Source organism: Cheilinus undulatus, linkage group 15, assembly GCF_018320785.1.
Source record: "Cheilinus undulatus linkage group 15, ASM1832078v1, whole genome shotgun sequence".
In the NCBI taxonomy this organism is placed as follows: Eukaryota; Metazoa; Chordata; class Actinopteri; order Labriformes; family Labridae; genus Cheilinus; species Cheilinus undulatus.
Window position 1 is genome coordinate 47,121,671 of NC_054879.1, and position 121,896 is coordinate 47,243,566.

The window sequence follows — 121,896 nt, forward strand, 5'->3', positions numbered from 1 at the left end:
GAGACAAAACAAAAGTGGGTCAAATACTTTTGATCACTGCATGAACATGAATGATGATTGTTTTGTGTTTCCATCAGAGACATCTGGACTCAAAATGAAGCCGAAGTGTGTCATCTCCGTTCTGCACTGAGCCTCGCTCCAGCTGCCTCATGCTAAAATATTTCTGTCTAGACGCAGGTGCAAATTTGGTGATAACCAAAAATCAGGTCACAACCTGCTCCTCTAGTCGAGCCAGTCTTGTTGTCATAGTAGCAGAGCTCGTCTCCTCTTCCCTCTCGAGTCGCTCGTTTATGTTGGTGACCCTTGGAGACAAAAAACAACAATATAAAGATGTCTGCTACTCACAGGATTTGAATATTAATCCTGCATTGTTTGACATCATGTTTTCTACCATGATTAAAAGCTGGATTATACATAGTTTACCAGAAGTTAGAGACATCTTGTTTGGAGCTACATAAATAAAGTCACCCAGGGAATTTCTATTTGTCCATTAGAGGCACAAAGATTGAAAACAAACCGACCATATCCAAAGTTAACAAAAGCCTGGTTCAGCTGTTTCCTGGCTTTAGTTTCATATTCTACAGACAGACATTAAAGTGGTGTAAATCTTCTCATCTAGTCCAGCTAAGGTTAGCAAACCAAAACACTGAGCTAAATGCTAATGTTTATGTAGATTCTTCCAGTTTTAGAGTTAATTTTAACTAAGTCTAAAGATGTTTCTTGGGGGGGGGGGGGCTTTTTGCTTTAACACTATAAGAAAACTGAAGAGAGACAGGAAATATAATGGTGGAAGACATGCACCAAGCATGAGCATGAGATCAAGAATTAATCCTATGTGGAGGATTGGAGCCCAGCATATAGGCGCCTGTTCTACCAACTGAGCTAAACTGGTGCTCTAATGTTGCTCCTTAAAAGGAACACTGCATGTCAGGATATGTTGACTTAAATTAAGATTCATGCCTCCTCTAAGAGTGTTGTATAATGTGTTTTTAATTGGTGTTTGCTCTACAATGGTAGGAGGTTATGGAAAGGTTGTCAGATGAAAAAAAGACAAACATTGTGAGGCATAGAAGTGTGTAGAGCTTCATGATGTAGCACAACAGAAAAGAGTCTGGGTGAAACCACAAGGGACCTTTTGGTGAACTTTTAGCTACTGTAACTATGGTGACCTTTCAATCTGTCTTTCCTCAGCAACTTCTACAGCTGCATCGTTGAGAGCATCTTGACCAGCTGCATCACCGTGTGGTACAGCAGTACTTCTGCTCTGGACCCCAAACACCTGCAGAGAGTGGTAAAGAATGCAGAGAAGCTCACCAGGACTCCACTGCCCTCTCTGCAGACCATCTACCACAGGAGAGCTGCCTCTATCCTCAGGGACCCCACCCACCCACAGCACAGACTGTTCACACTTCTGCCCTAAGGCTGAAGGTACAGAAGTGTGAAATGCAGGACCAGCAGACTCAGAAACTCTTTCTTTCCCACTGCCATCAGACTCCTAAACAAGTAAATAGGAGTCTCAAAACTGTTGTAAATACAAACCTTTCAGTAAAAACTCCGTTTGCACAACATTGCACCTTGCTGAGACAACGCACATACAGCCTTGCACTACATCACTTTCAACTTGACATGCTGCCTAATGGCCTATTCTATTTCACCGCCCTTTTGAACATTCAGATGTATATTTATATTATATATATTTGTTTTTTATTGTGTGTATTTTTGTGTCTTGTATTTTTCCCTTGTATTTATATATCTTATATATCTTATATTTTACTGTGTGGCATTCATTGTGGACGGCAAAGAAAGAATTTCATTGTTCAGGGGAACGTGCTACCTAACTGTGCACATGACACTAAATGCTCTGAATCGAATCTTGTCCATTAAATTCTTGATTCTAGGAGTGCTCTTACCAGTGAACAAACCAGTTAAAGATTATAGCTACTCTTCAGACTTCAGACAAGACTCCAGACAATTAAATTTCCCTGCGGGGAAAATGAAGTTATTGTATTGCATTGTATTGTATTGTAAGTATGAAAGTCTATGTGATCCTGACTGTAATTTTGTTCACTGAAGGCAGCGTCAGCTCATCAGAATACACAGATTCTACAGTACGAGGTGAAGTAGAAAATTGACCCAAGAGCTATCTTTTGTGGTTTCAACTCAGGAGGGTTTTTTATCACGTTTTGTATCTTTTACTTTTTTATTTTTTTTACTTTTATGTATTTTTGTTACCTTTATACTCAACATGTTGCTTTTAAATGGATTTTTACATCCTTTTTCATCCATGTAATCATTTAAATTTTTTGCATATAATCCATTTTTGCTGTTAATCTATGTACTGTTAAATGAAATCTGCTGAGTCTAATCCACTCAGTTTTATTTGGGCTTTCTTGAGAATTTTTATACTTTTTTTGGCTGAGCTTAAAATAAAATAAAAGGGTTTTTTAAAACCATATCTTAGCCTCTGGTTGGATTATTGTGGACACAGTTTCATCTCAGGAGGGGTTTTTCCTGTGACCACACGAGGCCACCACAGGTGAGTCTCAAGAATCAACATGGCTTGACTTCTCTCTCTTCTTTTATAAATACAGCAGGCCCATTTAACTCACATACAAAGGAGAAGCATAGAGATAGAGAGTTATATTGAAGCTCTGAGTTCTCGCAGCTGGTGAGTGGCAGGAAACCACAAACCCAAACACTACAGCATGTATGAGTGAGTGAGGAGCTGCAGATTGAAGTCACACAGGATTAAAACAGTCCTTATGACTGTTCGATGCTCAGTATTTTGTCCTGGAGCTGGTAACACTTTATTTGGTTAGACAGCAACAAAGACAGAAAATGAGAGAGAGCGGGGCATGCATCACATCAACAGGTCAGGATTTTAACCTGAGACTTGTATCATGTAAGCATAACCACTGCCCTTATTTAAAAGTTTTTAAATATTTTCATTTATCCTTTTTTTTGTTGGAACAAACTGAGAAGTTGTAGACATCTGGGAATCTAAAAGTTTAAATATAAAAATTACCAGGAGGCTGAATGACCCTTTGATTAACCTAATCCTGACTAAACATATTCAAAGTTTTTCAAGGGTATCAGAGAGACAGCAGCATTCTGGAGCATCTTTGCTACCTCAGCTATATTTATCTACATTCCTTCATGACTTTACTTTTGGGCCGTGTCCAGGATGCGTCGCTCCATACTCTGGCTCTGATCCTGCTGTGTGGAGAGAAGATATCTGTCCTTCATCAACACCTCCCAGGACAACAGCTCCTCCTCCTCTACCTGAGGAAGCTCATTCTCTGAAAAACAGTGACAGATAGTGATCCTTTCCCTTCATTAGCAGCAAAGATGTGCATCAGAATCCTGTCCATGGTCATGAACCTTCATGCTTATAAAAGGGACATATTTATGAAAGTGTGGACAAAATGATGTCTCAACAGGAGGTCAGAAAGATGGAGTTTCCAAGTCATCACAAGATGGGTTAGAAGATACACAAGCAACAAAAATCATCCATGTGGTTGGAGATCGGTGTAGTTGATGGAATAGAAACTAAAGGTGCTTTCACATTAGGCCCAGTTTTTCCGAACCGCACCACAGAACGATTCCTCCCCCTTCCCCCCGCTGGCTTGCTTTCACACTAGCAACATCTGTCTGTGCCCAGGCTCACTTGCGTCTGTTCTCAGTCTTAAATAGCAGGTGGTGGTATGCATGTAGCTGGTTTACAACCCCACCAAGGAGGAGAAAGAGGAAGAAGCTACCATGGCAACCACTCCGGTCATAATGCGGTTTTTGAGGTGACAGGAGAATTTTCTTGCCTTTACACCTCCTTTCACTGACTCCAACTTGTGCTCATCTGTAAGGTGAGTCTCAACTAGGGCTGAACAATTTGCAGAAATAATCTAATTGCATTTTTTTTTTCCAAATATTGCAATTGCAATTTTATATGCGATAATTCTTGGGTTAATCTGATGCATTTTTTGACAAATTCAAACAATAAATAATTCCATAAATAAGACCATGTGTATTGAAAACAATGGAATTATTCAGAAGCAATTAATCCAGTGTAGCATGAATCTGAATACGGGGGATCAACAAGCTTTAAGCTATAAAGGAGGCGGCTGGGGTGGAGGAGGTGAAGCTGGCTACCAGCTGGGGTATGACTTTCGTGAAGTAAAGCTAGGCTTCATCAGTTTTATTTAGAATGGGCTAACTATTTAAATGTGATGTCATTTGCTTTATTTAAGGTCATTATCAATTTTATGCTACTCATTTGGATCAAGAAAAACAAACATAAAACACAAAAGGGAGGATTTTTGAAAAACATTATAAAAATTTGAATGTTTGCATAATGTGCATAAAATCAAAAAGTTGATTTATTAAACTGGTATTTTGACACATTTCAAGTTAAAGAAATATTGCAACTTCTGCAATTTGAAAATTGCAGCAGGCCATATTGCAATTTAATCTAATTTGCAATTAATTGCCCAGCCCTAGTCACAACAGACCATTTATTGACTGGATCCTGATGATTTCCACCTTTTATGGAAGAAAAGTGTGAACAAACTGCTGCGCGGTGGAAAGAAGTTTAGTTTTTCCGATGACGTCATAAAGCTGATACGGCGCTCTGTCCTGTATCTGGCCACGGTTGCATTCGCACCTCATCTGAACTGTGCCAGAGTCCACTTGAATCACGCCCCAGACCACCATCCCAAGTGGGGCCAGGCCTGATGCCCAGGCGTGGTGCGTCTGCATTCACACTGACCAAACTGAACTGGACTTCAGGCTCAAGTGTACTCGGATCCAGGAGTGGGCCCCCAGTGTGAAAGCCACCTTAGTTGACTACAAAAGAGAGAAGTCTTGCTCATAAAAGCATCATTTCTTTTTCTTATTACACTACTGAAGGTCAAGTTTGAGATGCATACATCTGAATGAAATTTATCTCATACAGTAGGCAGAAATCAGTAATTCAACACTTACTGAACTCTTTGCATACAACAGGTGGCCGACGCAACAACAAGAGCCTGATGAAGAGGTAGAGATGGCTGAAGATGATGAAAGGAGGCGGGGCTGCAGGTCTGCTGTGGTATTCCTTTATCAGCTCGTATCTTTGAAACTTCCAGATTGTATCCGTGTTGTCCTGAACTTCCTGGAAAGTAAAGCTGTGATGATAAAAAAACCAGTTCAGACAGAATGATATGAACACTTATTAGAAAGTAGGGATAAATAATCATATGAGCTAGTTTTTGCTTCCTCAAAGTTAAGACTATTCAAACTGAAAACTCACTTGAAGATTGCAATTAGTAGGTTGAGCAGCAGTATGTTAGCAAAGAGCAGGTAAACACAAAGCATGATGATGGTGAGCCACTCAGGAAAAGCTGGCATTTGGTCTTCATTCAGGACGGGACACTTTGGCTTCATAGGATCTGAGCCGTTCATGGTGCAAGCGTCTATATCAAACGCAGCATCTGCACAAGGAAAACAGATTATGGTAATATACTTACAGTCATGTGTTAACTTCATAATAATACAGTTTCAACAACAAAGATGGGAATACTGTCATTCAGTCTCCACTCACTATCGATATTTGTTGGAAAATCTCCAAATATGATGAGGTATGGCTCATAAACTGCTCCACGGACAATCCAGTCCAGCCGACTGTCGTTGTCAATGAGGATGCCTTGTTTGGCCACACCATACGCCACCACCCAGATACTCAGCAGGAACATGAAGAAGAACATATCCATCATCTGGGGGGAATTAACATCAGAAACAACCCAAATACACAGGAAAGTTAGCATATGTGAAAACTGAATGGACTCTCAGAAGGTAATTTGTAAAAACTACTAAGGCACAACATTTTAAAACCTTAAAAAGCCTGAGAATGGAACATTTTAGTTCACAAACGCTTCACAGATATGAAAGATCACACATTTTCTAATGTATTTCTCAGGTATTTAAGCAGCAGAATAATGGGCTCTTTAGTAGATAATGTATGGTACAGCAGACAATAGTGGAAATAACATCCTCTCTGACTGAGATCCAGTTTGGTAACAAACAGATCTGCTGCAGCACTTTGTTCAAAAACACATTTTGTTTATCTCATCTCATCTGCAGACACCAGATGGAGGCCCAGTGAAGCAGAAGCTCCTTTTCTGTACCAGATAAAAGGTGTTTTGGAGCATGTCAGTTATTTTGTGCTCTGCTGTTGCTCTCACATTGCATCAGGTCATCTGTCATTTTTTTTAATTATATGTAACCCTCTCACCATCCTCTTGACAATGATGATTTTTGGTCCCAGGGTTTTGCTGATAGTGAAGATGGCCATGAGACGGAGACAGAACACCACAAAGTCGATGCAGAGGACGATTTTACCCGCATAGAAGAGTGGAGATGTCAGCCTGAGAAAGATCACATGGTGAGTTATGTGCAACCCCTCAGGATGAAGAACACTCCAAGTATTAAACAGATCATCTGGGACTGAAGAAACGTACCTAAAAGCGAGTCCAATGATAAAGAGGATGATAGACAGAACATCTAAGATATTCCAGACGTCATTTATGTACATCCTGGCTTTTTTACGAAACCCAAAACCATCAGGATCATGAAACAGCTGAGATGGAAAAAGAGCCATTAGAAATCTGCAGGACTAGGAGATATAAAGACTGATTTAATTTCTTAAAGAGCCTGTAAAGTGAAATCCAAAATGCGTGTCTTAACACTCTAGAAATGTTGGAATCTGGTTGTTGTAAACATGTGAAAACTCTGAGATCTACATGTGTCTGAATTCTGGATTTAGACCGTTAGAAAGTTTTTCACTTATTTGCTGGCTTGGTTTCATGTGGGCGGGGCAAATATGAGGACTGGTGATGTCACTGACTCACAGTAGGGAATGACCCCGCCCCTCTAACACTCCAATCTAAAATCACAGAGCAGTTCATCTCAGTCCAGTCTGTTGTTAGCTGATGTCTCTGCCTTTTTTGAAAGTTAACAGTCAGTTAAATGCTGTTTTTTCTTCATTGTGGGGTGAATTGACCAAATCTATCAGCCAGAGTGGCTCTTCTGTGATGATTTGTAGCTCTTTTATGTGTTAATTTGAAATAGTATTCCTTTTTAGACAACCTGTTTGCTAGTTTTGACCAATTATGTAATAATTCTTTCCTAAACAGATCTGACTTTTTTAGTTACTTTCAGCTGTGGGATTTTGTCAGAACTCATTCTCCTCAGTTTCCCCAAATCCCCCCGCTTAGTGGCGTTGACCTGCTGCTGAAGGCGGGTGCCTCGTCTAAGGGTCATGTTTCCCACCTTTATACTCTCTTGTTGGCAAGGGATGAATCTGCTCTTGACAGAATCAGGAACGAGTGGCAGGAAGAACTGCAGACAGTTTTCTTTGATGATTTCTGGAACAAGGCTTTGAAAGGGGTCAACTCATCCTCTAGCTGTGCTAGACTCAACCTCATACATGTTCTATTTTTCTCTGATTGTATTTTTGTAAAGCACCTCTCTTTCTTTCTGGAAATAAAAAGTTGAAACTTGAAATATTATTCCCCAGAAGACCTAAAAAGGGGAAACTATGACCTCAGACATGATCCACTGCAAGTCACAATCAGTTTGTTTCCCACACTTATACAGTAGCTTTCAATCAATCAATCAATCAATCAAACTTTATTTATAAAGCGCTTTTCATACATAACATGTAACTCAAAGTGCTTTATATAGACAAATAAAAACATTCCCTCAGACCCACCCACCCACCCCCACCTTTTGCTTAACATAGACAATTAAAGTCATTCCCTCAAACCCACACACCCGCAACCACCCTATCCCACTATCAACCACCCCACTGACAACAGTTAAATGTACACCCACTCACACACATGCACTGTTTCACAAACATGCGCACACACACACACGCACACACACACACCTACACACACACACTAAAATAGTGGACATTAGGCTGAGTACAAGAGGCTGAGTACAGATGAACCAGTTGAGAAAGCGCCATCAGAGGAGCCGTCTGCACCAGGAGCAGAGAGTCATCCACAGCTACAGGACACTGGCGCAGGACCCAGAGGAGAGTTGAGGCAGAGACACCAAACCTCCACCAGGAACCCACGAGACAGACCCCTGCAGCCACAGCTGACCACTGCTCCTGGTGCAGAGGGCTCCCCCAGAGGAAACACTGGAGATCTTAAAATGATAAAAGGATAAAAATAAGTGAAAACTAAAATATGAAGAAAAGCTAAGAACTAAAATATAAAATAGTATAACTAAAAAATTAAGGTAGGCAAAGAATAAAATTCATAAGTAAATACAAATTGAAGGCCTAAAATAAATAAATATCATCAATATAAATAAAATAAATAAATATTAATCAAAAGCTAAACTAAAAAGGTGTGTCTTGAGCCTGCTCTTAAAAACATGAACGTTCTCTGCAGACCTGAGGTCCTCTGGCAGGTTGTTCCAGAGACGAGGGCCGTAGTACTGGACTGTCAACTGTCAAACTTATTTGTCAACCTTTACTACTGTCTTTATATTTCCTTTGCCCTTATTTGTAATTTTTTTGCCCTTTTTTCTTTTTGCCACTTCTAATCCATTTTTACCGCTTTAGCCGATTTATGCCACTTCTTTCTTTGCTTATTTTTACCCCTGCCAAGGAGGTTATGTGATCAGCAGGGTTTGTTAGTTAGTTAGTTTGTTTGTTAGCAACATAACTGTGTGGACGGATTTTGATGAAATTTTTAGGAAATGACGGGAATGGCATGAGGAAGAACTGATTCAATTTTGGGAGTGATCCGGATCACCGTGTGGATCCAGGAATTTTTTAAAGGATTCTTTACTATTGGGAGATAGGGCTAATGGTGGAGGTCTGGGCTCTCTGAGTGCTTTTCTAGTTGACACTTTTATCCCATTTTTGCCACTTTTTGTATTTTTCCCCATTTTTGCCACTTTTTGCTGCTTTTTGCCCATTTTAGCCACTTTTCACTCATTTTTAGCCATGTTTTTTCTACCTTTTGACCATTTTTGCTATCTGTAACTATTTTTTCAGTCCCTTCCTAACCATTATGCCACTTTTCACCCAATTTTGTCCATTTTACACCTACTCTGCCCATTTTCATTTATTTTTGCCACTTCTTGACCATTTTTGCCACTTTAAAATTATTTTTATTGCTACCTAAACCCATTTTTTGCCACTTTCACCACTTAGATTGTGACTCCTACAAAGATATTTTTCAACAATTTGGCTCTTTGGTTGAGTAACACTGGTTTAAAGCATCAGAACAAGATTTGAGACAGAAAATAGACTTTGTCTCTTCTCTGGCACAGTCAGGCAGCTGTGCTTTGATCATGAGGTCAACATAAGGTCAAGGGGCGGGGCTAATAGCATGAGAGCTTTCCTCCAATCAGATTGTAGAATTTTTTTTAAATCTGAGAGGATCCTATTTCTCCTGAGTGGGCGTGGCTTCAGCTCATTCAACAGACACACCCACACCATCCTGGAGCAGATTTTACTGCCTCATTTTTCATGATTTTGAGGCTTAATTTTATAAACTTTGAGATTTTTTATTTGACTGAAATTTGACCTGGAGGTTCATAAAACAGTGAGCTGTCATACAACAAACTTAAAATACAGATTTATTTTCACTCTACAGGATCTTTAAAGAGCCTCCGTAATGTCCTAAACAGCTGAACACTGTGTAAGCACATTCCTTTTGTAGTTTATCAGCAAAAATAATTCAGAATGGATTTTATGATGAGTACGTCTGCGACTACTTTAAGTTGAGGATTCATCTTTCTAGAATGCTTAAGTAAGGACTTACTGCATCAGGAAATATATGTGGTTGTGAACTAAGTATGCATCAGGAAGTCAAACATTTCAACAAATCGTTGGACTTCCTAATGAAGACTTGATGCTGAGACTAAACTATACAAGACAAAAAAAAACTTTACCCATTTACTAATGTGTAGAAAGATATAATACAGCTAAACCACAAACTGATGATAAAACATAAAGCAGCTGTAGATTCAGTCTATGTGTATTCTTCCTTTCATATGTGTAAGTGCAGCTGCACCGACTCACCTGCCTGACCTCCTCACACACCAGAGACAGCAGCCAGATGTAAAGCAGCAGCTCTGCAGGAGACGGCGTCACCTGGAAGTCGATCATCAGCACCACAGCAAACAGGAAGAGGAAGGCAAAATAAGACACGATGTTCCAGTAAAACTTGACCTGTGGAGCGCTGTACAGGCAGAAGAGTTTGGACCAGCTGCCCAGGATCTTCTGACGCTGTAGTCTATCACTGCAGACAAAAAAAAATGTCACTCGGGTCATCTTTGGCTGTTCAGTTTATCTCAGATAACATTCAGGACTCTTAATGTTGCTCACACATAAATGACAAGAGAGGATGGCAAAAAGAGTTTGAGATAGACTTGTGTAAAGCCATTCAGAGTTAGGAAGAGGATATGGAGTCAGAATGAAATTGGGCTCTACTTACAGACGACGAGTATTTACTCGAAGCACACTTCCTGTCACGTTCTCCACTGTTTTGATCTCCTCATTCTTCTGGTGTTCTCTCTGAATAACTTCATCACGTCTGAGAAGAATCACAGATCATTGAGAGAACGTCATACAGAGCATAAACAGAGTGGCAAAAGTTGTAGCACAGCGTTACTCAACCCTGCTCAACCAAAGAGCCAAATTGTTAAAAAAAAAAAAATGCCTTTGCAAAAGCCACAATCTAAGTGGTGGCAAAAACGGTTTGAAGTAGCCAAAAAAAAAAGGCAAAAATGGTCAAAAAGCTGTAAAAATGGGTGAAAAGCATGAAAATGAGGATAAAAAGTAGAAAAAGAGTCAGACAGAAGCAAAAACAGGTGAGAAGTTACAAAAAAATGAGTTACAGTTGGCAAAAAATGGCCCAAAGTGGTAAAAACATGGGAGTGAAAGGTGAATAAAATGTGCAAAAGGCAGTCAAGAATGGCAAAAATGGGCAAAAAATAGGATAAAAGTGGCTAAAAGACATTTCAGAAATTTGCAAAAAATGGAAAAAGGGTATTTAATATATTTAATAGCAATAGGTAGCTTTAATGGGCAAAAAGTGGCAAAAAATGGTGAAAAGGGGCAAAACAAGTTGTACCTAATGCCAAAAGGTAGCATAAATGGGCAAAAAATGGCAAAAAAAAATTATTGAAAAAGGGTAAAAATTGGAAAAAAGTGGCAAAAAATAGGCAAAAAGTAGAAAAAAAGTTATATTTAATGACAAAAGGTAGCTTTAAGGGGTGAAAAGTGGCAAAAAGCTTCCCTTTTAAGGTTTTCTGGGGGAATAATATTTAAAATTAAGACATAAAAGAGCCACAAATCATCACAAAAGAGCTACATGTCGCTCCAGAGCCACACGTTGAGTATCACTGATGTTGCCTCTGAGAAAAGGAAAGGCTGACAGGAACTGCATTCCCTTTGTAGCTTTAAAACTCACCTGAAAACCAGGAATTTGGTGTAAATCAGAGGGAAGAAGACCATGCAGATGAGCACTCTCCACACAGGGTTGTCCACTGAAAGTTCACCACACCAGATCTGAGTCAGAAGAGTCTAAAGATGGACATGTTTGAAGTCAGACAAAACTATTTAGAAAATGTTTCAGTCATTTTCATGAAATATCCTCCTTTTAGAGTCTTTAGATTTCTGAACAAACTGTTGAAACTGTTTGAATACCCAACAGGTAACGCTGCAGTTTACCTGAACACCTGACTGAGCCACAAAGCTTTTATCATCGGCCTCCAGTGCCAACCTCAGGCACGTCGTCCTTCCCCAGTAAGGTGAAGAACGAACCAACAACTTCTGAGCCCGCTCTTCATCATTGTTGTTGCACTCAATGAATACACCTGGACACACAAACACAACCCATGTACATGATTACAAACCTTCTAAAATCCCTTCATTTTGCATTAGAAACAGCTCCTCATACATCATGCTGTATTTTACCTATGGCTTGTTTCTCATAGTGATTAGCAAGCTCTCTCATGGCCTCTGCCTCATCTGCATCACTGCCCTCCTCTGCCATTTTCTTCAGGATCTTAGTAGCGGCCAGAGCTGCAGACATGCAGTCTCTACACTGCACACAAACACAAAGATGCAACAATGTCCACACACAACACAGCAGGTAGAATCTCTCAAGAGTCTGTCTGTATGAGGTTAAGATCACCTGCTCCCAGGCTATTTCAGCCAGCTCCTTGTTGTTCTGAACAACAGCCCAGAGGAAAAGATCTCTGCCAAAGTCCCTCTGAGGTTCATCATGTGGAGACTCTGACTCAGCCTGAGATTTAGACAGCTGGAGAAAATTGAAGAAATGTTTCTTTAAATGGGAAGGTTATGACTCAAGCAGGAACCTTAAAAATACTTGAAAGCATATAACGTAAAACACAGACTCACTGATGCAGATGTATCCTCCATGATCATATTAAAGTGGCACGTCCTGGAGGATGGAGGGTAAATGGGCTGAGTGAAGCTGCCCAGCAGGTGGCGCACCTCCTCAGACACATGAGTCATAGAGATGGTCTCTCCCTGCCCTTGGAGAGCCCTGACCCTTCTGTCCAGCGCTCTCCTCTTACTGCGGCGAGCTTTGTCGACCCGTTTGGCCAGTTTGCGGAGAAAGAAGCAGGCAGGCATCTGTTTGTAGAGCTCGCTGAGGGTTTCCTCGTTCTGCAGGAAATCTCTAAGACTCACACCGTTCTCCAGCAGCAGACTCACAAACTGAGGCTTGTTGCCAACCAGGGCTGAGAACATGGCCCAGTGGAGGTCGCTGGACTGCAGGGAAACAGGCCAGAGCAACGGAAATCAGTGAGCATCCCAGCAAAAACCTTTAGATTTTCAAAATGAAACACTTCGCTAGATCAGCAGCACAGAATTTAATAAAAATAGATATTACCCCTCCTTCATCAAATTTCTGTTTTAAACATTTATATTGTTATATCATAGTTTTATATCGGTGGTGGCTGAATGTTCAATAAAAAAACTCAGACCTTTCTTTTTCTTTGTCTATAAACAAAGCTTAAAGCTTACGTAACTCTGTCATATAATATTGCATGCGAACAGGCTACTCATATAAAACTACAGCTGTATAATATGTACTTCGTACGTATTATTCATTAATGTGCATGGTCCCTTTTAAATAAACAAATACATAAATAAATATGAACTCTGCTTACAGTCCACGTTTTAAACTACATATGAATGCAGACTGTGTAAAATGGTCCCTAATGATCACTAAACTTTATTCAAAAATGAAATAGGGACACACAACTACATCATTTTTTTCATAGTAAATGCAGAGAGATAGATTCTTAAAATATTTGAGAGAAGACCTCCAGACCCTCCCTTACCTGGTGGTGCAACCAAGGTTTTCATAGTTCACTAAAACTAACTAAATAACTAAAACTTGAATCTAAAAATCATTTTAGTAAACTGAAACTTAAAACAAACTGAGCTTTCAAAAAATCTGAAAACTAACTAAAACTAAATTATGTGCTTAGAAAACTCACTAAAACAAAATTAAATGAAATTAAAGAGACAATTTCCTTATTTTTAGTCTTTGACACAGCATAGTGACTGACATGTATGCCCAAGCCTGGAGAAATTAAAATCCCCTGATTTGATTTCATACAATGGTAATTTTAGGTCTTGAGTTGTACACAAACATCAAAACTGAATAAATGAAATGTAAAGTGATGAGCCCATTAGGGTTCGACCCCTGACAGGTATCCAATACTGCTAAAAAGACTAAAACTAACAAAAGCCAAACTGAAATGAACAAACCATTTTTGCAAAATAAAAACTAAACTGACCTAGCAGCCCAGCAGGAAAAATGAATTTAACCTAAACTGAAATGTAAAACACAAGGTAATAAATAAAAAATAATTAAAAAACTATAAAAATATAAAATATTCAAATATTTCATGAACTGCCGAACAGGTTGCTGCTGCAAAATGTAAAACTAAAAGAGTCAACTTTAAACTCAGTATTCTTGAATTTTAATTTCAGAAATTGATAACTGTGGTGCATACATGATCACTCCCTATCTGTTAACTGCTTGTTGTGGCTTTTTATTTATTCATGTATTTTTTTGTTTTGTTTTTTGGCTGGTTAGCAAATGCCTTTATGTTAAGTTTATTTCTTCTGTTAAGGCTTAATAAATAACTCTGAGACTTGTGGCAGACATGTATGCTGGATATACAAGGGAATGAGACTCAGTTTGTCATGTTTTGCCAACTCTCAATAAAAAGATAGTTACAAAAAAACCTCAGTATTCTTGCATTAAATTATATATATGTGTGTGTATATATATATATCTATATATATATTTATATATATATAGATATATATATATATATCTATATATATATAGCCTTTAAAAGTCAGAGTAAAAAAGGTGATAAGCCATAGAATTATTATTGGTTTTCTCCATATTGCCCTCCCCCAGAGTGACGCCACCTTCCACTGGCTCTCCTCAGTGAAGATCTCCGTCTCAGCGATGTCCACTCGGTTCCAGGCTATAGCCAGCTCCAGCTGCCTCTTCCAGCTCTCGATTCCCAGAGACTCACTGATCCTCGAAGCTGAGAGGAGAATTTATGTTACTAACTAAATCTACCAACTAAATCTCTTTGGTCAACAAAATGACTGACTGCTGGGGAACAAAGCCTTTCTGATACAAGACTCTCCTCTGTTAAGTTTTGTCTTAGAATACAGCCACATCACAAAGATCATATTTCATATAAGATCCACAGATAAATGTGGCATACAAGATCTAATTAAATTAAACAGATTTTTTAAACATAAAATAGTCCAAACCAGCAAACCTCCACATGAAGAGATGGAACTAGAAATTTTGTTGTATTTGCTTTATTTACTCATTATTGGCTCTATTTAGTTAGACCATTGCTGGGGTAAGATGATATGATTTCATTGAGCAAAATGTTGTATTTATTTATTTTTTTTATGTTCGAGATAAATAGAAATCAAATCAGTCCAGTGGATAGAGTAGGATACCTGGAGAAGGAAATGGACAACGCCATGTTGGAGAGGGAATTATTGTTGGAGTTGAACCTGCCAGCCAGGAATGCTGCGACAGGAATGTGTTTTGTGCTTTCTTGCTCTTTTCTTTCTCATTTTGCATTTTTCTTATTAAGATGAATCAATCATAAATCATCTGTTGATTTTTTTTCTCCCTTAAGATAAAAAGATAAATGTCTTTATTGTTTCAGAACTCTGACGCAACTTTGTCTCCTTGCATGCAACACTCAAAAACACATAAAACGAATGAATTTGTGTTCAAGGTTGAACAAAGACAGTGGATGTCTTTACTGAATACACAGCAATACTGCCTGGAAATGCACTTTAATTACTGCGGCATTAATGGATCTCTGAGATGGAAAGTACAGCTGAAGCAGTTTTGCAAGAATGATGAATCATCGTGGTAAAACATTACAGGATTGTCCAGCGTGATGGATCTGCCTTTCATTTAGAGCACTTTGGCTCCACTTACTTTTATAACACTCCACACTAAATGGGTTTCATCTGTCTTTATCCAGTTAAGTATGGGGAAGAAGAGGTTTGTAGGAGGCATTAAAAATATCAAGTGTGTCTATTGATGTCTCTGCGCAGACAAAAAAGCATTAAAGGGAAAATATCTGCAAGAATATTTTTGCTGCATTTTTATCCTAACATATGTGACAACACAAAAAAACAGCTGTAGATTTTATACTTGCAGGAAGTGGTTCTGTCTTTCAAAATAATACTATTTAGTACTTATTCAGTCAGTCCAGTCAGGTTTGGAGCGTCTTTACCTTTGAGTAGTGCCTGAAGAATAGCCACATCCACATCGCCGTGATTGTCCTCGCTTATTCTGAAGACTGTCAGCAGGTGAGGAATCCTGATGATGTCCTGAATCTGGATATTACAGCAGACAAAATCAAAAAGACTTAAAATTTCATGTGGAAAACTTTTTACATGAGTAACAATGTGTCATGAAGCAAAATTAAAGCAAAATATATTTTTGAATGTAAAAGAGCAAGGGTGTGGCTTACAGGCTTTAGCAGCAAATGTTTTCTCAAATCTTTAAAGTTGGTAAAAAGTTTGTTGCTGTTGAGTGCAATGATCAATAAATGCAAAAAGAAATCAGTTATAATACAAAAATAATTATAGCAGCCAAACTGAAAATGAATCAGACTTTATTTTAACACACTGCATTCTAAAAATACACATTACACTGAAAACTTAAAATTTCTGCATTTTCATTAAAAATACACCTTGAACTCCACATTTTGATTTTAATGTACTTGTTAGAATAAATAGTGTGACTTGTCTACTCTTTCCACATAATCTTATTCAACTTTAAAAACTGAACATTCTAACCTTTTCAGGGCATGAAAGAGAAAATTACTGACATTTCTCAATGGTTTTAGAATGATAAGAACACTTTAGAACAATAATGTTTTTTTAAAATGATGTTAGCTGTAAAGGATGGTTTTATTAACGATGGAACTACGTCATTTGTGCCCAAATAAAGCATTGATTTTATAGCCTATTTACTATAAATGTGTATTAAATATTGCAAGAAAAAAGGTGTTGTAGCTGTCTTTTAAGCAAAACATTTCTGTGGACGCATGCCTCTCAGACATTTGTGTTAAACCCCGGATGTTTCACACTTCTGGTTCAGCGTCTGTTCCTAAACTAGCTAAAACAAAATAAAATTAGACACAAAATATCTTAAATTGAAGTCGTTGACATCAGTATACTGACTGGAATGTACACCCAAGCCTTGAGGAGGGTAAAATAATCAGATCTGATTAAAAAGACTTCACACAACTGTAATTTTATGTCTTTAGTTGTATTCAAATGTCAGCTTTGAGTAAATACAATGAACTCCTTGTAGCCTGATAACTTAAATAATAGCCAGAAAATTATCATTTTTTAGACTTGAAATTTTTATTCAACTTTCTATTGAAACCCTAAAAAACAAAAATTGCCATAAAATTTCACACATATACTTTTTTGTGTCACATTTGGTACATTAGGCGTTTTTGGCAACTGATAATCCACTGGAGGGCAATTTTATCGCGTATTAAATATAATGCAGTAGGCCTAGAGGGGTTAAAAGTGAAGAGTAGCCTGTTTTAATGTCTTTAAAAAAGTCTGATCTTTACTTTTCAGGCCGTTTTTTGGGTCTTACCCCTAACAAGAATCTGAAAAAGCTAAAACTAACACTAAAAGTAAATTAAACTAACAAACCAGCAGTAAAAATGAAGTCTAATCTTGAATGCAATTAGGAATTCAGCAACTCACTGCATTTTAATCATTAACTGTAAACTCAGTAAAATCATTAAATTTCATCCTCATTAAATGATTTTTCCCAGTATTCTTAGACTTGCTAGTTAGTGCCGTGTTAGGCCAGAGGTACACTTGCTGTTCCACCTGGTATTTGCTCATGTGACCAGCTGCATCATGAGCGTTCCAGTAAATAAACAGTATTTGCTTATACACAGTGTGTTACTGGAGGATACCTCAAGAAGGCACACCAGAGAGCTCATGCCATACTCAACTACCTGATGTCTGGGAGGTCAAATACAAACGCACAGACATCATGGAAATTATAATGTTAATGCTGAGATCAGATCTCACATTACAGTGACATCAGTGATCAATAGTCACATCAGTGATCAATAGTCACATCAGTGATCAATAGTCACATCAGACTAACGACCACAGGGATCAGAACACAATCTGCACGTAACCTTGTACCTCCATTTTTCCTAATATTAGTTTTATTTTCAAAAATCTGTGCTATTGTTCACCTTTTACATTTGTCTTTACAAACTCAAGGCCCAGGGGCCAAACCCGGCCCGTGGAACTGTTAAATCCAAGATGATCTCATATTTCTGTTCTCACTGGCCCATCAGTGTGAGGTCTGCAGATTTCCTCAAGTATAAAAATGTGAACTTATCCTGATGATTTAAGATTTCCTTGTTAAGTCACAAAATCTGAAAAAATAAGGAGTAAAAACATTTAGATAAGAAGACAGGAATGTGGGAAAAGAAATTAATTTGTGTTTTAATTTCACATTTTCAATTTAGCATCTCACAATTAGGACTCAAACTTAGGATTCTGACTTTTAATTTCATACTTTGAGCATTTCAACTCATGATTTTAACTTCTCATATAAAATTTTGAGCTTTAAGATTCATTATTCTAATTTTTAAGTGATATTTTGACCTTTTTAACCAATTATTTTGTATTTTATCTCATATTTTCAACTCCTTATTTTGACTTCATAATCCCATAGTTTGATCTTTTAGAGTCACAATTTAAAATTTTGAATCATATTTTGACTTTTAATTTCATGATGACAAATTTTATTTCATATTTTGACCTTTTAAACTCATGATTTTGACTTTCTTTCTAATATATTTGCCTTTAAAAACATAATTTGTCTATTTCAATTTCATGTTTTGACCTTTTTGAACTAATAAATTTCCTTTTCTCAGATTGTGAGCCTTTAAACTTATCGTTTTAACTTTTTAAATGTCAAAAACATTTATCATCACAACTATTTTTTTTTTTATATTTTATTACAAGGTTGACAGTTTCTGGTTAAAAAGGTGACCCTGTTAGGCCCTCAGGTTAGTCATGAATACAGAATCTGGCCCCTGCTCTGATTGAGTTTGTCACCCCTGATCTAAACCAATAAAAAGTGTCAAAAAGATGCTGACTACCACCTTTCAGTGGTCATTTTGGAGATAGGAGATTCAGGCCAAGCGGCAGTGATGTCTATGATGAAAAACTAATGCAAACAGCCACAACTGACTGTATCAGGTAAGCGGCCCATGGAAGCTGAAAGACACCACTTTGCACGGCCACTTTTTGAACTGTAACACCAAACTTATTGTTAATATTTTTACAGGTTTAAACTTTGACTCATACAGCAGGATTCATCTCTCACCAGTTTATCTGACAGACATGTCTGTCTCTATGCAGTGGCAATGATGCATTGTTTACATGTGGAGAATTTTGGAGTTAATTCATAAGCTTGTCTCTAAAACTTTCACCCACTGTTGTCTCTGCCGTGTTGTAACATCGTCTATATCAGTGGTTTTCAAACTTTTCTGGCCCAAGTCACACCAGAAATCAAGCCGTAGTTTTAAGTAGCACTAGGCACCTAATCGAAAAATAATCAAAACCCACATGTAGAGCCTCTAACCCACATAAAGCTGCCATGTCAGTTATTTCATTCTTTTCCTTATAGCTCTCTCTACTAATGCACCACCCCCTTAAAACAAACCACTGGCTGTGTAGTCATGTGACAGGCAGCCAGGTTTCCCAAGGCATGTAGCCTGCTGGAAACCCAAAAGACAAAGAAGAAGTCACATGACACTGTCCCATCCAGTCTGCTAAAACTCAAACATGGAGCACAGTTATTTTCTACTTTTTCATCATTCTGGGTACAGAGCCTGTGAGTGATGGAGTGCTCTACAGCTCAGTGGTACATGGCGTTTCCCCGTCACGCTATTCTTATTTTCCTCTCTGTCCCTCATCTTGAGCTGGATAACTAACAAGGGAAGAGGTAGCACAGAGGATGACAAGGCACCAGGAGTGTCCCACCAGGAGATATTCTTACTTTTTTTTCCAGTTTTCTCACCCACCAAACTTGTTAGCTTGTTTTACAAAGTGGAGAGTGTGATGCATAAATATTATTAAGATCCATTTATGAAATTTTATGGTCTGACTTGTGCTGACATGGAGACAAAACTATGTGGCTCACAGCCGTTGGAGTCTTATCAATACAAGACACCACATCTACAATTCTCCACTTTCTTAGTAAAATCATGAGATGTCATATTTTACATGTAGAAAAACAGTCACAGGGCAGAGACTTTCATATTTAACAGATAACAGGTGAACACAGATGATGCAGTGCTGCATGATGCAGGGCACTGTCTGATGCTAGCATGCAGTTAGGACACGGGTTACAGAATCTTTGGTTGCTACACAGTTGTAGTAATAATTTCTAGTTATACAAATTCTCAAGGCACCATTGAGAACCACTCGATATTGCCTGTTCCAGCCGTGTAGACCAGAGGTTCTCAACCTTGGGGTTGGGACCCACTTAGGGTCGATTACAAGACATGAGACCATCATCTTTATGCAAAAATAAGTGATAATACACACAAAAAATGTATATTTTTTGTCACTATAGAGACAACTTTTTTATCGATTGGTACATTTAATTTTTTGTGAAAATACGTGACATTTTATATCCGTTTTCATTGGAATTCTACCATTAATTTCGATCCTCTGCCGTTATCAAGGAAATTTACCAGCCATTGCAGCTAAATGTTTTAATTGTGAGACGGTGATGACGTCATTGCCCGCGGCTGGAGTAGTGTCCGAAATCATTTTTGTGTTTTGTTGTTGAGTTAATTATATAATCCACTATATGCTGCTCACTATATAGTGGATAGGAAGTAGGGAATGAGTGTGTGGTTTCGGACACAGCCTAAGAATATTTTTTAAATTACACTGATGCCAGTTTACACCAATTTTAACAAACATCAACCCTTTACCATCACTTTTTAACACCAATTTCCCCATTTTAGAACATTTTTGCCACTTAAAACCCATTTTTGCCCATTTTAAACCCTTTCTATCACTTTTTTCTGCCTGTTTTTGCCAGTTCTAAACTGATTCTTGCCACTTTCTGCCGATTGTTGTCTCTGTTGACCCATTATTGCCTCTATCAATTACTTTTTACAACCCTTTTTTGCCCGTTTTAACCAGTTAACCCCTTTTTGACAGTTTATATCAAATTTCCACCAATTTTTTGCACATAAAAGCCATTTCAGCTACTTTTTAATTCCCTGTTACCACTTTCTGTGCCCGTTTTTGCCCCTTTACCCAAATATATTCTTTAGAAATCTAGTTTCACCACCTTTTCCACAATTAGTAACAAATTTTAGCAATTTTAACCTATTTTGATTATGTTTTTAACTTAAGTTATTTTCATTTTAAGAAGGTTATTTACTACACAAATGAATAAGTACAGATATTTGTTTTTTTAATAAAAGTGGTTATTATTCAGGTCAAATATAAAATATTGTTTTCACAGCTTTACTTCACAATAGACCATGGTTTTGCTAACCTCCATAGGCCCCCAGTTTGGCTGGGTCCCAGAGATCTCCACCTTTATCCCCCCTTATGGGCAGCCTTGTCTGCACTATTCTTGAATGTGCATGGCTGTGTTCAACCACCTTCAGGTATAGCGGGGGTCCCTGGTCTCAGGGACCTTTATTTTTGGGGTTGCAGGCTGAAAAGGTTGAGAACCACTGCTCTATATTGCCAGTTCCATTCCTGTAGACAGCATGTCTGAATCATGTAAAATTATGAGAACATGCACAGAAACAGAATATCTCTGACCTTAGTTAATGTTAGCATGCCTGCTGGCAAAATGACAAATAGCGTGCATACTTTTAAAACATCACCCTAATCTTTCCGATCAAGGCTGAGCATGCTGATTGAAGCCCTTGATTCAAACATATTATTTTGTTTTTATGGGAGAAAACATGAGCGAGTAAATTGAATTGGGTTCCAGCTTGTTTACAAACCTTTTTAGTCCACTCTATTATCTTGAGGTCGGGGAATTTTTCATACTCTTGTCCAAAAAACCTCTTCATTAACTGATGGATGTGAGCGATAGTCACCCGGCTCAGCGGCAGCCCAGCTGCCTGGGCGATCACATCTGCTATCCTCCCAGAGCCCTCCAAGATCACACAGGGCGTACCACACAGCATGGCATTATAGATGGTCTAAGAGGGAAAACACATAACTGTCAAACAGGACAGAATAACAGAGATAGAGGAGGGACATTAAACAGATGGCTCACATTCAGAGTGCCCGGCCCTCCATCCAAAACCACACACACTACAGGGATGGTGACTCCACTCTCTGAAGGTTAGACGATAAAAAATCAATATTGAAAGCAGGAAAGATAACGAGGATCAGATTCAAGACATCATCTGAGATGGCTGGCTGCTTCAGATATTTTTAACCTTTGTTTCCAAGGCGCTTTCTTGAAATGCATTTCTCCAGACGACTTCGCAGCTCAATCTCCACGCCGTATCGTCCCTGGGTTCCATCGTCCACCAGTAGGAAATGGGTGTGGTTGTTATCCAGGCAGGACAGTCGGCCCTGGCCCTTGATGTCCATCGGGTAATGCGCTGGAAAACAACCCTGCAGAAAAGGATGAGTAAGATTCATCCAGGAAGAACAACACTTACCAAGTAAGTGAATGTATTTAAAATACCTCTGGATGCACCAGAGTGTCCTTGTTGTGAATGATTCCCCAGGTTGCGACTCCAATAGCCACGATCTGGCTGTGAATGGAGCCACTCAGGGCGTAGTCCCTCACAGCCTGGCCTACGTGCTTCATCACACCTGTGTGTGTTCCACCTGTGATGATCCATGCACCTGTAAACAAAACAGCAGATGTTTAAAAGGTACACATGAACATCCACACAGACACTGCCCATAGAAACTATTCACACCACTGGATGTTTCACGCTTTACTGCCTAAATCACAGATGTCAACTCAAGGCCTGGGTGCCAAATCTGACCCGTAGTACAGTTATACCCAGCCCACAGGATCAGATCATATTTTTATCATAACTGGCCCATTATAAAAATGTAAATTTAACCTCAATGATTCAAAACTTCCTTGTTAAGTCATAAAAAAAAGAAAAACTAAAGAGTAGAAATTTATCGGATAAAAAGTCAGGAAGGTGGGGAAAAATTCATTTGTGTTTTCATTTCATACTTTCAATACTGCATCTCAGAATCATGACTTAAACCTATGATTTTGACTTTTTAATTTTATACCTTAACCTTTTCAATTCATAAATTTAAGTTTCATCACACATTTTGACCTTTTGGATTCACAATTTTAAATTTTAAGTCATGTTTTGACCTTTTTAACCTAATATTTTTAATTTCATCACATGTTTTGACCTTCCAATTTCTAACTTTCACTTTTAATCTCATATTTTTACCTGTTAGACTCAAAATCTATGATGTGAATTAATTTGATTTGAATAATGTGTTTTTACCCTTTGAACTCATTCATTCATTTTTTTAATCTCAGAGTTTGAGCTCTTAGACTCATCATTAATTTTTTTAAATTTCAAAAGTGTTTTTGGCCCATAATTTGTCACTGGTGAAAATGAGTTGACAGTTTATGGTTAAATCTTGACCCTGTTAGGCCCTCAGGTTAGACCTGAATTCAGAATCCAGCCCCTGCTGTGATTGAGTTTGACACCCCTGGCCTAGATCAGTCATGGTCAATAGAATTAGGCTTTTTTGACAGTAAAAATACAAAATAAACCCTTTAATATCAAAGTGAAAACAGATTTCTGCACATTATTGTCAATAAAACAAAAAATGGATTGCAAAATAAGTGACTGCATAAATATTCACCCCCTTTAAATGGAATGACCTAATTCAACAGAGGTCCACACAGTTGGTGCCAGTCCAGTCACTGATTTATCAGTATTCATGGCTACCATTGCACCATGAAGACAAAAGAACTCTCCAAACAACTCAGAGAAAAGGTTATTGGCAAAATGAAAATAACATTTTCAGAACATCTAGTCTTTTGTAATCTGCTAATCTCAATGCGACAAGGAGAGAATTTAAGTTCTACACATAATTCTGAAAAAGTCAAACAGACTTCTTACGCATCAAGTATTGCACCATTTACAGAAATATGTTACTTGCTGCAGAGAGGTGAACTTGTTAAAGGTCATATATTATGCCAAATACACCTTTTCAGGCTTTGCTAACAAAAATATGTACCGCTGGCCTGTCTATAATCCCCCCTTTCTCCACCTTTCAGAAAATGTGTGCTGAAACAAGCTGTTCTCAGATTTTCCCCTCATGATGTCATGTGGGGATTTAGCCCCGCCCCCATGTTGGGTTTGCCCCTCCTTGATCAGAAGAAAGTTCCACCCTCCTCCTCTGATCCTCCTCTCAGCTGCCAGCTGAGAGGAAGGTCAGGATTGCCCCATCTATGATGCCACATCCATTTCCTAAGGGGGTGGAGTCTGGGGCGGAGTCAGACAGCTCATTAACATTCAAAGCTACAGACACATGAATAGCTCGTTCTGAGCAGGGCTGAAACAGAGGGGTTTTTTGGAGGCATGTGACCTTTACAGTCAGTCTTAATGATATTGACTAACTGGCTGCTAGCTGCAGCCTATCATTTCAAACAAACAGAGCTTGGTATCACTTTGCCCCCTGAAACATTAAGTAGAAAGCAAATACTTACCAAGTATTGACTGATTCTCTAGTATGAATGGGATATTGGACAGCAAGCAGTTTGATATGGCTAAAAGTAGATTTGAGGGTGATATGAGAAGGTAAAATAAGGTCCTTCTGCTTAGCATTAGGATCCTGCATCACCCAGTCTGGGTTCATTTCCTCGATAATGATCCAGTCACTGCACACAATCCCACTTCTCTACTATTCTGGGAGCTGACTGTTGAAACTGATCTTGAATACTGTATCCAAGAACACATCAGGATATTTGCAATATAAAGTGAGGCACAGTCATTATTTTCAGAGAGTAGTAAATAGTTGAACAATATTATTATGTGGCATAACAATGGGAAGAATAAAGAGTGTACACATTTGGCTTTGGATTAGAACAAATGTCACTAAACCTTTGACAGCATTAAGTTGAGGGGAGCAGCAGAAAACAAAGATAAAACACTTCACTTACACTTCATGTTTAGCCTCTTACACTCCCACCACACACCTAGCATCCTCACCTGTTGTCTGAGCAACTTTAATGAGACCTCTGTGGAACATGTTCTTTATCCGAGCCTTCAGATAAAAGTTTTTGGCTCCGCCTGTCACTGAGATCAGCAGGTTTGGAGGGGAGAGCTTCCACTGTTCTGTCAGTAGCTGGTACAGGATTTCAGGGCTGGTGTCTGTGGACACTCGAGCGTACTGAGAAAAGACACGCATACAAAGACACAGAGTTAGGTTTAAGTCATACAGGCACATAACATAAAAAGCATTCAGCTCCTGGGATGTTTCACCCTGTTATTGATTTATAAATCAATCATGGTCAATAAAATTAAACTTTTTTGACAAAAATAAAAAAATGTAAAAAAACATCTTTAATGTCAAAGTGAAAACAGATTTCTGCAACGTAATTTTAATTCAATAAAGACGTATAAGGTAAAATAAGCGATTGCATAAATATTCACCCCATTTAAAGTGACTGACTTTACTAAACAGAGGTCCAGCCAGCTGGTGTTGGTAGTCTCACTAGTGAAGTGAATGTGTCTCAGTGATTGTAGTATAAGGACAACTGCATCTGAAAGGTCTAGTCACTGGTTAATCAGTATCCATGGCTACCATTACACAATGAAGACAAAAGAACACTCCAAGCAACTCAGAGGAAATGTTATTAAAAAGAGAAGGAGACTAGTGAGAGAGGACACCAAGACACCTGTGACTACTCTGAAGGAATTCCAAGCCTCAGCAGCTGAGATGGAGAGACTCTGCAGACAACAACTGTTGGCCGGGTTCTTCACCGGTCAGAGCTTTATGGGAGAGTGGCAAAGAGAAAGACACTGTTGAAGAAAACTCAGATGAAATCTGGACTAGAGTTCACCAGAAGGACTGTGGGAGACTCCATGGTCAAGAGGAAGAAAGTTCTTTGGTCAGATGAGACCAGAATGGAGCTTTTTGACCATCAGACAAGACACCAAACACTGACATCACCACAAACAAACACACCATTCCCACTGTGGAGCATGATGGTGGCAGCATCATGCTGTGGGGATGCTTCTCAGCAGTGTTATGCTGTGGGGATGCTTCTCAGCAGCATCATGCTGTGGGGATGCTTCTCAGCAGCATCATGCTGTGGGGATGCTTCTCAGCAGCATCATGCTGTGGGGATGCTTCTCAGCAGCTGGCCCTGGAAGGCTTGTAAAGGTAGAGTATAAAATGAATAAAGCAACGTATAGAAAATCTTATTCAGTGTGCAAGAGATTTATGGCTTACGAGAAGATTTGTTTTTCCAGTTAGACAATGAGCCAAAGCATCCAGAGAAAGCTACACAGAAATGGTTTAAACACAACAAGGTGAATGTTCTGGAGAGGCCGAGTCAAAGTTCAGACCTCAATCCAAGAGAGAATTTGTGTCTGGACATGAAAAGGGCTGTTCACCCCTGATCCCTGTGCAACCTGACAGAGCTTGAGCAGTTTATCAAAGAAGAATGGAGTAAAATTCCAGAGTCCAGATGTCTGAGCCTGACTGAGACCCATCCACACAGACTCACAGCGGTGACTGCAGCCACAGGTGACTCTACTAAACACTGACTAGAAGGAGGTGAATATTTATGCAGTCACTTATTTTACTTTACATATTTTAGTTTAATTGGCATTACTTTGTAGATATCTGTTATCACTTATCAAAGGGTTTTTTGGTGAAAAAAGCTAAATTATACGGACCACGATTGATTTATAAAATCAATAAAAGAGTAAAATATCCAAGGGGTGAATATTCTTTAACAGACACTGTATTAAGAAGCATTTCTTATTGTATTATAGAGAAAAAGAGATTCACCTTGCCCGTCTTCTGTCCCAAACCACCAAAGCTGATGTCTCCAAAAGCATCAGTGGGCACTTCTTGGATATGTCTGTGTCTGTCCCACGATTCACCTGAGAAGTCGTCTGGCTTGATGGCTTCAGCCACATGTTCGTTCTTTGAGTATCCACACTTACAGACATCCTCTCTGGTGGAGAAACAGAAGCTAATGAAAGCTGAAATGTAATATTAAATCAAAAACTCATCTTCCAAATCACATAAGGCTAGGCACACATTCTCATGAGACAGACTGAAGGTGGGGCAAAATAACTCAATTGCCCTCACGGCAACGTTGGCGATGCCTAATTTCACATAAACAACAGCGGGGGGATGCTATAGTCTCCCTGTGGTGTATTGACATGGCAATTTTAGACACTCTAATCAGCAAAATAACAGCTCACAGGAGCTCATCCTACCTGAAACCTTTCTCAAACAAGCAGCATTCCCTCTTGTTGACAGTCTCCCTGATCCAGGAGGTGAAAGCACAGCGCTGGAAAGAAGCAGAGTGAGATAAGTGCTCGGCAGGTCTAGCTGCGCTCAGTGCCAGGTTTTGAACCAGCTGTGGTTCCGACTCTGTCTCCGTTTCCCCCATCCTGGAGACAACGAGGGGGAAAGAGTGCGCGTATGTGGCTCAGGCCTAGAGCTGACTGTATGACAGCAGAGAGGAGTCTCTGCAGTGGGTGCTGCCTGACTGCATCAGTGATGTCAGAGCTGAGCTGAGGCTGAGCGGACCGCTGAAACCCGATTAACCTTCCTTTAGCAGGACAGAGAGGAGTCTGAGCACAGTCCTGGATCAATAGTGAAATACTGAGAGTGAAGTCGTTAATGTTATAGTATATCTCTCAAGTCACTGAATTTAAAAGGATATGTTAGACTTCTTCCTCTGCTATATGTATTTTCCTGCTTATTTCCAGATTAAAAGCCTATATATAAACATTTATTTATCTTCACGGTGTTTAATAAAGCAGCAATATATCAAAAGGTAAATAATACATTAAATTAACACCAACATGACCAACCATAACGTAGTAATTTGATAGTCAGTTAATTGATGCTTAATGCAGGACTTCTTCTATCTAAAGCACAATGTCTGAACATTTCTTCACAAAAACAGGAAGTTGTCATGCTGTTGCATACAATTTCACTGCTAAATTAAAACACACATCATATCCTTCTTATAAACTGATTTTATGACATTTTACAGCATTCGGAACACAGATTTAATACCCTCTAATGGCACTAAACAAACACCTTCATGCATGATTTATAAGGTCTTTTTTTCATGTTGCATTCATAACGAAGAAAAAACATCAATCTCATGTAATCTACGTAGAGTAAAAGCACATTTAAAGTCAGCTCCTCTCATTTGTTTAATATAAACACTGACAGATGACTAAAAAGAGAAGACACTCACCCTTTTAAAACGAGACACCACTTGATTTAGCTGGAGTCGGTCCCGCTGCATCTTTTCAATGAGTTCCTGTGGCTGAACCTTATTATCAAATGTAGGCAGCATTCCTGAGAGGAAAAACAAGCCATAAATCTTCCTCTCGTTAGCAGAAGTACCCTTTGCTTCTCATAATAGAGGTCTGGAAACACAAGAGTCAAACTGTGCTTCTTGTCGATCTGTAAAACCTGCAGAGCCTTACACTTTAGTATCTTGGCACACGCTCTTATCTTTGCAGCATGTGACCTGTTGTCCATTATTTCTACTTCCTACTCTGAGGCTCTTGGAAAAAAAGCACTTACCTTGATGAGTTTAAAATACATTTTTTTCACACTTACTTGCAAATTCAGACATGGTTACCATGTGTAAAATACACAAAAAGGCTTCCCTCTGCAGCAAAGTTGAATGGCCACACCCTCTCTAAACAATAATTACCTCCTTCACTTAATAACAAAAATCTCGTGCTTCAGCCATAAAAGATAATGTTATAAACTAAGGCCTCAGTACCACCGACCCTTTAGAAAGGAGTCAAAGACCCCCAAAGGAAAGGAAGGGAACCAAATAAATATATCAAAGAAAAAAACAGCAATACTTAAGTCGGGAGTTTTCATATTACCTGTGCTTTCAGATATGCCTTTCTCTGAGATTAAATTCAGCAACATTAAGCCTTTTCTTGCATCTTGCTAGAAATGTACACTCTCGTAGGTGTTTGGAAAGGCGTTGTTTCCTGTCTTTCTCCAGGTGTTATAGCACTTGTTGCTAAGGGACACCTTCAGTGTGTTAAACCAGGGATCCTGTTACTGAATAGAGCTCTGGTTTGCCCTGAACGACTGATATGAGATATGCCAGAGGTTGTAGTTGTCAATAATTAAAAAGTATTTTAGTTTGTGAGGCTGTGGCGTAAGCAGTTACTTATCTGGTACACTGAAAGGTTTATTCACTAAAGTTTCAGGCTTTTGGGGTTTCATGCACTCAAATACAGGGAAGGATTGTGTTCCCCTTTCTACTCTGAATTTAGAGACTACAAGGTGTGTAAACCTGGTTTTTACTGCCCCTTAACACCTTTGAGACATTTCAAAATAAAATCCTAAAAATGAAAGCTTCGAGTTCATTTTTTAGAAGATTATTTTTAGGGAAAGTATTGTGGGTCATTACATTTTAAAACCCATTAAGTACTGCGTTAAAAAATAAGCACTAAAAGCAAAAATGAGCAGGTACTAGCTTTCTGGCAATAAGAAGAAAAAAGGCCAGTAGTTTGACTTTCTCAATACCTGTCAGTCAGCAGCACACAGCGAGAGAATGATCCCACTTTTAATCCCAAAACAGCTGTTGCATTTCTGTTCAGGTTAAATCTTCGGTGGCCCTGAAGGCCAACAGGATTAATATTTTGAAAGTGCACAATAAATTTCACAAAACACAAATACATTACACAAAACACAAAAATATTTCACAAAACACAGAATATTGTGTGTATATGAATATATATATATATATATATATATATATATACATATATATCTATATGCATGTGTATGTATTTCTGTTTTGTGTAATGTATTTGAGTTTTGGTAAATTTATTTTGCACTCTTGAAATATTGATCCTGTTGCTTTGAGGGACACCGTATAAATCACACTTTATAACTAGAACAGCACTCAGTGAGTGCAGACCTCCACCATTAGCCCTATCTCCCAATAGTACAGAATCCTTTAAAAAAAATTCCTGGATCCAGACGGTGATCCGGATCAGTCCCAAAATCTAATCAGTTCTTCCTTATGCCATTTCTGACATTTCCTGAAAATTTCATCAAAACCCGTCCACGACTTTTTGAGTTACGTTGCTAACAAACTAACAAACAAACCCACCCTATCACATAACCTCCTTGGCGGAGGTTATAAACAACCTAGTTGTAGATCTAGATTCTGTTGTAGCTACTGCACGTTAAACATGCAGTGTGTAGAAAATGGGGATATTAGTGACATCTAACTGACAGGTTCTAGATTTTGATGCTCACTTGTAGTGGTATATTTGGCAACCAGTGGAATTTGAAAAGAAACAAAGGGATTTTAGTCCCTTCTGTGAGTCTGTAGAAGCATGCAAGATGCAAAAATCCAAGATTAAGATAGGCCCATTGATATGTATTACAGTTAATTTCTATCAAGTTTGTTCTGGTTAAATCAAAGACTAAATATTACACTCTGCAACTTTAAGGAAAGATAGGCAGTGGTTTCCATTCCCATCTGTTTTTCCATTACCCCCCGTCCCCCCCCCCATATATATATATATATATATATATATATATATATATATATATATATATATATATATATACAAGAAGAGCTGTGGCCACTTAGGACCCACACAAAAAAGTGACTTAAAAATCAACGTCTATTTGAACTGTTTTCGTTGTTAAAGCCAAACAGAACTGCCCAAACCACAGGTGTTATTACCAGAATACCTTTGTATGAACCATTTATATGGGTTTTTCATAATTCTACATTGTCTGAGTAAACCTTATTTTTAACAACCTAATAATAGAGAAGCCCTCTACCCCCCCCCCCCCCCCAAAAAAAAGGGGATCCCTGACCCCAGGTTGGGAACCAAGGCTCTAGGACAGGATGTAAGGTAGATCCATCGATCATAGATCAACTGATACGTAGTTGAAAGGAAGCAGTGAACTGGTGGATTATTGTGTGGTGAAATGGAACGCAATAGACTACATATAAATGTCTGTATAGTGTTAGAAGAAAGGATAAGTCACTGATAACAAACATATAAATATTTGTATTCATCGCTGACGTTGGGCTAAAACCTTGTGTCTCCATCTTTTTTAATTTTTTTTTTTTTCATAAATCAGTGCTAGCAGTCACCCTTTACATCACTCAGTGGGGTTTAACCAATTTTAAAGCAATATAAAGTGTAAAAAGAGCCATTTTTTCATTCCCTGATAGGAGGTGACTGTGGAGATGCGAGGTTTTGGCCTAACCCCAGCTTTGTGTAAGTTTCACCCCTCCTAAAGACTGAATGTGCAGAGTTGATGAATCGGGGTCGGCGTCTTATGTCTCATTTACTGTAGTTCTATGGTTTTATTAACTTAAATTATAGGGTATCACAAATATCTACTCAATACTCGGTACTTGAGGAAACTAACTTTAACTTTCATTTGAGTAGATTTATACAGCTCTACTTTTACTTCTACTTAAATTTTACCTAAAGTAACTGTACTTTTACTTGAGTACAGTAGTCTGGTACTTTTCCTTCTCCAGCCTTAACAATGGAATAGTTTAAGTCTCCAGAAACTGGACTAATACATGACTGAAGTGTCAGCTAACGAGATTAGCATTAGATTAGCAGTTAGCTTACCTGAGGCACTGGTTAAATTGGGAGGAGCTAGCTTAAAGTTAGCTTAGAACTTAGCTTAAACTAAGTTGATAAGGGACTGGATTTTTCGTCTATAACGATATTTACAGTTAAACTTTGATCATACAATGCCAGATCTCACCCAGAATGATTATTTACAATACTCTATTATTTCCAACACAGTATTACCTTAGCTAACCCTGTTTAAGGTCATCGACGACGGTACAGCAGCCGCTAACGGTTTTAATGAACGCTGCCTAACTGATACTAGTGACTCAGCCTGACAGAGAACGCCACCGTGTGGCGCCATAAGGAATAGCAGCAACACTACATTCACTGAGCAGACGTCTCATAGAAAAGCGTCTATGCAGTATCAACTGTGAACATCGACAGAAAAGAGGAAAAATCAATACAGACATTCACCGTTTAGCTGAAGACGGCTGCAGATAGCTTCAGCCGCAGATGAAGTGATTTACATTTTTAATAGCTTTAAGTTTTCAGCCCAAATGAAACATTCCTGAGTTCCTGCTTAAATTCCTTCACAAATACACTAAATGGACAAAAGTATTTGGCCTGCTGATTATTGAACTCAGGTGCTCCAATCAGACCTGATGCATCAGGTGTAGCCATGCAGTCTCCATTCACAAACATTTGATCCTAAACGGGTCGTTCTGAAGAGCTCAGTGACTTCTAGTGTGGTACTGTGATGGATGCCATCTTTGATGGTTCATGAAATGTCGTTCCAACTTTATTCCACCGTCTGTGAGTGATATTACTAGAAAGTAGAAGAGTTTAGGAACAACAGCCACAAAGCAGAGGGCCATGTGAAACCACAGAGCTTGGTTGATGACTGCCAAGGATGCATGGTACATAAAAATAGCCAAAGCTCTGCTGATTCCATAGTGGAGGAGTTCTGCATTTCCACTGGTATTAATGTGACCACAAAGACTGGACTTCATGGAATGGGTGTCCATGTAAGCCTCACATCACCAAATCCAGTACCCAGTGCTGGATGGAGTGGTTGAAAGGACACCAACACTGGACTGTGGAGTGAAACATCATGTTTCCCTCCTTGGCAGTTGGATGGGCGAGTCTCAAATTACCATGAAACTCTCCAAACTCTTGTGGAAAGCCTTCAGAGAAGAGTGGAGGCTGTTAGAGCTGCAGAAGGAGGGAACTTCACATTAAAGTACATGGATTTCTTTTTTTTTTTTTTTTTTGAACTTTTTACCACATTTAACCCATTTTTGCTACCTTTTCTGGAACTTTTTTTTTTTTTTTTTTACCACATTTAACCCATTTTTGCTACCTTTTTTGGAACTTTTTACCACATTTAACCCATTTTTGCTATCTTTTTGCACAATTTTGCTATTGTCTGGCCATTTTTGCCAATTCTTCTCATCACTTTTAACCCCTTTTTACCACCTTGTAGTAACTTTAACCCTTTTCTGCCACTGTTGCCTTTGACCACTTTATTCCCCACTTTTGCCTTTTTCTTATCACTTTTATCTCCTTTTTACCACCTTCTTCCACAGTTGATTCTTTTAGGCCAATTATAGCCCATTTTTGCCACTATTTTCACACTTTCAACAAGTTTTGGCCAATTTCAACCCATTGGTTGGCCACTTTTTACCAATTTTCGCCCATTTCTGACTTTGTTTAGCCACTTTTTGCCCAATTTTGCCACGTTTTTTCATCACCTTTAACCCATTTTTTGCCACCTTTTGCCCACTTTTGCCATCTCCATGATCCCCCAGTTGTCGGGGCCCCAGAAAGTGCTCCCCTTTCTCTCCTTATAGGCCACCTTGACTGTAACATTAATGAAAAAGTCTATTTTGTATCGATTTAAATATGGTGTGCCTTGAGATTTTGGCTTAACCTTAGGTGTGCCTTGGGTGGAGAAAGCTTGAAAACCACTGGCCTAGTGGTTTGGGGGGGCCTTGTGTACGTGGTTTGGGGGGCCCTTTATACATGTCTTTCCTCCGCCCTCGTCCCTGTTTCCAACTCTATCCACTGTCCTCCTCTATCAAAATGAAAGCACAAAATGCCCAAAATAAATCTTAAAAAAATAAATAAATAAAAAGTGGAGGGATAAATGAGATAGAAGTCACTTGATTTCATGCTGTTTTCAGGGTCAGATTATTTTCCTGAATGTTGGATGTTATTCTGAATAGACACCACTAGAGGGCAGTACATCACCTTAAACCAGGGGTGTCAAACTCAACCACAGCAGGGGCCAAAATCTGAATTTAGGTCTAACCTGAGAGCCTAACAGGGCTCAGGTTTCAATAAATCTGTACAATAATTTATTGTCAAATTGATAGTAAGTCTCTCCTGATTGGGCTTTGGCCCAGGAGAACCTAAACAAGGTCCATATTTGATCGGCCCACAGAAAATTCTGTACATTTAATGAAATGTGGTTTAGTTTGTGAACATGATTGGCATATTGGTAGCCAATTTAAAAATATCTTTATTTATAATGCCCTGAAGCATTTTAGCAGCAAATAGCAGTAGCAAAGATGGAGCAGGGCCTCCTGAAATCTGATTAGTCACACCAAAATCCTTAAAATGATTGGCTGTTTGCCTTGTCAGCCATTAAAGCCTACCCAGTCCCTGAGCATTAGTGACTGATAGACTTTGGGATTAGTTTTAAGGTGAGGTATGGGAAAGTGGCTCAACCATCCTTCTATATTTCTGTGCGGTCCTCAGTGAAAAAAGTCTGGACGCCCTTGCCTGTGGTGGTGATGATGAGGACAATGATGTTAAAGGGGACGTTTTTTAACCTCTTAAGTCCTAGCGGGACCAAATCTGGTCCTGCTTGCCTTGATCTGAACAAATTCGCTCTGTGCGCTCTAGTTTTGCACAAAAATAGTCATGTTACACATTAAATTAAACAGAAGAAGCTCAGCTACAAGCCCAAATAAAGCATTTTTACCTACATGAAATCCAGCTCTAAAAGGACTCAAATCAATGACTACATATCAAAGTGGCCGTGGTGCTACGTAGCCAGACACTTCCGCCCCCTGTGGGATGGTTCCTGGTACTACAGACACAAACATGGTCTCATTTGAGAGCCCAGCCTCTGCTGAAAATTCTAGTCATGTTTGTGCAGTTTCCATGTGTTTCAACAGTTTCTTTCAGTTTTCTGCACTTTATTTTGTGTAGTTTTTTGTGCCATTGAAAATAAATCTGTTCCTCTTGATGCCAAACTTTAGTTCCTTTGTAAGACTTTCTCTGAAAGGGAACTATATGGAGGTCTGGGGGATTTGAGGAGGAAAAAACGAATTCCATGATGCAGTGACCACCTATAATGGCATATGAGTAAAAAAAAAATTGATACCTGAGATTTTTCAAATGGCAGAGATTGTGCCAAATTGGGCCAAATTGTGCCCAAATGGCACAAAAGGAGATTTCACCTGGATATTTTTACTAAAATCTCTCATTTTGTCCTGATAACTCTCTAGTGGCATGAAAGTTGAAAGAGGTAATGTCAAAATGTGGTGCTTTGGCCTACTGGAGATTTTTGGACTTCAACTGCATTATTTCTGAGATATACAGTGCTTAACAAATGTATTAGACCACCACCCAAATTACAGTTTATGCCACAGCTGCCCTAAATTAACAGCATTGGTAATTACCAAAATCATTTTTGATGTTTCTGCAATGGTTAATACACCAATATGTAGAAGCTCTTTAACCCAAATGATATTTTTAATGCTAAAATAGAATTATTATTGTTATCCATGAATTTTCAAATGTACTGATTTACAAAAAACGGAAAAAATAGTAAAACACATAATTATTTCTTGATTAATATGTCAAATTATAGTTATTTACTGTCATTCCTGAAGAGAAAAATGAGTTTTAGTGGTTGAATGTTATGCTTGATTCATTTCTGACTTCTCAGAGAAGCCCAGTGAGCCGGCTCAAATTTGGGTGAATTCAGTTTGAAATTCCTCATTCCTGTTCAAAATGGTAAAACATGGAGAGCTGACTGAAAATGAAAGAGTCCGCATTAAAGCACTTCATGATATGACAGGTGGTCTAATACATTTGTTAAGCTCTGTATATGCTAAAATTGCAAAAAAAAAAAAAAAAAAAAAAAAAAAAATTAGGCGAAAAAAAAAATCATTTGTCAACTTGATTCTCTCTGATCCAGTTACATTTATACATATATTTACCTTTCTGAATAAACTTCACACGTGCCCTCTTCATTATTGTACCTTGACCATTCAAACAGACCTTGTAGTTACAGAGTTATACCCATTTAAAGATGGGCTGGAAATTTCGAGCAGTAGCCAAATAAAAGAGGCTCGGGCTTAACAGGTTAACCCCTCTAAGACAAGTTTATATCAGTCTCCAAAACATGCCTGTGAAGTTTGTTTCTGTAAAAACACTCCAGTTTTTGTTTCCTGCATGTCTAAAAACCCCTCTGTTTAAGCTCTGCTCAGAACGAGCTGTTTCTGTGTCTTAAATGTCAATAAGCTGTCTGACTCCGCCCCTCTCAGGAAATGGATGTGAAGGAGGGCGGAACTTTCTTCCAAGCAGTGAGGGCCAACCAAACCTGGGGGTGGGGCTAACTCCCCACATGACATCATGAGGAGTAAATCTGAGAACGGCTTGTTTTAAGCACACATTTTCTGAAAGGTGGAGAAAGAGAGGAGGGGGAAAGGATTTTTCTGATTCTTTTGGAACATATTTGTGTTAGAAAAGCCTGGAAAAGTGATTTTTGCATAATATGTGACCTTTAAACTTGCACACATAAAACAGAAGACACGATTTGTTTACAGCACAATATTTATTCAACAATATACAGATTAATTTCTCTCTACATCTCAGACAGTTTCATATATTTATCCTGCTTTCACCTTTGTACATGGTCTATTTACAGATTTAAAATAAGTCTCTCTCTCCATTTATACAACATCAATAGTACAGTGTTATCATCACATTGTCCAGCAGCTTCCTTCGAAGCGTTTAGATTTGACTCACGGTTGATAATCTGTTTTCAGAGACTGGCTGACGTCTTTGAGCCACCGAGCAGCAAACTGACAGAAGGGCTCAACATGCACCAAAGGTCCGGGGTGTGGCTTTCTCTCTGCGAGGGCAGGCGGATGACGTATGGATGGTCCTCTTTAGAGTTCTCCTACATGAGAGAGGTTCTGTAGCACCACGAGGGTGTGAGAACAGAAGCGCTAAATGGGAACATCTTAAAAATCAGCTTGAATGCATTCGCCCCATGCCACCCGACAAGAACCAATGAAAGCCAGAACGCCGAAAACTAAAGTGGGAAAAAATGTTGCATAGAATCAATTCTGACTTCAAGAACTGAAAATTTGGTGCTGCTGCTAAAAAATTAAAACATGTGGCTTTTTGATAAACTCCTGAGACCCTTCTAGACTGAATAACTTTATTTGGTTTTTAAAAGAAAAAATAAATAGCTGTACCCTTAGACTTAACAAAAATAGCATTGTGTTGGATGTGACATCACATAATAGACTTTAAAGAGACTAAAACCCTGCATTGAGTGTATACATATCTGCACATCTATATATTTAATTTCTATAAGTATCTTGAGGAGAGAGGTGGATGGATTAAAGTGCTTTACTGTAAGAAAACAAAGCCTACAGTTCTCACATGCAGGGCTGGAAATGAACATCCACCACCAGCATCAGTGGCTGAAGTTAACCACTGTCTATGAATGGAAGTGGACCTTTAAATGTGGCTCATTATTCAGACCAAAAGTGTTACCAACACTCTCTGGCCGGCGTTCATTTCCTGCCCTGATCACATGCAAACAACACCAGACACTGAGGGATATCCGGACCGTACCAGCGTGGCTGCTGGGAACCTTAAGGGCGCTTGTTTTAATGACATGGACACGCCACCGGATCTAAAAACAGCAAAAGGTGCCACTCAGCTCACAGCAAAAATACAGCAAATGGGAACAAGGCTCGTCGAGAGCCACACAGCACGGGGATGACAGCAGACAGTCCGAAGGGTGTGAGCGGTGCCAGTGGGAACTGTAGCTGCACTCTTCTTCTTCCTCCTTGAGGAGGAGGAGGATAAGAGGCCAAAGAGTCAACTATGGAGCCTCTTTGGCCTGAAACGTTTAAGGCTATAGCGCACTGACTCGAGACCAGGAGCAGCAGCTGTGAGGGTTTTCAGGGGAAGCGTGAGTGTGCGGGGATTTCACTGCAGACTGAACTGATCCTTATATACATTAGTCATTCATCCTCATTTTAAACAAGCACGTGAGCAAGACATGGAAGATGCAACACGACATCCACAGTACACAGACACAGAATATCCTGCTTTTACATGTGAACAGCTAAGTCATGATTGTGAAAATTCACCGTAACGAGCAAAAACAGAAGTCGTGAAAAAAAAAGGTGAAGCTGCATCTAAGGGCACGTCAAGCCGTATGTCCAAACATCCTTTTTTTTTGAGTCCCTTTCCTTTTAAATAAGACCCATAAACAGAAAAAAAGGCAGTTTAACTTAAGACATCCAAGCAAAATAAAGTTCCTTAAGGAGAGGATGTGTTTTGGCACATCTGGTAAAGACAAGGATGGGACTTGGGATTTGGCTTGCTGGCTGTTTCGCACACATGAAACAGCTTTGCAGGGCAGAAACATGCGAAAAAAGCACACCATGTTCAAAATCACTCAGCCTGGCACTCAGCAGCGTGCACAGACGCAGGCATTTAACAGCAGAGAAGATCCAACTCCATGCACGAGGGTTAAAAAAATTGCACTTTAGAAATCATGTGATAAAAAGGAGGACATTTCAGGAGGAATTTCAATAATCAGGTTAATCTCAGTGTTTGATATTTGACAGAAAAACCTGAATTATATTTAAAATTTTCAGCTTTTTAGTGCAAGACGTGCTCAAATTGGATTGAAGTGTCAGCCATAACTCCTCACATAAAAACAACAACCCTCTCTTGGTTTAAAGCAGGAATGGTAAACTCAAGGCCCGGGGGCCAAATCTGGCCTGTAGTACAGTTATTCCCGGCCTGCAGGATCAGATCATATTTTTTATTATGACTGGCCCACTATAAAAATATATATTTAACCTCAATGATTCAAAATTTCCTTGTTAAGTCATAAAAAATGGAAAAACTAAAGAGTAAAAATTTATCGGATAAAAAGTCAGGAATGTGGGGAAAAAGTTTTCATTTCATACTTTCAATACTGCATCTCAGAATCACGACTTAAACTTATGTTTTCGACTTTTTATTTCAAATCTTAACCTTTTCAATTCATATTTTTAACTTTTATTACACATTTTGACCTTTTGGATCCACAATTTTAAATTCTAAGTCATATTTTGACCTTTTTAACTTAATATTTCAAATTGCATCACATTTTGACCTTCCAATTCCTAGCTTTCATTTTTAATCTCATATTTATACCTGTTAGACTCAAAAGCTATGATTTGAACTCATATTTTGATTTTTAAAGCTCACTATTTTGACTTTCTATCTCATATATTTACTTATAAAAACATTATTTTGACTTTTACTAATATGTTTTTACCTTTTGAACTCATTCATTTAATTGTTTTATCTCAGAGTTTGAGCTCTTAAACTTATAATTTTGACATTTTTAAATTTCAAAAGTGTTTTTTGCCCATAATTTATCATTGGTGAAAATAAGTTGAGAGTTTATGGTTAAATTTTGACCCTGTTAGGCCCTCAGGTTAGACCTGAATTTAGAATCCCAAAATTGGGAAATTAATTCATAATTTCTTTTTAACTTTGATTAGAATTTTTTGGGGGTAATTTGCTTCGAATTTATTCAGTATTATGCTTGAAATTTGGGAATTTCAATCTGATATTTTGGGGGGGATATCACAAGATATTTGAGTAGGGATCCTTTGAAATTTTTGACATTTTTTATTGAAACTTGGAAATTTGTTTTTAAATTTTCAGGAAGCAGGGTGTCATTTGAAATTTTTAAGAATTTTCATAGAAATTACTGGTAATTTGTTTGGATGTTAAAGGAAATTTCCAAGATTAGGGAATTTTATTAGTATAATGAGAAATTTTGTAGGGGATCTGCTTGAAAATTCCAGAAATTTGGATGCTATTTTGGGGGGAAATTTTAATTGGAATGTTAAGGCTTTATGAAAAATTTTCACTGAAACTTTAAGAAATATTGTTAAAAATTTTCACAGAAATTTTAGGCAATGTCTATGGAATTTTTGGGGATTTTAGAATGGAAAATGCCCAAGACATCCAGAGCTTTAAGTGGAATTTAGTTTATGCTCATGCTTAACTCATCCTTGTGGTCCATCTGTGGACATTATTGCTGGTTAAAACAAATCCCTGTTCACAGACAAGCTTGAGCTTTTAAACTCATCAGGTCTTACTGATACTGAATAAAAAAAGATAAACTATTTTTACCTGTTAGACTCAAAATCTATGACTTGAACTCATATTTTGACCTTTTAAACTCATTATTTCGACTTTCCATCTCATATGTTTACTTTAAAAACATTATTTTGACTTTTAATAATGTGTTTTTACCTTTTGAACTGATCCATTTAATATTTTAATCTCAAACTTTAAGAGATTTATTTAAAGTCTCAAACTTATCATTTTGTTTTTTTTAATTTCAAAAGTTTTTTTGTCACATAATTTGTTACTGGTGAAAATGAGTTACAGTTTATGGTTGAATGTTGACCCTGTTAGGTCCTCAGTTTAGTCCTGAATCCAGAATCCGGCCCCTACTGTGACTGAGTTTCACACCCCTGGTTTAAACCTTACGGGCTCTTTGAATCCTGCGTCTGATTGGGAGGCTGGCGTCTGAGTGTCAGCCGAACACACAATGAGGTAGAACATAATGTTTCATGAGCGTCCAATCAGAGCACGAACACGAGACCAGCATCACGGTGACTGCTGATGCGCAGTGACAAGTACAAGCCTCCAGGGGGCAGTAAGCCACCGGCTCAGGACATCAAATCAACAGCATCAAAACACACGAACAAGTGCTTAGAGATGGAGGGACCCATTGAACCACAATAACAATCCAATAGAAAATACAGTCATTGCCTTTAGACACCAACCTGCACTGTCCACATGGTTAAATCCAGTTCTCCCACATTGTTCTGCTTTAGATTCATTCCTCTTGTAGCTGCACAGTTGTCACTTCTTTAGATTTGAATTCAAACCTCTCACACATTCCAGTTTGGTTTAAAACAATCTCAGATCAAATGTGCATGATAAAATAATGGGCATGGATTCAAATCTTCACAGGAGCTTCAGTAATTCTTGCCGAGTCATTTGAAAAAAAAAAAAACTTCTTTGGATTGTGATTTAAATAAAAAATTAAGGAAATTGTGTTTTTTGTTTTTTGCCTGATTTGAAAACAGCAAATAACAAGGAAGATAATCAGCAAGAACGATTGCACGTGAGCCCAGGAATGACGGGGGAAGGAACGAAGAGAGAACGAGAATTCGACTCGTTTTTCTCCTCATGAGCGACAGTGGGTGTTATTGCTGATTCATTTTTGACTGATTCAGTCAAAAAGAGAAAAAAAATAAAATGTCATGGTTTCCTCTTTGTGAGGAGAGTTTCTGTGGAATCAGGAGGACGCAGAGACACGCTGGACTCCTTCACTACAGCAGATCTTTATCTTAATCCTGTTGCTTTTTCAGTCATGCTAAACCCACCAGCAACGACTGCAGGTCATGGTTGTATATGGATGTTAAAAGGGTGGAGACTCAACTTTGGAGATCTTAAGGTGTGTTCAAACACACGCACACACATAAACACACACTACAACACAGAGTAGACGGAGGTGGTCCTAGAGGGGGAGGAAAGAAAAACTGCATTAGCATGTCTGTGTGTGTATGTGTGTCCATCTCTGCATTAGACCTGCGATATGATCTGCATGTTGAAGCTGGGGGAGCGGGACTGCTTAGTGAGAGGAGCTCCAGGAGAGAGGAGGTCCTGGGCCTCCTCCGGCCTGATGAGATGCTCCTCCTTCAGGCTGATGGTGGAGTGGCGGTGGGAGCCTACAGTCGGGAGCCCCCCCTCCTTGTCTGATCCCCCCGCCGCCTCCTCTCGCTCTTCGTTGCCTCCGTTCAGGTTGAAATTCATGCAGTCAAAAGACTTGCTGGAGGAGGTGCTGCCAGTCCGGACCAGCGTGGGCCCCGCGGGAAAGCTCAGGTGCTTCTTGATGGGGCTCAGCTGGATGGCGTCGAGCTTGATGCTGGCCGGAGGCGACTGCTGCCTCTGGTGGTGCCTCGCGGACGAATCGGCCTGCCTCTCTGCCTCCCTCTCTCTCTCCTGCTCCTTCTGCCGCTCTCGTTCTTTGTCCCGGGACAGCCGGGCGGTGATGGCTTTCTTGATGCTGCTGCTGCTGCTGTTCAGGCTGCTGCCCCGCAGCCCCGTGCTGCTGCCTGGTTTGTTTCCGCTGGGCTGGCTGCTGTTCGACGCCCCTGAGGAAAAACCTTCGTCCGGGTCGTTTATGTTGAAGGAATCTTCCCCGCCGCTCATACCGTCTGCATCTGATCATCAGCCACACACAAACACACAAGCATGATGGAGAAGTCAGTGAGAAAGTTAGGAAACCACGGAGGGTGTTCAGTTGATCTATTTTAGCCTGATTTTACATTTTATAACCCAATACTAGATTTATTTTAGAGCAGTTCATCAGCTGTCAAAACTGCCTAAGAATGTAAATACTGCTCATGATAAAGCATTACAATTTAAAATCTAGAAAAACATCTATTTTAACCTCCTAAGACTCTGCATGGACACACAAGGACATTACATACATTACATCCTAATAATTTTTGCTACAAGAATTTTTTAGGGAATTATCCAGGAAGTCTGAAATTAAAGTAATTTGCTATACAATTTTTAAGAATTTTCAGGGAAATTTTGGGATATGTTTATGTATTTCACAGCTTCAAAGGAAGTTTTGGTGTTAATTTTTTTTATTTTTGTTTCCATTTTCAGGGGGCTTTTGGAATTTACTTGGATGTTTGTTGGAATTTATTTGAAGTTTGCGGCACTTGCAGGTAACTTTAGGACATGTATGATAGTATATTTTGGGAAATTTGGTTTAAATATTGGGCAAATTAACTTTGAAAATTTTAGGTAATTCATGTAACTTTGTACATTTTGGGGATTTTGGGTAGGGGGTCCTTCAAAAAATTTGGAGAACTTTCACTAAAGTTTTGTAAATTCATTTGTAAATTTGGAGGTAATTTGACAGGAAGCGTGAAAGGAGTTTTGGGAAATTTATTAAAAGGGGATGATTTTTAGAGAAATATGTTTTCATTTTTTGTTTCAACATGGAAATATGGGAACTATTTGACACTTTGTGTGTGTGTGTGAGTGTGTGTGTGTTAGTGTGTGTGTGTGTGGGGGGGTCATTTGAAATTTGTAAAAATTTTCACTGAAATTTGGGAAATTAATTTATAATTTATTTGGAATTTCATTTGAATTTTGATGTTAATTTGCTTCTAAATTATTTCATCTCAGTAGGAAATTTGTGAACTTCATTTGAATTTTGGAGGTTAATTTGCCTCTAAATTATTTTATATTAGTAGGAAATTTGTGAATTTCATTTGTAATTTTTAGGGAATTTGACAGAAAGCGTGAAAGGAGTTTCTTTAAAAACCTTTGAGAATTTTTGAGGAAATTTTGGAATTTGGGAAATTTATTTGGTAAGTTTTTGGAAATTGATTAAAAGGGGATGTTTTTTAGAGAAATATGTTTTCATTTTTTGTTTCATCATGGAAATATTGGAACTATTTGACATTTTTGTGTGTGTGTGTGTGTGTGTGTGTGAGGATTGTTATTGAAACATGGAAAATTTGTTTGGAAAGTTTTGGGAAGCGGGGTGTCATTTGAAATTTTTAAGAATTTTCATTGAAATTCCTGGTTATTTGTTTGGATGTTAGGGGAAATTTCCAAGATTAAGGAATTTTGGTAGTATAATGAGAAATTTTGTAGGGGATCTGCTTGAAAATTCCAGGAATTTGGATGCTATTTTGGGGGGAAATTTTTATTGGAATGGTCAGGCTTTATGAAAAAGTTTCACTGACACTTTTTGGGAATAATTAATCAGTTGTGGTACTTTATATAAGAAATATTGTCAAGAATTTTCACAAAAATTTTAGGCAATGTCTATGGAATTTTTGGGGATTTTAGAATGGAAGATGTCCCAGAAATCCAGAGCTTTAAGTGGAGTTTTGTTTATGCTCATGCCTAACATATCCTTGTGGTCCATCTGTGGACATTATTGTTGGTTAAAACGACTCCCTGTTCACAGACAAGCTTTTAAACTCATCAGGTCTTACTGATCCTGAGTAAAGAAGAGAAACTAAAAATGCAGTCAGAACAAAAGCTCAGGTCTCAGGAGGTTAAGAAAGGCTCTTAGCTGATGATTCTTGAGAATATGGCTGCAAAAACTCAATTTCAATTTTCAGGATATTTAATCACAATAGTGGGGAAAAAATGCAAATAGATTATATTCCACCCTAATTCTGATACAGGGTTATACCTTAAAAATGTCAGTTAACACTTTCAAAAACTATATCACTTGCACTTGCTAGAAATACAGTACCAGCTCTTCCTAGATCTATGTAAACAACTTTGCAAAAGAAATTTAAAAAACAAAACATTTAATAATCCACACGCGTGTGACAGCTGAAAGGGAAACACATACTTGGAGTTAGAAAAGAGCATTTTATCAACATACAGTATTGTGGGTAAGCCTGTTAAAAGAGGAGAGAGTGCGGATCAGCTGTCTCTCTCCGTCATGCATCGTTAGGACAGGCAGTTTGGTCGACAGGGAACCGCAGGCAGCACCAGAAAAGAAACAGAGAAACCCAAGAAGAAAAAAAGGGTCTGGACTGTCATGCACATAACATGAGGAGAAGACGCATGCTCTCCTGCCTCATCCCTCCTCTCTTCTCCTGCAGCGCTGACCCAGCGGTCAGATGGTTGGCCCCACCTGGGATGAGCCTGACCAATCTGTGGAGAGCGCTGAGGCGAGTCCGCACACCTTATCGGATCAATGGAGCTCCAGTCAGAGCTGACAGCTCACAGGGCTAAATGGGCCAGTGTGCAAGACGTTCCCAAATGAAGAGCTGGAAAATCTCCAACGCTTAACAAACTTGGAGGCAATTAAAGGAGGGTACCAGTGGTCTCTACACTTTTGACCTTTTGACTCCAATTTCGCTCCAAGACAAGGTGTGCTTGACACAGATTGCCCACTGCGGTAAGATTTCTTTGCCTTCATTAAAAAGCTCTACGTCTGGTAATCTCCACTATACCTGCAGAGAAAAAGGAGGCATAATAAAGCTCCTGAGTTTTAGTTATGATATCAACAGAATTAGCACTGTTGCCTCTATACCAGTGGTTTTCAAATTGTGAGGCGGGCCTCCCCTGGGGGGCGCCACAGAGCTTCAGGGGAGGCGTGGAACCATAAACCAGAAAAAAGGGGATTTGCTTTGCTAACCTCTGCTGTGCATCGAGCAAAATGGATAAACTTATACTTACTATAAGGACTATGCTATAGAGCAGTGTTCTCAACCAAAGAGCAAAATTGTTGAAAATACCTTTGCAAGAGCCACAATCTAAGTGGTGAAAACAGCTTGAAGTAAAATAGGTTAAAGGTGGCAAAAATGGTCAAAAAGCAGCAAAAAATGGGTGAAAATGGGGAGAAAAAGTGAAAAAAAATGGTCAGAAAGTAGCAAAAATTGGTGAGAAGTGACAAAAAAATGAGTGGAAAGTGACTTCAATGGGAAAAAAGCAGTCAAGAGTGGAAAAATGGGCAAAAAAAAAAAAAATAGAAAACAAATGGTATTTAATGGCAAAGGGTAGTTTAAATGGACAAAAATGGGATAAAAGTGGCAAAACTTGGGGAAAAAGTAGCAAAAAGACATCGCAAAAAAATTTGGAAAAGAAGGGATATTTAATAATGAAAGGTAGCTTAAATGGGCAAAAAGGTGAAAGAGGGCAAAAATGGGATAAAAGTGGAAAAAATGGGGAAAAAGAGACAAAAAGAAGTAGCAAAATGGCCCAAAAAATATGAAAAAGGGTATTTAATGGCATTATAACTGAATAAGAGGGAAAGGCAGATGTTTAAGGACATTTGCAAACCAAAATATCCAAAATGTATTAATGTTAAAAATGTTTAAAGATTAGACATAAATGTTTGAAATGTTGTTGTTTATTTATTTTTTTTAAATCTGGATCCTTTTTGTGTGTGGGGGGGTGGGGGTGGGGGCATCGAAGGGATCAGTTCTTCTTAGGGGAGGCTCACTCTCACACACTTTGAAAACCACTGCTCTATATGAACAACTAGAGCCCTTAAGATTTATCTCCATACTAGTGCTAACTTTGCAAAGCCAATGGATTGGCCAACCCATGCCTGTCTTCAGGTATATCCATCTTATAAAGCTCCAACTACCTGACTACTGGGTGTTGTTGCAGGAAAATTAAGCTGTAGCTACTGGTGAGATTAATTTATACCGTATGCCGGTAAAGGTGACCAACGATCAGCTCAGATGTAGCTATAGAGGCAGTTTTTTGACCAAACTGGACCACATTTCTTTGTTCAAACAAGAGCAAAGAACCAAAATGAAAACTGTCTTTGGTGGACAGATGTTTTTGCTCTTCTCCTGACCTGACTGGCCCTGGCATGGGTTTGCGGTAGCCACGGCTGGTAAACATGGCGGCCAGTGGACAAACAAGAAATCTGCTTGTTTTCCGTTTCTTCCATTTTCTGACAAAAATGATTAAAAAAAGAGAAAACAGCTGAGTCTGGTTTCAACCAGGAAATGAATCTGCCAGAAAAATCCACTGACCAATAAATTAAGCGTTTTTTAAAAGTTGATCCACAATTTTCTATTTTCAGAGTTCCCACTACATCATGTGGTTAGAGGCCCTGATTGGCTCGTATCGTACGTGACCAATGGAGCATTTGTCCAATCACCTTCTGGAAACGTTTTCAAAGCTCCTGCCCTTCTGAAACGCAAGCTGTTTTTACACGGAGATTCCGCAATAACGGCGAAAAGGACTGCCCGTCTCTGTTCCGCAACTAGCAATTCACACAAAGGTGTAAGAGAGCCGCGCACGCCTGAGCTCACACACACTTAGACGCGCACTTAGCCTGAGCTTACACTCGATTACATCCAATTGACCTTTTTCCTCCATGTTTCTGAGTTGGAGGTCTGCACGTGTTTACGTCAGAGGTCGGAAACTTCAGTGTACCGAGCTCACTTGAACACATCACAGAACTTTTCAGACGCTGCTGTTAGCAGAGATGTGTCTGCTCTCTCCTCTCCTGTACAGAGTGTGATCAGCTCTCTAACCTTGCAGTCTCTCCAGTTAATCCACATTATTCTTTGTTTTATCCCACCGTTGTTTTCTCCCATGAAATGCCGCCTGATTAAACCGTGCCGGTTTTTAAATCTCCTGTTTATGGAGACAGCAGCGCACACTCGCGGTTGCAGAATGCCGTGACGTCCTTTCACACTTGTTGCGGAAAAGTCTGTTACGGTGCCGATATTACCTCTCGATCCGGATCCGAGGTGGGGTGAGATCGACCCCCCAGAGAGGCAGTGTCAAAGTAGCTGCAGGCAATTGCCCAGATGGATGTGAAATAAATCCCATGTAGTGAATGTGAAACAGTCAGTTTGGCGTGTCGCTGCAGAGTAACTGGAGTGTTTAACAGTACGCTGCCATGCAGCCTGGTCTGTATTTGCTACAGCAAAGATTCTTGAAGAAGTGTCTGGTCAAAGAAGCAGGATGGGATTTTTTTTTGTCATTATTAAAAACACTACTTTGTCCACAGGGGGGCACCAAAATCAACCCCAACTAAAAGTCCCTCACAGGCTGCAAAAACATGTCCATTAAGTTCCCATACAAACTGTTGATGAGCCGTATAAACTTCACTGTTCTACCTTTATTCTGAGGTTTTTTTCCTCCTTATTGAACAACCTTTTGCTAATTCTGCACTGTTTATTAAAACAGTTGTGAAGAAGACGGGATGGCATTAAGACAGACACTGACCATCAACCCAGGGAATGAGCTGATCTTCAGTCAAACACACTGAACTAATTCACATGGAAGTAGACACACACAGACAAGACAAAATGGGCCATATTGTAGGCCTAGCCTGTACTGCTGGGAGTTTTTGTTGGTCTCCTCTGACTTGTCCTTGGAAATGTTAGTGTTCTGGGGTTTCATGTTGTAGCAGAAAACTTTCCAAAGCTTGCCGTAGCGTGCGCATGCATGATGTCAGGCTCGTTCCCACTCACTGAGCTGAGGAAAACGTGATGGTACAAATATTAGCATCCACTGACTAACTGAGAGACAAAAAGGAAGGACTCTTCCTGCAGAGCGTCAGCAGCAGATGGGTGCTGCTGACCTGAGCAACCCTTAACTTGTTGTGCTGGCAGTACAAAAACAAGATGTCCGTACTCGGCGCCAGTTATGCACAGATGATGAATTTTCTGCAATTAAAAAAATCTAGCAGACCAATTCTGGAGAGTTCAGAAAGCTCAAGCTGCAAGCAGGGAACAATGCATGCTCAGTGAGTGACAAGGGCGGCAGTCTAGCGTACTTTAGAGGCACGATGAGGAGAAAAGAGAGGATATGACATGATGATATGGCCCATGCAAAATGGCCACTAGCCACACTTCCTTCAAACCCAGAATAGGCGACTCTTCCGCTCTTGGACGAGCTGAAAAAATTGTCTGGTAGTGTAGGGGTTGTTGGCTGAGGGTCTTAGAGACTGGATGAGTTAGTTTACTCTGGGGAAGTGAAGAGGCAGCCAAAATGGGATCGGCAGAGTTAACCCTCTCAAGCTGAGGAGGGGTAGGAGGAGGAAGAGGAGGAGGAGGAGGAGGAGGAGGAGGTGGGTGGGGATGATGCAGATCGAAAGGGCACCTCCTCCTGAGACCCTCTCTGCTCTGAGTGTCCGCCCCTGTCCCCTACCCTCGAATGTGATGGGGGGAATGATGCTGCTGCTGCTGCTGCTGTGGTGGCTTGGAGGCTGCCCTCCTCGCTCCTCATTGGCTGCGGGCTCCCAGGGAGTGTGGTGGTTGCTGTTGTGGAGGTGCTGGGCGAGGCTAGGAGGATTGACGAGGAGGCTCAACTCTGCATCGGTTGAGTAGTCAAAACAATCTGGGAGTCAACAACACAGACGGGGAGACGGGTTTCTTTAGTGGCGGCGAGCCTCACATGACCGGGGCCTCATTGTGGGCACAGCAGGTCAGAGAGCTGTCTGAAAATTCATTTATAGAGTTTAAAACACAGACAAAGAGGAACGCAGTGCCCCACATCTCGCCTATCTGCTGGGTAAAAATGGAGGCAGTAGAATCTACAGGCACCATTTTGTCATGAGTTTCTCTTACACCACAAACTTTTCATTTAACTGGTGATACGAAGCACAGCACACACTGAACAGACAAGACAAGCAAAATAAGAGCAGTGAGTGGCACAAGCACTGGAACACAGAGACTGTATGACCAGATTAACATACAATATCTGACATGAAACACCATTTGGTTGATGCTTATGGTGGTTCTGGTTAACACTGAAACATAGAACCCGTTTACACCTGGTATTAAAATGTGTCCTGAGAGCCCCGATCACAAGTGGATAGATGTAAGGATAAAACCACTTCCTCTACTCAAGATACAAATAAAAACAAACGTCATTGAGTTATGAGAGAAAGAGAGAGGAAGCGGACTCATGTAGTCCAGGGGTTCTCAACCTCTTCAACCCGTGACCCCCAAAATAAAGGAGCCAGAGACCAGGGACCCCGACTGTACCTGAAAGTGGTTGAACACAGCCATGCACATTCAAGAATAGTCATGTGCAGAGAAGGCTGTCCATAAAGGGGGAAAAATGGGGGAGTTTTCTGGTGCCCAGCCAAACTGGGGGCCCATGGAGGTCAGCAAAACCATGGTCCATTATAAAGTTAAGCTGTGATATCTATATTTCATATCTAACCATAAAAAAATAACCACTCATATCAAAGAAACAAATATCTTGTTAAATCATTTGTGTAAATAGCCCTCTTAAAAATGTAAATCCTCGTCGTTAAAAAAAAAATTTAAAATAGTTGAAAAAAAATGCTACAATGGATTAATAGTGGCAAAAAAATGGGGAAAAGGTGGTGAAATTGGACTTTAAAAGTAGCAGAAATGGGTTAGAAGTGGCAAAAATTTGATAAAAATGGGAAAAAAGGGCAAAAATGGGTTAAAGTGGGAAAAATGGGCATAAAGAGTGGTAAAAGGGAGGTAAAAAGTGGCTTGAATGGCTTTGAATCGGCAAAAATTTGTGGAAATTTGGTGAATTGGGATGAAAAACTGTTATAATATTTCTCAGTGATGATTTTGATCCTTGTGGTGCTGCAGAGATTTCAGTGCTTTTAACCTGTCTGGTAATTAGGGCCCGAGCACTGACCGAGGGTCGGTGAGGACCCTAATGGATTTTGTTTGTCCAAAGAACTCAGGCAATTTGAGGCCTGTTTTCAGGGCCTCAATTTATGTAAAAAGTCCAGTTTTTTTCTCAAAAATTGTCCCCCACGGGAAATAACCATCTGGTGGTGGAACGGTGTTATGCAGTTTTTCTAAGAGGGCGCCAAAAGTGAGATGGAGCCTTGGGTAATACCTACATGTACGAAAATCGGTACACATATGTATCAGGATGAGACGAACAAAAAAATCACATTATGACCATCTTCTAAAATGTACAGGAACCGAACTACAGATGCCGAAGGGTCAAAATTTGGCATTTTTTGGCCCTTTCACTGACAGACACTTTGCGCATTTGAACAAAATCATCCGAGGGCTTTCATCTGATTGACTCCAGAATTTTTTTACTCAAACTAGACAACCTTGAGACCCAAAGTTGTGCTCTTGGTGAGGTTTCACCATAGGGCGGCGACATTATCGGAGCACAAACTTAAACTTCGTTTTTGTCAGTTTTCAACTGTGAAATTACACCAGTATTGTCTCATAACTTTTTTGTGTTTATTTCAATCATCACCAGACTTCACAGTGATAATCGCATATTAGTCCTGAATATGTTCATGTATCAATACCAGTATTTTGCCACAGTGTTTTTCATGTGTTGCCACAAAAAAAAAAAAAAAAAATCAGCTCTGGCAGACCCTTCAACCCAAGCTGATTAATTTCGGTGTGGATATAGGGCATCATGCAACCAACAAAAAGTTCTTTCATAAAAGTTCTTTTCCAATATTTGTTCCCAACACTGACATGTCATGTATTTAATTATTTATTCCTTTATGTATTTAATTATTCATTCTCTTTTTTATTCACAAAATAATGTCTTTTCCTCCTCAGCAAAATGAATATGGCGTATTTGAGAAGGCTTTTATTTTGAAAGTCCACGTCAGATTGCCTTGTTACTGCACCAGATATATTGTGGAGTCTCCAACTATTACTCTAAGATGGAATGAGCCTGTGGTAACAGGGGGTTTCTTAATTATTTCAGTTGAAAGTTAGGCAGTTTCACGATGGCATATTTGACAAGGGTTTTATTTTTAAAGTCCACATTAGATTGCCTTGTTACTGGGCCATATATACTGTCAAGTTTTCAACTATCACTCTAAGGTGGCATAAGTCTGAGGTAACAGGGGGTTTCTTAATTGTTTCAATTGAAATTTGGGCAATAACTCACTGCACAAGTTTGCTTACACCTCACTATAACAACACAGGGGCCGATGGACTTCATTTCTTAAGTATTTTTTGTCCATTATTTGGTATCCTGATGTAATGGGTCATTGACAAACTAAAAGGGGCTTATTTCACTTACAGGAGCAGAGTCTGACATACGTCTGTCAATTAACTGACTCTCCCGTAGTGGTAATATACCAGGACAAGGACATAGTTCAGACAAACAGCCTAACAAAGCTATAGCTGTGCTCCCCTTAACTGTTCCTGTGAACGTTTGTAGCCCAGGACAGATTTTATCAAACACAGTGGGGAGAATGTGATCAGTTGTGTAACGGCTCAGCTGCCGCATAAGTCGTGTAATCTCAATACATCCTCAGTGCATCTTGTGCATGTGTAAGTGCAGTTTAAACATGGACTTAAATCTGCCCACTTGTGACGGGACCACCTAGCACAGATGTTAATACCAGGTGTAAACAGGGCCAGATTCTCCTCTCACTGCTGAGGACAAACACCAGAGAAGTTATTCTCTCACCTAAGAGTCCCTTCTTGTGGATTTTCACTGATTGAAAAAAAGGAACAGCTTGTAAGATCAGAGTTTAAATCATCACTGAACACTGGTCCTTTTTCGTACAAATCTTTATTTTCCCTAAGGTGCAATGAAGATTATAAAAAGGTGGGGTCTCTCTACTGAGATCTGTCCCTTGCTGGGGCCTGGTTCACTCTGCTGTGTGCTGAAGCCACGAGGACGGCTCTGTCTGTTTGCTCGGCTGCTTCAGTCTTACCCTCTCTCTTCCAGCGGTGGCGTCGTATGGAGGCCGTGGTGATGGCTGAGATGGAGATGCGGTTGATGGTGGGTGTCACCTCCACCTGGAGCACCCTACGCCCCCTTGGTTCATCTGGTGCAGTTTCTGGCAGCGAGTTCTTCATGGCGTTTCCCAGCTGGCATTCACAAACACAAAGATTCATGTTAAGCTAAAGGGTAAGTAAGGTGTTTTTATTTGACCTAGTCTCCACAGATAGGTTCACACACTGTTGTTTTTGGTCTTACCAGCAGAGGCTGGGAGTAAAGCTCCAGCTGGGCTCTGTACAAAATGTCCTCCAAAGCTTCCCGTCCCATCTCCCACTCTCCATTGTATCTGCATAAACAAAACAAAGCAACAAATGCAAACACACCGGCTTTGGACGACGTCATGCAGTGAGCTTGTTTGAGTAAACAGGAGTGCCTCGATGGCTGAGTCACATCTTCCTGAACTATTATTAGTTATTCAGTCAGGCCTGCAGCCATAGAGAGGGAGGGAAGGAGAAGTTAGGGACTTATCCTGTCACACTGATTATAACTCTCTGTCACACTACTTTCTCTGTTGCCACAGCTGTACTTCTTTCGTTCATTTAAAGCTACAGATCAGGCATCACCTATCAACTTACTACACTGACCATCAACTGGAGGCCAGGGGCCACATCAGACCCTCCCAGAGCTTCCCATCCGGCCCCCAGAAGTTTGATTTCATTTAGAAAAAGTGCTGAGGGAAAAAAAATGCTGTATTTAGGGCAGTGTTACTCAACCCTGCTCCACCAAAGAGCCAAATTGTTGAAAAATGCCTTTGCAAGAGCCACAATCTAAGAGGTGAAAAGTGGCAAAAACTGATTAAAGTGGCTATAAAAATAAGTACAAGGTGGCAAATATGGCCAAACAGTGGCAAAAAAGTGGCAACAAGGGGCGAAAAGGGGCAAAGTAGGCATAAAATGGAAAAATGTGGGTGAAAATTGGAAAAAAGGGAGAAAAAGTGGCAGAATAGGGCAGAAAGTAGCAAAAATGGGTTACAAGGTACCAAAAAATGAGTTACAGGTGGCAAAAAAAAATGCCAAAAAACAGCAAAAACATGGCAAAATGAGAGTGAAAGTGACTAAAATGGGCAAAAATGTGGGAACAATGACCAAAAAGCAGCAAAAACATGGCAAAAAAATGAATGTAAAGTGACTAAAATGGGCAAAAATGTAGGAAAATGGTCAAAAAGCAGCAAAGAGTGGCAAGAATGCTGAAAACATTGGCATTAAATGGCAAAACGCGGCTTAAATGGGCAAAAAGTGGCAAAAAATGGCAAAAAATGGAAAAAAAAAGAAAAAATAGCAAAAAGCAGGATAAAAGAGGCAAAAAACTGGTGGCAAAAATGGGATTGGTGAAGTAAAAATGGGCAATGAGAGATGGCAAAAGTGGGCTTAAGGCAGTAAAAATTGATTCAAAGTGGGAAAAAATGTGAAAAAAAAAATGAATGTAAAGTGACTTAAATGGGCAAAAATGTAGGAAAATGGTCAAAAAGCAGCAAAGAGTGGCAAGTATGCTGAAAACATTGGCATAAATTGGCAAAACGCAGCTTAAATGGGCAAAAAGTGGCAAAAAATGGCAAAAAATGGCAAAAAATAGCAAAAGGCAGGATAAAAGAGGCAAATACCTGGTGGCAAAAATGGGATTGATGAAGCAAAAATGGGCAATGAGAGATGGCAAAAGTGGGCTTAAGGCAGTAAAAATTGATTCAAAGTGGCAAAAAATTTGAAAAAAGGCAAAAAAATTGCAGATAAGGGCAATGGAAACTTACAGAAAAAAAGGTTGAAAATTAAAGTTAACTGTATAAATGTGGGGATTCACACTGATTGTGGCTTACAATGGATGATTTCTGATGTCAAAGTTTCCCTTTATTAAGGTTTTCTGGGAATATTATTTTAAATTAAGACATAAAAGAGCTACAAATCCTCACAAAAGAGCCACGCGTTTAGCATCACTGATTTAGAGTATCTTTTCCTTCTTTCCTTTTTTAATCCCTACAGATATTTAAGCAACTCCCAAAAATAAGTGAGATTGAAACTTTTTTTTTAAAGCTTTGCTTAATGTTTAAATCAAAAATCCAACTATTATTAATGATTATTAGCAAATAAGATCCAATGGCAACCTTACTTGGCAGCAGATTTCTGCATAAATTAAACAGTTCGTGGGGGTTGAAAGCTTATTCTTCACTATTTGAGAATTGATACAAAATACCTTTTTCCTTCATGTGTTTTTCACCGATGAGGATGCAGCATATTTACATCAAACTACATGGATGCCCCAGAAATATGTGTCTCAAATATCGATTGAGATATATATATCTATTGAAGTACAGCGATTTAACTGTGTGAATAGGGACTTCACTGCTAAAGGCTAAAATAAGGTACATTAAAAAAAAACAAAACAATTATTTAGACAAAAATGTTCATTTATATAGTTTATTTAGTGCGGCGGCCCTCACAGTGTTTACACAGACCTAAGCTGGCCCTTGTGCAAATGTAGTTGATGACCCCTGACCTGCGACCATGGATGCTTTGAGGAACAATGACCAACTTCCCAGTTAATTCGGTTGCAACCATGGAACCAGGGTACGAATTGCCAAGGGTGGGCGTGGGGGGTTCACTTACTGATTGATCATTGAAAGCACCGATCTCCAAAAATAGATATATCTAGGGTTAATTCACTAATATTTACATGGGTTACATTACATGGGTTATTTAAACCAGGGGGGGTTCCCAAAATTTCAGTCCACAACCCCCAAAATAATGATCATAGAGACCAGGAGCCCCCACTGTCCCCAAAGGGTGGTTGCAGTATAGTTTAACCCAGCTGTGAACATACAAGAATAGTATGACTTACATTTTAAACATTAAAGGTCACATGTTTTAGCTCTTTAAGACAAGTTTTTATCGGTCTCAGAGGTCACCAAAACATGCCTGTAAAGTTTGTTGCTGTAAAAACACTCCAGTATTGATTTTTGCATGTCTAAAACCCCCTCTGTTTCAGCCCTGCTCAGAACGAGCACCATATTTTTATTTTAAACTGATACAAAACTTAAAATAAACAGAAAATATTCTCTGTTCTTTGTAAGGCATCTCATGACCCCCCTGGAGCCCGACCCCCACTTTGGGAACCACTGATTTAAACAACGATAAATTCAAGCACTTTAAAATTTCTCAGGAATTGAGGTGATAATTTAAGCTGGTTTTGAATAGTTAGATTTGGTTTATAGCTTCTTCCTTAAGCTTTGAACGAGGTTGTTCAAAGACAACATGGGATTAAAGGAAACCCCAGGATGAATAAAAACATCACATACTGAAAAAGGAAGAGGAAGGCACAGCTGAACTGTCTTTGATGTCGTCCTCAGCGAGGGGTTAAATGCGTGGGTCTCCCTTTAGACTCCAGATAAAAGGGATGGAGTGAATGGGCGGGAAAAAACAGCCTCTCTGATGTGATGATGGCTAAAATATTCAGAAACATTTAAAAAAAAATTAAGGATGCCTATTTGTTCTGATATCCCTGCATGTCTCTTTCTCTTCATGTGCAGCCTTTTAGCATTAGCGGACATATTAACCTAAATCCCACAGAGCCCTCGACAACTGCCAAGGTCCCTCTGCATGTGTGGATTTATGTTTATCTGCAGCTCGCGTGCGTCCGGTCGGGCCAAGGGTGAAATGTGAGAGCTCAGGGTGCCACCGAGGTGACCTATGGTGGGGATTACTAAAAAGGCTGTTATTCTTACACACATACACACTCCCACACAGTCTGGGGTTTCACTCCGACTTCTCCAATCTCCTGATTTGCTGCTGTGCTTCCTCATGAGGGCCATGAGGATGAATGCCTGCTCATTCTCTCCACCTCTGCTTGCTGCACCCTCTTTAACAGCGGTGACTCCAGCCATGAGCGTATCAGGGGATCCATCTCTGAGAATGAGCTGTCATGGCGGAGACATGCCACATGCTCTTCCAGCCGAATCAGTCCGTACTGTGGGAAACGTGTCTCCTTTGGAGTTCTAGCCAGGGGTTTTCAAACTTTTCAGTCCGAGACCCTCAAAGTAAAGGGACCCTCACTGTACCTGAAGGTGGCTGAACACAGCCATGAACATTCAAGAACAGTCATGTACAGACAAGGCAGCACATAAGAGGGGAAAGATGGGAGAGCTTTCTGGGGCCCAGCCAAACTGGGGGCCAGCAAAATCATGGTCCACTGTAAAGTTCAACTGTGGTACTTTATATATGACCTGAATAATAACCACTCTTATCAAAGAAGCAAATTTTTTATTAATTTGTGTAGTAAGTAGCCCTCTTAAAAATGTAAATCCTTTTGTTAAAAACAGAATTAAATTATATTAAGAATTGCTGAAATGGGTTAATAATGGCAAAAATGGTGGGAAAGGTGGTAAAATTAGATTTTAAAAGTAGCAGAAATGAGTTAGAAATACCAAAAATTAAATAAAAGTGGCGAAAAAATAACCAAAAAAAAAAAGGCAAAAATGGGTTATAGTAGCAAAAATTGTCATTAAGTGATAAAAGGGGATTCAAAAGTGGCTGTTATGATGTTAAAGTGGCAAATATAGGTGGCAAAAATTGGGGAAATGGGATGAAAAATGATACAAACTGGCAAAAAAGGGTTAGCTGAGGCAGAAATAGTCAGAAATGGGCAAAAATGGGCATATCAAGTTGTGAAATGTGGCTTAAAAAGTGGTAAAAGATGTTAATAGTGGCAATAATATGTCAGCAGAGCCAAAAATAGGCAGAGAGTTACAAGATTTGGTTTAAATGTGGCAAAAACAGGCAGAAAAAAGAGGTGGAAAGGGTTAAAAATTGAGAAAAATGAGTTTTAAGTTGCAAAAATGTGTTAAAATTTGGCAAAATTGGTGTGAAGTGGCAACAGTTTAATTTTAAAAAATGTTCTTAGTTTTTTTAAGGCATTTGGAGACCCCTTCTCAGTATGTCGCAACCCCCGATGGGGTTTCGACTCCAGGTTGCGACCCCCTGATTTAGACAAATAATCGTGTGTGACGAGGCTCCACACACAAAGCTTGCCTCAAATCGGGCTTTAAATCCTGTAGTGTGTGGCCGGCCTTAGTATGTAGAGCTTTTTTGGGTGCCGTCTTGTCAGCTGTACTTTTGCAGAGTCCTCTAAGTGTAAACTAATTTGATGTTTTAAGTACCTACTTAATGACCAAGGATGAATTTGATCTATCGTGCCAATACAAGCTTATTTACACAGATGCATAGTTCTTATATGTGATTAATGTACACTGTCTTTGTTCAATAAATTCAATAAAAATGTGTGTGGCTCTTGCAATGTGCTTATAGTGATTTCATATCATGATGGCAATGAAAGTAAAATTAAAGTTCAGTTTTCTTATCTTGGGGAGGAAACCCAAACAGCTGACTGACAGTTAGCCTGTGAGCATTTCAACGGCTACAGAGTCAGATCTTCCTCCAGATAAAATAGAGCTAACAGAGAGTAAATATTGGACACAAATATGTGCAAACCATTACGTAGCTCTGTCACTAGTAGATATGTAAATCAGCAACCGTTAGCCACCTGATTGCTTACACCAAAAAAGCCAGTGAAGCTTTAGAGATACATACATGGCGTGATAAACTGCAGCCAACATCTGCACCATAAACTCAGGGTCCAGCAGCACCCGGTTGCACGGTTCCCTCCAAAGCTTCTGCTGCTGCCTGGGGAATCCACACACACACAACCTGAGGAGGGAAACACACACTCAGTCAAATAAGTAAGGCTAGTAAAATAAAAGAGCACTGTGCAACACAAAGCACATACTGACTGTGTAAACCACAATTTTTCTGCAAGAAGTTTCTACAAGATGTGCCTGGAGCCTGGAGAAGGACAGGTAAACAACAGCTGCCTTCCTCAATAAAATACACTAAAGAGGAGAAAGCAAAAACACAGCCAAGAGGGAGCAAGCTTTTAACCGCTCTATCCTCCCGGAGGCTGGGCTAGGTTAAGATGACAGAAATATTCCAGGTCCAAACTCAAAGATTAACGTGCTCTAAACCTTCATAGCTGCAGTTTGCCATCTGTCTAGACGTGAGCCTGCTTCAGGCCCCGTCTGTCTGCTCGCTCACAGCAGGGAAAGTCTTCATATCCTGACTCGTCTCCGAGCTGTGGTGGAACAATCACGGGCTGTCGGCTCTGCTACAGAGCCTCCTATTGTAAATTCCACATCGATCCTTTTCTCCTCACTCCGGGGCGCCTCAGTGTTTTTAAGACAGACGGGCTCAGACAGGTATCCAGCAGCATGATGCCTTCACTGGGCTGTCCACACACATAATGAAATCATACATATCAAATCCTCCTGCAGCAGGGGCATGTCAGTATGGAGGTCAGTGAATGGCTACAGGGCAGAGACGGTGATTTAACAACAGAGAGGAGGTAATGGAGAGAGAAAAGAAGAAGGTGATTATAAACAAACAGACAAATCAAGGCATGCTTTACAGGTTTTCTTACCTTGAGCTCATTCTGCAGACTGACTGGTATGAGGATAGGGGCATGTAGACCACAGCGGAGTTGTAGCAGAGCATAAGGAAACACAGAACCTCAAACCTGCAGACAGAAACAGTCCTGATCTTTATCTCAAGCTCAACTTTAACATGGCATAAAACTCTAAAAACCTGAAAACTAACCACATCTTTATCTGCTGTGAAGAGAACCCTAGTTGCCATGCTTTAACTTTCTGTTCACCAAGTTTTGTGGTAAACTTAAAGTGTCGACAATTAAGTCGAGTTTGTCAAGCGATTTATTAACTCTGAAGAGTAAAACTGTCGTCAGAGCAAACTGCTGTCCTCAGCAGCTTTCTCATTGTGACCTGTGCTGTATGCAGAGCCTAATATGCTGCAGTAATCACCCTTCAGCTCTTAAACACACACATCATTAGAGATGACGACTCAGGACAAATGCAGAATGTGAGGCCATGATTTAAATCAGGGGTGTCAAACTCAAGGCCCGAGGGCCAAATCAGCCCGTGGTGCAGTTATACCTGGCCCACCATATCATATGATATTTTTATTAGAACTGGCCCACCAGTATGAGGTCTGCAGATTTCCTCCAGTATAAAAATGTAAACTTAACCATGATGATTTAAAACTTGTTAAGTCATAAAACTGAGAATACGTAAAAAGTTCAAACAATTAAGATAAAAAGTCAGAAATATGGTAAAATACATTTCTGTTTTCATTTCATATTCTTGATTTAGCATCTCACAGTTATGACGCAAAGTTACGGTTTTGACTTTTTATTTCATATTTTGACCATTTCGATTCCCAGTTTTGACTTTTTATTTTATTTTTTGACTTTTTAGATTCTCATTTTTACATTTTTAAGTAATATATTGATCTTTTAACCTCATGATTTTAAATTCTTTCTCATATTTTTACCTTTTCAGCCTTCTTTGAATTTTATCTCATAATTTGACCTTTTGTATCCTCAATTTTATTTTTTTTTTCCAATATATTTTCTTAGAAGTTTCTTAATTCTTTACATCATGAATAGCATTTTGTATGAACAAACAGTTAAAGTACAACACAGAACAAAACACCGCACATCCCCCGTCTCTTGTAACCCTCCACCTCCAACTCTCTTATCTCATATAGTAGTAAATAAATAAAAACAAATAATAATAAATAAAAAATAAATTTTAATATCAATAAAAACTAATAAACAAAAAAAACAATTGAAATATATATATACATATAAAAAATATATTTATATTTGAAAATAACATATTTAATTATTTAATAAATAAAAGGAACTCAATTTTAAATTTAAACAGATTTTTTGACCTTTAAAACTCAAAATGTTAAAATTTTTCAAATACTTTGATGTTTAAGCCGATGATTTTGAAATACATCTCATATTTTGACCTCTAATAATCATGATTCCAACTTTCTATCTCATATATTTGTATTTTAAAAACTTTATTTTTAACTTTTGAGCTAATTTTTTGCTGTTTTAAAAAAACTTTCTATGTGTGTTTTTATCTTTTCTGGATTTTATACATATAAAGTTCTGACAAATGGCACTAGGGATGTGTCTATCTTGTGTGGGTCTTATTTGCTGTTTTTAATCACCTTTTACATGCATTGTTTAAAATGTTTTCATTGTGTTTCTTTTTCCCTTTGTCAATGTATTTTAATGACCTGTGTGAAGCACTTTGAATTGCCTTGTTGCTGAAATATGCTATACAAATATACTTACCTTGCCTAATATGTTTGAATTTTTATCTCATATTTTGAGTCTTTAAACTTATTATTTTCACTTTTTTCAATCTCAAAATCATTTATCAGCAGTGCTAAGGTTTTTTTGCCCCATAATTCATTGCTGGTGAGAGGTTTACAGTTAATAGTTAAATGTTGACCCTGTTTGGCCCTCAGGTTGGACCCAAATTCAGAATTCGGCACCTGCTGTGACTAAGTTTGATATCCCTGATCTAGAGAAAACACAGAGAAGATGCATATGACCAGGATATTAAGAAATATCTTCATGGAACCATTAGTCCCTGAAGCCATCCACTTCATAAAGAAATGAAAAAAAATATTGAATAAAAACCACTAAAAGTCAGAGGAGAACACGAGGCTTTCACAAATCTTCCTGCTGAAGAATCTGAGAGCAAAGTCTAATTTTTTTTTTTTTTTTTGGTTTAGTTTATTTCGGTCAATTAAACATGTAAATAAATATCACATTTGATTTAAAGGCTTAGTATGCATCTTTTTGACAGACTGAAAGATGGTTTTTAACATCAATTAGCATCTAAACTGAGTAATCTGGATCTTCCATTCATGCAAAGCATTACAGGCAGGTGTTTCATAATACTTGGTACTGGATTGTTCAACTCATACCTACTCAAATTAATCCATTTGCTAGAATGAACAGAGGAAATCCCAGTGCTCCAACCTGTTTGGTTCATGGACGACCAGGGGGAGGACCTGAAGTGTAAAAGGGCCATAAATGACTCTTGTGTGCAAAGGGAGGTAGATGTACTAGTTGTATATCAACAGTTGGAGCTGGAGCTTTCTTCTCATAAACACTAACTCAGGCTGAGCCACACAAATGGATTTCCAGATAAGCTATGAAGCCGAGCCCTGCTCAGATCCATCAGGTTTATTTATGATGCATCATAGCCGCGTTAGAGAGCCACACAGGACGACCAGCCCCATTGTTGCTGCCCTTACATGATCAGATGTGATGGGTGTCTGTCACTGCAGACAAAACACATGTTCAAAGTCCAACTCTGCTCATTTCTGAGCAGCAGGAGGCATTTTTTTCCTGGCAGGATTTCAGCATGCTTCATTATTATGCTAAGATAATCATTCAAACAGAGCTGCAGAGAAAATGTGAGAGCCAAAAAAGCTTTCAGGCCTGCCGAGTGTGGCCAGGAGAGGCGCGGGTTATGCTCTGATCATCTTAAGAGGTCTTTTTTATCTTACGGGGAAGGATGAGAGGTGAAAGAAGCCATTTAGATGTTAGAAATAGATAATAAGAGAATGAAACTAACTCAGAGAGATGGTGACGTCTGGTCTGGTGACGCCAGTGCCAACAAAGGTTTCTCACGAACACCGCCACAGTTTAATCTCTGTTGTGGTGTTTGTACTACGTGTCGATCTCTATTAGCAGCTGGTGGATTCAGAGTGTTACCTGTTCTGAGCTGTGAAGGTCTCCCTCTGAGGGTGGAGGCCGCTGTACACCACTCTGATCAGGTCGTGTTGACATAGCGCTCCTTCTGTCAATGCCATGGATCCCAGACTCGAAGGCTACACACACAAAAGACAAACACACTTATTTAAACACTTACTCATCCTGTTGGCTTTCACAGCATGCCAGTAAATAAGAAGCAGGGGAATCCAGAATCGGGGCCCTTCAAGGAGACATGTTGGGGCCTTTGCTGAGAAGAAAATCTCCTGTTTTACTTTAAACATAAGAAACTTAACTCCTGGAATTTCATAAAATGTCTTTTGAACGTCATAGAAAGGGCTGGGAGAGAGGGCGGATAAGACACACCTAATCAGCCACAACATCACTCAGTTTGCTGCTTTCAGATTTAATTATTGAACGTAATGTTATAACCATTCGAGGTACAGTGCTGTGAAGAAGTATTTCCCCCTTTCTGATTCCTGAGTTTTGAGCATATTTGTTCCGGATCATCAAACAAATTTTAATATCTCACGAACGCAGCCCAAGTACATACAGAATGCAGTTTCTAAATGATGATTTTATTTATTAAGGGGGAAAAATCCAAACCTATCTGGCCCTGTGTGAAAAGGTAATCGCCCCCTAAACCTATTAACTGGTTGTTGCACCCTTGGCAGCAATAACTGAAATCAAGCGTTTGATAACTGGTGATGAGTCTTTCTCATCGCTGTGGAGGAATGTTGTCCCATTCTTCTTCACAGAATTGTTTTAACTCAGCCATATTTAGGGTTTTCCAGCAGGAACTGCCCGTTTAAGGTCACACCACAGCATCTCAATTGGATTTAATGCCCCGTTTACATGAACACGTTTTCCAGTGAAAACACAAAAGTCTTGTAGCGTTTTGGCTGTCCATTTACACGGCAACAGCGTTTTGGTGCCTGAAAACGGGACTTTTCGGAAGCGGGCTCCAGAGTGGAAGTTTTTCAAAACGCCCCTGTCTCAGTCTCTGTGTAAACAGGGAAACCAGCACTTTCTGAAAACAGACATGCGCACTGCGGCAGCAGTAAATATCTATGCGCGAGTAGGCTTATAACGCATGCGTGGATTGGAAGCCAAGAACAAAACAAAGATAGCCGACACCAGTGTACTGTTTGTGCTCCTCACTCTTTTGAATTTAACTGTACCTCTCCAACAAAGTGTTGATTTACTTCACCATCACTTGGATCAGCAGACACTATTTCGTGCCTGCACCAGGTTCTGACTGGACCTATATGCCGTCGAAGGGCGTATGGCTTGAGTCAGAATCTGGTGCAGGCACGAAAATCACACCGCCATCTACTGGCCTGGCATGTGTACTACATCATTTTTGGTGTTTCCCGCAGTCTCGTGTGAACAGAGATTGCTTTGAAAACGTTGCCGTCTGAATGTGGAACTTTTTGGAAACGAAAACAGAAAACAAAACATAACGTTGTCGTGTAACAGAGGCATAATTCCAGACCCTGACTGGGCCACTCCTAAACCTTAATTTTGTTGGTTTTTTTTGAGCCATTCAGAGGTGGACTTACTGGTATGTTTCAGGTTGTTGCCCTGCTGCATAACCCAAGAGCGCTTGAGCTTGAGGTCGTGAACTGATGGCCGGACGCTGGCCTTCAGGATTTTCTGGTAGACAGCAGAATCCATTGTTCCATCAGCCTTAGAAATGTCTTTGTAACTGTTTCCAGACTGATAGATTTCAATCACTTTGTTTCTCATGTGTTCTTGAATTTCTTTGGATGGTGGCATGATGCGTTTCTTTCTGAGATCTTGTAGCCTACTTCACTTTGTCTGACAGCTGCTATATAAAGGATTTCTTCATTCAACAAGTCTGGCGGTAATCAGGCCTGGGTGTGGCCAGTGAAACTGAACTCAGCTTTCTGAGAACTGTGGTTAATCACAGTAAACTCATGATTTAACAAGGGGGGGGGGGCAATTATTGGTCCGAGTGTTTATTTACTAGCAGAGCAGCAGGTGATGAGAGTCTGTTTTGTCCTCTGTGTGTCTTCAGTTTTTAGATGTAACCTTTTCATTAGTCTGTAGCTTCCATCAGCACATTTATGAAGCCTTATCATTGTGAATAATAAAACTGCATCATGAGAAATGTGTGACTGTAAAATAAGGGGAGGAGGGACTGATCCAGAAACTGTGAGTATGCTAATGCTGCAGGCCTGAGGACACGGCCACGTGATGCTCCGAGCCGTACTACAGCCTCGGAAGCTTGTTCTCTCACACACACACACACCCTTCACCCCCCACCCCGCCTCCACACATTTTTCATTCTCTCAGCACGGAGGGAAGAGCCTCTCAAGCTTGTAATTACTGAGATAAATCGCCCTCAGCACACGCCACAAACTGTAGTCTCATCAACGCTCAGAAGCACTCTCACTGGAGCGCCTCCTGAGGAGCCGCCATACTGTATGAAAATTTACTGTTGGCATGGAGTTGGGGGGGAAGGAAACAATAGCTGGACAGTTAGAAACACTGCCTTCAGAGAACAGTCCTAGGTCAGTATCTTCCTAATGAATTCCAACATAGCAGTCAATAGTGTGTCCGGTTTTAGCAGCCAGGTCTGACATTGTGTGTGTGGCACAAATCTAGCATGATGGAGTGAGTAAAATCAAATTAGATGGAGTAAAACTACAATTATGAGGAACCTCATTGTGAAGCTGAAAGGTACAGAAGCTGAGAAACAATTCATGTTTGTACTTTAATGACCATAACTATAGTGGCTTAAGGCTGCATGGGTTGTGCAGCAGCGTTGTACTGATCTCATCCCTTATGCCGTCTTTATGCAGTTCTTTTGCCATGTGTATTCTGTTTATTGTTTTGGTATTTACTGATATGTATATTTCGACTTAAATATCGGTTAATAAATCATTTCATACTGTGTCATATCGCTGATAAAACTTTGATGATTTTATGCTTTCATTGATTCTGTCCTGTCTTTTTCCCTTGTTTCATGGTTTGGTAACTTGCCCTTTAAAATCAAAAATGCTCTTCACCAAAAACTCAACTTATCAGACCTCTACTCCTCACAGCTGCAGGGTAAAGCCAGCTCTGTCCCCAATGACTGTTCTCATCCTTTAAATTCAGAGTTTCAACGTCTTTGCTCTGGTCGTCGCTCTGTTACTTTTGAATGGATAACTACACACTACAGGAACACTTTTGTAGCTGCAGCTTTTGCACTTCTAAATAAAACTAAACCAAGATGATGCACTTCAATACACCGCTTTCCAAATTATTATGCAAATTGGATTGTAGTGTCATTAACATTCAATTTTTAGTTTTTCAAAGAAACTCATGGAAGGTATTGTTGACGTCAGCAAAGAGGGGGTGGAGTCATGTTTTGCGCCGGATTCATGGGGAGAGAGCTGGTAGGCCCCTTTAGGGTCCCTGAAGGTGTGAAAATGACCTTGGCAAAGTGTATAGAGTTTCTGACTGACCACTTCCTTCCATGGTACAAAAAGAAGAACCATGCCATCCATAGCACAATGATCTTCATGCATGACAATGCACCATCTCATGCTGCAAAGAATCCCTCTGTGTCATTGGCTGCTATGGGCATAAAAGGAGAAAAACTCATGGTGTGGCCCCCATCCTCCCCTGACCTTTAACCCTGTTGAGAACCTTTGGAGCATCCTCAAGCTAAAGATCTATGAAGGTGGGAGGCAGTTCACATCAAAACAGCAGCTCTGGGAGGATATTCTGACATCCTGCAAAGAAATTCAAGCAGAAACTCTCCAAAAACTCACAAGTTCAACAGATGCAAGAATAGTGAAGGTGATATCAGAGAAGGGCTCCTATGTTAACATGGAACTTGGCCTGTTAAGATGTTTTAGATTAAAATAGCTTTGATTTCAGTAAATATGACCTCCTAATGCTGTAAATTCAACAAATGACCATTTTCAGTTCTTTACAACCTATAAAATGTTCTGAATCTCTGTTGTGCATAATAGTGTGGAGCAGTGCATTTTGAGTTTTTTATTTTGGAAAAAAAATAAAGTTATTATAGGAGGCTTGTTCAATCAGATCTGAATTATGCTCTAACAGTTGTTGACTTGAAAAATATACTGGCTGTCATTTGCATCAACTATTTAGGAAAATCAGAGAAAAATATAATAATTTGGAACGCGGTGTAGAATGTGTGTTATTTTAGGGAGCCTTCAGAGGCCCTTTAACACTTTTAGAGTGTTATTTAAGAATGGATGTCGTCCAGAGCTATCATTCTCAGCTGGTGGGTTAGGACCCAAAGTGGGTTGTTAAGCCCTTCACAGTGGGCCGCGGATGTTTGCCTGTCTACGAGATTCTATAAAAATACCTATTTTTGTACTGTCTTAGGCCCAAGCTCTATTATTTTTTATTAAATACATATGACTGACCAAAAAATCTCCCAAAAAAATTTCGCAATTCTCCTTGAGAAGTTGATGGTGGGTCCCATGACCCAACCAGTTGAGAACCACTGGTCTAGAGCACTTTATCATGACTTGGTTTTAATCAGCTATGTTTGTTTTAACATTTTAATGTCAGTTTTTAATGTATTTTTGTGGATTGTGTCTTGAATTGTGAATTACTGTTATTGTTTTTGTCTCTGGGATGCAGAACTCCTGTCTTCACAACAAATTTACCCTTTTGGGTACTAATCAGGAATCTCGAGCCTCCTGTTATTTTGTACAGATATTGCTGAGATGCTTACATGTTTTTGTTTTGCAAAAGTCAGTACGCCTTTGCACTGAGTGGCATGTGAACACACAGTGGAAGCAGTGCTACTCCACCTCGCCAGCACATTCCCCCAATTTAGCCTCCTTCACTACTTCCAAAGAAGAAATGGCTTCACCTCGCCATAATGTGTATGTTTTCCATAGTGCATGTAAGATGCAACAGGTACACAAGTATTCTGTCTTCAGTTAGCAGCATGTAAGCACCAGTTCTGTTTGTCATGCACTGGTTCTTAATCTGTACCCATTCTTTTTTGCTGCTCTACAACAGTGACAGCCATGATTTATTTCTGGTTTTGTGCAATGCCTTTGATAAAGGTAAAACAGGCAGAGCTATTTTTGCAACAGGTCAGTGTACTAACTGGTATGTTAGAATCTTAAAGAGGCATTTCCATCACTCGTAACAGCATTCGTTTAACAAATATGAAAAACAAAATGAGAAATGTGGTTCTACACAATGTGTTTTTATGTGTTTGTATTCTAAACAAAGTTACAACATCCCAAAAATTAGGGAAAGTCACTGAGCATCATCAGGACAGAGGAGTTGGGACAAACTTTGCTCTGAGACATTCATAAGAAAGCTTCAATGTGACCACATGATAAGTGACAGTGACGTGGAGGGATGAGCCCTGAAGATGAGGTTAATTGAAATGGACACCTTGGAGGTGGCGTCTTCCAATTAGTCACTTAGACTGGTCTCTAGTGCTCTAATGAAGATGACAAAGTAAGAAGAAAGAGGAAGAGGTTAAAAAAGGGGAGACTGAGGAAAGAAGAAGCCCCACCTCATGGTATATCGATGGTTTAGACAGAGATGGGATTGTGAAGGAGAGGAGCTTGCTGTTGCCGTCTTTATCCACGATCTCCTGCAGGGACAAAAACAGGGAGGGAGGGACAGAAAAAAGCTGCGTCACTGAAACGTTTGGTGCTTTATTCTCATTTTCACTGAGAGGCTCATTTAATTCCAAACCTCCATAATCAACCCGGTGTGGCCTCCCTGTGGACCGGGAAGGGCATCTCACAGCATACAATCCCTGTCCCTCACATAGATATGTTAGAGTAAAACTAATCTGCTGGTACACATTATTGACGCTGACAGATTAAATGTCACTGACTGCACCCTTGCCACTCAATTCCAATTTCACAGAGCGATACATTACACAAAGAGGAGAAGTGCTGTAAACACACTGCCTCATTATCTCCACCAGTCACGGCCATAGTTAAAATAATAACAAAGCTCATTCACAGAGATGTAAAGAGGAACATTTTTCAAGCACTTGTTATTCTGACTTTGTTCTATAAACCAATTACATTCTGCTTAAGGGGATTCATGAGGTGCAAGAGTTATCAAAGAGGCTGTTGTAACCTTGTGCAGGCGTGCCTGCACATTTTGCTGATAAACCCAGAAACTGGGCCCTGATAAATCCAGAGAATGGACCCTGATAAACCCAGAAACTGGGCCCTAATAAACCCAGAGAATGGTCCCTGATAAACCCAGAGAATGGACCCTGATAAACCCAGAAACTGGGCCCTAATAAACCCAGAAATTGGGCCCTAATAAACCCAGAGAATAGGCCCTGATAAACCCAGAGAATGGACCCTGATAAACCCTGAGAACAGGCCCTGATAAACCCAGAGAATGGCCCCTGATAAACCCAGAGAATGGACCCTGATAAACCAGAGAATGGACCCTGATAAACCCAGAGAATGGCCCCTGATAAACCCAGAGAATGGCCCCTGATAAACCAAGAGAATGGACCCTGATAATCCCAAAGAATGGACCCTAATAAACCCAGAGAATAGGCCCTGATAAACCCAGAGAATGGACCCTGATAAACCCAGAAATTAGGCAATGATAAACCCAGAGAATGGACCCTGATAAACCCAGAGAATGGCCCCTGATAAACCCAGAGAATGGCCCCTGATAAACCAAGAGAATGGACCCTGATAAAGTCAGTGAATGGCCCCTGATAAACCCAGTGTTGGAGCAGTAGCATTGGTGCTAGCATCCTGGCTAACAGTTTGTCAAACTAGTACTTGGTTCTGATGTTCTAATCATTTATTCATGCCACTTTTTAACCCTTTTTCATCACTGTTTGTGCCTATTTCGCCACATTTGTTCGCCACAACGAACCCATTTTGCTACTTTTAGCCATTTCCACTATTTCAACTACCCATTTTGTCACATTTCAACTGCTTTTCACCATCCTCAATGTCCATTTTTTCAAATTTCAGCCAATGTTGTGCCTCTTTAAACCTTTTTTTGCAACTTTTTAACCGCTTTTTACAATTTTTACCACCTATTTATGATTTTTTTTTTAAATTTCTTAACCCATTTTTGCCTTTCTTAACCTTTTTTGCCTCTTACATCTCATTTTGTTTTTCTACAGCTTTTCACCATTTAAACTACCCATTTTTGACATCTTTTTTCCTTACTTAACCCATTTTTGCCTCTTTTAAACTATTTTTGGCACTTTTATATCATTTTTGCTACTTTTTAACTGCTTTTCACCATTTTAACCAGCCATTTTTGCCACTTTAAGCCAATTTCTACCACTTTTAACCCATTTCAGCCACACTTTCACCACTCTTCACCAATTATTTTAGACAATTTGCTATTTTTAACCCATTTTTGCCTTTATTTTGCAATTGTTTTATTTTTCCCTTGGAGTTATTTCAGTTCCTTCTACTTTATGGCTTAGCTATGAAGTCTGGCATTACTTTCAAAAAGTTTGGTCACTGTGCCCAACCACATAGGTAACATTAAAAAGTAATTCTGTTTTAAGAAAAGGGTTGACATTCTGAAAAAGCTTTATTGTACTACAGCATGAATAAATAAAAATCTTTTTTGTTGCTGTGATAGGAGTGGTTATAATTCAGGTTAAATATAAGATACGCTTATCAAAGAATAACTTCACAGTAGGTCTTCCTGACCTCCATGATCCCCCCATTTGGCGGGGCACTAGAAAGATCTCCCCTTTATGGGCGGCCTTGCCTTGTGTGAGAACAGCAGGCGGTGTTGAAGAGGGAGCGACAGACAGAAATAATCAGGCATTCTTTAAATGTATTAAGTTTATTTGTATAATTTATGCCAGATAAACATGGTAGGTTCTCTTTAACCACATCATTGAATATTAAAAGATTTGCTGCAGCGTGTAGTTTTAATTTCTGTGTGTGGCGCTGCTTGTAAAATGAAAAGGCAAAGAAAACAACAGACACTGCTTTATCCACCCATTGGTTTGTCCAAGCAGCCATAATCTAGGTTTTGGAGAGTGGTACCAAAAAGGCTTTATCCCTCTGATCTCCATTCCCCGTGAGCGTACTCATGGTCCAGGCCTTGTCCTGCCCTTCACTGTCTGACAGTAGATCTCTGAATATCTGACGGGCCGCTGAAGGCAAAGCAGTTTATCAGAGCTTATCTGTCGCTGACCATAGGCAAGCGTGTAGTATGTGTGTCTAAGTGTGTGTTAGTGGTATAGACATTAGGTCATAAATTATGCATGGTTGTACCTTGAGCAGTGCTGGCTGACATGGAGCTCTTTCTATTGATATCCCCAGCTCTTAGCCCATTTCCCTGAGGTGTTTCCTGGTGATGCAATCTATCCTGGGTCTATCCATTAACCGGGCTTCTCCCTGTAGATTGTCTTTAATGTTCTTCTGAATTAGTTCTAAAGCCTGATCAAAGATTTGCAGACAAGTTGTTTGGTCTTTTTAGCTTGAAACAGAGGCAAAAACTCACTCGTAGCCATGTTCATGGTTACACAAAAACAACATTATAAGTACAGTTATCTGACTACAAATATCCCAGCTGATTATTACTAATGTACGGTCCTCAAGTCTAATACTGAGGAATAATGTATGAATAATGTAAAGCATGTATTCCATGGAGGGTTGGGAACAAAACAGGGCCAGGTTTGTAAACTGAAAGAGCTGTTGCAAATTTACAGTTACACCCTCCTGATGAATGCTAAGGCAGTGATCTAGTTTTGTTTTTGGTTTATTTCACCTGCCGAATGTGTAAACACAGTCCACTTATACTGACACAGTTTCACATGTGCACTTGTCTAATCTCTGGCCAAATATATCACATGACATTAATTATAAGCCACCACAGAAGTCCACATCAACATTTCATTCTAAGATATTACAAGGTAAAAACGAGGCCTGCATTGCCTGTGCTGAGTAAAATAGTGAAAGCTTAGCAAACAATATGAACTTGATGTTTCTGACATGTATTTCATGTTTTGTTGTATAATTATTAGTCATGTCTCGGTTCATGTAGTAGAAAAAAAAGCCTTTTAATAAGATCTGTGATAAATACAGGATTTAAACATGACCAAAAGCCCCCATGTGCATGTTAGAGACAATAAAGCTAAACAAAAAAAATCTGATATATGAAGTTATTAATATTCTGTAACAGGGAATGGGCCTGAAATTACCTCAGTTAAGGCATAAAATCTGAAGCTTTAAATTTAATGTTCCCACAAATGCGATAGCATGATCTGCTAATAACTATTGTATTTACAAGGATTTATTATGTTTGTCAGAAGGCAGAAATCACTGTTTCTCAAAAATATGACTGCACACAATATAATGCAAACATCAAAATCAAAGGTGTGTTCATTGTTCATTGTAGCCTTTTTACAACTGCAAATGGGTTCAAATATGTTTAATTTCAAGTTACATAAAAACCCCAGTAAAGTTTTTTTTTTTTTTTTTCCTAACACCACAAAACAGGAAGTTTTGTTTCAAATAGGGATGGGTACCTTTCACTTCACGTCAAAATATGATATAAAAGGTAAAAACTAAAACTTTAAGTCATAACTGTGAGATGCAAATTAGAAAATATGAAATGAAAACACAAACTTCTTTTCCCACATTCCTGACTTTTTATCAGATTATTTTAACTCTTTCTTATTCTTATGACTTAACCTTGATGGTTGAAAATATCTTTTTTTAAGTTTGCATTGTTATACTGGAGGAAATTGGCAGGCCTCACATTGGTGGGCCAGTTAGAATAAAAATATGATCTGGTGGGCCGGGTATAACTGTGCCACGGGCCGGATTTGGTCCCCGGGCCTTGAGTTTGACACCCCCTGGGCTACAGCATTTACACTGTGGGAAATTATTAAAATATGTAAAAGCCAGAGATTTTTACCTTCTCAAAAACTTCATAAATGCCTACAAATGTCATAGTTAATGCATTTGTGAGAAATTCTGTTATGAAGTTTGAAGTAGGCAACTGCTCTAACATTTGCAGGAAATTTCCTACGTTTGTGAGATTACTACGGTAAAAAACTGCAGATTTGTAAAATCAGTTATTACATCTGCAGGTGCAACAGGGCACACACAATTGTGCAATTTTACTTTTTCTGTATCGTTTATGACATTGGTATGTAGAACTTAAGGATGCAAAATAGCTCATAGAAATTAGTCTTAAACTAGCTTCTTTCTACTGATTGGCATGTTTGCATTTTTTGCATAAGATTTAATTTATCCTCTCTGACTGGCATTATACAGGCATGTGACTTTATTTACTAGAGTGAGTGACTGAAGTACTGGTGTTGATGTTAGGTCACAACACATTTCAGCTGCTAATTATGTTTTCTTGTATATTTTGGAACCACAAAAATAACAGGAAGTAACAACAGAATTAGCGTTCTTCACACAAATGTCTGTGTCAAATGAGGTGTCATCTCGAGGGTTCTCACGAACAGATAAACTTGTGAAGACTAAAAGAGACTTTTCTCTCTGCACAGAAAATCATCTTTAAGCAAACAAAAGCCTTGGTTCTAACATTTCTGTCTGTGCTAATGCCTCTTTGTTAAGTGTTTCCTTAAAATGTCAAAATATGCTCATCAGACTTCACAAAGAGGGATTTGTGAGTACTCTGTTTTCAATATCTCGTTTGCTTATAAGTCACCAGGAAACAGGGTCACATTTTAAACTATAACACCGGTGGTATGCTTGCATTAGCGCTGGCAAACTCAGTGCTACTGTTACAAGGAGATTTTGCTATAAAAAATGCTGTTTTATGATTGCAGGCATCTAAATCTGGCATTTCAAGCTTCCTGCTCTACAAACATAACCTGTGTGTGATGGTATGTGCAAAAGGCTGACACCTACCAGGTTATAGATGCCCAGCAGGAGTGCCTCAATGCACCCATTACTCTGGCGATCCCTGCTGGCCGTGACCCGCAGATATACCCACACCAGCTCCGGCAGGAACTGCAGGGTGAAGCGGCGCAGGCGGTCTTCTGAGCTCCTGTACAGCTCAAACAGCTGGTGGCACACGGGCTCCAGCAGCTGGATTGGAGAGGAGGACACAAGTTAATGCAAACAGGTGAGGGTGACAAAAAAACAAAACAGTAACGCTGATGGGTTGCAGAAGTTGGTTGTGATGAAAACGGGATGTGCATCTGTGCAAATACTGGACTGACAATGTTGAGCATGTCTGATAGTCTTGCTTTTATTTGAGAAAACCTCTTAAGCCCTAGCAGGACCAAATCTGGTCCTGCTTGCCTTGATCTGAACAAACTTGCTCTATTTTTTCACAAAAATAGTCATGTTACACATTAAATTAAACAGAAGAAGCTCAGCTACAAGCCAAAATAAACCACTTTCACCTACACCACATCCAACTCAAAAAGGACTCAAATTAATGACCACATATCAAAGTGGCCATAGCGCTACGTAGCCAGACACTGGTTCCTGGTACTACAGACACAAACATGGTCTCATTTGAAAGCCCAGCCTCTATGGAAAATTCTAGTCATGTTTGTGCATTTTCCATTGGTTTCAATCGTTTCTTTTAGCTTTCTGCACTTTATTTTGTGCCATTGAAAATAAATCTGCTCCTCTTGGTGTCAAACTTTAGTTCCTTTGTAAGACTTCCTCTGAAAGGCAACTATTTGGAGGTCTGGGTGATTGGAGGGGAAAAATGGAATTCCATGATGCAGTGTACACCTGTAATGGCATATGAGTAAAAAAAGTTTGATACCTGAGATTTTTCAAATGGCAGAGATTGTGCAAAATTGGGCCAAATTGTTCTGAAATGGCACAAGAGGGGATTTCACCTGGATATTTTTTAAGAAAATCTCTCTTAATTTGTCCTGATAACTCTCTAGTGCAGGGGTCATCAAGTCTATTTGCACAAGGGCCAGATTTAGTCTTGACAGAGTCTCTGGGGACCAGACTTCCAAATAAATAAAAATTAAATCTATATTTTGCTCTGATTAACATTATTCATTAGAATTTTCTTTCAAAACATTTTTGGTCATTACCAGTGAGATCTATCCTGCCACAGACTCACAGAATCGGCTGCTGAAAATCCCAGAACCTGGACCCTCAACAATTATGATTTCGCACCAATATGAACTCATGTTTTGCACTTTTCACTACTCACTGCTTCATTCTGCTATTTCTGCAACATTTTGCCACCTTTAACCCATTTTTGCAATTTTTGGCTATTTTCTTACTATTTTCCTGCCTTTTCCAACTTTGTCATTGGCTATATTTGCACCATTTTGCAACTTTTAACCCATTTTTGATCATTTTTGACCTTTTTGCCTCTTTAAACCATTTTTTTGCCATTCTTTAACTCCTTTAAACCACCTTTCTTGCCCATCTTATCCCTTTTGTGCCACTGCTTTATCCATATTTTGCCACTTTTCATAGCTTTTTTCACCATTTTTGCCACTTTCAACTGTTTAACTTTTATTTTCATATACTTTTTGCTCCGTTTTTCCTTTTATACCAATGGTTTGCCACATTTTAACCTCTTATCACCACTTCTCCTGCAAGTTTTTGTCCATTTGTGCAACCCCACAACCCATTTGGATGCCTATCGCTCATTTCTGCCACTCTTTAACCCCTTTTCAACACTTGAACCCACCATTTTTGCCAGTTTTATCCCCTTTTTAAATTTACTATTAATGGCTGACAAGTGAATTTCTGTAAAAACAGATAAAATGTGAAGTCACTCTAAAACTATTTGAATATTTATTGCTTTAGGGTGGATTTAACAGATGCAGACATGTAGAGCCAAAAGATACTCTTAAAAGCACAACATTTTCTTTTCCTACTTTTCTGAATTTAATAATCTTCTGGGGGCCAGACAGGAAAATTTAGGGGGCCTGATTTGGCCCCCAGGCCGCCAGCTGATGATCAGTGCTGTAGTGGCATGAAAGTTGAAAGAGACAATGTCAAAATGTGGTGCTTTGGAATAAAACTGCTGTAACATTTATACATATATTTACACTTCTGAACAAATTCCACAAGTGCCCTCTTCATTATTGTACCTTGATCATTCAAATAGACCTTGTAGTCACAGAATTATACCCATTTAAAGATGGGCTAATAAAAGCAGTGGCCTAATAAAAAAAGGTAGGGCTTAACAGGTTAAATCTCTAAATGATCAACATAAAAATAAATGAGCACAAATTCCTGATAAGCAACAAAACTTAGCAGAGAACAAGATGGAAGAAAAGATGCGATCGCTGGTTGGTGCACTGACAGCTGAGCTCCTTCACAGCTCTTCTTTCACAGCATGAATGAATGCTGCCCTGTCCTACAACGGTGAGAGCGGACAGATGGAGGGAAAGTTTCACAGTGGGTCAATAGTGTGAGGCGTGTAGGAGCCAAGGGGATAAATCACTACAATGGAGGTCTGGTCAGATGTAGTCTCAGGGGAGCCAGCTGAGCCAATGTGTTTGTACTGCCCAGGGATCAGAGAAGTGAGTGCCAACGCAGCACTTCTGTGTCTGTGTGTCGCACTGTGGCTGACCCTGAAACACGCCGCAAACTCATTAATGAACTTCACAAAGCATGTGGCCATAGATTTCTACAACAAGAAACACATGCCACGTCTTTCTCTCACATGCACTGTTTTGTCTCTCTGCTGCTTGTCTGATCATTAATAGGATTGCACAACCTGACAGACAACGCTAATCGAATTTAGATCCTCGTTGCTTGACACCCCAGTTCATTCATGAAAGACTGAGGGGGAAATGGAGCACAGACTGTATCTTCAAGTGAAATTAGAGTAAAATAAGGCGCTTCAATGCCTCCGGCTTTAACTTTTAATTGTGTCATTGAATAAGAGAAAAACACTAGCTCAGTTCTGCTCGCACAGGAAACACTGTGCATGAAAAACATCTTAAAATATGCAGGTTTGTGTTTGCATATTTGAAGCTGCAGCAGTGAGTGCAGCAGATGTGAAGAAAGCTGTGTCTGCATGTGTGTACATGTGCGTCATCTCACAGGTAAAGCAGCTGGCGCTGTGCCCGTCCCTCACACGTCCTCAGAGTAGTATTATTGTGTAGCACGTGTAGTTAACACACACTGCTGCGTCCGATTCTTGCTGACTGAGGCTACGCGACGTGAGTCACAGCCAACACATTTCTCCGAGCTAAAGGCAGACTAAATGTGGAACCTCCGTAAGCATGTGTGGCTTCTGTGCGTCACCTCATTGTTGGGGTCCTGGATGACTCTGTACAGCGCCGGCACCAGGTTCTTCTTCAGGTGGAGGCTGCCAGCGTAGCTGTGGATGTGGGTTTCTGGGAGGGACTAGAGTGAGAAGGAAAAAGGTCTGTTCAGTAGCTGCACACAATTTTCCCGAGCATTTCTCCAGAAGTCACCATCATTTTATGAATAGAGGAACCCTAGTAAATGCTTTTTTCAAGTCAGTGACCCAACATTGCCACTGCTTTTGTTGAACCTTTTTGGGAAGAGGAACTTTAGTATTAATCACTCCTTCACCTCCTCCTGTATGTCTCTGTAACATTTAACTCAAAGGGAAGTAAGCCTCGATTTTAGATGCATACTCATCACTTTGCATCATCACTGAGAGCTGAAAGACTTTTTAATACCATGTATAATTTATGAAAAATAAATGCAAATGTCTTTTCAGTGCAAGAAAATCAATAAAACATCAAAATGTCTCTTTTCTATTTGTGTGTTTTGATGCCAGCATGGCAGAAAATGAGTATGAACAACACTGCATATAAAGGAAGCACAAAACAACAGATTGAAAGCTCGTGATGCTATCCGACAGGCTCTGAATGTCCTCAGGTGAAATTCTTTAAATGGTCAAGACTGTGTTTGTCTGCAGATGACAGACGGCAGAGAGATATCCTCTCATCACAGCCCAACTATGGTCATTTTGAGGACAGAACACGCTGTGCCCGGATTGAACCACTCTCAGTGTGACTCATACATCTGCCTCGCTATTCATCACTCTGCTTTTCCTCTCCCTTTCACTTCTGTGCTTTTCTCTTTATATGACAAAAACTAATTCCTTAGTTGGCCCGTCACTTATTCCCAAGAATTTACAGTTCTGATAAAACACTTAATATACGGTGGCCATTTGGCCAAATCAGAGTCAGCGAGCTGAGATCAGCTGTCATTAAACTCATGTTTATGTGGAAGATTTCAGTGCCGTTTTGCATTTAAACAAACTGAAATCAGAGCTCATATTTGACTGATAAGGATAGGATTTAATCCAATATATCAGGGGTTTTCAAAGTGTGTGAGAGTGAGCCTCCCCTAAGAAGAATTGATCCAGTCGGTGGACCCATACCCACAAAAATGAGTCTAACTGAAAAAAAACAACATTTCAAACATTTATGCCTAATCTTTATACATTTTTAACAGTAATATATTTTGGATATTTTGGTTAACAAATGTCTTTAAACATCTGCCTTTCCCTCTTATTCAGTTATAATGCTATTAAATACCCCTTTTCATACTTGTTGGGCCATTTTATAACTTCTTATCCCCATTTTTTCCATTCCATTTTGCCCTTTTTCACCTTTTTGCCCATTTAAGCTACCTTTCATCATTAAATATCCCTTTTTTTTTTCATTTTTGCGACGTCTTTTTGCCACTTTTATCCCATTTTTTGGCCTTTTTTTAAATTTTTTTTTTTTACATTATTTTGTCCATTTAAGCAACCTTTTGCCATTACATACCACTTGTTTCCCTTTTCTCCCAATTTTGGCCTCTTCTTTTTGCCATTTTTGCCTTTTTCACAAATTTTTTTGCCACTTTTTGCCCATTTAAGCTTCCCTTTGCCATTACATACCACTTGTTTCCTCTTTTTTTGCCCATTTTTGCCACTCTTGACTGCTTTTTGTCCCACGTAAGTCATTTTCCACTAATTTTTTTGTCACTTCTTACAAATTTTTGCTACTTTTGACCATTTTTTCACTTTTTCTTCCCATTTTCACCCATTTTTTGCTGCTTTCTGACCATTTTTGCCACCTTTAACCAACTTCTATTACTACTTCAAGCTGTTTTTTGCCTCTTTTCACCTCTGAGATTGTGGCTCTTGCAAAGGTATTTTCAACAATTTGGCTCTTTGGTTGATAAACACTGCTCTCTAGCATAGCCCCTATAGTAACTATAAGTCTATCCATTTAGCTCCATGCACAGCAGAAGTTCGCAAAGCAAATCCCCTTTTTTTCTGGTTTATGGTTCCGTGCCTCCCCTGAAGCTCTGTGGCGCCCCCCAGGGGGAGGCCCGCCTCACACTTTGAAAACCACTGCAATATATCATTTAATATTACATTTTTGTGTCACCTCATGAGAAATAAATACAATTTTTGAAACTGGAAACCTTATCAAGGTTGGATTTGTGATGGATTTATTTGCTAAATAAAAGCACTGATGCAAATCTGCACTTATAATTTAATTACTGACTTGTGTCCTGCAGTGAGTTTATCATGTTGTTATTGTCCTTGTATTCATATTTATATTTCCCATGACTTTAATGCTGTTGTAGACTTATAGATCTGAAATCAGGTAAAAACTAAATAATGAAGTTAAGTCATAACAGACACTAAAAACAGAACAGCAGGTAAGAAAGCTGCAAACTAACTAGAAATATAAATACTTAAGGCCCATGCAAATCCATCTCCTCTCTTTGCACAATAAGAGTCAAACATCCCTGCAGCCACACTCACATATCACAGTAGTGGTGCCTGTTTAATGCAGGAGCATCAATAGAGCTGATGTAACATCCTCTCTTTTTAGCATTAGGACTGGGCAGTGTCCAGATTTTTATGCCACTAAACCAGCTTTAAACTAGGACTAAAACTATTTGTCGACAGCTTTTTTTCCATGACAAAAACTAGACTAAGACTAACAAAAATAGATCCCTGATGACTAAAACTGACAAAAAGTCAGTTTAGTTTTCATCAAGATGACTAAAACTAGACTAAAATGTAATGAAGTTTTCTTCTGATATTGAAAAATCCATCATATTTCTCCATCCATTTTCTACACTGCTTATCCCGTTGGAGGTCGAGGCAGGGCTGGAGCCTATCCCTGCTGTCATTGGGTGAGAGGCGGGGTACACCCTGGACTGGTCGCCAGTCAATCACAGAGCTGACATATAGAGACAAACAACTAGGTATTCTCAGACTCGCACCTACGGCCAGTTTTGACTCACCAACTAACCTAACGAGCATGTCTTTGGTGGTGGGAGGAAGCCGGAGAGAACCCATGCACGCACAGGGAGAACATGCAAACTCTGCACAGAAAGGCCCTGACTGGGAAGTGAGCCAGGAACCTTCTTGCTGTGAGGCACCAGCGCTAACCCCTGCGCCGCCATGCAGCCATGATATTTCTCCACTGTGGGTAAATCTGTCAAAAACAATGCATCTGTATCTATTCTGCCTCTCAGCTGTAGAAAGCAGGGACCCCAGGTGTGGCAGAGAACACACTACCATGATTTAGTACCAGATTTAGGCAAGAGAATAAATGCTTGGACTAAAAGTAAAGACTAAAATGTGAAAAAAACTAAAATTCATTTTTTTAAAAACTAAAACTAAGACTAAAAATAAAAATTGCTGCCAAAATTCACACTGCACCAAACCCTCTCCAATTTTTCCTGTGGTATGCACCATTACCACCAAAAACTGCATTATAATAAGCAGCTCATACCAAGCTGAGCTGACATGATATGCTTTTGTTCAGTCTTTAAAGAAAATGCTTCTTTACCAAGTCTTTGGAAAATTAAGGAGTGATTTACACTTTTTTTTGTCCACACATCTTAATAGCAAACACAGCTTCATTAGAAAAGAAAACAGAGCAATTTTCTTTTTCCTCTCTCTCTGTGCGATGGCACACACATGCTCTCTTTTCCTCTCTGTCTCTCTCAAAGTTATTTTATAAAGTAATAATAAATATCAGACAGGACCTGATAATGACCTGACCTGTAGATGTAATCATAACTGTACCAACATGCAGCAGGTTTTTAGCATCCAGCTTCCTTGCAGTAACCTGACACACCAAAAAACACCAAAACCTTCCATACACAGCGTTTGGGAAGGGCAGAGCCTTTGAAAAAAACTCGGAGGGTTATTGGATGAACGTTCTGTCTGTCACATCTTTACTGGCCAATCATGTGAACCATGGCGACTGTAGACATGTCAGTACACGACTTTTGTGGTTTTTGAAAAGAAAACAACTAACTGCTGTTCTTCTTCTTTAACGAAGAAATGTTAAGTTCTGATAAAACTTACGCTTTAGCAGCATCCACGCTGATCTCTTCCTCCGTGGTTGCACCGGCCTCTTGTTGCTGCTTGCTTATATCACGACACCGCCTCGCACAAAAGTACCGCCCCTCGTCGCTGATTGGTCCTGTCACTTTCTAACCGGGCTAAAATGGTTCAGACGGGAGCTTTGCAAGATGGATTCGCCAGAAACAAGGAAACGGGTGTATCCATCTGCTTTGCAAGGTTATCCTTGCAGTGGATTCACACGAGACAAGATTTTACAAGAATTGCAAGGCTCATGCCCAAAACTCCCTTGAAGTCAGTCGAAATTTAAGAAATTTGGCTTTCATTTTGCAAAAAGCTGTAATGGAAACCCAGCCACTGAGTCTAACCTGTCCTTAAATGACCACAGCTCTCACCTGAATCCACTAAATTCATTTTCTTCTTTATAAAGGGCTGAAATGTCGGCAGTAAAGAGATGACATGCAAAAACATGCCCTCTCAGTACTCTCTCTAATCAGAGCTGCTACACCCACAGTTTGTGGTTTCTTTTGGAACAACAGCCTCCAAAGATGACCTCCAGGAGAGCATTTTACTGACATGAGTCATGACTGAGGAGCGGCGGAGAGAGCAGCCTTTACCTTGAATTCTGAGAGCCATTCTTCGACAACACCGCGCTCTGAACCCAGCATCTTCTTCAGAGACCCCCCCTCGGCTGCCTGGTGGACGGAGAAACAGAGAGGAAAGAAATGATAATAAACCTTTCAGCTGATTCTCCATTTATGACGCAATCAAACATCAAACATATGAGTTTTTATGAGGGTTTTCCTTGCTAAAATTCACACACAGAGACCTGAAACTGGATGAGAGAGGGTTTATAGGTGGTCAAAGCACGGCTAGCCTTTTAATGCCTCTGAGTGTGAAAACTATGATGCTGGCCACGCTCTTACATAAGGAGCCAAATCAGTGACCTCAGCGGTCACCGTGGATGTGAGATGACGTAAGCATTACAGGAAGTCCCAGGGAATTTCCCTTAAATGTTCAAATGTGAGGAGGTGAAGTAAAGTCCTTGCTGTTCTTGGCTCCAGGAGAGTCCTTCAGAAACAGATTCTGAATCATGCTAGAAAATGAGAGAGGCTCATTTATAAATATACAAAGAAACACCTTCAGCATCATGTCAGATTTTATCCACTGTTCATACATTCAAACATTCTGTGATCTCAGGCTGCAGTCGCTCTGTTATCTCTGCTCTGCTTCTCTGTGTGCATGAGCTAAAAATAACCTCAGCAAACTGCCCAAAATAAAAAGCCATTTCTCTTTCAGACTTCATCCAATGGAAAAAATTAATTATCCCATAAAAAGGCTAACTATGGAGCTGTGTGCCCTCCTAGGAAGTGAGAGTGTAAATCCATCATAGGAGGCAGAGCATTCAGACACAGATTTGAGTTTCTTTGACAAAGACAGTGAGACAAGCAGCAAAAAGCACATGCAGATTTAGATCAATATCAAAGTTCTCTCACATATTAAGTCATATATTAATAATTCCACAAAGTTAACTTAAAACAGTTACTGGTTTACTGTTATTGGCCTTTAACCCTCTGGTACCGCTTAAGTACCGCTTAATATTTAATAACATGATTTAAGGTGTGCATTTTTTGCACAGCAGGGTGAAAAATGTGAGCAACTCTGATTAAATGTTTAAATGTATGACAAGTGTTCCTGGCTGTACTTTTGTTTTGGCTATGATTCTTTCTCAAGTGATAGCTCACACCTTTACTGAAGTTTTTATACTGTGTGTAAAGTGGAAGATAACCCTCAGACCTTTCATGAAAAACCACGCGGGAAATACTTGAAAAAAACAGAAATTTTAATGAGGGGGGTAATAACTTCATCCTCATCTGTATTTGATGGTTCTAAATGAAACTGGTAATCAGGACAAAGGCTTATAAATCACCTGAGTCTGTCTAAATCACAATTATCATAACCCTCTACTGACGCCATTATCTCAAGAAGGAAATGTTGGTGTGATTTTACTCTACAGAGATGACTCCAGAGCGTCCTCAGACGCTTTTCTCCTTGTGTCTGTCTTAAATAACCTTTACAAGGGCTTGGTGGTTTTGAGTTGATGGGATTAGGGATTAGGACTAGCTCAGTATTCTAATTTCTAAGTGGAAGATCCCATTTGCATTTTGAGGCAACGGCCCTTATTGGCTGGTTATGAGCTGTTCTTCTTCAGCCAACAGTGAACATGGTACCTGCATTTGTCAAGAAAAATCCCCATCATTTTTAACTTTTATCAGTTCTTTGGATGTGAATAAAAGCAGGAGACAAGTGTTAATGTGCTAAAAAAGCAGACAAACACCCATCTGGACTAGTCTGCTGTCTTCTCAAAGTTTCATCCTTCACCAGTCATCATCTATACTGGATTTATAGCGTATAAATCCCAGTCAGATATGACTGATCCACTGCCCACTCCATGCTCCTCCCTGTGCTCTCCCACAGCACCAGACATGTGACAGAAGAGTGATGTAAATAAACTGCTTGTGGCTGTATCTGGGTCAGTGTCCCTGGTTAACTTTCATACATGCCGGCAAACAGAACTGAGCAAACTCTGATTAAATACGGGCGGTCATTCGGGGGGGGGCTGGGCGAGTAGGACTTAGAAAGCTGGTCAGATTTAAGAGGAAAACGCTGCGTAGGCACAAAGCTGAGGGTGTGTGTATGCAGAATATGTCAGACTTTAGCTAAGTATGCTTAAATGTTCACCCTGGGTATCTTAATGTAAGTCCCAAACAGGGTATTTATGTGTGTAGTCTTAACGCTGTAAGCCAGACGGGCGACACACCCGTGTTTAATCTCGTTTGGTACACCGGAGTCATTACAGGTCAGGAAGTTTGCACAAGCTAGACAGCTTCTCTGTGTTTACACGTTACTTCCTCCAGACTGAATATAACCTGGTAAAAGAATTAAAACCATGCAACTCTGGATGGAAACCTGTCAGTGCATGATGGAATACTGCAATCAATGTTTTATAAGAGGACTGAGTGTGATAGATTTAAGACAGTTAATGCAATTAACTGACTATGGGCCACTATCATCCAGTTTTTGCCCCCTTTCCCCTGTTTTTTTTTTTAGACTTTTTTATCTTGCTTTTTGCTATTTTTGCCACTTTTCACCCATTTAGCTGCCTTTAATGCCGCCTTTTTCCCATTTTTTTTCACTCTTTGCTGCTTTTTGCCCATTTTGGTCACTTTTCACTCATTTTTACCTCCGCAAGGAGGTCATGTGATCGACAGGGTTAGTTTTTTAGTTTGTTAGCAACATAGCTCAAAAAGTTGTGGACAGATTTTTATGAAGTTTTCAGGAAGTGTCAGAAATGGCATAAGGAAGAACTGATTCGATTTTGGGAGTGATCCGGATCACTGTCTGGATCCAGGAATTTTTTAAAGGATTCTTCTCTACTGGGAGATAGGGCTGATGGTGGAGGTCTGCGCTCTCCGAATGCTTTTCTAGTTTGTCATGTTTTGTCACTTTTTGACCATTTTTGCAACCTGTAACTCTTTTTTCTCCACTTCTCACTAGGGCTGAACAATTTGGGAAAATAATCTACTTGCAATTATTTTTTCCAATATTGCAATGCCGATTTAATATGCAATTATTTTTAAAATTCCAAATTTCATGTATTTTCAATGAACACGATCAGAAAATCCTTCTATATTTTAACCCGGGCAACATTAAATAGGTTAAACTAGGGCTGATTGATTTTGAAAAAATATTCAACTGCAATTATTTTGAATCATATTGGGGGCTGAACGATTTGCAAAAAGAATCTAATTGCGATTATTTTTCCCAATATTGCGATTGTGATTTAATGTGCGATTATTTTTAGGTTCCTCATCTTATGTGTTGTTTAACAAACACAGCAATAAATCACTCTTTATTAAAAAGAGCACCATATTAGATAGACAAAAGTAGGAATACAGAACTTTAAAAAAAAGAAAAGGCATTTTGATCCATATTTTGCCCATTTAAGCGACCTTTTTCCATTACATACCACTTTAATTTTTTCCCAAAACTTTTGCTTCTTCTTTTGCCACTTTTTTCCTTTTGCGCCCTTTTTCCCATTTTTTTGCCCCTTTTCATCTAAATAAGCTTCCTTTTGCCATTAAATATCATTTGATCCTTTTTTCCCAAATTTTTGCCTCTTCTTTTTGCCACTTTTTCCCCATTTTTTTGTCATTTTTCACCCAATTAAGCTACCTTTTGCCATTACATACAACTTGTTTCCTATTTTTTTGCTCATTTTTGCTACTCATGACTGCTCCTTGCCCATTTTAGTCACTTTTGACTTTTTTTTTTTCCACTTTTGGACCATTTTTGTTACTTTCTGACTTTTTCCATGTTTTCTCCCACTTTTCACCCCTTTTCATTCATTTTTGCTGCTTTTTGACTATTTTTGCCACCTTTAACTTATTTTGATTGTACTTCATGCCATTTTTGCTACTTTTCACCTCTTAGATTGTGGCTCTTGCAAAGGTATTTTTCTACTATTTGGCTCTTTGGTTGAGCAGGGTTGAGTAACACTGCCTTAGAGCATGAAACATCTACTGCAACAAACTGTTTCGGGTATTCTGACACATTTCAGGTTAAAGAATTATTGCACTGTCTGTGATGAGAATATTGCAGAAGGCCATATTGCGATTTCAACTAATTTGTGGTTAATTGCCCAGTCCTACTCATATTGCAAATTCAGTATGAATTGTTGTATTGAAAGGAATTTTCCTGTCAATCTCATTTTGATTTAAAAAAAAACTTAGAAAAATAAGGGAAGTAGGATTTTGGAAACTTTTCTAAAAAAAAAAAACAAAAAAAAAAAAACAAATTTGACACTTTGATGTTTCCATGATGGGAAGAACATATCTCTGCTGCATTAACCTTTTATTAAACTGGTATTTTAACACATTTTTCATTTCAAAGAAATATTGCACCTTTTGCAATTTGAAAATTGCGGTAGGACAATTTGCAATTTAATCTAAATTTCTGTTAATTGTCCAGCCCTACTCCTCACACAAATTTTGCAACTTTCTACCCTTTTTTGCCACTCTGTCTTCCCTTTTTTGTCACTTTTCACCCAGTTTTTGGCATTTTATGCCTACTTTGCCCCTTTTCACACCTTTTTGACCATTTTCCCCCCATTTTTGTCACTGTTAACCACTGCAAAAGTATTTTTTTTAACTATTTGGCTGTTTGGTTGAGCAGAGTTGAGTAACACTGATCTATAGGCTGACCAACACACCTCCCGTTAGAGGCTGCAGTCTAAAGAACTCAACATGTGGAGTGGGTGGTTCTCCAAATACACTGAATAACTGTTAGAAAACAGCCTCTGAGGAACAGGATCTGTGATTTGTTCTGTATCAGAGGGAGACGGAGATCACAGAAGTCAGTCTGAACGGGTCGAATCTTCGGCCAGAGCTCTGCTTTAATCTGACTGTGTGAATTGAAAGGCTCCATTTAGTTAGCTTGTTCAGCTCTTCATGAAAGGCTGACTCATTCATTTCCTCTGGCTTGTCAAACTGTCAAAGACTTGCTCAAATGAAATTCTCCATCGGCTGGGCAGGCTTATCAGTTACCATGGCAACTGCAGTCTAGTGACTTTCAGGCAATGGCAAACACTCCCAGAGAAGAAATGACAGTTTTTGTAAAAACAATGAAAATGATAGATCAGTGTTACTCAACCCTGCTCAACCAAAGAGCCAAACTGCTGAAAAATATATTTGCAAAAGTCACAATCTAAGTGGCAAAAAGTGGCAATTAAAATAAGTTAAAGGTGGCAAAAGTGGTCAAAAAGCAGCAAACACTGGGAGAAATGTGGCGAAAAAGGGCAGAATGTGGCAAAGATGGGTGGGAAGTGACCAAAAAATATGTTAAAGGTGGCCAAAAAGTGGCAAAAATCTCAAAAAAGGTGGGAAAATGGGTAAAAAGTGTCATTTAATTGCAAATGGCAGCTTAAAAGGGCGAGAAGTGGCAAAAAGGGGCAAACGCTGGGGGTAAAGGGGCAAAAATGGGTGAGAAATGGCAAAAAAAAAAAAGGATTACAGGTGACAAAATGGTCCAAAAGTGGCAAAAAAATGAGTGAAAAGTGACAACAATATGGGCAAAAATCAGAAAAACGGTGGAACTAGAAAAGCACTCAGAGAGAGCAGACCTCAGCCAAGGCAGCTCAGCTCTATCTCCCAATAAGTACAGAAACCTTTAAAAAAAATTCTCCAGATCACTTCCAAAATCTAGACAGTTCTTCCTTACGCCATTTTTGACATTTCCTGAAAATTTCATCAAAATCCATCAAAAGCTTCTTGAGTTATGTTGCTAAGAAACTAACAAACAAACTAACTAACTAACTAACTAACAAACAAACTAACTAACTAACAAACAAACTAACAAACCCAGCTGATCACATAACCGCCTTGGTGGAGGTAAAAATGGAAATTAAGTGGAATTTAACTGCAAAAGGCAGCTTAAAAGGTGAGAAGTGGCAAAAAATAGGCAAAAAATAGCAAAAAGCAGGATAAAAGTGTCAAAAATAGGTGAAAAGTCACAAAAAGAAGTGGAAAAAAATTCAACATTTCTTTATTTTTGGTCACTTCCCACCCATTTTTGTCACATTCTACCCCTTTTGCCACGTTTTTCCCAGTTTTTGCTGCTTTTAGACCACTTTTGCCACCTTTAACATTTTTAATTTGCCACTTTTCACCACTTAGATTGTGGGTAAATGTATTTTTCAACAATTTTGCTCTTTGATTGAGTCACACTGCTGTAGAGCCATCACTGCCATGAGTGGGACTCAACACTTCATCACTTTTCTGATCAAGTATTGCAGCTCAAAGATGCCTGCAGCCTGCATCACTCCCCATCCAGAGTTCCCTGCCTTACTGAACAAAAGTATTCTTGAAAGGTACTACATAAATTCAAGATATTATTATTTTTATTATTATTCATGGACCTTCTTCAACTTTCTGAACATAAATTGAAAAAAGAACTCTGACCAGATGAGCTGAAGAGAAATTTGTCATCCAAGTTTATGGCTGTGGCTAATTCCTCTAATGGTTGATAGTCAGCATTAAAAGTTTACCTGATGAAAACATTGTGTCAGCCAGAGCTGATATAACTAGCTTTAGCTTAGTTTGTTGTTGTCTCTGTCAGCTGACCCACTGGTAAGGTGGAAGAGCATAGCCAGTAGCAGAGGGTTGCACTGCAAAATAATGTCAAACACAGAGGCCTTCTGGGTGATTAAAGGCTTCAAAAACGTTCGATACAGGGCTGGGAAATTAATTGAAATTTAGATTAAACTGCAATATGGCCTGTTGCAATTTTCAAATCGCAAAAGGTGCAATATTTCTTTGACCTGACATTTGTGTCAAAATACCAGTTTTATTCTGGTTTTTTTTTGCAAAAGAGATGTTATGCATGACATATCATGCAATCACTCAGGTGCGATTTTTTTAGAATAGTCCATAAAAAAATCCTACCTTCTTCATTTTTGTACTTTTTTCTTATGAAATATAAGAATGACAAAAACCCTTCAATGCAAACCCAATTAGCAATACGAGTCAAAATTATCAGAATTCAACACCTTTAAAGAATTGTTCTACCCTTGTTTAGGAATAAAAAAAAGTTAAAAATTTTGGTGGATCAAATCACAACTGTAATAGTGTGGAAAAAAATCGTAATCAGATTATTTTCCAAAATCGTTCAGCCCTAGTTCGATATAGTGTACAGTTGAGCCTCTAACCTGAAACTTGCACAAGTAGCTGGGGAAACTGTACCAGAATGCTGCATGGTATAGCCTAGCTTCCCTAAGGGCGCCATGCTTAAAGGGACAACACGCACTAAAATCTCTGGAGCCTAACGCAACAACTACTACCAAGTACCTGACACAACCCAGCTTCAAAAATACCCAAATATCTCTTTAAAGGAAGTGCACAGAACTGCACTGACAGTTTCTCTTGATGGTAAACATGTTTGTTCTCCTCTAAGGGACTCTGACAAGAGTTCAATTTACTGAATGGCTCCACTGCCAGTGAAGGAATCCTGTATGTGTGACAATGGCTGCCTGCTGAGCTTGGGTTATGTAGTTTACTCCTCCACAGAGACACACTCGTACTTCATCATAAGTTTTGTTGTTCTAATTAAACATGAAACATGTTCAACAGAAACTAGTCTCCTCTATAACGCCACAAATGTTTTCAACAAATGCAGGTAAGAGAATCAGCTGTTAGTAGCTCTGGCCTGGATCTGGGCATGGAGAAGGAAATGCTGAACGCTAACAAGAGTGAGTATGTCTGTGCAGTCAGGGATGAAATAATTTCTTTAACAAATTCCCTATTCAGGTGACCATGAGGGTTAATGACATAAACAAAACTCTGAGTCATCTTGGAGGCATGCTGTTACCTCAGTGTCCCAGAACTCAGATCTCCGCTGGGAGGGGCCGACGGTTCTCCACAGTGTCACACATCTGTCAGTCACTCACAGTTCCACTGTAACACCAAAGAAGAGGAGATCCATCAGGAAGATTAGCATTTATAGTAAACATCTGCATTAAACATGAAGGAAAATCATTCTTGGAAGTAGGGCTGGGAAACTGATCGCAAATCAGATTAAATCACATTATTACCCACTGCAATTTTTTAAATTGTAGGAGGCGAAATATTTCTTTAACCTGAAATTTGTGCCAAAAAAACAAAACAAAACAGATTTAAACATGTTTTTTGCAGGAGAGATGTCATGCATACAAACTGAAACCACTAAATAGTCCTTTATCACACATAATAACCAAAAGCTTCATATCTTGTATGGCCTCCTCTGGCCTTGATAACAGCTTCATTCTTGCTGCCATTGTTTTTATGGACTTTTCCACAGTCTCTTTGTTATTGAGGTCCAAATAGTTTCTAGCTGTTCCCACAGACTTGCTCTAGATGAAACTTTTGTGCCATCAATCTTTGAATCTACTAAATCCAAAATTTGTTCAATAGGATTCAAATCCGGACTTTGACTTGGCCAGTCCATCAGTTCCAGTACTCCAGAGTCCTTTCTCTTGGTCAATAGTCTCTGCACAGCTTTGAAGTCTGCTTGGGGTCATTGTCTTGTTGGTATATGAACCCTCGACCAATCAGATTCAGTCCAGAAGGGATCCCATGATGCACTGAGATGTTGTGGTAGACGTTCTTGTTCATGATACCGTCCATTTTCACTCATTTGCCCACGCCGTATCCACAGATGGAACCCCATACTATAATGGACTCTCCACCGTGTTTCACTGTGGGTGCATCTGGCATCAAAACCTTCTCCAGCTTTTCTGCGGACATAAACACGACCATGCTGACCCAAGAGTTCAAACTTGGACTGGTCCGTCAAGAGTACCTTCTTCCAGTCATCAACAGTCCAGTGTTTGTGCTCCCTGGCAAATCTGAGGCATTATAAACTAAGGTTTATAATGAGCTCATGGTGGTCGTGATAAAATTGGAGGCATTTTCCTTTATAAAGTTTTATTTAAAAGATGACCGCTCTGTTCTTCAGGTGATAGTGTCATACTGCTATTTTTGTACCGTTTGTGACCGCTGTTTTGTGTCAGATGTGTTTTTTCAGATTAAACTGCGAACAGAGCCTTTAAGAATTCTCTTCTGTCATTAAATCTCATGTTGACATTTAATAAGTCAACATAATGTACGCAGCAGCTGACAACATGCAGTCCTGGGAATCAACAGATGGTGTCTACACCCACACAGCACTCCACTGAAACATGCTGTTTCAACATTTAACAGCATCACTGTGATATTAATACGCATTATTGCATTAAAACACAATTACAGCCTTTTAGCTGCCTCATGAAAACTGTGCATTATGTTTCTTTCAAGGGTTGTTTCAAATACAGCTCAAGGAGTTAATGTTCAAGTTTTCATATTGTTGCATAGCAACAGTCAGCTGGCCAACTTGTTGTCCTCGCCTGCTAAAAATGCATCTCAAGCATGCACACCCATAATATTTACTGTATTTGGCAGATGGAATAAAGGCAGATACAGCCACATGGTCTGATGTCAAGCGTCTGGAACAGCCTGGTGGTTATCTGGAGGACTCTTACATTCGCCATTCATCACAAAGAGTGGAGGAAATTAGCGTGCACAGTCCCATCTGCCTGGAATGATGCGTGTACGCCTCTCTATCTGTTAAAGCTGTAAAGAAGCTTTTCATTTTGCTTCAGCCTGATAAAGGGAATTCATTTGTATGAGTCATCAAAGCTGAGGGTAACAGAGCCTCCAGGTTCAGCGAACACAGCAGAGGGAGGGATAAAGGCTGAATAATACATTTATTACGCATTAGATGACTAAATTCTACAACTTCAAGATTCGATTAGAAAAGATTTTCAACTAAGGAGGTCAGTGAATGTGCTCAGGCTAATTTAGGCCTCTTTCTTCATATTTGTAGCAATAATGATTCAGAACTTTATCAGAATGTTCAAGCAGGGGGCTCAGGGTACAACCTGCTTCTGATCTACCTGTCCGTCTAAAACACAGGTGTCAAACTCAAGGCCCGGGGGCCAAATGCGGCCCATGGCACAGTTTTACCTGGCCCGCAAGACCATTTCATATTTAAATTTGATGTGGCTCACCTGAATGAGGTCTGCAGATTTCCAGTACAAAAATGTAAATTTAACCTTGAAGATTTTAAAAATAAAAAGATTTGTTGAAGTCATAAAAATTGGAAAAGGAAGAGAGTAGAAATAGTCAGGAATGAGGGAAAGAAATTAATTTGTATTTTCATTTCATATTTTCATTTAGCATCCCAAGATTATGACCTACACTTAGAATTTTGACTTTTTATTTCATGTTTTGACCTTTTAAATTCATAATTTTGACCTTTTCTCTTTTTTTGTGACCTTTTAGGTTCACATTTTTCATTTCAAATCATATTGTGACCCTCTAAACACCTAACTTTGACTTTTAATCCATATTTCACTTTTGAACTCCTGATCCAGATTTTTATCTCATATTTTGACCTTTTAGAGTCACAATTTTGAATTTTAACTTCAATTTTGACCCTTTAAACTCTCGATTTTGTATTTTATCTCATATCTTGATCTTTAAATTCCTGATTTTAACTCTATCTCATATATTTGCCTTTTAAAAGCCTTACTTTGACTTTAAATTTTGTATTTTGATCTTTAGGACTTATAAATTTGACTTTTTAGCTCAGATTTTAAGCCTTTAACTCATTTATTTATTTAGCATTTATGTGACATGGACACACAGTTACATTGATGCTGTGATATTTAATCATTTGACTGTTTTTTTTAGAAATCTTAAATCATTTATCATCACTGTTTAATTTTCTATAATTCATCACGTGTGAAAACACGGTTGATAGTTTTCAGTTAAATGTTGACCCTGTTAGACCCTCAGGTTAGACCTAAATTCAGATTTCAGCCCCTGCTGTGATTCACTTTGACTCTCCTGCTCAGAGCTTAAAAAGGAGGCTCTGTGTGAAATGTCACAAATCAATGAGCAGCTCTGTTCACTGATGGACCTACTGGAGTTCAGCGTTAATATAAAACAGCGGTTAGATGTGTTTGGCATTTAGCATCAAACAGACCTTTTATTTGGTTACTTCATCCTTAAACAACATTTACATTTATTTACCAAAAACTGTCTTTACTACTCCTACAGCCACGCTTCATGTACAAACATCTGTGATCCTAAACACATCGTTCTGAAGAACTCAGAGACTCCAACCATGGCACTGTGACGGATGCCACCAATGCAATTAGTTTGTGAAATTTCCTCCCTTCTCCATATTCCAGTCTGTAAGTGATATTAGAAAGTGGAAGCGTTGTTTAGAAACTTTCAGTCATTTTGCACAGAATTTGAGGGAATTTATTGAACATTTTTGGCAATCTGATTGGAAATTTTGGATGAGAATTGCTTTGAAATTTTGGTTTATTTGTTTGAAAATGTATACATTTTCCATGGTACTTCTGGGAAAAATGTTATTTAAATATTTATACATTTTTATAGAAAGTTTCACTTAAATGTTTGCGGAGGACATTTTGTAGGTTTTTTTTAAGAACTAAAATTCTGATTGAAATAAATGCAGTGTTAATTTTGGCAGCTATTTTTAATTTGAGTCTGAGTTTTAGTCTTTAAATGAAATGCATTTTAGTTTTAGTCACATTTTAGTCATTTCTATCCTTTTTGGTTTTAGTCTAGTTTTAGTCCATATAAAGTCCTCACATTTTAGTCTTTACTTTTAGTCCAAGCATTATTCTGTTGTCTAAATCTGGTACCAAATCATGGTAGTGTGTTCTCTGTCTAACCTGGGGTCCCTGCTTTCTACAGCTGAGAGGCAGAATAGATACAGATGTATTGTTGTTGTAGATTTACCCACAGTGGAGGAATATCATGGATTTTGAATGTCTGACAAAAACTACATTAAATATTTAGTCTAGTTTTATTCATCTTGAGGAAAATCAAACTTAGTTTTTGTCAGTTTTAGTCATCACAGATCCATTTTTGTTAGTCTTAGTCTAGTTTTTGTCATGAAAAAAGGCTGTCGATGAACATTTTTAGTCAGAGTTTTAGTCAACGAAGTTAACACTGAAAAAAATGTCTAAAACTTTTGATAATGTTTTGGAATTTTGGGGGTATTTTTTAAGTTCTGGAAATCCAAAATAATTTCAAAGGAAATTTTCCAAGATCTTCAGAACTTTTAGTCTAAATTTTGTCAAACTCTGCTTTATGAGTTCTTTAGGTTTGCCATCAGAAATGAGACTTTTTTTGTGGAAACTACTTCCTGTTCAAAGACAAGGCTTAGGTTTGAATTTATTACTTATTTGGGATAAGAAGGATTAACTAAATTTGTATTCTAAACAAACGCTCAGGAGGTTAACACCCAACCTCACATTCTTTATTCCCTGATTTGGATTTTTACCTGAATGTGGAAGGTACTAATGTTGAACGCTGAGATTACCATGAGCTCCTCACCAAGTAGAATGACACGTTCCTGTGTGAAAATCCACAACGCTGCCTCTCTTCTGATTAAAAGAATTTGGGAGTGGTCTTTAACTTTTCCATGGAGCTGTAAATGACAGTCTGGCGCTTCAAATCAGTAAAAAAATATGAGCATTTGATGCCAGATCTAAAAAGTGGTTTAAATAAATCTAATATGAAATATTTAAAGACATCTAAAGCTTTAGATACCTCAAAACATCCCTCCAATGCACATGCCTCATCTTTGTAACAATAAGGAACAGAGAGAGCCGGAGGATCTACATCAATGAAACCCCTCTGAGGACCTTTCAAAGAAAAACCAGGCAACAGAGAGAGAGCAGGATTTGTTCATTTGTCTTTGAATTACTGAACAAGCCAGACTAAATCTGGGAGGTGCCTTAACAGATGAAGTTAAAGATGCAATAACTGCACTGTAACAGAGGAACAAAACGCCTCAGGATCACATATGAAACCTCTGATGGAGCAACGGAAAACAGAGACAAGGAGAAATAAAAACTACTCCATAAAACATGCGTAATAGGACACAATTATATTCCACTATAAATGATTCCAGTCTGATTTACTCCCACTGTTATAATGTTCTGCAGTCAGCCATCACTGTTTGCTAAATATGTCAGACACCTAATGAGGCCTGTCCAATGACAATAAGCCACTTTCCCTTCAAGCTTTGCTCTTCCTCTGCAGGTCTTGCTCATTGTCCTGCAGCGAGGCTCACAAAGGAATAGGAGAGCGCCAGCCCATCCTGTTTACGGCACTTCAAACCCAAAATCACAATGACATCACCAAGCATGCCGTTTGACTGCTCGCATGGTTGAAGCAAAGCCAACAAGCGCTTCATATTTAAGACTGGGCAGTAAAGTAACAGAAATATTAAAGCTAGAAGGAGGCCTATTTAAACTGCACTACAGTATTAAGACTGCGCCTGCATGGTCCTGCTACAGCGATCAGTAGGTGTCTGCTCCAAGAATCAGCCTGCCACATTTGACTGATCTGGATAAGGCCTGTGTGATAGGGCAACTGCAAGCTGGTTGTGGCATTATTGGGAGTGAGCCCTGGTACCATCTCCAAACTGAAGGCCAAGTTTCATATGACAGCGGATGTCAGAGACAGGCTGCAAAGTGGACGTCTGAAGAAGACGCTTCCCCACCCTGTCAGCATTCAGGACCTGTAGGCTGTCTTCTACAGATCTGCGGTCTGGGTTTACAGGAGATATGGCCGACGGCTCTCTGCCGCAGACTGCAATCAGCCAATCTCCAGTCTCAAAGAAGGCCTGCCATGACTGCTCTTCACTGTCAGGACTGTATGCACTGATGGCAGCAACACGTGCACTGGAACCTGAACATGTGGAGGACCGTAATGTTCAGCGATGAGTCCAGATTCTGCCTACAGTAGTTGGATCACAGGGTGTGGAGAAGATGCTGAGAACGCTATGCTGACTGCTGCACCTATAGAGTAACATCTTTTGGTGGAGGCTGTGTGATGGTGTGGGACGCCAAAATGCAATTAGAACTGGAAACATGAACTACCCTATGGCAAAACATTACCTTGAACTCCACAACAGCAACCCAGCAGCACTACAAGCTATTGGCATTGATCACATCGCATCATCCTTAAGGAGAGGAGACAGACAAAAGAAACTAAATCAACGGGAGGCTTTCTGGATTTTCAAACTACAGACCACTAAACCCTCCAGTCTAGATGAAGAGTTGGATTAGAATTGTTTATTGTGTTTTTAAGCTGAACATCTTTTTTTAACCCATATAACCAGTGATGTAATATTTTTTTTTCCTGTTTGCCAGCAACTTTATGAAGAGCACCTCAAACAAACTTTTTATTGAGTCCTAGAAGCGCTCCTTCCTATGGTTTTTTATCATCTAAATATACCAACTATGTTTTCAGAAATCTGGCCATAGATTAGAGTACTACCCAAAATGTTCTGTTTCCTGGACAAATGAGGAATGATCCTTTTTTAGGGTCACGAGACTCACAAAGTGAGTCAAACTAACCACACAGATTTCATGGCATGGCATGTGTGTTGAACTATCAATAGATGTCAGGATTTCTCATTGGCTGAGAGAGAACTCTGACCTGTTGGCAGCACAAGAGAAAAAGTCAAGGGATCACGTGTTTAATGATTCATTGTTTGGATGCGTCCCAGTCTAAATGTGCACAAATTATTATTCAGAAATTCAATAGTATTGATTATTCCAACCAGCACTGTCATATTTTTAGCCACTGTGATTCAATCCACCGTTTTAAAGAGATTCAAACTAAGAGCATTTATTTTTGTCATTATTTAAACTACATAACTTCACTGGTGTGATAATCCATATTAACTGTCCATAAATCTCAGTTTATGCCATCAATAATCCCAATCTGAAAAAAAAACCTCTTAACTGTAGAAAGTTGAAATCAGTCATTTCTACGATGCAGACAGTCGACAAATCAGAGACAGAATCATCCAGGCCATGGTTAGACTTTAACTCTCAACATCCAACTAAACAGCAGTGTGGGCTGAGTTTGCTTTAGAGGAGGTGAATACTGAATCACTGAATAGCACAAATATATAATTTATAATAGTAAGTTTATAATCCGGTTTCTCAGGTGAGGTTTAGTTGTGGTTGAATCCCGTGATGGCTGCAAAGGAGACTCAACACAGCCGTCAATCTAATTTTCAATTAATTGTCCAGCCCTAATATATATACACACACACCCACCCACACACACACACACACACACACACACACACAAACATAGCCTTTCCCTCAAACATCACAATGAGTTTCCTGCTCGTCTCTGTCTTGTCTTGTTTCCACTGTCTGTTTCGTTTGAACGCAGCTTTATTGCATCTTTCTGCAAGTGTTGTAAGTGTGTTGTCCTTCATCTGCCATGCTCTGTTTTGAATCACTGAATAGAAAAAATATAGAAATAAGTAATATAGATAAGGGCTGAACGATTTGCAAAAATAACCTAATTGCATTTGTTTCCTGTAATATTGCAATTGCAATTTTAAATGCCATTATTTAGATTCCTCATTTTTTCTGTTGTTTAAAAAACATGAGCAAGAAATCATTCTCTATTATAACAAGTACAATATTAGATGAGTTCAACTAGAGCTCAATTTAGAATAAAAACATCTTTCTGTGATATTGGCTCACATAGCAAATTTTGATATCAACTGCTTTATTGAAGGGGATGATCATTTCTCATGTTCTCAATTTGATGAAAAAAAATAAATGCATGAGCAAGAAAAGTAAGATTTTTGTAAAAAATAAAATAAAATAAAAAAGATACTTGAAGGTTTGAATAACATATAAAGTAGTGATACTTTACACGTGCCTCTAGGGCCAGATGTGGTTCTTTAATGTCTTCATTTTAAATATGATTCACCCAGAAAACCTTAAATAAGGGAACTTTTTTGTACTTTTTCACCTTTTTTTCCACTTTCACCCATTTCCTTTATAGTTTGTCCATGTCTATGTGTTCCTGGAAAGCATCCTTGGGTTTCTTGAAAGGCGCTATATAAATACAAGATATTATTAGCATTTTTTTCCTTTTTTCCACCTTTATCCCATTTTCCCTTTAATAATTATTGCCAGAATTAATGCCATTTAATACCACTTTTCCCTACTTTTTTGCCCATTTTGACACTTGATTTGCAATATTTTATGCATTTTTTTTGCCACTTTTATACCCATTTCTGCCCCTTTTCACCCTTTTACTCTGCATTTTCACCCATTTAAGCTCCTTATTGTCATTAAATACCACTTTTTACTAGTTTTTGCCCATTTTAACCAATCTTGACTGCTTTTTGCCCATTTTAGTCACTTTTCACTCATTTTTTTTTCACGGTTTTACCACTTTTGGACCATTTTACGCCAACAGTAACTCATTTTTTTGTCCCTTCTCACCCATTTTTGCTACTTTCTGACACTTTTCCCAATTCTCCTCTCCATCTTTGCCCCTTTTCACCCATTTTGGTTGCTTTTCCATTTTGCCACCATTTAACTTATTTCTATTGCTACTTCAAGCCATTTTTTGCCACCTTTCACCTCTTAGATTGTGGCTCCTGCAAAGGTATTTTTCAACTATTTGGCTCTTTGGTTGAGCAGGGTTGAGTAACACTGGTGTAAAGGATAAAAAAAAAAAAAAAAAAAAACATTGTATCAAACTGGTATTTCGACACGTTTCAGATTAAAGAAATATTGCGCTGTCTGGGATTTGAATATTGCAGCATGCCATATTGCGATTTAATCTAATTTGTGATTAATTGCCCAGCCCTAATATAGATAACTGAAGATTACGGCCAAGCAATTAATTTCAAAATAGATTAAATTGCAATATGGCCTGCTTCAATTTTTAAATCGTGCAAGTTGCAATATTTCTTTCACTTAAATTGTGTCAAAATAGCAGTTTAATAAATCAATTTCTTGCAGTGGCAGAGATTTTATGTACATTATGCAAACATTAAGTGTCATTTATTTTCTTCTGGTTTACAAAAATCCTCCTTTTTGTGTTTTATGTTTGTTTTTCCTTATCAAAATGATAACGCCCTTAAACAAAGCAAATGACGTCACATTTGCAATACAAGCAAAAATAGTTAGCTCATTCTAAATAAAACTGATGAAGCCTAGCGTTACTTCACGAAAGTCATACCCCATCTGTGATCAGCTGGTAGCCAGCCTCCCCTCCTCCACCCCAGCCTCCTCCTTTATAGCTTAAAGCTTGTTACAGCCTCATATTCAGATTCATGCTACTATGGATTAATTGCTTTGGAAATAATTTCATTGTTTTCAACACAAACGGTCTTATTCATGGAACTATTAATTGCTTGAATTGTCAAAAAATACACGAGATTAACCCAAGAATAATCACTTATTAAATCACAATATTGGGGGAAAAAAATCGCAATTAGATTATTTTTGCAAATTGTTCAGCCCTACTCAGGATGCAACCCATCCTGATGCACTGAGATGTTGAACCACAGACAGGATAATCATAATCAAAATAAATCATGAGACCAGTGAGGACGCACGGATCTACTAAAGCCTGAGCTGAAATCTACACCTTCACCGTTGTTAATGTGTAATCTAAACAGAGTTTGTAACGTCACCTGTCCTCCTCCAGCTGTTGGGACGTACAGACCTGACAGCAGCTGCAGCATGCTAATCGACGCGCTGTGCTGCTCCACAAACACTACAAGCATGCTAATCATGTCAGCTCTATGACAGACAGTTTATATGCTAATCCTCCTCTGTGTGTGTTTGCCCTGCTGTCGGCTTAACAAACCTGTTTATGGCTAGTTAGGGGCTGACTGAACTCATTAGACTTTAGAATGACAGATGTTTATTTCCATCAAAGTTTGTTTCCAACAGGTGACACCAGCAGCTTCTGCCAACATCTCTTCCTCGTCCGTTGGAGGCTTTTGTTTCGAATGAGTACTACATGGAGGATGCCCTCGAGCGCCTAACAGAGCTCATCGTTCATGACAGAGAGATGAATCAGGAGGGTATCTGTGACCAAGTGACTCATTAAACCAGAGTAAACAAACACAAGGTTAAAGCTCTGAGAGTACAGAGAACATTCACTGAGGAGGAAGAGCAACAAACATGGATTATCTACCAAGCTGATCTTTCATCATAGAATGAACCAATCAACTCGCAGCTTTTCTTACAGCAGCTGTAGTCAACTCCACTGAAAACACACCTTATGTGTAGACAAAGTTTCTGCAAGGGTGTGTTGAATCATGATGGAACTTCTGAAGGAGCCAGGAGTGTGAAGCATGTTTGTCATAACGAATGCAAATGCTGCCGTCACATTAGTCAGCGGATGTGGTAGCTGGGTGCAACACTCGTCAGCCTGACGCGTGAAGAGATTTCCATAATACTCGAGCAAATGATGGTGTCAGTGCGCTGCTGTCGACCTCCGCATGAGTGGTGTGATTGTGAGTTTCTCTCATCCCCACCACAGCTGAGAAGGTGTGTGTATTCATGTTCTGTTTGTTTGGTTTTTCACAGGCAACTCCACATGGAACAGCTCTGTCATCAAAACTGATATAAACAGCATACAAGCAGGAAAAATATTACAACAGGCTGTTTGCAGTCACATGATCGTGAATGACAGCTGGGATCCAGGAGGTGGCGCACAGTGCTGTTCTTTATTTCTGATTTTTGACAGCATAATCTCTTCATCAGGCAGCAGGCTTACTTTTTCAAAGGTTACAGTAGAGCACTGATCATCAACTGGCAGCTCGGGGGCCATATCAGGACCCCCAAAGCTTCCTGTCCGGCCCCCCCAAGGATCATGAAATTCAGAAAAGGAGGAAAAGAAGATGTTGTGGTTTTAAAGGTATCCTTTAGCTTTAAATGTCTGCTGCTGTTAAATCCACCCCAAAAGCAATTCATATTCAAATAGTTTGAGAATGACTTTACATTTGATCTGTTTTACAAAAATTTACTGTCATAATTAGTCGATATTTAAAAAAAGGGTTAAGGTTGGCAGAAGTGCTGCAAAAATGACCAGATAAAATGGTGAAAAGAGGTTAAAATGTAGCAAAAATTGGTAAAAGAGGAAAAAAGGGGCAACAAGTATGATTACTAATGACAAAAAATAGTGCAAAAAAAGTGAAATGGGGTTAAAACGTGGCAAAAATAGGAAAAAAGTGGCAAAAATGGATAAAAGAGTGGCTTAAATGGGATAAAACATGCAAGACAAGTGATTTAAATGGGTTAAAGAGTGGCAAAAATAGCACAAAAGAGGCAAAAATTTGTAAAAGAGGAATAAAAGGGATAAGACATGCGGGAAAAGTGGTTTAAATGGGTTTAAGAATGGCAAATATAGAAGAAAACAAGTTAAAGTGGCAAAAATGGGTTAAAAGTGGCAGAAAATGCATTTAAACTTGGAAAAAATGTTGAAAAAGTGTAATGAAAAGAGGTTAAAATGTGGCAAAATTGGAAGAAAAGTTGCAAAAATGGATAAAAGATTGGCTTAAAGGGGATAAAACATGTAGGAAAAGTGGTTTAAATGGGTTAAAGAATGGCAACAATAGAACTAAAGTGGCAAAAATTTGTAAAAGAGGGGAAAAAAGGGGATAAAACGTGGTGAAAGTAGTTTAAACGGGTTACAGAATGGCAAAAATAGAAGAGGCAAAAAGGTATCAAAAATGGGTCAAAAATTTGGAAAGAAAAAAAGGATTTAAGATTGCAAAAAAGTTGAAAAAGTGTAATGAAAAGGGGTTAAAAATGGCAAAAATGGAAGAAAAGGGGAAAAAATGGATAAGAGTGGCACAAAGTGGAAAAAACATGGGGAAAGCAGTTTAAATGGGTTAAAGAATGGCAAAAATTGGGTTAAAGATGCAAAAATGTGTTAAGATGATTTAATACCGGTGCTAAATCACAACTGTGGAGGGCCCATTCTCTGGGATTTTCAGGGGCCCAGCCAACTCTGTTGTCAGTCCTGCTACATGATAGATAACAGAGACAGATCTCACTGGTAATACCTAAAAATGTCCTGCATTTTGAAAGAAGATGCAAATACTACTACAGTAATATTTCAATCAGACCAAAATAATTATTATATTTTTGTGTATTTGAAAGTCCAGCCCCCAGAGTTTCTGTCAGACTAAATCTGGCCCTTGTGCAGAGGTACTTGAGGACCCTGCAGTAGAGGTTCCTCTCCGCCATGCGACTTCAGACCTTTATGTACAAAGTTTAATTAAAGTCAAACACAGCCGTTATCTCTGCTAACCTGAATCAACACAAAAGCAAGAAAGAAGTCAAATAGGAGGGTAGTAGAAGTGTTCTATATTTGTGGATGTCTGTCTCAACTTCTCCTCTCTGCCCTAAATGAGCAGTGCCAGGTTTCAACGGTCCAACACTGGGGATTTTTCAAGGTCAGCCTAGCTCAGTCAGCCATGAATTATTGAGCTTGAGCACGCTCCGTGCCTGCTCCGTTTGCGCCGCTTCTGATGCCGTCCCTCTTCTTTTAAGATTGCCCACTGTGACATATGACAAACTAAATATCCCACAACGATGCTGGGGCTATTTTTTGATCCCTGTTTGGAAATTTCCTCTGTGCTTCACCTCTGCAACAGGAAGGTCAGATCTCACAGGATCACACTGGGGAGAGTCAGTGTCTTCCTCGAGGATGCTAATGCAGGACGGCTGCAGGCGATTAAATGATTACAACACAGCCTCATCCCAAACACTGTAAGATTCATTTACAACTCCTGTAAATATGGACAGAGAAAGGGCAGATCCAGCTTTAGGATTAGGGAATACATTTATGTCTACAGCTGCTTATAAGTCAGGTTTACAGGAATCAAAGCTGAGCAAGGTTTTAGTCCACTCATTTCAAAAACAAGCAGCCCAAATGCATATTAATCACCAAAACTAATGCTGGCGCTCATTTTGTTTACTGCCTGCTCAAATATTCCTTTAACATGTTCAATCTTAGGGGAATTTAACACTTCCTCTTAGGTGCATGTGTGTTTGCAGGTGTATGCACACACAGTTTATCCAGACACTTTCTCTACCTGGAGGGATTAGCTCTAATACCTGACCATAGTGAGCCAGTCAGCTGTAATCTCCCGTCTCTGAGCCTGCCTCAATCGTAACGAGAACCAGCCACTCACCACTGGACTGACAGTCTGCACGGTAACAGTAGGAAGATCTGCCGCTAGTTTAGCTTAGCTGGAAGAGCAAGCAGCAATATGAGGATGTATACAGAAGCTTTAGTCCTCAATACAACAGTCACAGGTACGAATCCTGGTCCTGATCCTCTCTCTCCATATTATCTGTCTCTTCAGCTGTCCCGACTAATATAGGATAAAAAGTCTCCAAAATATTCTTTAAAAAACAACAGAAAGGATTCTTTTACAATAAAAGTATGTATGATACATATGATAAATGATGTAACACAATATACAGGTACATCTCAAAGATGAGAATATCATGAAAAAGTTCAATATTTTTTGTCACTCATTTCAGAAAGGTAAACCCATACATTATATAGACTCATTACACATAGAGTGAAATATTTCAAGACTTTATTTCTTGAAATGTTGATGATTATGGCTTACAGATAGTGAAAAGCCAAAATTCAGTGTCTCAGAAAATCAGAATATTGTGAAAAAGTTTAATATTGTAAAGTCATGGTGTCACACCTTAATCAGCTAATGAACTCCAAACACCTGCAAAGGTTTCCTGAGCCTTTAAATGGTCTCTCAGTCTGGGTCAGTAGGTGGGTTGTGAGAGGATTGTCAAGAAAAATCCATTCAAGAATTTGGGGGGAGCTTCACAAGGAGTGGACTGAGGCTGGAGTCGGCGCATCAAGAGCCACTATGGACAGACCAATCCTAGACATGGGCTACACATGTGGCATTCCCAGTGTCAAGCCACTCCTGAACCAGAGACTATGTCAGAAGAGTCTTCCCTGTGGAGAAAAAGAACTGGACTGTTGAGGTCTCAGTGGTCCAAAGTCCTCTTTTCAGATGAAAGTACATTCTGCATGTCATTTGGAAATCAAGGTCCCAGAGTCTGGAGGAAGAGTGGAGAGGCTCAGAATCCACGTTGCTTGAAGTCCAGTGTGAAGTTTCCACAGTCAGTGATGGTTTGGGCTGCCATGGCATCTGCTGGTGTTGGTCCACTGTGTTTTCTGAAGTCCGCAGTCAATGCAGCCATCTACCAGGACATTTTAGAGACCTTCATGCTTCCTTCTGCTGACAAGCTTTATGGAGATGCTGATTTCATTTTCCAGCAGGACTTGGCACCTGCCCAGACTTCCAAAGGTACCAAAAGCTGCTTCAATGACCATGGAGTTACTGTGCTTGGTTCTGAGCTGAACCCCATAGAGCAGTGGTTCTCAACCTTGGGGTCGGGACCCCATTGGGGGTCGCGAGACACTGAGAGGGGGTCTCAAGATGCCTTAAAAAAACTAGGAATATTTTTTAATCTACACTTTTGCCGCTTTAAACCAATTTTTCCAGATTTCAACCTGTTGTCATCACCTTTTAACCACCAATTTTGCCAACTTTAACAAATTTGTGCCACTTAAAACCAATTTTTGTCAGTTTTATACCCTTTCCACCACCTTTTTTCTGCCTGTTTTTGCCACTTCTAAACCAAATCTTGCCACTCTCTGCCTATTGTTGCTCTGTTGACCCATTATTGCCACTTTTAACCCCTCTTTACCACCTTTAATGCCACATTTGGCAATTTACTGTGCCCATTTTTTCTACTTTAATGCCATTTCTGCCTACATCTGCCTCAGCTTACCCTTTTCTGCCAATTTATAACAATTTTTCATCCCATTTCCCCAAATTTCCACCTATTGTTGCTACTTTAACGTCATTTCAGCCACTTTTGAATCTGTTTTTGCCACTAAATAAGCCCGTTTTTGCTACTTTAACCCATTTTTATATTTTTTTGCCACTTTTATCCAAATTTCTGGCACTTCCAACCCATTTCTGCTACTCTTAAACTCCAATTTCACCACCTTTCCCAGCATTTTTAACCCATTTCAATTTTTTTTAAAGTGTTTAAATTCTGTTAAAAATAGAAGGATTTACATTTTTAAGAAAGCTACTTACTGTACAAACGAATAAAAAATATATTTGTTTCTTTGATAAGAGTGGTTATTATTCATATTAAATTTAAAATACCACAGCTTCACTTTACTATGGACCATGATTTTGCTGGCCCCCAGCTTGGCTGGGTCATTTTTCCCCCCTAATGGACGGCCTTGTCTCCACATGACTTTTCTAGATTGTGCATAGCTGTGTTTTACCACCTTCAGGTCCAGTGGGGGGTCCCCGGTCTCTGGCAACTTTATTTTGGGGGTTGTGGGCTGAAAAGGTTGAGAACCCCTGCCATAGAGAATCTATGGGGGATTGTCAAGAGGAAGATGAGAGACACCAGACCCAACAATGCAGCAACCTGGGCTTCCATTACACCTGAGCAGTGCCACAGGCTGATCACCTCCATGCCACGCCGCATTGATGCAGTAATTCATGCAAAAGGAGGCCCAACCAAGTACTGATGCATAGAAATGAACATATTTTTCAGAAGCCTGACATTTATGTTTAGAATATCCTTTTTTTATTGATCTTATGTAATATTCTAATTTTCTGAGAGACTGAATTTTGGGTTTTCATGATCTGTAAGCCATAATCATCAACATTTCAAGAAATAAAGGTTGGAAATATTTCACTCTATGTGTAATGAGTCTATATGATGTATGGGTTTACCTTTCTGAAATGAGTGACAAAAAATATTGAACTTTTTCATGATATTCTCATTTTTGAGATGTACCTGTAGTCTGGTAGATGAAGAACATTACAACCATTTGCTGGTAAAAAAAAATGTGAAAAATAAAATTAAAGATGAGATAGAAGCTGCAAAAACATTAGATTTTTTACATAATTAAATGACTACTCAAATACTGGGAAATAATGCTTCCTCCTACATGATATGTTATCAAATATATATGAATATATGATGCAAATAAAATAGGAAAAGATGTACTTAATTTAAGCCTTGGGAAAATGTCATAGACTCAAATGTAGCTTCCTTCATTACAGCAGCAAAAAATAAATACAGAGCTCAACAAAATCACCCCTGAACACAAAGACTGCACATTTTTAAGATAGGTGAGTAGCACAGTTATACACCTACATGCCAGATTATAGAGAGGACTTCGAGTAAAGGTCAAATCCAGGCAGAAGCTCAGACTACAGTCAATAGTCCCTGTGTCAATCAATAACGCTGCCACTAGGACACATGGACACAGACAAACACAAACAAACAAAAACAGGTAGAACTGCAGGAAATAAAACAGAGAGAGAGAGAGGGAGAGAGAGAGAGAGAGAGCAGTGCAGAGAACAGAGACTCAGAGAGTGAAGGATCGGCCACTCAGCTCTCTCATCCTCTCCTCCTCTCTCATAGGCCAGGCACGGGAACTGAGGCGTACGCACATCCTGGGCTAAAATTAGATCTGCTGCAGCTGCAGGGCCAGACGTGTTGGGATGGGCCCGTGTTGCAACTAGTACACACACACACACACACACACACACACACACACACCCCCACACACACACCCACACACACACACACACACACAGAAATGCGTATACACAGTCACAACTCTGCCAATTAGACAGGTCGAGCCACTACACACAACAGCACAGGTGAGAGCCAACAGCATCCTGCCGACTTCCTCCCTGATCAAACACAGCAACGCTTTCAGTGCAAATACTGAGCGTGTTCACATTTACATACAGGATGAACAAACACACAGACAGACACACGAGTGTTGGATCCAAACCATGCAGAGTGCCCTGTAATAACCTCACAAACACATGATGACAGTACTGAAAGCAAAGAGGAAGACCTGGCTGATCCTAAACGCTCAGTTGTTTTAGTTCTAACCTACAGCAGATAATAAAGGCGACTGAACGAAACTTTGAACATCATGAAAATAGTAAAGGACGTTTAACTCACACAAGAACAAACAAATACTTTGGCAACTCTGAGGAGAAAAAGAGGAACGAGAGAACAGGTGGACAGACTCATTTCTTCATTATCTATAAGAATAAACTTGTTTTTGTGGCTTTAGTGTCATCGGTTATTTCTAACAGTGATCAAAGTTTTGTTTTTTATGCAGTGGGATCGGCCTTATGGGTGTAACTGATGACTAAATGAAAGCTCACAGGGTTGAGATGCTGTGATTCTGCAGTGCTCAGCTGCAGCTGTAAACTAAACAATCTTGTCCATGCCTATAACAGAGCGAGTATTGATTAACTGATGAGCAGAGGGACATATCGGGGCATATAGCACGATTCCACTCACCTAGGATCAGACTCACCTAATGAGTGTCTGCCTTTAGAGTCATGCTGGTGTATCTGTGACACAGTAATATTACGCTGAGTTCATCCAGCTGTAGCTTCTTACAAGTAGCCTGTTTTTATCCTTCTATATGACAGTTACATTAGCTTTCTTTATAGACTGAAAAAATAATAAAATAAGCTAATTTAAGCATAAACCAAAATGAGATTAATGACTGATTTTTCAAATACCTGAAAATCAACATTTTAGCTCATGGATACTGCTATCGAGTCTCTCAGACTCTGTGATGTAATGTCATTTTATATAGCTGGTGTAAAAAAAAAAAAAACATCTGTTCTTGCAAGGTGAACATAAACTAGAAGCACATCAGTATTGTTCACCACGTTAAACCAGAATGTGGAACCTTCAACTGTCGGCTTAAGGAAGAAAGATGTCATATCTGTCTGTGCTGGGAGTAATAGACACTCGTACCACTCTGTTCAGCTGCTTCAGGACAGTTTTCTTCTTCAGCTGCTCAGATAAATGCTGAATAGTGCTCCAAAACTCTGAGACAGTCCTGTTTGTTAACTGTATTAATCCAGTGTAGAAATCAGCACTGGAATCGGCAAAATTGAAGTTAATTAGCGAACTTTACGAGCTGAAGGTGGAAAATATGATGAGTTCAGGTAACCTCAGAAAATTAGACGACTGTACTATATATGTTATGATGTGTTCAAATGTCACATAAAAATGGGAAAATACAGTTTTTGACATGAAACTTCAATAAATACAGTGTGAATGTGTGTTTAGATTTGAGGGATTTACAATAGATGTACAGACTGAATCAGAGCTTTTTAACTCAAGCTCTACTCAGCTAAGACCACTTGGAGTTTCTACAGTTTTCCACCAAACTATGGAAAGTATTGACAGTGGTATTGATAAGGACTCGGATCAATAAGGACTATCGATAAGACTATCAATATTAATAAAAAGATTAAGAAGAAGTTTGGGCCAGCAGGATTGCTGGACTTGGACAGCGAGGAGCATGGACAAAACGGGACAATGTTCTCCAGTGACGGCTCATATGGTCCGACATCTGGCGAGCAGACTACCATTGAATAAGGTTCTTGGTCCAAGCGGTATCTGACATCTTACTGAGTCCAGTAAACCTCCATGTCTGGGGCAAGAGTGAAACTCCTGCCTGCCCCCAGTGTTCAGGAAGAGGCCCCCTGGAACACCCCTCAGCAGCTGCCTGAAGGCCCTGGGAGATGGTCGCTATCGCTGGTGCCATGACCAGGTCCTCAGAGCAATAGCTGACAGCATAGCCGCAGCCACCAGTACCAACAATACCAACAACAGCGGTACCAACAGTACCAGTTTGAGAGAATCACCTTTGTGAGAGCTGGTGAGAAGCTACGTCCTCAGCCAGGACAAAAGGGGGGTCTCCTCACCACCGCCCCGACTGGACCCTGGAAGCTGACCTCAGTAAACAGCTGAAACTCCCAGCCCAGACCGTACAATCACGTCTGTGGCCAGACATGGTCATTGTTTCTTTCTCCACCAAGCAGCTGATCATGCTGGAATTGTCTGTAACCTGGGAAGAACGCATGGACGAGGCCAACGAGAGGATGCATGCCAATTACTGTGAGCTGGTGGAAGCATGCCAGAGGCAGGGCTGGTGGGCGCGTTGTGAACCGGTGGAGGCTTTGCAGGGTGTTCTCTCTGCAGGACATTTCCAATGCTGGGGATCACAGGCCAGGCGACAAGGAGAGCCTTGAGGAAAGTGACTGAAGCTGCAGAGAAAGCCACAAGATGGCTTGGATCAAGAGGGTGGATCCATGGACCACTGCTGCTGGGACGCAAGCTGGGCGAGGGTGTCTGATGTTGAAAGACCCGAAATGCCCAATGACCCCAGGTTACATCATTGATGATGCGTCCCAGCGCATCCACGAGGTGTATCTTTCATCTAAAAAACTTTCACCTGTGACTTCATTATCCTGGCAGGTTAAGCCTTGTGTGGAGAGGTGGAGTGGCTTTAGTGTTTGGTCAAACAATGAGAGAGGAGGAGAATATCGCCTCAGCCATACTGTGATACATGGTCATGCACTGAAGACTGTGGTGTGTCTGGTCTCTCAGCTTTTTGACTCTCAGAATGCGGCCTCTTTTGATCACCAGCAAAGTTTGCAAACTTTCTGGAGATTGTGCAAATAACTGCTCCTTATACCCCCATGGTCTAGAGCAGTGGTTCTCAACCTTTTCAGACCGCGATCCCCAAAATAAAGGTGCCAGAAACTGGGGACCCCCACTGTACCTGAAGCTGGTTGAACACAGCCATGAACATTCTAGACTAGTCATGTGGAGACAAGGCTGCCCATAAGGGGGGATAAATGGGAGCGCTTTCTGGGGCCCAGCCAAACTGGGGGCTAACTAAGTCAGCAAAATCACGGTTCAGTCTACAGTTAAGTTGCAATAACCATATTTTATATTAAATCTGAATAAAAACAATTCTTAACAAAGCAACAAATATCTTTTAGTGGATAGTCTTCTCAAAAATCTGCATCATTTTTTCTTAAAAACAGAATTAAAATGGATTTAAAATAGCTAAGACGGGTTAAAATGGCAAAAAATGGAAGAAAATGTTGTCAAATGGGATTTTAAAAGGAGAAGGAAAGGGTTAGGCTGCTACAAAAATACATAAGAGAGGCAGCAATAAATGGCAAAAACAGGCATAAAAAGTGGTGAAAGGGGATTTAAGTGGCAGAAATGGGTTAACTGAGGCAAAGCACTTTGCAGAAGTGGGTAAAACTTGCAAAAATGGGCATAACAAATAGTCAAATGTAATTAAAATGGGCAAAAAGGGTAAAAGTTGGTTAATATCCATAATAATGGGTCAACAGAGACAACAATAGGCAGTAAGCAGCAAGAACTGGATTGGAAGTGGGAAAACAGTCAGAAAAAAAGTCTTGAAATGACAAAAATGGGTTAAAATGAGCAGAAATATGGTAGCGAAAATGGATAAAAATGGGTGGAAAATAATAGTGACAAAATTGGGTGGGGGGGGCATTTTTAAAAAAAATTCTTTGTTTTTTAAAGGTATCTGGCGACCCCCTCTGAGTGTCTCGGGGGGTTCCGACCCCAACGTTGAGAACCACTGGTCTAGAGAAACCCAAAGCAGATCCACATGGGCCAGATAGAGCTCTTCTTCAGGACTAAATCTTAAGGTCAGCTTCACTTTCAGCCATGAATTCCTGCTCTGCCAAAGCTTAAGGGAAGTAACCTTGCAATGCAGATGGATCTGCCAAATCATGACAGCCATCAAAAAAATCTATGTTGCAAAGCTCCAATCTACATTAATTGTGCCAGAACAAAAAAAAGGTAATCAAAAGGCCAAAAAAGCATGTTGACTATGGTGGAAGTCTGAGGAAGTATCTGGTAAACAAGATAAATTGCACCATGAGCTGGGAGGTGATGCCTTTTTTAATGAAAGCAGTCACAAGTTCAGAGCTGGTCCAGACCACAGACACATGACTGCTAATTCCACAGTATTTAACACAGCTGCTGACAGTGTGCACAGTGTGTGGGGGGAACAGCTGACCATTTAACTTTACTCCAGAGAAACGGAGGAAAACGCCGCACTGCCATATAAGCCGCTCAGCACTCTGCTAACAATGGGCCACCTTGAGCTTTCTGTGACACGCCAAGACCACTTCATAGCCCGCAGACCCTGAGAGCAAAGCCTGCAGGACCAAAGGATCAACAAAGGGGGAAACAGAGGAGAGTGGGTGTTAATGCACCATGACTTCAGATGATGGAGAGGTCTGCAAAAATGCTGAATACTGAGAAAAATCTGGCCTCTCTAACTTTCCCCCACCCAGAGGAATTATAAGCACTGTTAAATAAATTGTTTCCTACAATATAAATGCCAACAATAATGTGCTGGGCATATTTCTGGCTCCATTTTTCCCAACGCAGCAGATAGAAAGACATTAAACTAGCCGGACAATAGCAGATTTCTGTTAGCCACAATAGCCAAGCTAATCAGCATTATGCTCTGAGACCTTGCCAGGCTCTGGCTCCACATGAAACACTCAGTCACTAAGTATTTTTGGAACATGGAGGCCTAAAAAAGACATTTTATCACACAAAGCAAGCTGTCAGTAATGTTGCATAACTTTGTAAAATCTACCACCGTCCCCCCTGAAGATGGCCACTCTAACTGTAAGGGAGGACGTCTTTCACAGCTCTAAAGCCAGCGTTTCCATCCACATCTTCTCCGTCATTTCACAAAAACAAATAACTCACTGACTATGATGGAACGGCTCCTGGAATCAACCAGGCTCTGGCAACAGTTCAACTTCAGACAAATGCTGAGTCGTGACCAGCGAGCCAAGCAGGAGAGCAGAGAGCCGATCTACGGGGAGGTGAAGCCCAGCAGAGAGGATGATGACCTGCGTGTGCCAAAACAAACTCCACATTCTGCCTTATTAATTCAGAGCTCGTGTTCTTCCTCCTAACATGTACAAACTGATACCAGTGTGAGTGTTCAGGTGCTTTCAGCCTCATGTCAAATGTTTCAGTTCTACAGCAGGAAATGTTTTTCTCTTTAACTCTGAGGAATCTGTTAGTTCATCATGTCGTAGCTTAGCACGTCTGTTCAAACTGCTCAGTAGCTGTAGCTCAGTGGTTCACCATCTTAAAGGGAACATGCCATGAAAAATAAAACACTTTTGGCACATTTGGAGTATTTTCTGACCCACATTATGCAAAATGAGCAAACCCAGTCCTCTTCTCTGGTCTGAAAACATGAAAACTGATGGTTTGTTCTAGGGGTGTGTGTTGGCAAGAATCTGGCGGTACGATACACATCGTGATACAGGGGTGCCGATATTCATATTTTGCAATATATCGCAATACTATAAGCAAGGCGATGTATTGCAATATTTTTGTAATCTAACATATATACAGTGCTATACATATATATAAATATATATATATATATATTTATGTATATATACATACACACACACACACACACATATATAGGCCTATATATTCATTATATATTCATTCAATATTTAAAGATTTTGTTTTCGTGAAGATATCACAACTTAATCGGGGCTCCAGACTGCCCCTTAATGGTCGCGTTTTGCCCCTAAAATTTGAGACAGTGCGAGTACATTTTTCATCTACTCGCGCATGTGCGACCAGTAAATTTGCAGATGTTTTTATTTTGACTAAATGTTTTTTTGTTGCTGACAAACCTCTGCTCAACACTTCAGCCCAGTTGCTGGCAATAATGCACAAATGAGCTGGTTTGCCAACCGACATTAACTCCAAAAGAAGAAGAAAGGAGACGAACACCAAAGAAGAAGAAGGCGGGCCAATGTGTGTGAGAGCAGGGGGCGAATGACCACTGTGATTGGCTAATGTGTGAGAAGAGGCGAGTCATGGGGTTATCGCGCAAATCTACAGGTTTCACATAGATCTTGTAAACAATGAACAATTGCAAAGAGGACTATTGGTGCTTACTTTCTCCCCACTAAAACTAGTGTACCAGAGGAGACAAATCCTGATAATGAGTCTGACTCGTTTTGTGAGGAAACAGTCATGGCGAAAAAAGGCAAGAAATTCTGTTTTCAGGATGAGTGGCTGCGGAGTTCACCTGGCTGAGGTATTTCAGGGAGACGAATTCAATGAACCACAAATTCTGCTGTCAGTACCCACAACATGCGGGGAACACAAACTTTGCTGATAACACTGGCACTACACAATTAAAACACGACACTTTGAGCAAACACAATGCCAGTCTGAAACAAAATGTGCCGTGACCTGTGTAATGACAGTGCAACTCCACTCCCAGTTGCATTTAGAAGACAAGAGGCTGCTAACCAATGTGCTTGCACAATAAAATGTGAATTTAAAACATTTAAAACATTGTAGTTTCTGCATTTATTGTCAAAGTATATATATGAGTAATACAATGAAAATGAGAGGAAATGTGAATATATACTTTGCAAGTCGATTTACAACATGAGCCCCTAAATTTTCTGCTTGCACCCCTAAAATTTGAAGTTAGGGGCCACTGTGCTCCTAGTAAAAAAGTTAGTCTGGAGCCCTGTTAACTGGAGGAGCTGCATGTAGCTTGTTTAAAAGAGAAAAAATGCACATGCTGGGTGTGTAAAGTTTTGCTCACTTGAACTTATTTTACAGAAGGTAAAATCCCAAGTGGCACAAAAACTCTAAATCCCTCTGCAGCACAGCTTGTGGTATAAATGAGACAAGTTTCTACGTCATTCTGCTACTAGAGTTTTCAGGTAAAGGGTTTTCATGAGTGTGAGGCCTGGATAGAGCTTCCCTGAATTCTTCTGCAGTCATTTAATTGAGTTTGGTCCTGATTGGTAAAGCATGTCTGATGTTTAACTTCTCTAACTACTGTGACCTCTGGGGTCTGACTTTACAGTGACAGAGTTGATCTGTTAAAAATGTCAAATATTTACAGGCTCTGACTTTCTTTTATCACCACAGACTGAATATGGTGAGGTTTACCGTTGGACAGATACAGGGTGTGCTATGGATGCAACAAATTAATTCATAACTTTGAGTTTTACAGTTAAATGAAGATTTTATTCTTTGTGACATCTGTTAGTATTCAGAAAAAAACATTTTAACATGTCTCTCCCCGGCTCGCTTATCCCTGTTTCCAATTCTATCCACTGTCCTCTGCTTATCAATGAAGGCATAAAAAGCCCAAACATAAATCTCTGACAGACAGTCAATGTTTTATTAGGGAAATAAAAATAAAACTGCATTAAAGACAGAGTAAAAAAAAGATATTTCATATGTCAATATACACCAATTAATCTTCTTTCAGAGCTAAAGAACTATAATATTCACCCCCCCCCCCCTTTTTTTATTTCCCCTGCATTTAGGGCTGTGGAAATGATCATGAGAGTGACTGAGACTAAAAACGTTGTCACTTGCATCCCAGCAGACAAATATTGAAATGAAAGAGCAGTCGCTCTCCTGATACACATTTTACTGAATTGCCAGTAAGGTAATACCATTAACTGGGCACTACATCCTGTGATTCCTAAACCTTGCTGCAATCACTTGTGAGAGCATTGATTCATTTACAAACAGGAGAGTACACACACATCATGCTGCTCCTCCTCTCTGAGGTCCCCAGAGGAACCGTATGAACTCTTGTTTGGCTGACAGAGAGATGAGGTTCTGAGCGAGGGGGGGCCTGGGAGAGAGACGTACCGTACATCATAGAGACAGAGCTCATACCTGGCAGTACAGTGAGTCAGCAGCACCACAGCTCTCCCTGCATGCCAACCACATATCCAGCTGATTCTCAACACTGTCTGCTTCCAGCATCACTAAAAAAAAAAAGCTCAGTGGTGACTAAAGTACATCAAGATCCGTTTTACATGCTGAGAACTAGAAAATACCACAATCAGATGAGGAAATGTTGAATAACCAGGACAGAACTGAGAGCTTTCTTGACAACACACATGGAAGTGAAGATTTTCTCTCCTGGTAAAGGAGAAAGTGCAGGGGGCGGTCTGCCTGTGTGATCCTCTGGCTCTGTGGGAGAGAGTACAGTGGAAAAAGGCCCCACTGCTAATCCATGGCAGGCTAATTACAGCTTTGATCCCCCAGGCGTGTGCATCGGCTCAGGTGGGAGGGCGACAACACACCATGGGGCTCGGCGCGTTCATGCTTACATTTGTTTAGGTTCGGAAACGTCACCATGAGCTCACATCTGCTGCAGACGTGTGTCCAACCAGCAACAATGCTCTGCAGTATTAATCAATTCCATGCACAAATGTCAACAAAGTTGACTTCAGGCTTCGACTGAATCCCCTTTGAAGATTAACAGTTTTAGACAGCACATGCCCCCATAACTTCACTCCAGTGCAACTGCTAACTCCACAATATGATCCACTACGTTTCACTGCACACCAAAGAACTTGAGCTTCATTTTTAAACCACCAAGGAATACAAAAAAAATCAACTCCTGGAGACACAGGCACAGATTAAGTGGGTAAATGGAGTCTAAAATAGGCCGCAGCTCTGATGATAGCCTGGTCCCAAAACACATGATGGCAGACATTGAGCAAAGGAGGAGAGAGGAGGATGATGGCTGAGGATGAGCAGCAGATGGCAAGGAATTATCTGGAACTTTAGCACTACGTCTTTGCCCATGACTCTATTATATGTGGGGTAGTATACCTATTATGACAGAACGCTAAGCAGCTGGAAATTATGAGGTAGGCACACAAAAGCTGGTATTGCAGGGTATTACTGAGAGCAGTGAAGTCATGTTGGTAACTGAGTAAAGAGTTTTCTGGTATAACGTGAGAAGCAGCTTATTATTGAGGATGAGAATAAGAATCTGGCACTGACAAGGTACAGTCCCAACAGATCCAATATCTACCAGGCTGAATTATAACAGAGATATCCTTACCTTTTTTTGACCCCAATGTGACCTCCTGCCATCCCAAATAAAAGTCGGGAACTACGCTATGGAATTTATGTGAGTTATGTACGCCGTTTTCATATCACAAGTTGGACCAGCATCTTTTAAAGTTCCTGCAGAGTGAAATCCAAACTTCGTCTCTGAACACTCTAGAAATGTGTGACTCTGGTTGCTGTAAACATGTGAAAACACTGAGATCAACACGTGACTGAATTCTGGATTTAGACTGTTAGAAAGTTGTTTACCTCTTTCCTGGCTGGGTTTGATTTGAGCAGGGAAAATATATGAGCCCATGACATCATGATGGAGGATGACCCCGCCCCCCTAATGCTACAATGATATAAATCACAGAGCAGTCAGTCTGTTGTTAGCTGATGACCCTGCCTTCACTGAAAGTTAACAGTCAGCTACATGCTGTGTTTTTGTTCATCGTGAGGTCAGTTTCCCAAATCTGTCAGCCACGGTGGCTTATAGCTCATTAAAAGCATCATAACAGAGAAATTTGTACCAGAAAACAGTAAAGCTGCTTTGGCACAGAACCAGGCAGCTGCTCTGATCTGAAGCAATTCTTTAAATGTGGGAGGATCCATTTCTTATGGGTGGGCGTGGCTTCAGCTCATTCAACTGACATGCCCACACCAGCCTAGATTTTCCTGCAAGATTTTCATGATTTTTACAATAAGTAGACAGCTGTAATTCTCCTGCTGACTTTAAACACACATTTTTTCTCTCAACACTATTGATTAGGCACTATTTATGCACTAGGGCTGGGCTAGTCCTAAAAACATTAATATCCCAATATTGCCTGCCGCAATTTTTAAATCGCAGAAGGTGGTAGTTTTTTCTTTTACTTGAAATCTGTGTCAAAATACCGGTTTGAAAGCTTTTTTGCCGCAGAGATGTTATGCATTACATATCATCCAATCATTCAAGTGCCATTTTTGGTGGAACAGTCTACAAAAATCCTCCTTAATTTGGTTTTTTGTTGGTTTTAATATAAATGATATATTGCATTTTCTATTTGGAAAAATCATGAGATGAGAAATTGAAGACATAACGGCATAACAAATTGCAATTGCAATATTGGAAAAAAAATCATTGTTATTAGATAATTTTTCAGTGTCGTTTAGCCTTATCAGAAAAAAACATACCCAAACCTACATATTATATACTAAATACTAGGGCTGGGCAATTAATCGCAAATTAGATTAAATCACAATATGGACCACTGCAACTTTCAAATCGCACAAGGTGCAATATTTCTCTAACCTGAGGCTTGTGCCAAAATACCAGTTTAATACCTTTTTTTTTTGCAGCAGCAGCAGCAGAGATGTCGTGCATTACTGGTCATGCAATTATTCAAGTGCCAGTTTTTAAGAATAGTCTAAAAAATATCCTACTTTCTTCTTTTTTGTAGGTTTTTTTTATTGAATACGAGAAAAAAATTTAAAATATTACTCACTTCAATACAAGAACTAATGCCTGATTTGCAACATGAGTCAAAATCATCACAGTTAGCCTTGATATAAAATTAGATCAAGATTGTTTGCTCTTGTTAAAGCTAATATTGTGTTGGTTATAATATAAAATTATTTACTGCTTGTGTTTGTTGTAAAATACATAAGATGAGGAACTTCAGAAAAAATTGCCTATCAAATTGTAATTGCAATATTGTGGGAAAAATGCAGTTAGATTATTTTCCCAAATCGTTCAGCCCAACTAAATATCTCCTATATATGCTTAATTATTATATAATTACTTTACTATATATTACTTACTACTTATGTATGTGCAGTATAAAGTTTGCAAGACTGTCTCCAGCAAAATTGCACATGAAAGCACTGAGCTTAAAAAGGGCTTAAAAGATTTAGAATTTCTGGGTGAAAACAGATGAAAAACAGCGATCACTTATAGGGCTGAACGATTTGAGAAAAGAATCTAATTGCAATTATTTCTTCATATATTGCGATTGTGATTTAATATGCATTTTCTTTTTTAGTTCCTCATATTATGCATTTTCAAGCAACCTAAGCAATAAATCAGTCTATAATTTTTAAATTGATACAACTACGGCTAAACGATAAAAAAATTAAAAAAATTAAAAATTAAATGCAATCATTTACACTTATCTTGCAAACTTTACATGAATTTTTGTGTTAAAGGGAACGATGGTACTTATGTTTATATCATTTTGATGAGTAAAACATCTACAAAAACAAGAAAAATCTGATTTTTCTGGTAGACTATTTAAAAACAGAAACTTTATGGTCGCATGGTGTGTAGAGTATAACATCTCCGCTGCAAAAACTGCATTAAACTGTTATTTCAACAAATTTCAGGAAAAAAAAAAAAAATATTGCACTGTCTGCGATTTGAAAATTGCAGCAGGCCATACTGCGATTTAATCTAATTTGCAATTAATTGCCCAGCCCTAATCACTTATGTTTAACAAACTCAGCGGTAACCACACCCTGCCATCTACAGTAGGGCTGAGCAATTTGCAAAAATAATGTAATTGCGATTTTGTTCCCAAATATTGCGATTTAATTTGCAATTATTCTTGGGTTAATCTCGTGTATTTTTCAACAAATTCAAGCAACAAATAATTCCATAAATAAGACCATGTGGATTTAAAACAATCAAATTATTTCCGAAGCAATCAATCCATAGTAGCACGAATCTGATTATGGAAGTGCAACAAGCTTTAAGCTATAAAGGAGGCAGCGGGGGGCTGGCTACAGCCGATCGCAGCTGGGGTATGACTTTCATGAAGTTATGCTGCGTTAGATTTACCTCGGAACTCGGACAGATCCGGGTCGAAAATTCCGACTTCTGAGGTAAATGTGTTTCATTGCGTAAGCTCGGAAAACATGGCCGGCTGCAGTAAGCTGATGTTTATTTGGATGTTTTTCGAGGATCAAAAATTCCTGCTGGGGAAATATATTAGCTACTTGAAGGAGAGAGAGACAGAGAAACATCATATGCTGTGAGTATGACTTGAACGCACCAGCGAGGGGAATCCTGCATGTGTCATTGAACTTAAACGGGCATCAAAGCGAGCTGTGCAGAGGCCTGTACTGTAGTAACACAAATGCTAAACTAGATCAAAAATGCAATTTCAGCTGAAATTGCGTGGGGATGCTGAGAGCTGAATTGTGGAAGAACTGCTGAAAATAGCCAAAAAGTACAACAATAGCTAAAAAAATAGCATAAAAATAGCATAAAAAAGCATGAAAGTAGTTAATAAAGGATAAAAATAGTTGAAAGTAGCCTAAAAAAAGCTGGAAAATAGCATAAATTTAGCTGAAAATAGCCTAAAAGTAGCTGAAATGGCATTCAGTAGCTGAAAAAGCATCGAAATAGCTTAAAATAGCATGAAAATAGCTGAAAATAGTGGAAAAATAGCTGAAAATAGCATAAAAGCTGAAGAGTGTAATACCTGATAAGTGAAGAATGTGAAATCATTGCTCAAAATATAGAATTTAAAAAGCAAAATAGTTGAGAAAGTATAAAAAGTATAAAAAACAGTTTAAAAAAATAACTGAAAAGAGCACAAGGAGCTGAAGAGTATGATAGAATACTGAAAATAGCCCAAGGAGTGCCAAAGTTATGAGGAGTTGAAGAAAGTGCAGATTTGTGAAATGTTGCCATCTGTTTAACATTGTTAAACAAAGTTAAATATTCAAAAAATTATATATAATATATAATTTTTTAAAGTTTAAACAGTGTCGATACGACAATGCATGAAGGAGGAGATAGCGAACACGCAAGAATAATAATAATAAACAAAATGGCTGACACGAATATCAATAGTGTGAATGCTGACTCAGCATCCCCACTAATTAATAACTCTGTTTACCTCTCACGGTGTGCAACGCCATTTTGCTATCACGTCATTCCGACCGACTCGACTGCTTGAATCCTACCTGAAATCCCGAGTTGGAGTCCCGAGCCCGGGATTTTGGATAACTAGATGCCATTTCCTGTATTCTAGCGCATTTCAACACCATATTAGCACCAGATAATCCAAACTGGTTCTGTGAGATATAGTTCTGGCTCGATATAGATCAAAAATGGCCCAACATAAAAGTCATTGCAACAGTAATGTTTCATAGTATTTCTTGGTCCTAATGGTCTTCTGAAGTTTAGTGTGTTTTCTTCACCCAAGAGGGCAGTTTAGTGTGTTTTTCCAACCAGAAGGGCACATTAGCGTGTGTTTTGGCTCCAAAGAAGGCACCTTAGCATTCATTTTGGCTCAAAAGTTGGCACTTTAGCACATGTTTTGGCTCCCAAGAGAGCACTTTAGCATGCGTTTTGGCTCCCAAGAAAGCACTTTAGCACATTTTGGCTCTCAAGAGGGCACCTTAGCATGCTATTTGGCTCCAAAGAAGGCACCTTAGCATTCATTTTGGCTCAAAAGTTGGCACTTTAGCATGCGTTTTGGCTCCTAAGAAAGCAATTGAGCACGTCGTGGTTCTCAAGAGGGCACCTTAGTATGCATTTTGGCTCCCAAGAGGGCACTTCAGCATGTGTTTTGGCTCCCAAGAAAGCACTTTAGCACATGTTTTGGCTCCCAAGAGAGCACTTTAGCATGCCTTTTGGCTCAAAAGTTGGCACTTTAGCATGCGTTTTGGCTCAAAAGAAAGCATTTTAGCACATTTTGGCTCTCAAGAGAGCACTTTAGCATGCTTTTTGGCTCCAAAGAAGGCACCTTAGCATGCTTTTTGGCTCCAAAGAAGGCACCTTAGCATGCTTTTTGGCTCCAAAGAAGGCACCTTAGCATGCGTTTTGGCTCAAAAGTTGGCACTTTAGCATTCATTTTGGCTCAAAAGTTGGCACTTTAGCATGCATTTTGGCTCCCAAGAAAGCACTTTAGCACATGTTTTGGCTCCCAAGAGAGCACTTTAGCATGCGTTTTGGCTCCAAAGAGGGCACCTTAGCATGCGTTTTGGCTCCCAAGAGAGCACTTTAGCATGCGTTTTGGCTCCAAAGAGGGCACCTTAGCATGCGTTTTGGCTCCCAAGAGAGCACTTTAGCATGCGTTTTGGCTCCAAAGAGGGCACCTTAGCATGCATTTTGGCTCCCAGGAGAGTACTTTAGCATGCATTTTGGCTCCAAAGAGGGCACCTTAGCATGCGTTTTGGCTCCAAAGAGGGCACCTTAGCATGCGTTTTGGCTCCCAAGAGAGCACTTTAGCATGCGTTTTGGCTCCAAAGAGGGCACTTTAGCATGCGTTTTGGCTCCCAAGAGAGCACTTTAGCATGCGTTTTGGCTCAAAAGTTGGCACTTTAGCATGCGTTTTGGCTCAAAAGAAAGCATTTTAGCACATTTTGGCTCTCAAGAGAGCACTTTAGCATGCTTTTTGGCTCCAAAGAAGGCACCTTAGCATGCTTTTTGGCTCCAAAGAAGGCACCTTAGCATGTGTTTTGGCTCCAAAGAAGGCACCTTAGCATGCGTTTTGGCTCAAAAGTTGGCACTTTAGCATTCATTTTGGCTCAAAAGTTGGCACTTTAGCATTCATTTTGGCTCAAAAGTTGGCACTTTAGCATGCATTTTGGCTCCCAAGAAAGCACTTTAGCACATGTTTTGGCTCCCAAGAGAGCACTTTAGCATGCGTTTTGGCTCCCAAGAGGGCACTTTAGCATGCGTTTTGGCTCCCAAGAAAGCATTTTAGCACATTTTGGCTCTCAAGAGAGCACTTTAGCATGCTTTTTGGCTCCAAAGAAGGCACCTTAGCATGCGTTTTGGCTCAAAAGTTGGCACTGTAGCATGCGTTTTGGCTCCAAAGAGAGCACTTTAGCATGCGTTTTGGCTCCAAAGAGAGCACTTTAGCATGCATTTTGGCTCCAAAGAGGGCACCTTAGCATGCGTTTTGGCTCCAAAGAGGGCACCTTAGCATGCGTTTTGGCTCCAAAGAGAGCACTTTAGCATGCGTTTTGGCTCCAAAGAGAGCACTTTAGCATGTTTTGGCCCTCGAGGGCACTTTAGCATGCGTTTTGGCTCCCAAGAGGGCACTTTAGCGTGCGTTTATCAACAATTGGGCCATTGGGTCAACCGCCCACTCCCCGCACACCACTGTCCATCAAACACAAAAAAGAGGACTTTTGTAAACCATTATAAAAAATAACACTTGAATGTTTACATAATGTGCACAAAATCTCTGCTGCTGTTTTATTGACACATTTCAAGTTAAATATTGCAACTTCTGCGATTTGAAAATTGCAGCAGGCCATATTGCGATTTAATCTAATTTGCGGTTAATTGCCCAGTCCTAAGTATGCCCTAAATATGAAATATGAAATCATAGTGGTCATTGAGCTCAGCATTGAGAATCACATGACCTGCCATCAGCCAGCTAGCATAACAATGTCACTAACACCGTGCTAAATCATGCTACTTATCTAGTAAAGACCATTAAATCAGTGTCACTGCTCCTTCTAACTAAAGAAGGTACATTTTACACTTCCGCTGTCAATTTTCAGACAAAATCAACCTGAACATCAGGGTTATGTGGAGCTTGGCATAAGGTGGAAATGTTGTACATATTTAATGAGGTTGTATGCAGACGCGAGGGTTCAAAAACACCAAATGTGTTGGGTTTTTCCACGTACATGGTGAATGAATGAGTCTACGCAGCTGTCAGGCGTTGGGTTTACCGCTAACTAGCTAACGTCTGTTCCTACGTTGCCACGACAGCCTGAACCTGTGCATCAACGTTAGCTACCTTAGCTCGGCTCGCATGCTGTTGGCGTGCCTGTTCCAGCCAGCAGCTGTTGGACATCCTCATCCTTATTTATCACCAGTCGTGACCAGGCCGGAACGGCGGGCTGCCTGGCTCACGCGCTGGAGCATCTGCTCCGTGGTCCCCTAGCTAGAAGACGGTCACCACTAGTGCTGGCACTGGCCCTCACGGAGGGTTCAACTTCCACCAACACAACAGTGCTGATGATGTTCCAACTCACCAGCAGCCCTCGGCTCGCTGCGACTACCTGAGAAAATCCTGAACCAGTCACAAGGTAACGAAACACTCACCTCCACTGAAGCTGGTTCTGGCAATGACACGCGGTCACCTTATCGGGGAAGGAGGGAGGTTTTCGCCCAGAGCGGTCACCCCGGTCGAGTATCTTTTCCTCCGAATGGTCCCTCTCTCCGCGAGCAGCACCTCCGTATGATCTCCCCTCACTGCAATGGTGCTGAACAGCGGGACCAGCGATTGGCCAGAGTGAGCGGAACTCGGTGCGCTTTGGTAAGCAGAAAGCTCGTGCGACCTGCAGGGGGAGCAGCGGTGATGCGTTCAAGACTATCGGAAAATACAGAACCATGCTTTAAGTCAGGGGGTTTCAAAGTGTGGGAGAATGAGCCTCCCCTGAGAAGAAATTATTCACTCGGTGGACCCCCACCCACAAAAAGGATTTAAATTGGAAACAAATAAATAAATAACAATGCAAACATTTATGTCTAATCTTTAAACATTTTTAACATGAAAATAGTTTGGATATTTTGGTTTGCAAATGTCCTTAAACATCTGCCTTTCTTATTCGGTTGTAATGCCATTAAACACCCTTTATCATATTTTTTGGGCCATTTTACAACTTCTTTTTGACACTCTTCCCCATTTATTTTT

General features: G+C 39.6%; 2 protein-coding genes across 3 annotated transcripts in view; both read right to left on the reverse strand.

Moving 5' to 3' along the window:
- The window catches only part of LOC121522260 (transient receptor potential cation channel subfamily M member 2-like), a 41,312-nt gene extending 9,602 nt beyond the window's left edge, over positions 1-31,710 (reverse strand). Inside the window, exons 1-25 of the mRNA XM_041806428.1 lie at positions 31,690-31,710; positions 28,110-28,213; positions 27,112-27,185; positions 26,675-26,843; positions 24,865-25,045; positions 22,347-22,510; positions 22,093-22,273; positions 21,927-21,988; positions 21,649-21,849; positions 15,838-15,940; positions 14,486-14,607; positions 12,428-12,802; positions 12,201-12,326; positions 11,981-12,110; positions 11,735-11,880; positions 11,475-11,587; positions 10,497-10,595; positions 10,082-10,301; positions 6,492-6,610; positions 6,266-6,398; positions 5,576-5,747; positions 5,285-5,465; positions 4,978-5,159; positions 3,167-3,299; positions 215-302 (exon numbers count right to left, since the gene is read on the reverse strand). Of these exons, the coding sequence (XP_041662362.1) occupies positions 215-302; positions 3,167-3,299; positions 4,978-5,159; positions 5,285-5,465; positions 5,576-5,747; positions 6,266-6,398; positions 6,492-6,610; positions 10,082-10,301; positions 10,497-10,595; positions 11,475-11,587; positions 11,735-11,880; positions 11,981-12,110; positions 12,201-12,326; positions 12,428-12,802; positions 14,486-14,607; positions 15,838-15,940; positions 21,649-21,849; positions 21,927-21,988; positions 22,093-22,273; positions 22,347-22,510; positions 24,865-25,045; positions 26,675-26,843; positions 27,112-27,185; positions 28,110-28,211 (3,576 nt within the window). The 5' untranslated portion in view covers positions 28,212-28,213; positions 31,690-31,710. The remainder of the gene's footprint in view (positions 1-214; positions 303-3,166; positions 3,300-4,977; positions 5,160-5,284; positions 5,466-5,575; positions 5,748-6,265; positions 6,399-6,491; positions 6,611-10,081; positions 10,302-10,496; positions 10,596-11,474; positions 11,588-11,734; positions 11,881-11,980; positions 12,111-12,200; positions 12,327-12,427; positions 12,803-14,485; positions 14,608-15,837; positions 15,941-21,648; positions 21,850-21,926; positions 21,989-22,092; positions 22,274-22,346; positions 22,511-24,864; positions 25,046-26,674; positions 26,844-27,111; positions 27,186-28,109; positions 28,214-31,689) is intronic.
- An 8,433-nt stretch (positions 31,711-40,143) lies between these two features.
- Positions 40,144-121,674, reverse strand: LOC121522439 (protein FAM126B-like). 2 transcript variants are annotated; one of them, XM_041806829.1, is made up of 13 exons: positions 121,305-121,674; positions 88,357-88,442; positions 80,550-80,627; positions 75,876-75,977; positions 72,537-72,716; positions 67,196-67,276; positions 61,669-61,784; positions 58,486-58,581; positions 57,603-57,719; positions 52,228-52,315; positions 51,962-52,118; positions 48,469-48,657; positions 40,144-42,017 (listed from the first exon to the last, which is right to left on the reverse strand). In XM_041806829.1, the coding sequence occupies exons 3-13, from the start codon at positions 80,598-80,600 to the stop codon at positions 41,377-41,379; spliced, it is 1,818 nt and encodes a 605-aa protein (XP_041662763.1). In that variant the 5' UTR covers positions 80,601-80,627; positions 88,357-88,442; positions 121,305-121,674; the 3' UTR covers positions 40,144-41,376. The 2 variants fall into 2 exon arrangements, with proteins under 2 accessions (XP_041662763.1, XP_041662764.1); XM_041806830.1 differs by lacking the exon at positions 48,469-48,657 and having other exon boundaries at positions 121,305-121,672.
- Between the last annotated feature and the right edge of the window lie 222 nt (positions 121,675-121,896).

Coding starts and splice junctions, on each gene's coding strand:
- LOC121522439 (XM_041806829.1), bottom strand. CDS start 80,600: ATGCTGGGTTCAGAGCGCGGTGTTGTCGAAGAATGGCTCTCAGAATTC. Junction 72,717..75,875: donor TCCAGGACCCCAACAATGAG/GTGACGCACAGA, acceptor TCTCCAATCCAG/CTGCTGGAGCCCGTGTGCCA. Junction 48,658..51,961: donor CCACCGCTGGAAGAGAGAGG/GTAAGACTGAAG, acceptor GTTGACTCCCAG/ATTGTTTTGACTACTCAACC.